Source organism: Hyla sarda, chromosome 2 (genome assembly GCF_029499605.1).
Source record: "Hyla sarda isolate aHylSar1 chromosome 2, aHylSar1.hap1, whole genome shotgun sequence".
In the NCBI taxonomy this organism is placed as follows: Eukaryota; Metazoa; Chordata; class Amphibia; order Anura; family Hylidae; genus Hyla; species Hyla sarda.
Window position 1 is genome coordinate 458352663 of NC_079190.1, and position 131290 is coordinate 458483952.

A 131290-nucleotide genomic window follows, 5' to 3' on the forward strand; every position below is an offset into this window, starting at 1 on the left:
GAAAAGAGGGGTGATTCAAACTTTTATTAGGGAAGGGGTTAAATGACCTTTATTAACACTTTTTTTTTACATTTTTTTTGCAGTTTTATAGGTCCCATAGGGACCTATAACACTGCACACACTGATCTCTAATGCTGATCACTGGCGTGCATTAACACGCCTGTGATCAGCATTATCGGCGCTTGACTGCTCCTGCCTGGATCTCAGGCACGGAGCAGTAATTCGTCGATCGGACACCGAGGAGGCAGGTAAGAGCCCTCCCGGTGTCCGATCAGCTGTTCGGGACGCCGCGATTTCACCGCGGCGGTCCCGAACAGCCCGACTGAGCAGCCGGGATACTTTCAGTTTCACTTTAGAAGCGGCGGTCAGCTTTGACCGCCGCTTCTAAAGGGTTAATACCGCACATCGCCGCGATCGGCGATGTGTGGTATTAGCCGCTTCATATCGCGGGAGCCGGCGCAGGACGTAAATATACGTCCTGCGTCGTTAAGGGGTTAAAGGGGTACTCCCGTGGAAAACTTTTTTTTTTTTTTTTTTAAATCAACTGGTGCCAGAAAGTTAAACAGATTTGTAAATTATTTCTATTAAAAAATCTTAATCCTTCCAGTACTTTTTTTGGGGCTGTATGCTAAAGAGAAATCCAAAAAAGAAATGCTTTTCCTCTGATGACCACAGTGCTCTCTGCTGACCTCTGCTGTCCATTTTAGGAACTGTTGAGAGCAGCATATGTTTGGTATGGGGATTTTCTCCTACTCTGGACAATTCCTTAAATGGACAGCGGAGGTCAGCAGAGAGCACTGTGGTCATGACATCAGAGGAAATGCATTTCTTTTTTGGATTTCTCTTTAGCCCCTAAAAAGTACTGGAAGGATTAAGATTTTGTAATAGAAGTGATTTACAAATCTGTTTAACTTTCTGGCACCAGTTGATTAAAAAAAAGTTTTCCACAGGAGTACCCCTTTAAATATTGTACATAGAGAATAGTGCCATAAAGAGATGCCTACAGCAATATGGTATGTAGCCGTAGGGTTACTGTGGGCCACCATACAGCCTCTGATCACAGGGCTCTGTTGAGGTGCCCTGGTGCCTAAGGGGACCCCAAAGGACTTCTGCCCCATAAGAGCCCAGTATTATAAACGGCACATGGGGACCTGTTGCAGATTTTGCAACAGGGACCAGAAGCTACAAGTTACACCTCTGCCTCTGGCTGTTGCAAAACTACAACTCCCAGCATGCCCGGACAGCCTTAAGCTGGAGGCACCCTGCTTGGGAAACACCTACACACAGAACACCGCATATACACAGTGACTATGTCCAGGGGGACTATAAAGTGAACCCGATAAGTACCGGCTGCAATCAGCAGCTGGGACTTACCAATAATGACAGACATCAGTGGTCAAGATGGTTGCACCTTAAAGTGAGGAATGACAGGTGGCGGGGGATTTGGGAGGTGGGGGTCTCATCTGGACCTCGGCAGCGCAGAGCGGCAGTCCCTTAACAGTTAACATGGCGGCTGGAGGGCTTCTCCTTACCTTCGTGCCACCTGATCGCCAATCTTTTTTATAGATCACCGATAGTACTGATCATTGCTATGCCATTGAAGATTACTAACAATCGAAAGATCGCTATTAATAGTCCCCTATGGGGACTTAAAAAAATTTGAAATAAATAAAAACAAAAACATTTTTTTATATAAATAAGTCCCTCCCCTAATAAAAAAAATTGTACTCACCTCCACATTCTATAATTAAATTAACAAATTTGATATCCCCGCGTGTGGAACTGTCCGAACTATTTAACTCTATAATATTATGATCCCGCACGGTGATCAGCGTAAATGTTAAAAAAAAAATTATAATAATAAATAAAAAGAAATACCAGAAAAATCCTTTATTTCCAAATCCTTTCTACATGATTTATACAAAATACACTTTATATATGAAAACACATGTAGGAATAATGTATGAAATTGTAAAAAGAGACAAAGTAAAAAAACAAACAAACAAAAAACATAGTTCATAGAACTAATCACACTTTATATCTAAGAGAATACATAGAAGATTTCTAGTACAGCACAAAACCGCTTGACTGGGGGTGTTCAATCCATGGAATCATAGGGTGATCGTATACATACATAAGGTCTGTGTAATGTCCCAGCATATTAAAGGGGTACTCCGGTGGCAAACATTTTTTTTTAAACAACTAGTGCCAGAAAATTAAACAGATTTAAAAATTACTTAAAAAATCTAAATCATTCCAGTACTTATTATCTTCTGAATACTACAGAGGAAATTATTTTCTTTTTGGAACACAGAGCTCTCTGCTAACATCACGAGCACAGTGCTCTCTGCTGGCATCTCTGTCCATTTTAGGAACTGTCCAGAGCAGCATATGTTTTCTATGGGGATTTCTCCTACTCTGGACAGTTCTCAAAATGGACAGAGATGTCAGCAGAGAGCACTGTGTTCCAAAAAGAAACTAATCTAGGTCTAGATAGGAGGTTGAGATATGAGGATGGGATAGGAGGTTGAGATATGAGGACGGGAAAGGAGGACGGGATATGAGGACGGGATATGGGGTTGGGATATGATAACAATATATGAGGACGGGATATGAAGTCAAAAGCTTCCTCCTCTGTTCATTTTCCTCCACAACAAGGATAAGGAAGGAAAAACCGGGCAATGCTGGGTACTCAGCTAGTAGATAGATAAGAGATAGATATGAGATAGATAGATAGATATGAGATAGAGAGATATATAGATAGATATGAGATAGATATGAGATAGATAGATATGAGATAGATAGATATGAGATAGATAGATATGAGATAGATAGATATGAGATAGAGAGATATATAGATAGATATGAGATAGATAGACAAATCTGTGGTAGAATGTATACGTGTAGTGTAGCGGTGTATGTATCTGTCTGGGTTGCAGAGTATTTGGACTATCTGTGGGTTGAGAGTTGTAGCAAATAAAGGGCATCTGTGGGTACAAAGTTTTTGTGTATAAAGGGCACCTGTGGGTACAGAGTAGAAGGGTATATAGAGTATCCAGGGTACAGAGTTGTAGGATATGTAGGGAATTTGTGGGAGAGGGAAAGCAACAATAATGCTCTCATCCTCATATCTCATCCTTATATCTCATCCTCATATCTCATCCTCATATCTCATATATCATCCTCATATCTCCTCTATCATCCTCATATCTCATCCTCACATCTCATCCTTATATCTCATATATCATCCTCATATCTCATCCTCATATCTCATCTATCATCCTCATATCTCATATCTCATCCTCATATCTCATCCTCAGTCATATCTCATCCTCATATCTCATCTATCATCCTCATATCTCATATCTCATCCTCATATCTCACCCTCAGTCATATCTCATCCTCATATCTCATATATCATCCTCATATCTCATCCATCATCCTCATATCTCATATCTCATCCTCATATCTCATCCTCAGTCATATCTCATATATCGTCCTCATATCTCATCCTCATGTCTCATATATCATCCTCATATCTCATCCTTATATCTCATATCTCATCCTCATATCTCAATCTCATATCTCGTCCTCATATCTCATCCTCAGTCATATCTCATCCTCATATCTCATATATCGTCCTCATATCTCATCCTCAATCATATCTCATCCTCATATCTCATCCTCAGTCATATCTCATATATCATCCTCACATATCATCCCCAGTCATATCTCATCCTCATATCTTATATCTCATCCTCATATCTCATATATCATCCTCATATCTCATCCTCATATCTCATCCTCATATCTCATCCTCATATCTCATATATCATCATCATATCTCATCCTCAGTCATATCTCATATCTCATCCTCATATTTCATCCTCATATCTCATCCTCATATCTCATATCTCATCCTCATATCTCATAACCCGACCTCACATCTCGTTCTTATAATGTATAAATATGATGTAAAGTATACATTGGTATAAAGTTGCAGGATATAGATAACGCCTGTCGGTACAGAGTTTGATTGATTTTTATATAGAGAGTAAGATACATTTATTTAATTGTTGGCATGAAGGTGAACTAATAAATAAGATTTAGAGTTGCTTTTGTAGAGTTACAGAGAAAGTAGGGTATTTATGGGCAGGAGCTGACTGACTATTTGGGCATTTATTGGTTCTCAGGGGCCCATGGCTAGTAGGGGCCCACCCCTTTTGAGTAAGATGCATTTAAGTTTAGGTCAAGCATCAACAATAAAATAAAGATAAATGTATAATAATGATGGGGATTAGTAATGGGACCGGAACTATTATCAGCCGAGTGCCCACACCACCCTTGTTTATGGGTGCTGAGTTGTTTAATACAATGTGGGGCAAGGTTTCCCAACCAGTGTGCCTCCAGCTGTTGCAGAAGTACAACTCCCAGCCTACTGCTGTCCGGGAATGCTGGGAGTTGTAGTTTTGCAACAGCTGGAGGCACCCTAGTTGTAGTTGGGAAACACTGACATAATGTATTTGTAGTACAGGGATCAAGTGATAACTAGAATTGGGGAACGAAGATCACTCTTTGCTTTATTGAGTCCCATGAATGCCTCTGCCCCCTGTAGTTATGTTTATTTTTGTTACATAGGAACATGTACAGGACACACACTGCCCATTATTCCATGCAAACCTATAGTATGGGACTATGCTGATACTGTGCTGATCCTATACATATAAAGGATACAAAAGAAACGAACCCAATAGTAAAGGCACAGATATTTACAGCATAGCTTCCACTTATTCCTAATGTCTAGAGGTAGGGGTTAGGATAGACAACTTCCTAGGGCACTAAAGAAAGGGGCGGGTGGGGGGAGGAGGTTAGGATTTTTTTTCAATTCATTAGAATTTAATTTGAATAAAACATTTTTAAATAAAAACACACAACAAAAAACGTGTTCTGTATTTACAATTTTTAAATTAGGAATATGTATTGTCATGGCGAGTGCTATGTATTGTAAAGGGGTGACATAGGGCAAGTCAATGAATGATTGCCTATCCAAGGGGGCAAATTTCCAAAGCTCCTGCCATGGGCACTACATGGGCACCCACCAAAAGGTTTGGAAAGTCTCTATTTCCATAGCAAATAAACAAAGAAAACCTGCGTTCTCCCGTAACCATATATGTCATTATTTACAAAGCAAAATAAAGGAATTTATACAATGTATAATGAACCGAGTTTGGCAGATGTAGCAGCGCTGGAGTTGTTGTGTTTGGCACAACCCATGGGGATCACTACGAGATGTCTAGGATTTTATACAGAGCCCCACATAACAATGGTCATAAAAACTCTGCTACATCTATATTGTTATGTACAGAACTATTTTGTGATAGGATATTAAAGGGGTACTCCGCCCCTGGCATCTTATCCCCTATCCAAAGGATAGGGGATAAGATGTTAGATCGCCGCAGTCCCGCTGCTGGGGACCCCTGGGATTGCTGCTGCGGCACCCCGCCATCATTACTGCACAGAGTGAGTTCGCTCTGTGCGTAATGACGGGCAATACAGGGGCCGGAGCATCGTTACGTCATGGCTCCGCCCCTCATGACATCACGGCCCGTCCCCTTAATGCAAGTGTATGGCAGGGGGCGTGACGACCGCCACACCCCCTTCTCATAGACTTGTATTGACGGGGCGGGCCGTGACGTCACAAGGGGCGGAGCCGTGACGTAACGATGCTCCGGCCCCTGTATCGCCCGTCATTACCTGCAGAGCGATCTCGCTCTGCGCAGTAATGATAGCGGGGTGCTGCAGCAGCGATCCCCGGGGTCCCCAGCAGCGGGACCCCGGCGATCTGACATCTTATCCCCTATCCTTTGGATAGGGGATAAGATGTCTAGGGGCGGAGTACCCCTTTAAGTCCTCCTTGGATCTCCAAGACAATTGTGATAGATTCAAAGGGGTACTCCGGTGGAAAACATTGTTATTTTTTTTTGTATTATTTTTTTTATCAACTGGTGCCGGAAAGTTAAACAGATTTGTAAATTACTTCTATTAAAAAATCTTAATCCTTCCAGTACTCAGCTGCTGTATCCTCCACAGGAAGTTCTTTTCTTTTTGAATTTCTTTTCTGTCTGATGACAGTGCTCTCTGTCCAGAGTCGGAGCAAATCCCCATAGAAAACCTATCCTGCTCTGGACAGTTTCTGACCTGGACAGAGGTGTCAGCAGAGAGCACTGTGGTCAGACAGAAAAGAAATTCAAAAAGAAAAAAACTTCCTGTGGAGCAAACAGCAGCTGATAAGTACTGGAAGGATTAACATGTTTTTTTTTTTTTTTTAATAGAAGTTGTTTACAAACCTGTTTAACTTTTTGGCATCAGTTAATTAAAAAAAATATATATATTTTCCAGCAGAATACCCCTTTAAGATGAATTCTCTTGTGAATTGTTGGTGCTGTAGCCATTCTACCATTAAAGTAAAGGACCTATACACATGGCCGAACCCACCGATTTAATGGGTACTGGTCAATCTAGTCAACCAGAGTGCTTCTAGCTGTTACAAAACTACAACTCCCAGCATGCCCGGACAGCCAAAGGCTGTCCGGGCATGCTGGGAATTGTAGTTTAGCAACAACTGGAGGCACCCTGGTTGGGAAACACTGGTCTAATGTGTATAGGGTGGAATATGGAGGTGGATAGAATATGATGAATTTTAACACCTGTTCCTTTTGTTCCCCATAGAGATAACATGGCAGTGGAGGTGTCTGCCAGCGAATTTCTCTTCTATTCCCATTTACTACACATGGAGGCCTGACAGGGGGAATTGGGGGAGAAGTAGCTGTTATTGAAGTACGAGCGTCTGTAGAAATGAGTTCCTTGAATTATTAAACTTGACTAGTGATGGTGAAAATCATACAGGACATGGTCCCAGTCATAGCTGCTTCTCATAGTCAAGTCCCCTAATATTGTGCACCCCCATAATGACTACACTTAGTCTTCAGCTATGCGCCATGCCTCTTAGTCCGCTGCTTTATACATTGTTAATAAATACGTAAAGACTGGATATCTGCCACAGGACCCTCGCATCTACACAGTCTGTGAAGAGTCCACCATGTGTGACAGCGGGCCTGTGGGGCAGATACTGGCAGATGTCCGGCCTGTTAGGGGCACTCGCTGATGGTGATTTTCTGTACAGATTCACACAATTTTTCTGACTGGACATCATCTTTGCTGTTCTCTGAATTCTCCAATGTAATGTAACATCCGGAATCCCTGGGACAGTCACTGAGTTCACATTTGTTTGCAGCAGTGTCAGGGCCGAGCGTCAGAGGCACCAAGTCATTGCCGGCTTCTGGTTCACCTGTCAGAAGAGCAGAAACATTAGTCTCCTCATGACATGCGCTAAAGACACCTGGAATAACACTGTACCCTATCTGTATATCTATTTAATATCTATCTATATATTTAATATTTATCTCATATCTATCTCATATCTATCTATCTATCTACAGACAAAGAATTAGTCAGCCAGCACTTTAGCTGATACCAAACTATTATATGGACCTGGCCTACAGGTGCACGCTACTAGGCTAGATATACAGCAACAGAAGAATGCAGCAGCACACTGCCAGCACAAGGATATAGGTGAAACATGAACATGCAGATAAAACATGGAGAGCTATACAGCTATGGTATAATAGATGCAAATGTGAAACTATGAAATAGTGAGGCACTTAGCTCGCAAATTTGTCTCCGCCGGCAGTCAAATAGCTTGGACCGTCCCACCGCGATAAGGTGGCCTCATTGGGACGGATCCTACACTGTGAATATGCCTCTGTGTGAACAGTTCAGTAAGCATGGCAGGGTCTGGAACATCCAAGACACCTTATATACACACCTGATAGAGGTGGGTGGGGTGCAAGGCCAACATGGAGGTAGCCCCTCCCCCGTATGTGCAATACAGACAAAGAATAAGTCAGCCAGCACTTTAGTTGATACCAAACTATTATATGGACCTGGCCTACAGGTGCACGCTACTAGGCTAGATATTCAGCAACAGAAGAATGCAGCAGCACACTGCCAGCACAAGGATATAGGTGAAACATGAACATGTAGATAAAACATGGAGAGCTATACAGGTATAGGTGTGTATATAAGGTGTCTTGGATGTTCCAGTTCCTGCCATGCTTACTGAACTGTTCACACAGAGGCATATTCACAGAGTAGGGTCCGTCCCAATGAGGCCACCTTATCGCGGTGGGACGGTCCAAGCTATTTGACCGCCGGCAGAGACAAATTTGCGAGCTAAGTGCCTCACTATCTCATAGTTTCACATTTGCATCTATTACACCATAGCTGTATAGCTCTCCATGTTTTATCTGCATGTTTATGTTTCACCTATATCCTTGTGCTGGCAGTGTGCTGCTGCATTCTTCTGTTGCTGTATATTTAGCCAAATAGCGTGCACCTGCAGGCCAGGTCCATATAATAGTTTGGTATCAACTAAAGTGCTGGCTGACATATTCTTTGTCTGTATTACACATACGGGGGAGTGGCTACCTCCATATTGGCCTTGCACCCCACCCACCTCTATCAGGTGTGTATATAAGGTGTCTTGGATGCTCCAGACCCTGCCATGCTTACTGAACTGTTCACACAGAGGCATATTCACAGTGTAGGGTCCGTCCCAATGAGGCCACCTTATCGCGGTGGGACGGTCCAAGCTATTTGACCGCCGGCGGAGACAAATTTGCGAGCTAAGTGCCTCACTATTTCATAGTTTCACATTTGCATCTATTACACCATAGCTGTATAGCTCTCCATGTTTTATCTGCATGTTCATGTTTTACCTATATCCTTGTGCTGGCAGTGTGCTGCTGCATTCTTTTGTTGCTGTATCTATCTATCTCATATCTATCTATCTATCTATCTATCTATCTCATATCTATCTATCTCATATCTATCTATCTATCTCATATCTATCTATCTATCTAAGTCCAAATATGAACAGCACATCAAGATAAATAGGTAGTTTTGGACGGGGTGCAAGCATACTTGGAGCCTCGGTCGCCGGTTCCTTAATTCATAAAGTACAAATAGATGAAGCACACCACAGCTTGAAAATCACGGTGCAAAGTTTATTCCGTAGTGTATTCCAATAGACAACGTTTCACCAGCCTCACGCTTGAGAGGCCAGCGTGAGGCCAGCCCCACTTGAAAAAGCCAGTGTGAGGCTGGTGAAACGTTGTCTATTGGAATACACTATGGAATAAACTTTGCACCATGATTTTCAAGCTGTGGTGTGCTGCATCTATTTGTACTTTATCTATCTATCTATCCAGCTATCTAGCACATATTGATCTATTTCATATGTATCTATTTATCCTATATCTATCATTCTGTCTCATAACTATCTATTCTACATCTATCTATCTATCGCCACACTCCAATGTAGAAAGTGAAAAAGGTTTATTGACCTGACATCAAGGAACGTTTCAACTGCCCAATTGAAGTTTTTCTCAAGCTCCCTATCTATCTATCTATCTATCTATCTCTCTCTCTCATATCTATCTATCTATAAATATAAACCAATAGTAAGCAGCATATCCAGTAAAAAGAGTCCAAGGGGTGCACGCCAATTGGATCTTGGTGCTCCGATCCCTCTTTAGATAAGGTTGATAATAGGCAGCACACCAAAGTTAGTGCAAATAAAGGTGTTCTTTATTCCACATATGAGACAACGTTTCAGCGATCTCACATCGCGATTTGAAACACTTGAAAATGGCGATGTGAGATCGCTGAAACGTTGTCTCGTATATGGAATAAAGAACACCTTTATTTGCACTAACTTTGGTGTGCTGCCTATTATCAACCTTATCTATCTATCTATTTATCTATCTCATATCTATCTCATATCTACCTATCTATCTATCTCATATCTATCTATCTATCTCTCTCATATCTATCTATTTATCTATCTATCCATCTATCTCATATCTATCTATCTATCCATCTAAAGTCTACCCTGGATCAAATGGCACCCTCTAAAACACGAACCTCCCGACACAGACGGCAGCAACCCTGGCACACGCTAACAAACCGCTTTCTCAGGCGATGCTCTAGGTGTGCTGAACGTCTGTGGAGGAAAACTAAGACTTCTTCAGACTATCTGCACTATAAATTCATGCTTAAATCCTACTACTCTCGCCAAACAAACATATTTTACCTCCCTCATCTCCTCTCTGTCTAACAACCCAAAACGCCTTTTTGACACGTTCAACTCTCTCCTTCGGCCTAAAGTACAGACCCCAATCACTGATCTCTGTGCTGAAGACCTGGCCAAATACTTCAAAACTAAAATCGATGACATTCGTGAGGAAATCCTCTCCCAGTCCCCTAAAAGTTCTGATCCAGTTCCCAGCCACGTCTCCTCTTCATCACTCTCAGTTTTTGAACCTGTAACGGAGGATGAGGTTTCCAGGCTCCTCTCCTCCGCCCGCCCCACTACTTGCTCTAGTGACCCTATGCCTTCACACCTCATCCAGTCTCTCTCTCCTGCTATCAGCTGTCACCTAACTAAAATCTTTAACCTCTCCCTCTCTTCTGGGGTCTTTCCCTCCTCCTTCAAACACTCTATCATAACTCCACTATTGAAAAAAACCATCTCTGGACCCGTCTCAAATCTCCCCTTTATCTCCAAACTCCTTGAACGCTTGGTCTACTCCTGCCTTATCCGCTATCTCTCCGAGAACTCTCTCCTTGACCCCTTACAGTCTGGTTTCCGATCCCTTCACTCTACAGAAACGGCCCTAACCAAAGTCACTAACGATCTTCTGACGGCCAAATCAAATGGCAATTTCTCTTTACTGATTCTCTTGGACCTCTCTGCGGCTTTTCACACTGTGGATCACCAACTCCTCCTCAGTAGTCTCCGCTCCATCGGTCTCACGAACTCTGCTACCGCCTGGTTTTCTTCCTATCTCTCTGGCCGCTCCTTTAGCATCTCGTTTTCTGGCTCTTCTTCTTCTCCTCTTCCCCTTGCTGTCGGGGTTCCCCAGGGATCGGTCCTGGGTCCTCTACGCTTTTCACTCTACACATCCCCCATTGGAAAAACAATCAGTAGATTTGGTTTCCAGTACCACCTCTATGCTGATGACACCCAACTCTATACCTCTTCCTCCAACATCACCCCTGCACTCCTACAGAATACCAGTGACCGTCTCTCTGCTGTTTCAGACATCATGTCCTCTTTATATCTGAAACTAAATCTTTCTAAAACAGAACTTCTTGTTTTTTCTCCATCAACTGATACTGTACCTAACCCTGACATTTCCATCTTGGTATGTGGTACTACCATAACTCCCGGGCAGCAGGCTCGCTGTCTTGGAGTTATACTTGACTCTGATCTGTCTTTCACTCCCCATATTCAGTCTCTTTCACATTCTTGTCACCTGCTTCTCAAAAACATTTCCAGAATCCGCCCGTTTCTCATTACTGAAACTGCTAAAACTCTCATTATTGCTTTGATTCACTCCTGCCTCGACTACTGTAACTCTTTACTAATAGGCCTTCCTTTCTCCAAACTCTCTCCTCTCCAGTCCATCCTTAATGCCGCAGCCAGATTCATCTTCCTCTCCAGCCGCTACACCGACGCCTCCTCCCTGTGCCAGTCACTACACTGGTTACCAATTCAGTCCAGAATACAGTACAAAATCCTCAGTCTCACACACAAAGCTCTCCACAATGCTGCACCTCCCTACATCTCCTCTCTCATCTTCGTCTACCATCCTACACGTTCTCTCCGATCTGCTAATGATCTCACACTAACATCTTCTATAATCCGAACTTCTCACTCCCGTCACCAAGTCTTCACTCGTGCTGCATCGGTTCTCTGAAATGCTATCCCTCAATCCCTCAGACTCAATAACAACATCCATAGTTTCAAACGTGGCCTAAAAACACATCTCTTCAGACAGGCCTACAACAGTCTCTAATTGGCCTCAACATATCCTCAACATATCCCCAACATATCCTCAACATATCCCCAACATATCCCCAACATATCCCCACACCTCTTGTTTGAATAGTTATTGTGTAATATTATGTCTGATACTTGTCTTTGTTTGTACACCATAATTGTAAGTGCTGCGGAATCTGTAGGCGCTATATAAATAAATAAAATAATAATAAAAAATAATAATCTATCTATCTCATATCTATCTATCTATCCATCTATCTCATATCTATCTATCTATTTCATTTCTATCTATCAAGCAAAATCATCGGTAGTTGCAGTATCTTGTAATACCTTTTTTATTTGTGGAGACAAGCTTTCGGGATTCCTCCCTTTATCAAGTCATAAGCATTTCTGAGCTCACAAGGAGAAAACACAGGTTCTATCTCTCAAAATATGCAGGGGTTAAAACAACATTAGTGGAGAATGGACATTAAGTTGGGACAACTGGACTAATACGACTACTCCTAACTACTCTACATATCTATCTATCTACACATTGCTATAATAAGAAGGACAACTGTATAACTCACAGCCTATGTCTAGTGAACTAGTTGCAGCTTCCATGCATCTAATGTTCATAACAAAAAGCTCAGTTCACCCCAAGTATTTGTTTGTGTCCATAGAAGCCGCCTCTAACAATTACCAATGTATAGGCAAACCCCATCCATCCACTCCCAGAGGGAATAATAACCTATACTACATGGTATACATTGTTTTTGCTGTGTTTTTGCAGCAGTCTACACTTTCCTATATCGTTTAAAAAAAAAAAAAAGTGTGTATACACATATTGGTGTATAATATGTATTGGCCCATCCATGCATTACCCAGATGCCTAATTCATGGTAATGCAGGTTTTGGATATAAAATACTTATTCAGGATACAGGTGTGTGGATAGCATCAGAAATATCAATGGGGGAGATTCATCAAATCTGTGCATAGACAAAAATTGACCAGTTGCCCATAGCAACCAGATTGCTTCTTTCATTTAAAAAAAAAGGCTTTTGAAAAATGAAAGAAGCGATCTGATTGGTTGTTATGGGCAACTGCACCACTCTTTACACAGGTTTTGATAAATCTCCCTCAATGGGAGGGAGGAGAAGTTACTGAGTTGCCCATAGCAACCAATCAGATCGCATCTTTCATTTTTTCAAAAGGCCTCTGAAAAATGAAAGAAGCCATCTGATTGGTTGCTATGGGCAACTTAGCAACATTTCATCTGAACAGGTTTTGATGAATCTCCCCCAATATATCTAGGATAGACCTGGCGAAAGCATTTACGCCAAATGTTTACGTTACCCTCCATGATGTTTCTATATACAGTGATCCCTCAACTTACAATGGCCTCAACATACAATAGTTTCAACATACAATGGTCTATTCTGGACCATTGTAAGTTGAAAGCAGACTCAACATACAATGTACAGACAGTCCAGATCTGTGAAACATGTCAATGGCCGGAAGAACTGACCAATCAGAATGGGCATTTTACTGGTAAAACCTCTATATTACTGAAGTGTATGCAGTGACTGGTGTCTGGTAGCGCCCCCTACAGTACAGGGAGGTATTACATGTTCTTTACACTTTACCTGTACCAGGGTTAGCTGCTCCTTTGGACACCAGGTGAGCGCGACTCCATGTTACTTTTTGGGACACTGTGTACTGTACAAGACCCCTGAAGAAGCTCCTGTCCTCTATATAGACCAGTGTTTTCCCAAGCAGGGTACCCTCAGCTGTTGCAAAACTACAACTCCCAGCATGCCCGGACAGCCTTTGGCTGTCCGGGCCATGCTGGGAGTTGTAGTTTTGCAACAGCTGGAGGCTCCCTGCTTGGGAAACACTGACATAGACCGTGATTTACAGCTCCCAGCAGATCTTTCTTACTTTTATATGTAAGGATTTGCTTTATTTGTATTGGTTATCTACTTATTTTTCTTTAAATTCTCATTTTTTTCTATTTTTGGATAACATTTTGGAGCTTCAGAACCAATTACCAGTTTTCCATAGAGTTATGGTCTCAACATACAATGGTTTCAACATACAATGGTCGTCCCAGAACCAATTAGTATTGTAACTTGAGGGACCACTGTACAATCATCAATAGGCACCTTGATGCCTACGTACTTACCCCTTACCTACAGTTTCCAATACAGTTATTCTATTTTATAATACTGAATAAATCTATCTTTAGAATTGACACCTACAAGTATGACACCGTAGTGAAAGACTCTTAAAAATGACATTTTTTTCGCACCTATAATCCCGGGAATCTTCCTAACGCTTCTCGCCTGCCCTTATATTCACTTTCGTGGGATTACCCGAAATTTCCTATGAAGCTCTGACCTATAAAGTCTAATCCTATGAGTAGTCTCAAAGTCGATAGCGGCTTTGGATCCTGCTGAGGAGGAGCACCTGAATGCAATGACAGGGGGGGGTTTGACTTTATAAGATGTATTTTTTCGTTGTTATTTTTCGTCATTACCATAGACTAAAACATCTGCAGTGTAAACTAATGGAGCAAATCTATTCTCTATATACAGTGCGTATGAGATATAAACTTTTGGCCACTCTTTTACTGGAATAGTACAAGACCATAGACCAGTTTTCTTTAAACTGTGGACCTCCAGATGCTGCAAAACTACAACTCGCAGCATGCCCGGACAGCCAACGGCTGTCCGGGCATGCTGGGAGTAGTAGTTATAGTTTTGCAACATCTGGGGGTCCACAGTTTGGAGACCACTGCCATAGACCACAGGTGTCTGTGACTTAGGCCACAACATCACGCAATTCATGGAGTCGGATCTGCCAACTATATCTTGTCTAACAGGATAAGAAAAGGAAGGAAACCATCACCCAACTACTGTACATACAACAAAAGTTCAACTCAAATGCAAAAACTAAGACAATTGGTCCGTGTAAAACTTTTTACTTTATTTCCACATCTTAAAAGGCAGGTACAACGATAGAAATAACAGAGTAAAAAGTCTGCCGGGTTTCGGTTTGAAAGACTTATTCATAGACATCAATGTTGTCTATAATTAAAGCTTTCCAGGTGAAACGCGTTAGACTTAGTGTTATTTCTATTGTTGTTCCTGGATTTTAAAGGAGTACTTTGGCGCATCAAAACTTATCTCCTATGGACAGGGTATGTGATCACTTGCATGGCACCCCAGCTTCTCCACAGGAAGTGAGTGTGTCAACCCCCTCACAAATCAGCGGCCGACCCTCACCCTCCATGGATCTCAATGGGAGAGCCAGAGATACCCGAACGCTGTATCTTTGAATCTCCCATAGAGATACATAGAGAGGGCGTGTCGGACATAGAGAGGGCGTGTCGGACGGCACTTCGTGTGGGGGTCGACACGCTCCCTTCCTGGGAGAGCCAGGGTGCCGTGCAGGATATCGCGGGGAGGTCCCAGCAGTCAACTTTGGATAGAGGATAAGTTTTGCTGCAACACAGTACTCCTTTAATAGGTGGAAATAAAGTACGGACCATCTTTTGCCGGAAGTATCGTCTTTGTTTTTGAATCACCCAACTACTATCTTATGTCTGTGGCCAGTTTTATGTCATGTTTGTTGTTGACTAGGTTGAAGTCTCCTCAGTGTCCAATACTCAGCTCACCTTTGTAGAATCAAAGAATTTCTGGTGCCAGAAAGTTAAACAGATTTGTAAATTACGTCTATGTAAAAATCTTAATCCTTCCAGTACTTATCAGCTGCTGTATGCTCCAGAGGAAGTTGTGTAGTTTTTTCCAGTCTGATCACAGTGCTCTCTGCTGACACCTCTGTCCATGTCAGGAACTGTCCAGAGCAGGACAGGTTCACTATGAGGATTTGTTCCTGCTCTGGACAGTTCCTGACATGGACAGAGGTAGCAGCAGAGAGCACTGTAGTCAGATTGGAAAGAACTACAAAACAGGACATATACCAGATGATAAGTACGGGAAGGATTAAGATGTTTAAATAGAAGTAATTTACAAATCTGTTTAACTTTCTAGCACCAGATGAATTTAATTTTTTTCCCTCCATGGTAATGAAATAATAACAGATCTAAATTGTTAGGGTAAAGATGACAATATTTAACCAGTTTAATACATAGTCAACACTGATAAAATAGATTGTGCTTAAAGAGGACCTGTAATCACTTTTAGGGTACATTCACACGAGCGGATTTTCGCAGCGTATTTCGCTGCGGATTCACTGGTGAAGGCCCGCTCTATGCTGTTTTTACATGTGCCTGCTCGTAGCGGCAATACCCGCTACGAGCAGACACACTGCGATGTGCGAGTCGCAGTATACTCGCACATCGTGGGAGCTCTCCGCCTAGTGGCCGCGATGTGCGAGTACGCCACGCACAATGCTGCAGTGTGTCTGCTCGTCGCGGCGTATTGCCGCTACGAGCAGGCACATGTAAAGACAGCATAGAGTGGGCCTTCACCAGCGGATTCGCAGCGTAAAATACACTGTAAGTCCGCTCGTGTGAACGTACCCTTATGCTTCCTAGACCAAAAGTCATCAGGATGTTCCTTGGCAGCTTCTGCCGGCTCCACCAGCCTTGATTGATAGTTCACTCCGTTTAGGTATAGGGAATGTTCTAATAATCAAGGCCGGTATAGGGAACCAACCCAATGACTCGTAGTTCAGGCAGCATGAAAGTGATGACAGGTTCCCTTTAAGATCATGCATGATAAAATAACTCACACTCACAATCCTGCAGATTGGCAATGGCGATCAGAAGCCTCATCCGCTCTTCCGGGTTTGTGATATTGAGCTCGCAGAGATGACTCTCCTTTATGTCCTTTAGATCTTCAAGATTCTCATATCCATTCAATAAAAGGCTCGACATATACTCCTGTGAGATATAGCAGCAGGGTCAAAAAATTATCTATATACTCTTAGTATACTAACTATATGAGTCGTCACACTCAAGTTTTATGACATTAGAAGATAAAGTCTAGATCCAACTTGTTTTGTTTTCTGTTTTGTTTTTAATCAGTCTCATGATAAAAAAAAGGTACTGGCTAAGAAGCAGCACCTGACAAGAAGAAGTTAAAGGGGTACTCCGCTGGAAAACATTATTATTATTATTATTATTATTATTATTTTTTTTTTAAATCAGCTGGTGCCAGAAAGTTGAACAGATTTGTAAATGTCTTCTATTTCAAAATCTTAATCCTTCCAGTACTAATTAGCTGCTGTATGCTCCACAGAAAGCTTTTTTCTTATTGAATTTCCTTTATGTCTGACCACAGTGCTCTCTGCTGACACTTCTGTCCATTTTAGGAACTGTCCGGAGCAGGAGGGGTTTGCTATGGGGATGTGCGCCTGCTCTTGACAGTTCCTGACATGAACAGCTATACTGTGATAAATGTATGACCCCACAGTGGGTACTAGTCAGGTATAATCCTCCCAGCAATAGAACAAATAATAAAGGGGGTAATAATGCCCAAGGGAAGTGCTCTAAAATATAACCTTTAATTCTACTTGTTAAAATACACCAAAAACAATTAAGTGACCCATAAAAGTCAGATTAAATTATGAAACACTGGTTATTTATTATGTATATAACCACAATGGTATTGTGCCCAATAGGTAAATACAAAGTTATGTTTCAGTTAGCTGCCTCAGTACAGTATTAACGGCAGATAAAGACATAAAGGTGTATACATAATGATAAATATTTAGAATACAATACAAAGTACAATACCGGACCAATTTGTTTCCTGGTGAGCCCTTTCATTCACCAGGGAACTGTTTAGATGTCCGGTTTCAGCGTAGGCAAGGAGTGCAACCCACAGTGGTAGGGAGCCACGTTCTGGCTACTGGCACACAGTTCCTGACATGGACAGAGGTGTCAGCAGAGAGCACTGTGGTCAGACAGAAAAGAAATTCAAAAAGAAATTAAATTCCTGTGGAGCATACAGCAGCTGATATGTACTGGAAGGATTTAGATTTTTAAATAGAAGTAATTTTTTAAAAACAATTACGTTCTGGCACCAGTTGATTTAAAAAAAAAAATAAAAAATTTCACAGGAGTACCCCTTTAAAGAAGAACTCCATTAATAATCCTACAGCACATTTTCAAATTTTCAAAATTTTTTTTGCATCTATCTGTTTTATTACTCTAAGTTGGTCATGTGATCATCAGTCTGACTCTCCAAATCTTCTAGTGCCTAACGGTTACAACAACAGCTGAGAAAGGCGAACTAAGCTGAAACCCGTCCTGTATGTGTATCTATGCTATCAAGAACATGAATAAACCTTGATGTGATTAAGCATACATTGGCAAATGCCAGGAATTTTTACTTGTTCACATCTGCAGAAAGAATTGGCAAGTTTAAAGGGGTATTCTACTGGAAAACTTCTATTAAACAATCTTAATCTTTTCAGTACTCATCTGCTGCTGTTATGATCCACAGGAAGTTCTTTTCTTTTTGAATTTCATTTCTGCCTGACCTCTGCGCTCTGCTGACACCTCTGTCCAGTTTAGGAACTGTCCAGAGCAGGATAGGTTTTCTATGGGGATGTGCTCCTTCTCTGGACAGTTCCTAAAATGGACAGAGGTGTCAGCGGAGAGCACTGTGGTCAGACAGAAAGGAAATAAAAAAAGAAAAGAACTTCCTGTGGATCATAACAGCAGCTGATAAGTAATGGAAGGATTAAGATTTTTTAATAGAAGTCATTTACAAATGTGTTTAACTTTCTGGCACCAGTTGATTAAAAAAAATGTTTTTCAGTGGAGTACCCCTTTAATTTTGTTTTCAGTCCAGAAATTGATATAACTACACCCATTTTAGGCAATGCTCTGTGAGCTAAGCGTTTAAATAGCAGTTAAGCCGCTAATTACTGACGCAACTTTATTACTATTTTCCAAAATTGCGCAAAATACTGTGATTTGTATACTCATGGTAAGGTTGCAGTAACATTGAACACTTTACCATGATTTTGGAAAATAATAGTAAAAATTATTTCATATGGGGACCAGTGATATAAGCCACTTGTATGTATATGGTACCATGTGTATATGGTTATTGGTGGCGGTCCCACTAATTAAACGCTCCGTGTAAACCCAGCCTTGAAAGTTGTAGAACTACTGATTGTTGGAATGATTCTAGAAGAATGGATAGCAGGTAGGTGAGCTTCTATGGAATGTTCCGCTTCTTACCTGTAAATTGAACCTTTCTAGAAGTTCTTGTAACGTTTTCGGTCTTGGTCGCTTACTTTTCCTTCTTATTATCTTCCTGGGAACTTCCTCCTCCGATATGATGTCCACATATATAAATTTAAAATTCCCAACTTTGTTGTTCAGCATCCCGGTCCAGATACCCATGGGGGTTTTGTAGATAATATCGATGATGTCACCTTTCTGGAAAGCATAGGGAATAGCAATGAGAAAGAGTGTAAGTTACTATAAACTAGAGAGTAGACCAGTGTTTCCCAACCAGGGTGCCTCCAGATGTTGCAAAACTTCAACTCCCAGCATGCCCGGACAGCCAAAGGCTGTCCGGGCATGCTGGGAGTTGTAGTTCTGCAACACCTGGAGGCACCCTGGTTGGGAAACACTAGAGTAGACTGTGTTATTTTTAATTACTATGACAAGAGTGTACAGGGTGGGCCATTTATATGGATACACCTTAATAAAATGGGAATGGTTGGTGATATTAACTTCCTGTTTGTGGTACATTAGTATATGTGAGGGGGGAAACATTTCAAGATGGGTGGTGACCATGGCGGCCATTTTGAAGTCGGCTATTTTGAAGCCAACTTTAGTTTTTTCAATAGGAAGAGGGTCATGTGACACATTAAACTTATTGGGAATTTCACAAGAAAAACAATGATGTGCTTGGTTTTAACGTAACTTTCTTCTTTCATGAGTTATTTACAAGCTTCTGACCACTTATAAAATGTGTTCAATGTGCTGCCCATTGTGTTGGATTGTCAATGCAACCCTCTTCTCTATATACTGCTATATACTACTATATACACTGCAGGAGAAATGCTAGCACAGACTTCCAGTATCCGTATAAACTGCTATATACTACTATATACACCGCAGGAGAAATGCTAGCACAGGCTTCCAGTATCCATATACACTGCTATATACTACTATATACACCGCCGGAGAAATGCTAGCACAGGCTTCCAGTATCCATATACACTGCTATATACTACTATATACACCGCAGGAGAAATGCTAGCACAGGCTTCCAGTATCCATAGTTTCAGGTGCTGCACATCTTGTATCTTCACAGCATAGACAATTGCCATCATAGTTACATAGTTACATAGTTAGTACGGTCGAAAAAAGACATATGTCCATCAAGTTCAACCAGGGAATTAAAGATAAAAGTCTACGGGGGTCAGATCAGGAGACCTTGGGGGCCATTCAACTGGCCCACGACGACCAATCCACTTTCCAGGAAACTGTTCATCTAGGAATGCTCGGACCTGACACCCATAATGTGGTGGTGCACCATCCGAGGTCCGAGCATTCCTAGATGAACAGTTTCCTGTCAAACACAACACTATACAAAAAGTCTTCTATTATATTTTATACATATATTAGGGTGCATCCACACCACGTTTTTGCAATACAGTTCCTGTATCAGGTTTTTGATGAAAAAAAACGGATTTCTCAAAACCTGACTAAACTTTATTAAAACATGTGTACAAATTTCAACCCGTATACGGTCTGAAAAATGATGTCCGGTTGCATCTGTTGTTTAAGAAAGAAAATGTATAGGTTTTTAACTTTTCACTCCATTTTGAATAAAGTTTCACTTGTTTGATTGAAATTCCAAGAAAAAAAACTGTGCAGAGTCAAAAACTGTATGGCGAAAACCGTATGGAGCCGTACGCACATACGGTTCTGTACAGTTCCCATTCACTCCCATGTAAAAAAAAAAAAAGAAAAAATGTATAAGGTTTAATACGGTTTTTCACCGGACCAAAAAACATGTTTTTTTAAATCAACTGGTGCCAGAAAGTTAAACAGATTTGTAAATTACTGTATTTCAAATAAATAAAAAAAATCTTAATCCTTCCAGTACTTATTAGCTGCTGAATACTACAGAGGAAATGGTTTTCTTTTTGGAACATAGTGCTCTGTGCTGGCATCATGACCACAGTGCTCTCTGCTGACATCTCTGTCCATTTGAAGAACTGTCCAGAGTAGAAGAATATCCCCATAGCAAACATATGCTGCTCTGGACAGTTCCTAAAATGCACAGAGATGTCAGCAGAGAGCACTGTGGTCATGATGTCAGCAGAGAGCTCTGTGTTCCAAAAAGAAAATAATTTCCTCTGTAGTATTCAGCAGCTTATAAGTACTGGAAGGATTAAGCTTTTTAATAGAAGTAATTTACTAATCTTTCATAACTTTCTGGCACCAGTTGATTAAAAAAAAAAAAAGTTTTCCACCGGAGTACCCCTTTAAGTCAATGCATACGGTTTTCTTTACGGTTCCGCACGGTTTTTAACTTGAAACCGTATACGGGAACTGTATAGCAAAAACATGGTGTCCATGCACCCTTATGGATCAGTGTCCTGCTACATGGGCCCCAAAAAGAATATATTTCCTCATTGCAGTCAAGGTAAGTTAGGAGTTGTTTTTCCACAACAAATAGAGAGCCACAGGTTGGGGACCACTGCAGTAAACCTGTGGTCTCTGAACTGTGGCCCTCCGGCTGTTGCAGAACTACTATTACCAGCATTTCCGGACAGCCAGCTAGTGCTTTACCTTGATTTTCAGTGAATCAGTGTCATATGGACTAGGTGTAAAATCAGTGTGGACTCTTGCTCGACCGCAGAAGGGGCCGGTATACGGAATGTCGTCATCAAGTCTAAAGCTATCCCTGTTACTGGTTCCATCAGAGCAGCTGGTGACACCACCTATAAGGAAAATTTGCCAAAGTAAAATATTTCAATGTGACAAACTAATTTAAAATTTTCCTTACTATAAGGGTGTGTTCATTGCATTAAAGGGGTATTCCAGGAAAAAACTGGCTCAAGAAAGTTAAACAGATTTGTAAATTACTTCTATAAAATCTATATTCTATAAAAAAAATCTTAATCCTTCCAGTAGTTATCAGCTGCTGAAGTTGAGTTGTTATTTTCTGTCTGACCACAGTGCTCTCTGCTGACACTTTTAGGAACTGTCCAGAGTAGGAGCAAATCCCCATAGTAAACCTCTAATGCTCTGGACAGTTCCTGAGACAAGCAGAGGTGTCAACAGAGAGCACTGTTGTCAGAAAGAAAAGAACAACTCAACTTCAGCAGCTGGTAACTACTGGAAGGATTACGATTTTTTAATAGAAGTAATTTACAAATCTGTTTAACTTTCCGGAGCCAGTTGATATGAAAAAAAAAAAAATAGTTTTCCACGGAAGTACCCCTTTAATTGTGTATTCAACCAATATATTTTAGACCATGTTAGTCACTTATGCGTATAATGTTGTTTTTGCTGTCTCAGCTTGTAAAAAAAAAAAAAAGTTTTTCCCTGGAATACCCCTTTAACTTCACTCATATAGAATATACAGCCGGGTTCACACTAGCGTTGGAGACAGCTAATTCTGAATTGATATTGAAGGATATTTGTAAGATAACCCCATTTGATACCATACAAATATAACACTATATGGTACCATATACATACAGTACAAGTGGCTTATATCACTGGTCCCCATTAGAGATGAGCGAACTTTTAAAAAATTCGATTTGGCTGATTCAACGAATGTTTTGAAAAAATTCCATTTGATTCGAATAAATTCACAGTGAATCCATATAATAAAGTGTGTGTGTTTTTAACTTTTTGTTTTTATTTTTTAAAATTTTTAGGTAGTACTACTACTCCCAGACCGGAACAGCTGTTCCATGATGGGAGTAGTAGTACCTGTACTAATAGACAGATCGCCCCCGGGTCTGACACCCGTTGCGATCCTCCTGTATAATGTATAGATGCGGTGGCTGCTCTTCTATGGTCCCCTGCACTGATGTATATTTACACTTATTCATATTTCCCGCAGAGAGCTGTCATTGGCCAGATGGTTCCAGCCAATCACTACTCTCTGTGGGAAATATGAATAGGTGTATATATACGTCAGTGCAGGGGACCATAGAAGAGCGGCCGTCCGCATCTATACATTATACAGGAGGATCACAGGGGGTGTCAGGAGTGACACCCGGGCGATCTGTCCTTAAAGCGCAACTGTCACTGATTTTAACCCCCATAAACTAGCCCTAGGATGACAAAGTTGGTAAAATTATAGTTCAAGCATTCCTTTTGTTGCTTTCTAGCAGCTTTAATCAAGTTAACAAAATGTCAGTAACAGTCGGATATCCCCTGTATGTCAGCTTTGGAACCGCTGTGTGATTGACATACAGGTCGCAGTGCATAGGCCCCTTATTCTTCTTATATGCGGGTGGCACATAAACAGTGCCCGTTCTCCTGTGCCCAGCAGTGATGGGATGTGGGAGGTCACCGCAAGCGCTCGGTCCCTAAGGCCCTATGTGTGGCGTAATGCAGTAGCGGAATGAGCCGGCCGCCCATTCTCCTCTTCCTGTGCACAGCGGTGATGCAATGCGTGTGGCCAGCTCATTCCGTTATTGCATTATGCCGCCCATGGCGAGGGAGCGCTTGCTGTGAGAGCTGGCCGCCCGCATCGCATCACCGCTGTGCACAGGAGAACGGACACTGTTTATTCTTTTACAGTAGAAAACTCGCCACCCACATATAAGAATAAGGGGCCTATGTCTTGGGACCTGTTTGTCAATCACACAGTGGTCCCAGCACTGACATACAGGGGATATCCAACTGTTCCTGACTCTCATATTTTTTAGCCTGACTAAAGCTGCTAGAAAGCAGCAAAAGGTATGCTTGAACTGTAATTTCTAACAATTTTGTCATCTTGGGGCTAGTTTGTAGGGGTTAAAATCCGTGACAGTTGCGCTGTAACTGCAGGTACTACTGCTCAAAACATGGAGCACACTCTGCACACTCTGCTCCATGATGGGAGCTGTAGTACCTGCATTAATAGACAGATCACAACAGGTGTCAGAAGTGACACTCATTGCGATCTGTCTACTAATGCAGGTACAACAGCTCCCAGCATGGAGCAGAGTGTGCAGAGTGTACAGAGTGTGCCTCATGTTGGGAGCAGTAGTACCTGCAGTTAAGCACAGATCACAGCGGGTGTCACTCCTGATACCCACTGTGATCGTCCTGTATAATATATAGATGCGAGGCAAGGCTACTCTTCTCTGGTCCCCCGCACTGCCGTATATATACCTATTATTCATATTTCCCGCAGAGAGCTGTGATTGGCTGGAACCATTTGGCCAATCACTGCTCTCTGCGGGAAATATGAATCTGTGATGGGAAAAACTTCACATTGCAGAACATAGTGCAGGATCGCACAGAAGAGCGGCCGGCCGCCTGCATCTATACATTATATAAGAGGATCGCAATGGGTGTCAGACCCCGGGGGCGATCTGTCTATTAGTACAGGTACTACTACTCCCATCATGGAACAGTATGTCCCATGCTGGGAGTAATAGTACTACCTAAAAAATGTAAAAAAAAATTAGTAAAAAAGTGAAAAAAGTTAAAACACACACTTTATTAAACACATTATTAAAATACATTACTAATAAAAAGTTTAACAAAATGAATTAAAAAAAATATATAATTTTTACATTTAAATGGCCCCTTTCTACAATTTTATTATTGTCGGCTACATTTTTAGGTCCCTGCCCGCCCACATTAACTGGTCCCTGTTTAAAAATTAATAAAAAATTTGTTATAGAAAATAAAAATTTTGTTAAATACATTTTTTTTACTGCAAAAATTCAGTGGAATCTTATCCTTAGAGTAATAACAAAATGGAGTGAATGAAGAAATTCGTTATTTCAAATTGAGTGGAAATTCGGATTCGATCAGAATCACATTTTTCATGAAATTCGGAACAAATTCGGATTCGTCCCATTTGATTCGCTCATCTCTAGTCCCCCAATGAAAGCATTTTTTTGGATACTTACTGGATGAGCTTTGACCACTGTTGAGACTATAAAGACTTTCGACAGATTCACTGGCTTTGAGGGTGCATTTTTCTGTGGCAAGTCCTCCCGTGGTGTCACTATCTCGATAAGTAAAAGTCCCTTCAACATCTTCACTCTAAATTAAAACAAAAACAAAGTGATAAGTAATATAACGAGAGTTCAGATAATACTTTTGGAATTGTTCCCAACCTAGTCAACTTTTTTTTTTAAAATCTTGCAGAAGATTAGCTCCTTAGAACCAGTCAAATAGGGGAAACATAGCAGTCAGAGACAGGAATACAGTAATAATGTTTGAAAAGGGCGTCTTCTGGATCTATTCACAATCAAAACGAATACAGCTCATCTCTATTTAGAGCAGTGGTCTTCAACCTGCAGACCTCCAGATGTTGCAAAACTACAACTCCCAGCATGCCCGGACAGCCGTTGGCTGTCCGGGCATGCTGAGAGTTGTAGTTTTTCAACATCTGGAGGTCCGCAGGTTGAAGACCACTGCTCCTCTCGGCATAAAGTGGTGAATAGAAATCATTTTCATACCTCAGAAAGAGCCTTAATATACTTTTTCCCCATTTTTCTCCTCATGGTCAGCGATATGGCTTTCATTTTCTTAGTCAGACTTCCACCCTTGTCGCCATCTGAGACTCCTCCTCCTCCGGCTTCAAAAATACTTCCTGTATCACCGATCTGTTTATAGGAAACATACACATCATCTGAAGCGGTTTCACCAATATATCTAAACTTATGTAAACTCTATCATTTTACCATATCTCACTGCCTTTGATTACAAAGTTAAAGGGGTACCATGTCCCTAGACATCTTATCTCCAAAGGATAAGGGATAAGATGTTAACATGTCTGATCGCGGGGGACCTGGCCGCTGGGACTCCTCGTGATCCCTGTGCCGATGCTGCAATGTTACGGTCACGGAAGTCTGGGTCTTCCATGATCATGACATCTTGCTGGGCCCCCTTCTTTCATGTCTAAGGGAGGGGGTGTGACAGCTAGTAAACACCAGAAGGGGCATAGCGGCTGTGATCGCCAGTCATCCGGCATGGAGTGGAGTTCGCTCCGTGCATCGGATGACAGGGGTGCAGCTGCGGAGATCGCGGAGGTCCCCAGTGGCCGGACCCCTGCGATCAGACATGTTATCCCCTATCCTTTGGATAGGGGATAACATGTCTAGCAACGGAGTACCGCTTTAAAGTAGTTTCACCTTTACTTAAAGGGGTACTCTAGTAGAAAACAATGTTTTTCTGGTGCCAAAAAGTTAAGCAGATTTGTAAATTACTCATAAAAATCTTAACCCTTCCAGTACTTATCAGCTGCCGAGTAAGTTTAGTTATTCTTTTTTATCTGACCACAGTGCTCACTGCTGACACCTCTGTCCATGTCAGGAACTGTCTGGAGCAGGAGAGATTTGTTATGGGGATTTGCTCCTGCTCTGGACAGTTCCTGACTTGAACAGAGATGTCAGCAGAGAGCACTGGGGCCACGCAGAAAAGAAATGCTCAACTCCCTCTGGAGCATACAGCAGCTGATAAGTACTGGAAGGATTAAGATTTTTTTAATAGAAGTAATTAACAAATCTGTTTAATTATCTGAAGCCAGTTTATATGAAAAAAATTATCAACGGAAGTACCCCTTTAATTGTGTATTCAACCAATATATTTTAGACCATGTTAGTCACTTATCCGTGTAAGGCTGGGTTCACATCACGTTTTCTCCCATACGGGAGCGCATACGGCAGGGGGGAGCTGAAACATCGTGCTCCCGTATGCCTTTCTATGCGCTCCCATATGTAATTCATTTCAATGAGCCGGCCGGAGTGAAACGTTCGGTCCGGTCGGCTCATTTTTGCGCTGTATGCGCTTTTTCCCCGGACCTAAAACTGTGGTCAACCACTGTTTTAGGCCCGGTTGTAAAAGCGCATACGGCGCAAAAATGAGCCGACCAGACCGAACGTTTCACTCCGGCCGGCTCATTGAAATGAATTACATGCGGGAGCGCATAGAAAGGCATACGGGAGCAAGAGGTTTAAGCTCCCCCCTGCCGTATGCGCTCCCGTATGGGCGAAAACGTGATGTGAACCAGCCTTATGTTGCTTTTGCCGTTTCAGCTTGTAGGAAAAGTCATCTATTTCTACCTGGACATTGTCAAAAAGATCTCATTGACGGAAGAAGGGACACATACCATGTAGACAGCTGTTTTGGGTTCATGCCCCTCTTCAGTACAGAGGATGGTGCTGGTTGAATGGGTGAGAAATCTTTGACATGGGTCTGAGGGGGTAATGTGTCTGGCATGAGGAGTCTTACAGGTCATCTTGGCAGTCTCCATATTACCCCTTAGATCCATGTGAAAAAGGCATATTACCCAGTCAACCAACACCCACCACTGTGCTGAAGAGGGGCAAGAACCCCAAAACAACTGTCTACATGATAGGTGTCCCTTCATTTTGGTGGAGATTCTGTTTGGCTTCTAATCCCCAGTCATGACTCTAAACTGATTGACACTAAAGTCCCAAAAGGTGGTACTAGAGAGCAAACATTTTCCAAAATTTTCCCCAGGCAGCAATGCCTAGCCTATAAGACACCCTATGTTGCTTTGGTGGTTTTCACAAGAAGACACATTACCCTCTACTGATCTATAGTCAGTTGGAGATGGGCCAAATAGATAAGTAATAAGTTGGTAAATAAGTGCATAATTAACTCATTGAGCACCTCCAAGACAAGAGAGACAGTTTTTTTTTCCTGTGGGAGTGATACCTTATTGCTGTGTTCACATTGCACATTTTGTTGCATTTTTGAAAGAGTTGTTTGACAAAAAAACTGCCTGCTAAAAAAAAGTTACTTACCTTCCTCACTCCCCCGTAGCCTCTATTATTGCAGAATCTGGTAGTTCCTGGATCTGAGGGTCAATACGCCACATTGCCATTCATCCAATCACTGGCTGAGGCAGGACACCCCAGTGACCAGTGATTAGCTGAAAAAAAATGGCTTACACAGAGCCTAGCACCCGGTCTCCGCTGAACCACACTTCCTGGTGCTAAACGTTAGTGATGAGCGGCATTGGTCATATTCGAATTTGTGATATTTCGCGAATATATAGACGAATATTCCTGACAAGTGTATTTGCATCATTCTAATTGGCCCACAAGTGAAAAGAAGGAATATGCGAATATTCACATAGGCGAATATGTGCATATGCGGAAAAAGTGAATATTCGTAATTTCAATTTTATAGCAAATATATTCGCAATATTTGCGAATTTGCGATATTCGCAATAAAAATTTGCGCCCAACACTACTAGCCATTGCCTCTTAGCCTATTATTAATCGCAGCGGCGTCCCACCTCAGCCAGTGATCAATGTATAGACCCCCAGCACCAGAAAGTGCTCCATGACGGTCACCAAACGCCTCCATAACGAAGGCTACGGGGAAGTGAGGAAGGTATATACCCTTTTTATGTTTTTTTGTTTAAGTAGACAGCCTAGGCATATTTTTTTGCTGGAGTTCCCCTTTAAAATGTGTGTGTTTTTTTTTTGCATGGGAAACTGATTGGGAAGGTATGGTTTTTTATGTACAACCATTCATGCTATTATAAGCCCTTAGGGCTCAGTACACTAGGACAGTGTTTTCCCACCAGTGTTCGGGTGGGTTCACACCACAATTTTGCGATACGGTTTCATAAAAAAAAAAAAAATGTATGCAACCGTACAGAAAACGGTGCCCATAGACTTCCCATTCAAAACCATATGCACCATAATGTATACGGTTTTCTCAGTTTTTCAAACCACACGTTTTTTATACTTTTTTTTTTCTGGACAGAAAACCGTGGCCTACCATGGGTTTTTGGTCCAGGTGAAAAACCGTATTAAACCGTATACGTTTATTTTAAACATGGGAGTCAATGGGAACCGTACAGAACTGTATGTGCGTACGGTTCCATCCAGTTTTCACCATACGGTTTTTGACTTTGCACAGTTTTTTTCATGGAATTTCAATCAAACGAGTGAAACTTTATTCATAATGGAGTGAAAAGTTAAAAATGTATAAGTTTTTTTCTTAAAAATGGATTCAACCGGACATCATTTTTCAAACTGTATACGGTTTTCAACAGTATACAGATAAAATTTTGCACACACGTTTTGATACAGTTTAGTCAGGTTTTGAGGAATCCGTTTTTTTAATCAAAAACCTGATACGGGGACTGTATTGCAAAAATGTGGTGTGAACCCAGCCTTCCTCCAACAGTTGCAAAACTACAACTTCCAGCGGCTGTCCGGGCATGCTGGGAATTGTAGTTTTACAACAGTTGGAGATATGTTGGAGATATGCTGGTTGGAAAACATGCAACAAATACACAAAGTGTGAACACAGCCAACAGGTTATCAAGAATAGAAGGGACATGGAGCAAGTGGAACATCACTGCAGAATCGGACTGCACACTAGTTTCATAGTCTGCAACCATGGAGACAGATAGGCCTGCATAAGAGCTGTAAACACAAAAGGGTAGATTAATATTATTGTGTTTTTTTTTTATTTATTTGAGACTATTCGGATTGTTGCTTTATTTCTATATAGATGCAACAAAACAACGGTTGCAAAAGCGTTCGTAGCCTTTACTATTTGTTGCCAATGAAAATCAAAGGTGGCGATTGGCTTTAATGTCTTCTCTTTTAATGTCCTCCCTACCTGTTTACCTCATTATTCGTCACTTAGCTCGGAGTATTTTGTGTTTAATTGTTTCCCTCCGTCCAGGTTTTTTTATTTTGTAGTCATTACCGCGTTCGGCAGACACAAAAATTCTCAGGAGGAGCCTCAAGGTCAAAGGAGTGAAACGAAATAGAGCAGAGAAGCTCCCCACTGATCTTCTCTGCAGAGCGGCGGCCCTTTCATCTTCCTTCCCTTTCATACACTGCATAAACCCTGATCACTACACAGCGCCATTAAATAGATGAGATAACGCCGCCACACACAGTCATTTCCCAAATCATCCCCAGATCAGATGTATCATTATTAATACAGCACAGGCAAAATGCAGTGAGCTGCGGACATAAACAAACCTCCGCCAAATCTTCTGGCTTGGAAATGGACGGTTTCTTAAAGCGTTCGAAGGTCCCGAAGCTGCTGGTGCGCTGCAAAAAAATAAAAAATAAACAGAATAGGACGGGATATTAAAGAGGAGATTTCAGGAGTAAAGATAAAAGCATGGATGACTGGCTGCAGACCCCCATGTCATCTAATGCCCTGTGTCTGATTGGTTGAGGTCTGACCACTGGGACCACTACAGATCGTAAAAACAGGGGTCCCCCAGTTTACATGGAGCAGTGGTAAGATATGTATGCTGCCCCTCCATTTAACTTTATGGGTCAGACAAAGATAGCCAAGTGCACTACTCAGCTACCTAACTCTGGCCCATAGAGGTGGACTTAGAGGCAAAACCGACTTTGAGTCCATTCATACAGGGGACACAAGATGACGTTTTTGTGATTACTGTGGGTCCCAGTGATAAGACCGCCACCAATCAGACACTCATCCCCCTATTCAACAGAAAGGAAACAAGTGTACTTCTTGGGAAAACACCTTTAGAGACCTATCAGCTCCAGACCACCTCTTTAAGGACGTACTAGTTCAAGATTACCCCTTTAGGGACCTACCAGTTCAGGATCATTGCTTTAGCGATCTACCAGTTCAGGATCACCCCATTAGGGACCTATTAACTCCGGCCCACTCCTTTAGAAACCTACCAGTTCAGGATCACTCCTTTAGAGACCTACCAGCTCGGTATCACCCCTTTATAGACCTACCCCCCACTCATTTAGGGATCTACCAGTTCAGGATCACCCCTTTAGAGACCTACTAGCTCCAGATCACTCCTTTAGAGACCTACCAGTTAAGGATCTCTCCTTTAGGGTCCTACCAGTTAAGGATCACTCCTTTAGAGACCTACCTGCTCCGGATTACTCCTATAGAGATCTACCAGGTCAGGTTCACCCCTTTAGAGATCTACTAGTTCAGGATCACCCCATTAGGGACATAAAAGTTCAAGATCACCCCTTTAGGGACCTATCAGTTCAGAACCACACCTATAGGGACTTACCACTTCAGAATTACACCTTTAGAGACCTACCAGTTCAGTATGACCCCTTTAGGGGCCGACCAGTTCAGGGTCACCCCTTTAGGGGTGACCCTTTAGGGGACCATCGATCAAACACAGGCACAGACACTATATTTTGAACTACACTAACTTTACAGCCCCTGTTGAACAGTCAAACAAAAAAAGAAATCCTGAAATACCCATTTAATTTGTCAGATAGTAACTCGGCTCATTTTTGCCCCATATCCGGTTTTGTGGACAGACTGCAAACCGTGGTATGCTACGGTTTTGATGTGATTAAAAAAACGGCCACAAGGTGATTCTGTTCTGTTCCCTGCACAGGTCAAAAAGTTTGGTCTCCTCCCGGCCTGGCAGAAGACCATACTCAGGAAGTGCATGCGGGGCATGGCGAGGCACAGCTCTCACAGGCTTCAGTGATGTTGCGCCTGCTGGGGAACGCCCACTTTCTCCTGCTGGGAGCTCACATAATGTGAGCAAGGGGAAAGGTATTATACAGAGCTTTTTAAAGCTCGGAATTTTTTTTTTGAGGACGGAAGGAGTAGTTGGGGAATATAATCTGAGACAGTTTAGAAAATATGGTTTGATGACAGGTACTCTTTAAAAGCAGAAGCTTATGATATAAGTGTGGTTTTTCAGGTATATAAGAATCTGCTGTGCCAGGAAACACTATATAAACGCATGCACCCAGAGATTTATAAGGTCATCGTGCATACTGATTATGGATGTATGGGCTCCATTATAAAGACAAGACTCTAGAGTAGTGTTTTTTCAACTAGGGTGCCTCCAGCTGCTGCCAAACTACAACTCCCAGCATGCCCAGACAGCCTTCGGCTGTTCGGGCATGTTGGGAGTTGTAGTTTTGCAGCAGTTGGAGGAACACTGGTAGGGAAACACTGTCCTAGAATAGTCATTTATCCACACCTCATACAATCACTGGACCATGAACATTGCCCTGATCAGTTTGCTATATCATTGATATATCGACAGGTACTACGTATTGATGGGATGATAAATAAAAACTCTAGATAAGTATCTGCTAGAACACTTAAAAAGAAATTACATTACATTACAGTAGGATCTGGAATTGAATGAATCAACCCGCGTGGGTTTGGAGCACAGTAAAATATGAATGCTTTTTATATCCATTCTGAAATTGTGATGACATTTACAGCTTAGATATGTTCCACATAAATGAACTTCTAAAAACCGCTGGTGGGTGGGTTGCCCAATAAGATTTGTATCAGATGGGTACAGGGCCAGGGGGTGATTCATTGAGGTGTATAGTTCCTTTTAAGGTCTTTTTGATTTACAGAATGTTGTCAAATTAATTGTTTATGTAGCGATAAACCATCAAACAAAGAAGCTTTATTGAAATGCATATAAAATACATACAGAATAGAAAGGATATATAAAACAGCTGGTCCATAGACCAAACAAGAACCATAACATCAAGGTACAATCTTCCGTTCAATAGTACATTCCATCAAATATCGGTAATGTAGACATTATTATGTATACCGGTGCCAACAATGAGCGACAATGAAAAGCATCAGGATTATATAAAGACTCTATCCAGGATAAAAGTCAACTCTCAATAAGACACGACTCCCTCTCGACTCCTCCCTGCCTAACATAGAGAATACAGGGAGAAGCTATGGCGTATATAAGGACAGTAAGATGAGGAGAACCAAGGTTCCCAAACTAAATTAAAACGGTCCACCTGATCCTCCCTAATAGCAGTGAATTTTTTGTTCAACATTATAGAGTTAACCCTCTCCACTAGTCTAGTTTCCTCCATTGAGCAGCAATGTGTATACGAACTGTAAACAGGACATATTGAGACAGTTTAAATATTCGAAACTGCATTCCAGCTGGTTTGTGGCTTAAGAGACAGTAAGATGGAGTACGCAGTACCCAGTAAGAGAGAATAGATGATAGCATGTCTAAGACCTGTCTCCAGAATCCTGCCCCCACTGGGAAGCTCCATCACGTGTGATACAGTGTGCCCCATGCCCCACACTCACGATAGCATAGTGGTGAAACGAGGGGGTAGATGGTATGAAGGAGTGTAGGCACCCAGTAGGAACTGTGCAATATCCTCAGTGAGGTTACTGCAAGGGAAACCTGTCAGCTACCTTTACCGATAGTAGTGCAACACTCCTTCCACTGTGCGAGCGTGAGCATTGTATGAATGTCCGTCTCCCAGTCTATCATAAATTTAAGTTTAACGTCCTGTGAGCATATAGATCAGAAAGTAATCGAGGCATGTTTGAGGAGTATATCATGTGTCGCTCAAATGGGGTAGGGATAATTTGTGTACAGTGGTGTAGCTGGGTTGTATAAAACGACAAAATTTGTCTCGCCCTAAATTGTTCTCTAGCAGGTATGGTGAGACGTTGGCATAACGCAGCCAGGGTGGACAGGGAATGGCCAGCCAATAAGTCATTTAGACAAAAAATATTATTCTCTCGCCACCAGAGAAAAGGGGAGGGAATTAGTCCAGGAGAAAAAAATGGATTGTGCAAGTATGGTAGAAGTGGAGAAGGGACAGATTGCAGAGAGAATTTGAAACGAACCTGACGCCAAAGAGAAAGTGCATATAAGGTAACTTGTTCAGAAGAAGGAAGAAGAGTAGAAATAGGTGGAGTAGACCACATAAGTGCGGCTAGTGAGTATGGTGAGACCAAGGACTCCTCCAAACCCACCCACCTGGGAGCTCCCCTCTTCATATTAATCAGTGCAAGTTGTGCTATACGGGCTGCATAATAGTATTTAAGTAGATTCGGTACTGAGAGACCCCCCGCCCTCCTATGAAGATGCATAATAGCCCTCCCAATTCTAGGTTGTTTATAGGACCAAATATACACAAAAATTTCCTTCTGTAAAGAAAGAAGATCCCCTTTTAAGATTGGCATGGGAAGAGTCCGAAATAAGTATAGCAGGCGAGGTAATAACCCCATTCTAATAACATTAATTCTCCCCACCCAAGAAATATAGGGATAATTCCATTTCGATAGATCGTCTCTCAGAGAGCGATACAAGGGGGTATAATTTGCACTATAGAGGGAGGATAGGGTAGGCGTAAGCCAAATTCCCAAATAAGGTAGTCCCATGGAGGAGAACTTATAGCCAAAGTTGAGAGTAATAAGGTGTTTGGTCGTAGTGGGGACATTACAGTATAGAGCTTCAGATTTAGTAGCATTAATACGAAGACCTGATGCTCCGGCAAAGCTTTCTAACACTTATGCCAGGTTGAGAAGAGAAGTAAGTGGGCTAGAGATAGTCAATAACAGGTCATCCGCAAATAAATTACAATTATATTCTCTTTCGCTCACCCTTGCTCCCATTACATCCAGATTATTACGTATACGTACCGCAAGAGGTTCCATCAGTAGGGCGAAAAGTGCAGGAGAAAGTGGGCATCCCTGACAGGTACCCCGCAAGATATAGAGGGGCAAAGGAGTTGTAGAGGGTAATTTGAGGTAAAATTTTGGGTTCAGATATAGATGTCGCAAGATAGTGACGAAAGGCCCCCTAAAGTCAAATTTATTTAGAACAGCAAACATATAAGGCCAGGTGACGTTGTCGAAGGCCTTTTCTATATCTAGTGCAAGGGCCATCATCAGTGTTCTAGAAGTGTCAGACCAGTTAATTAAGTTGATAATCTTGCGGACATTGTCAGGGGCCTGCTTCCCTGGGATAAAACCCACCTAGTCAGCATGTACTAGTGAGGGAAGGAAGCGGTTTAGACGGTGAGCAAGAATAGAAGTAAGCAATTTGGTATCTATGTTCAGCATAGATATTGGCCTATAGTTTGCTGGTTGCAAGTAGTCTCTACTAGGGTACGGAATAACAGAAATATAAGCATTAAAAATTCTGAGGGGAGGGTGGTGGATGTACGCAAAGAATTGAACAGTAAGGTAAGGTGGGGAACTAATAAGGAGGTACATTTTTTGTAGTAAGCTGTCGAAAAGCCGTCCGGGCCAGGTGACTTTTCGGACTTAAGCTGTGCAATGGCCTCTGTGATTTCCTCAGCTGTAAAAGGGGCGTTAAAGCAAGGCTATGGCATCAGGTTCCAAGGTGGATAGAGGGACAGAAGAAAGGTAAGAGGAGATGGTAGGATCAGAAGGAGAAGACTGTGAGGGTGCGGAATATAGGGAAGACTAAAAAGAATGAAAAGCAGAGTATATGCGATCAGGACTAGAAGCGCACACCCCAGGGCGTATCTGTAGTGAATGTACCGTATAAAAAGATGCTGTATTGCGTAGCATGGACGCTAATAGGCGGTCAGGCTTATTTGCATAATGGTAGTATGTGGCATTCGTCCAGCAGACTGCTTTTTCCACCTCACAAGAGAGCAAGGCATCTAGCTGTGCCCTAGTATCACTGACAGCTTTGTAGAGGTATAATGATGGGGATCGCTGGTGAGTAAATGTCAGCCTAATCAGTTTAGCTTCCAAAGCCAATCTAGTGGCAGACCTATCCCTTTTAATTCCTGAGGCCAGAGAAATAATTGGGCCTCTCATATAGGATTTATGGGCCAGCAATGTCCAACATGGTTCTGCCGTAGATTGAGCATTGGTTAGAAAATATGAAGATAGATCTGCCTCTAGCTGGGACTTGATATGTGGCATTGTGAGCAGAGACTCATTAAGTTTCTGTGGTGAGCCACCGGTGTTATGGCGGGACCACGGGGTATAGCAGTGTAGGTAGCGGGGCCAGATGGTATTAACCCCTGGGGCAAGATGTTGTTAACCCCTAGTGTTCGTAACGCCAGGATGTGGTTGTATGGTGTAGGGTATCGCCGACAACCAACCCAAAACGGCATGTAGTAAATCAGAGTCCAAAGCAGGTTTTGATGCAACTGGAACTTTACTGAGGAAGGCAGTATAACAGTCTTTACAGATAGCCAACTTCCACAGAGGTGACCGGGACACAGGGAACCTTTCAGTCTTGCTTGGACTTGTAGTTGCAATAATGATGATGCAGCCAATGTGCTACTGTTATGACTTTGGTAGGGAAAGTAGAGACTTGACTTGCACTCACAGATTTGATGTGGCTGCAAACTTTTAGGCTTTGGCCTAGCTATCCTGGACTTGACTTGTACAGGACTTGGTTCTTGCAAGCAAAGCAAGCACAAGAGCAGGAACCAAGAGCTAAGAGAGTGCAGGAAAAGAGAGAGAATTTGGAGACTACAGCCCTTTATATAATCAGGGGGCTGTACTAAAGCCCATTGGTAGCTGGTTGCCTGTGGTTATCTGTGTCTCTGGAACTCTGGGTATATCACGTGATCACATATCACATGCCAGATCACATGGCCATAGGAAGGTCCTATACAGTGTAAATATCCTAATAACCTTTGTATATCACTCAAATTCACTGTACGATACATAAAATAGATGTACATACTCAATATGCAATACAATACCATATAATGACTTAGGGGGACCCTGCAGGAGAGCCCTGTGGACGTGAGGGACTCTACCTGAGGGGACTTTAGGACTGTACAGAACCATGTTCTGTACCGGACACCCCATTTCCATCTAAAAGGAACCATGGCGCTTCCCACTAAATGAAGAGCTGGGGAAACTAAATCATGGTCTGACCAAATGGAGGGGACATGTCTGGCATATAGGAGTTTTGGAAGTAATGGGGTATTAGCAAGAATCCAGTCAATTCGCGTGTACGAGTGTTGTGAAGGTGAATAATAAGTGTAGCCCCATGTTTGGCCATTGTGCTCCCTCCAAGCATCTACCAAATTACCGTCTGCAAAGATTTAAAGTACCTGACGTTGTTGGGTCCCCGATCTACGAAGTAGGGCAGTGTGAAAACGATCCAGGGAACTGTGGACCACAAAGTTAAAGTCGCCAGCCCAAATCAACCATTCGTAGCTCAGGGATCCAAGCAACGCGCATAGTGTGCTGAAAAATAAAATAGGAGAGTCAACAGCAGCATAGGAATTCACTATACATAACTTTTTTTCATCTAACGTCCCCAATAAAATCACATAACGGCTGTCAGGATCAATTATAATGTTCTCCACACAGAAAGGAAAGGCATCATGTAATAGAGTAATGATCCCTCTGCTTTTGGTATGGTAAGTAGACATATATACCCGTTGAAATGATCTGTGAAAAAACTTAGGAAAGGAAGTAGGTGTATAGTGCGTTTCCTGTAGACAGATTACATCAGGACTTAACCTCACGTAATCCTTAAAAGCTTTCCCTCTCTTATTAGGGGAATTAAAGCCCCAAACATTATGAGTTATTAATTTACACATGCTTGCATAGGGATACGGTAAAAAAAGCTATGTGTATAGTGGGCGGGAGTCACAAAGCCCCCATGAATTCGTATAGCACCGATTAAACCTGGAACATACAATGCATGAAATTTGCCTATACCGGTGTACCTTGTCAAAACAAAAAAAGGACAAACAAATAACAAGCAAAACAAACAAACAAAAAAACAGTCAACAAAGTACAGGTGTGGAAAGACGGGCCAGGGTATGCCATGACCTATCATTCTTCCTTGCCCCGAATTTGGGGTATGAAGGCACAACTTTCCGGCTGCACCACCACTGCAACAACAAGACGTAGTCCATCCGGTAGGAACAGCAACTATATTGGATCCAGTCAACTCCTGAGTTAGAAAACTGAAGGAATAACCAAATTGTCCAGGAGCAGTTCAGCCATTTATCATTTTGAGACTTCCTCAAATCTATGTCTCAGTCCTCCAATAAAGTGGTACAAAGAATTAAAGGGGTACTCCGCCCCTAGACATCTTATCCCCTATCCAAAGAATAGGGGATAAGATGTCAGATCGCTGGGGTCCCGCTGCTGGGGACCCCGGGATTGCTGCTGCAGCACCCCGCTATCATTACTGCGCAGAGCGAGATCGCTCTGCACGTAATGACGGGCAATACAGGGGCCGGAGCATCGTTACGTCACGGCTCCACCCCTCGTGACGTCGCGGCCCGCCCCCGTCAATACAAGTCTATGGGAGGGGGCGTGGCGGTGGTCACACCCCCTGCCATAGACTTGCATTAAGGTGACGGGCCATGATGTCATGAGGGGCGGAGCCATGACGTCACACTGCTCCGGCCCCTGTATCGCCCGTCATTACGCACAGAGCGAACTCGCTCTGTGCAGTAATGATGGCGCAGTGCCGCAGCGGCGATCCCCGGGGTCCCCAGCAGCGGGACCGTGGCGATCAAACATCTTATCCCCTATCCTTTGGATGGGGATAAGATGCCAAGGGCGGAGTACCCCTTTAAGCTGGCTTGTTAGAGGTACGGTGCCGGCGCAAGTGATCATAAGCGCGAAGGGCGAGTTGCCCATTGAGGTTGGGCTGGCAGGTCGACCGGGCGCATTTGTTCTGTAGCAAGGACATCCAGGGCCTCCTTCAATGTACAGATAAGATAAGAGCGGCCATTGAGCTGAAAAGATAGGGAAAAAGGGAATCCCCATTGGTACTTTATCTGCTTCTGTACCAGTGCAAGAGTGACAGGTCTGAATTCTCTTCTACGAGCCAGAGTAGAGCGAGCTTGATCAGAGAACAATTTAGCAGCAAGCCTGGCAGGGTTGGCAAGTCTCTAGCAGCAGGACATCATGGAACTCTGCATAATGCAATTTAAGGATAACATCCCTGGGGAGATCTGTGTTTTTAGGCCTGGCCAGGGGTCTATGTATCCTATCAAAGCCTAACAATTCTGGCTCTAGGTGAGGGGCCAGTTCATAAAAAATATCAGTAAGTACCTTAGTCAGGTCTGTCATAGTATCTGGCAGTTCCCTCAAGCATAGATTTGCCCTCCTGGACAAAGATCTTCCATCTTCAAGGGCCTCCAGCCTATGGGCCTGTCCCTCAATATCATGGTGGTCCATTTCAACGACATTCACCAGGTCATCAATTTTAGATTCCGCGTCTGCCACCCGCTGCGTTAGCTCCTGGATCTGCGCAGTAAATGTTGTCAACGCTTGCGCTAATTCCTGCTTGAAAAGTGCTTGAATATTGCCTAACATGGCTGCTGGAGTCAGTTCAGCAGGCTGGGACTGGTGCTCGTCCTCAGAGTTTTCCTCAGTCACAAGGGAGCTCGCCTCGGCCATCTTGGATCTAGTTCCGGCCCTGAAGATGTCCGGAATAGATTGGGTTAAACCCTTTGAAAACGGCTGGAGTTTCTTTTTTGTACCGGGTAGGTGTTCTGGTGCTAAGGAGCCGTGGAGCAGCACTGACAGTGGCTTATCGCTGCAGCCAGTACGGAGCTCAAATCAGTTGCGACTGCCTCAGTGAGCTGCATGCATGCACCCCCGTTTATGTAGTGTTTAACCCCTTAAGGACCAGGCCAATTTTCACTGTAGGACCAGAGCGTTTTTTGCACATCTGACCACTTTCACTTTAAGCATTAATAACTCTGGGATGCTTTTACCTATCATTCTGATTCCAAGTTTGTTTTTTCATGACATATTCTACTTTATGTTATTGGTAAAATTTTGTCGATACTTGCACCATTTCTTAGTGAAAAATTCCCAAATTTTATGAAAAAATTGAAAATTCAGCATTTTTCTAACTTTGAAGCTCTCTGCTTGTAAGGAAAATAAACATTCTAAATAAATTATATTTTGATTCACATATACAATATGTCTACTTTATGTTTGCATCATAAAATTGACGAGTTTTTACTTTTGGAGGACATCAGAGGGCTTCAAAGTTCAGCAGCAATTTTCCAATTTTTCACCAAATTTTCAAAATCGGAATTTTTCATGGACCATTTCAGGTTTGAAGTGGATTTGAAGGGCCTTCATATTAGAAATACCCCATACATGACCCCAGTATAAAAACAGCACCCCTCAAAGTATTCAAAATGACATTCAGTAAGTGTGTTAACCCTTTAGGTGTTTCACAGGAATAGCAGCAAAGTGAAGGAGAAAATTCTAAATCTTCATTTTTTCACTCGCATGTTCTTGTAGACCCAGTTTTTGAATTTTTACAAGAGGTAAAAGGAAAAAAATCCTCTCAAAATTTGTAACCCAACTTCTCTCGAGTAAGAAAATACCTCATATGTGTATGTCAAGTGTTCGGCGGGAACTGCAGAGGGCTCAGAAGGGAGGGAACGACAATGGGATTTTGGAGAGTGAGTTTTTCTGAAATGGTTTTTGGGGGGCATGTCACATTTAGGAAGCCCCTATGGTGCCAGAACAGCAAAAAACAAACAAAAAAAAAAACACATGGCATACTATTTTGGAAACTAGACCCCTCAAGGAATGTAACGAGGGGTACAGGGAGCCTTAACACCTCACAGGTATTTCACGACTTTTTGTTAAAGTCGGATGTGTAAATGAAAAAAAATGTTTTTTTTCACTAAAATGCTGCTTTTTCCCCAAAATGTTAAATTTTTACAAGGGGTAATAGGAGAAAATTAGCCCCAAAATTTGTACCCCATTTCTTCTGAGTATGAAAATACCCCATGTGTGGACGTCAAGTGCTCTGCTGGCGCACTACAATGCTCAGAAGAGAAGGAGCGCCATTAAGCTTTTGAAAAGGGAATTTGTTTGGAATGGTAGTCAGGGGCCATGTGTGTTTACAAAGTCCCCCGTGGTGCTAGAACAGTGGACCCCCCCCCCCCACATGTGACCCCATTTTGGAAACTACACCCCTCACAGAGTTTAAAAAGGGGTGCAAGTGAGCATTTACACCCCACTGGCGTTTGACAGATCTTTGGAACAGTGGGCTGTGCAAATGAAAAATTACAATTTTCATGGATCACTGTTCCAAAAATATGTAGTTTCCAAAATGGGGTCACATGTGGGTATTTATTTTTTTGCATTTATGTCAGAACCGCTGTAAAATCAGCCACCCCTGTGCAAATCACCAATTTAGGCCTCAAATGTACATAGTGCGCTCTCACTCCTGAGCCTTGTTGTGCGTCCGCAGAGCATTTTACGCCCACATATGGGGTATTTCCGTACTCAGGAGAAATTGTGTTACAAATTTTGGGGGTCTTTTTTTCCTTTTACGTCTTGTGAAAATAAAAAGTAAAAGACAACACCAGCATGTTAGTGTAAATTTTTAATTTTTTTTTACACTAACAGGCTGGTGTAGACCCCAACTTTTCTTTTTCATAAGGAGAAAAAGCCCCCCAAAAATTTGTAGTGCAATTTTTCCAGAGGACGGAAATACCCCATTTGTGGCCCTAAACTGTTTCCTTGAAATACGACAGGGCTCCGAAGTGAGAGAGCGCCATGTGCATTTGAGGACTAAATTAGGGATTGCATAGGGGTGGACATAGGGGTATTCCACGCGAGTGATTCCCAAACAGGGTGCCTCCAGCTGTTGCTAAACTCCCAGCATGCCTGGACAGTCAGTGGCTGTCCGGAAATGCTGGGAGTTGTTGTTTTGCAACAGCTGGAGGCTCTGTTTTGGAAACACTGCCGTTTTTTCATTTTTATTGAGGGGGACAGTGTAAGGGGGTGTATATGTTGTGTTTTACCCTTTATTATGTGTTAGTGTAGTCTTATTAGGCTACATTCACACTGGCGGAGGTTTACAGTGAGCTTACCGCTAGGAGTAAGCAAGGAGTAAGTTGTAGTTTTGCAACATCTGGAGGGTTACAGTTTAGAGACCACTGTATAGTGGTCTCAAACTGTACCCTCCAGATGTTGCTAGGCAACTTACCGGCTTCGGTCGGATCCAGGGAGCCAGCTGCACGACATCGCCGGACTCCGATCTCCTCCACCGATGGTCGCCCGCAGTCTCGCCCGCAGGGTAAGTGATCGTCGGCACCGGTCCTCTGTCTGTTCCCTGTTCTGCCCCGCCTATTGTGGGTGGGCAGAATGGGGAAACCGAAAGTAAAGCCCCCCGCTCCCAATCTGCTATTGGTGGTGGCATCTAGACCACCAATAGCAGGGATAGGAGGGGTGGCACCCCTGCCACCTCACTCCTATGCCTTCAGGGGGATCGTGGGTGTCATGGACAACCGCGATCCCCATTATATTCCGGGTCACCGGGTCACCATAGACCCGTATGACCCGGAATAGCCCCAAATCGCAAGTGTGAATTCACTTGTGATTTGCGGTGATCGCCGACATGGGGGGGTCTGATGACCCCCCTGGGCATTTGCGCGGGGTGCCTGCTGATAGATATGGTATATGGACAGGTATGCCCTTGGTCCTTAAGGGATTAAAGGGGATTAAAGGGATTAATCAACTGGTGCCAGAAAGTTAAAGAGTTGCAGAAATCAACTGGTGCCAGAAAGTTGCAACAGCTGGAGGTCCCCTGGTTCATTGTCAAACATGCGCTAACCTATATTTCTGTTCTTTCATTTTTAAATTTCCCTTTCTCTTTTCTGAACAGGTTCAGTTTGTGAATGAAATGCATAGTAATTGCCGTGGGAATTTTTTTTTATTGATAAAACCACAGACTTAATTGGATAATTGCCGTTTAGAACGTTTGGACCCCAAAGGCTGTCCGGGCATGCTGAGAGTTGTAGTTTGCAACAGCTGGAGGCACCCTGGTTGGGAAACACTGGCTTACGTGCATGGTCAGCTTAATGCACACCCTTGTCAATATACTAGAAAATGATGCTGCGCAGGCATGTGAACAAGTGACAGCTTCTTGTTAAAGAGGTACTCTGGTACAGAACATCTTATCCCCTATCAAAAAGGATAGGGGATAAAATGTTAGATCCCCCTCTGCAGGGGGCCCCCGCAATCTCCGGGCCGGCAGCAGCGGCATCCGAAACAAGAGAGAGTGGAGCTCCTGTGTTCGTGACGCCACGCCCCCTCCATTCATGTCTATGGGAGATGGGGTGACGGCTAGTATGTAACTGTCACACCTTCCCTTATAGACCTGAATAGAGGAGGGCAGCGGCTTTAGTCGCCAGTCATCCGGCACGGAGCGAAGTTCGCTCCGTTTACGGATGACTGGCTGCTTTCCCGGCGATTCCGGGGGTCCCCAGCGGCGGGATCCCCGCAATTTAACATCTTATCCCCTATCCTTTTGATATGGGATAAGATGTTTTGCGCCGGAGTACCCCTTTAAAGGAGTGAACTGCATACTAATACCGCAAAAAGTTTTTTCTTTAGCCAACCCTAGCAAGATATGTGTCTGTGTGTTTAATACCTCAACCACAGTCCTCTGTCCACTAGCACATTTTTGCACTCACCATGACACTTTTCTATGTAGATTGTACTTTAGATTGTGAAAGATCTTAGATAGTAGGTTACTTAGAAACAACTTTAAAAAGTCAGTGTGAAAGATCTAAGATAGCATGATACTTAAAACAACTTCATAGTTAACACATAATATAAATATGGAATAAGGGACAATATTAAGAAACCATTGCTACTAAATGGCTTTTTTTTTTCAAATGTCAGTGTTTAGGAGAGGGGGCATTATTTAACCAAAACATTAGGCCCCCTTTACATGTGCATGCACAATTGATGAACACCAGATCCTAAACAACTTATGCACTTTTGTCATCAGTTGTGATGAGTTTAGGCCTGGTTCACTGAGCTGGATGAAGGACATATGTGAACTCAGCCTTACATTCATGTGCATACCTATAGAAGCCACAAAGGCTAAGGAGAAAAGAACATCGGGAAAATAATCAGAAGCTGTCTAATTCTTAGAATCATCAGATTTTACCCTATACAGCATAACGCTTGGCAAAGCATTATAATAGGTAAAATCTTTATTCTTACCATCCCTGGGGGACACTCCTGCCCCCAGGGATGGTGAGGATATGAATTTATAAACTCCTCCCTGCCGGCCCCGTAAGTAGTCCCTGGGCGGGGAGCTCCTCTCACCTAGTCCCGTTCTTGACCGTCAGCGATGCCCCCACTGTTTGATTGAAGGGCCAAGTCATCGCCTGCCAATGGGAACCCCTAAATTCTTCCTTATATAGTGTAGTGGGGGAGGAGTTGCCCCAGTTCTCAGAAGTGTGTGAGCTGAGAAACAGTGTGGTTAAAGGGGTACTCCGGTGGAAAACTTTAACTTTTTGGCACCAGCTGATTAAAAAAAAAAAAAACAGATTTGTAAATTAGTAAAAAAAAGTATGTGTGTCGGCGCACAAATAAGGGTAAAGATTAATTCCACTTACAGGAGGAAGGAGTGGACTGAATGAGAAGTAGAAATCACTCTTGTAGTTGCAGTAACTTTCTTCAATATTATTTAGCTTCTACTACAAAAGGGAGAAATGGCAATAATGAATTACAATGTAAACTGGTAACAACAATGCAACATTATTTAAGCTGAAAAGGTAGTTACAATTATATAGACTGTGCTATGTTGCTCCCAGGTTCAGCAGCGTTATTAGTAGCTGAAATAGTGACTGGTTCGTACCATTAAGATCCTGTGCAGTCGGTGGTTCAGAGGGGGGGGGGGGGGGGGTCACTGTGTAGAACGGGATATAAAACTAATGGGTCGGTGGGGTAAGGATGATAAAAGTCACAGTTGATACACACCCGAGGGTACTGACTACTTGTTGATACTTAAAGAGCGCTGCTAACCACTCACTGTTCCCAATACCAGCGCTGTAGTTTACATTAGATAGCGCGGCCTTAGATACATATGAAATAGCACCTGTCAGATCAGCAGTATGTTCGTTCCGATGATGGCGGGAAATAATGGTGATGTTAAAAATGTTCCCTAAATCCTGGAGATGCAGGAGATATTTCAGGAATACAGCAGGTATTCTGAAAGTGTTCCTTAAATCCTGGGGATGCTGGCGATGCTTTGGGAATACAGCGGGTATAAGCACCGGGAGGTAAGCTCCGGCCGGAAGCGTCTCACCGGTGCTACCACGCTGTTGGCTTTCGGATGGTTGACTGCAGCCTATTTGCTGTGCGTGACGTCACTGTATACAGCAGAGCACAAGGGCCAAAACACATCTAACGCGTTTCGATTGGGATGCCGATCTTCGTCAGAAATGAAGTGTGGATGCAGGTTGCAGCTATTTATGCCATTTCCCATTCAATAGTATGGAACTGAATCAGGTTCCTATAAGTCTCCAAACTTCCATGTTCCAGTTCCATTGTACTTGCTGTATCTCTCCCCAAAGACATATCCTGCTGAATATAAATGTTTATTACCCAGCCTTAAATTAAAGTTTGTATTTCATGTCTGTGATTTGCATCTGTAATTATGCAACGTCCTGGGATGATTCCTGTTTTTTTTCAAGAACCAGGTTTCTTTTCTTGTCGTTCGTGTAAAGGCTGTAAAAAAAAACAGCAAGTAAGAGATCCCCACAATTTGGGCTGGTGAGTTGTGATGGCTCCTTCAATTGTTCCATAAAATCACATATTAACTGCAAATCTAAAGATGTGATTTACGTTATAATATGTCCGTGTGACAAAATGTATGTTGGGAGAACTAAGCGCCTCCTATGTACAAGAATTGGGGAACACATATATAATATTGAACGGAAATTTTGGGGGCACCCACTATCCAAACATTTTGTGGAGAAACACAATGCATCGTTTGCACAAGCGGACTTCTTAGGCATTGAAAAAATAAAAAAAACACTGGAGAGGAGGAGATCACATAGCAGCTATGTCCAGAGCGGAAAGCCGCTGGATATTCAATCTGAACACCTTATCTCCGTTTGGTTTAAACGCAGATTTGGAACTATTTGCATTTCTTTGACCCCTTTTTTTGAATATTACATTGTATTAGTACACCTACTCACTTAGGTTCAATACTCTATGCATTGTTTCACTGTTTTTGGTTTTGACCCAGTTCACATTGTGCGTTTTTTGAGGTAGCGGTTCTGGTGCGTTTTTTTGCAGGAATCATCCCAGGACGTTGCATAATTACAGATGCAAATCACAGACATGAAATACAAACTTTAATTTAAGGCTGGGTAATAAACATTTATATTCAGCAGGATATGTCTTTGGGGAGAGATACAGCAAGTACAATGGAACTGGAACATGGAAGTTTGGAGACCTATAGGAACCTGATTCAGTTCCATACTACTGAATGGGAAATGGCATAAATAGCTGCAGCCTGCATCCATACTTTATCTCTGATGAAGATCGGCGTCCCAATCGAAACGCGTTAGATTTGTTTTGGCCCTTGTGCTCTGCTGTATACAGTGACGTCACGCACAGCAAATAGGCTGCAGTGAACCATCCGAAAGCCAACAGCGTGGTAGCACCGGTGAGACGCTTCCGGCCGGAGCTTACCTCCCGGTGCTTATACCGGCTGTATTCCCAAAGCATCGCCAGCATCCCCAGGATTTAAGGAACACTTTCAGAATACCTGCTGTATTCCTGAAATATCTCCTGCATCTCCAGGATTTAGGGAACATTTTTAACATCACCATTATTTCCCGCCATCATTGGAACGAACATACTGCTGATCTGACAGGTGCTATTTCATATGTATCTAAGGCCGCGCTATCTAATGTAAACTACAGCGCTGGTATTGGGAACAGTGAGTGGTTAGCAGCGCTCTTTAAGTATCAACAAGTAGTCAGTACCCTCAGGTGTGTATCAACTGTGACTTTTATCATCCTTACCCCACCGACCCATTAGTTTTATATCCCGTTCTACACAGTGATCCCCCCCTCTGAACCACCGACTGCACAGGATCTTAATGGTACGAACCAGTCACTATTTCAGCTACTAATAACGCTGCTGAACCTGGGAGCAACATAGCACAGTCTATATAATTGTAACTACCTTTTCAGCTTAAATAATGTTACATTGTTGTTACCAGTTTACATTGTAATTCATTATTGCCATTTCTCCCTTTTGTAGTAGAAGCTAAATAATATTGAAGAAAGTTACTGCACCTCCTGTAAGTGGAATTAATCTTTACCCTTATTTGTGCTCCGACACATATACTTTTTTTACTCATTTCATTTAGTTTTTTGTGGGTACGGCCAGGACCCACAAGTGTGTATTTGGGCAGCCATATTAGGGATACCATTCTTGCGCTAAGTATATATATATCTTTATATAAGATTTGTAAATTACTTCTATTAAAAAATCTTAATCCTTCCAGTACTTATTAGCTGCTGAATACTACAGAGGAAATTCTTTTCTTTTTGGAACACATAGCTCTCTGCTGACATGACCACAATGCTCTCTGCTGACACCTCAGTCCATTTTAAGAACTGTCCAGAGTAGGAAAATCCCTATAGAAAACATATGCTGCTCTGGACAGAGATGTCAGCAGAGAGCACTGTACTCATGATGTCAGCAGAGAGCACTGTGTTCCAAAAAGAAAATAATTTCCTCTGTAGTATTCAGCAGCTAATAAGTACTGTAAGGATTAAGATTTTTTTTTAATAGAAGCGATTTACAAATCTGTTTAATTTTCTGGCACCAGTTGATTTAAAAAAAAGTTTTCCACTGGAGTACCCATTTAAACAATTTGAAGCTAAGGAAGACATCCTTCTTTTTTATTTTTTAAAGATGTCAGATTCCTGGTTGGACCTGGAGGGGCAACATGTCTGAGTGGCAGCAATGCTTCTAGATGACACAGACTGATGGAGAAGGGGCTAATCCTCACTCATTGGGGGGTATGTATGAAGCTTTTTACCCTGTTGTTTTTTTGTCTGTGATTTGTCGCAATTTTTCCTTATGTCATTTTTTGAAACAAACAATTGCGCCAAATGGTTTAGAACAAAATCACTGATTTCACTTTATTAGTCGTGATTTCAGTTACAATCCTTCTTTGGTCTGGAATTCATTAATTGCGACTTTTCGATTTGGCCAAAGTTTAGGCGCAAATACCTTCATTTAGGCGCAAATCTACACCATGAATAAAGTGACAAAGAAAATATCTACAACAATAGAACATCCCAAAGTCAGATTTACTGCCTGGAATTCTGGGGTCTGCGCCTTTTGGAGGGCTACATTTGTGCCAAAATTACAAACTTGTGTACGACAATTGATAATTTTGGCGCAAATATGCTCCATTTGACGCAAAAAAACATACATAAAATCACACATTGCTACACCATTACTGATACATGTCCCCCATTATCTCTACCACTGTCAGATTGGCTTCCATCTCTATTCCTGCTCGCCTCGATAAAGACAGAAGTGGCTTTTGATGTGTCAGCAAGCTATCATACTTGGCAAACATCTCAAGACACGGTGAAAAAAAAAGAAGAGAAAGCAAGCTGCATGTTCTGGGCTTAGACTCTCAGCACACCCTTATTTTGCAGCACGCTCTGTTCTGAGACACAGAAAACAGCAGAGTTCTCCATATCAGAGGTCTTGAGCAAAGTAAAAAGGCCACCACCAGATTAGTGTATTTGATGTATCACTTTGATTCATCTAGTTAATGATCAGAGCAGAACACAGCCCTTGGCGCTGTTTTGTTTCTGTGAGCCTCCCTCCAGCTACGTCCTGCCATTAATTCACTGGCATGTGCCAACTCAGCATATCAAGGTCACTCCTGTCTTTCAAGGGGAACCTTTGGAGACATAATAAAACTGACAGAAAGTTCTTTTTTTTGCATGCTTTATGTTTTCTGAGTTCAACAGTAGCCGTTAATATCTGGAAGCTTATAGACTTTGTAATCCTGATGCTTTAAGTTTTTTTTATTTCTCTCTATTTTTTATTTATTTTTTTTTGCACTTTTGGAAGATACATTATTTGAAGATAAAATACTGACAGATTTATGCAATGTTACTTGGAAATATTTAATCTGCAGTAAATTGCAGATGCATGATGTCTCTTTCCAAAACAGCACTTTGCTGCCCTTGTAGATTGATCTTATTAAGTAGTTTACTTTTATGGTTTTCTTTTTGTTATTCGTAGGTGGGAGACCTGATATTGGTCACTTTGCATACTGTGGCAAGATTTAGCTTGCTAAAGACTTTTGGTAAGTTCTATTTTGGGGCCTTAAACACCACACACTTGCCCTCCGATACATGCGATGGTGATACAACCTTACAAACCGCTAAGGCCTTGTTCACATTGCTGTTGGACTCCGCTATTCGGAGTTCACTTGGCAATCCGATCAGAATAAATGGGTCTTTAGCGGAGAAAAAAATTGTGCAAGCACAATTTTTTTTTCTCTGCTAAATTCCTGCAAAATTACCGGATCACTGACGGACCCCATGCATGTAAATAGGGTTCAATGGGAAATGGTAGTAGCCTTTTGCTTACTACCTGTTTCAGGGTTTGATTGGCTCAAAAAAACAAAGAGCAAATTGGACCCTTAAAGGGGTACTCCGCCCCTAGACATCTTATCCCCTATCCAAAGGATATGGGATAAGATGTCAGATCGCCGGGGTCCCGCTGCTGGGGACCCCGGGGATCGCTGCTGCAGCACCCCGCTATCATTACTGCGCAGAGTGAGATCGCTCTGCACGTAATGACGGGCAATACAGGGGCCGGAGCATTGTTACATCACGGCTTCGCCCCTCGTGACGTCACGGCCCGCCCCCGTCAATACAAGTCTATGGGAGGGGGCGTGGCGGTCGTCACGCCCCCTGCCATAGACTTGCATTAAGGGGACGGGCCGTGATGTCATGAGGGGCGGAGCATTGACGTGACGCTGCTCCGGCCCCTGTATCGCCCGTCATTACGCACAGAGCGAACTCACTCTGTGCAGTAATGATAGCGGGGTGCCGCAGCGGCAATCCCCGGGGTCCCCAGCAGCGGGACCGCGGCGATCTAACATCTTATCCCCTATCCTTTGGATAGGGGATAAGATGCCAGGGGCGGAGTACCCCTTTAACAGGTTGGATGTAAATGGCAATGTGAACCTAGCCTAATCCCTAAGGGATTACAAAAACCTTCCTATAACATTGATAGTGAGGCTTTTCAGTATGCTTCCTTGGCCATCCCAGGTTTTCACAGTAGCCCAGAACAGCACAGGTGCTGAAGTCAGCTTTTTACTGGTCAATAAGAATAGCTGAGAGTAAGGCTGGGTTCACACTATGTTTTTGCCATACTGTTTTCAATCAGTTTTTCTAAAGAAAACCGTATGGCAAAAAAAACGGATGGAACAGTATGGGAAATAAAGTAAGCCGTATGCGTTTTTAAACAGTATACTGTTTTTAAAAGTGCATACAGTTCCGTCAGTTTTTATAGAAAAAAAACCCATACGTTTTTGAAAATTTTGTCCATTTCTAATGGGAGGGGTCTTGGGTGGGGACTTTAGGATTCAAATGCGCATGTGCAAAGTAAAAACGTATACGTTCTTCCCGTATGGAACCGTATACATGTGCGTTTCCCATTGACGTCCATGTTAAAAAAACGTATGCGGTTGCAGTACGGTTTTTAAACCGGAGACAAAATCGTGGTCAACCACGGTTTTGACTCCGGTTTAAAAACCGTACTGCAACCGCATACGTTTTTTTTTTTAACATGGACGTCAATGGGAAACGCACATGTAAGAATATGAGCTTATCACAGTCCGAAAATGGAGATAATGATGTATGTGAACTTAGGTCCATATATTGGACAACAGTATAATATATTTACCAGCTAGATGGATTGGCCAGATGAATCTGGCCAATCCATCTAGCTGGTAAATATATTATACTGTTGTCCAACATATGGTGTTTAGCCATATAGTACCTCAGCTAATTAATCGTGAGCTGCACATACCACTATTTTTATTTAATTTTTATTTTTGTTAAAACAAAATTATTTTTCAGTTAGAAGCAAGGGACATTTATCGGGAGCGGGTGCATGGAAAAGAAGAGACCTGCGGAGATCAGAACATTGGAAGACAGGTATAATGTACGGTATAATTTTATGTGATTTATTAATACATTATGTAATATTGAATGAATGAAGGCTGCATGAATGACTGATGTGTTTGATCGATGTGTTTGATTGACGGGTGATTTATGTATAACATGTCATATTGGTTATTTTTATTGTATTTTTAATGTAGATATTTATAGTAAAATATGTGATTTTAATATATACTTATTGTTAATAAATAAATTTTTATGTAATGCGTATTTTTTGAAAATGTAAAATATGTTAGATACGTGTTTTACGCTTGAGCTTACCCAGTGTTTCTGTTACTCCACAAACCAGGGTGCCTCAAGCTGTTGCAAAAATACAACACCCAGCATGCCCTGACAGCCAAAGGTTGTCCTGATATGCTGGGAGTTGTAGTTTTGCAACAGCTGGGGGCACCCTGGTTCGTTGGCAAACAATTTTCTGGTCCTGTTCTCCGGTCCTTCTTCCGCTTCCTGTGAGTCGAAGAGTCACGTGACGCTCAGCGTATCACCGGCCGCTGGGGACACAGCTGTGGCAGGTGATACGCTGAGCGTCACGTGACTCTTCAACTTACAGGAAGCAGAAGAAGTCTGGGACCGGAGAACGGGACAACAATATCAGAGCAACGGAGGAACGTAGGAAGGTGAGATAAAGTTTGTTTTGTTTTGCTTAGCAGCCCGGGTACAGAGGGTTAAAAAAAATGCACCGGAGTACTCCTTTAACTCAATTCCCTTGTTGATGCCTACCTCTAAATAAATCTAGGTGAACAAAAAACTATGCCTATCCTGTATTCCATATTTATTTTTAAAGAGTACCTGTTACGAAACTTAAAGGGGTACTCCGGTGGAAAACTTTTTTTTTTCTGTTAAATCAACTGGTGTTAGAAAGTTAAACAGATTTGTAAATTAATTCTGTTAAAAAATCTTAATCCTTCCAGTACTTATTAGCTGCTGAATACTACAGAGGAAATTCTATCCTTTTTGGAACACAGTGCTCTCTGCTGACATCTCTGTCCATTTTAGGAACTGTCCAGAGCAGCATATGTTTGCCATGGGGATGTTCTCCTACGCTGGACAGTTCTTAAAATGGACAGAGATGTCAGCAGAGAGCTCTGTGTTCCAAAAGAAAATAATTTCTTCTGTAGTATTCAGCAGCTAATAAGTACTGGAAGGATTTACAAATCGGTTTAACTTTCTGGCACCAGTTGATTTAAAAAAAAAAGTTTTCCACCAGAGTACCCCTTTAACTTTTAATATATTGTTGCTTTTGAAATTATAAGACACTTTGTTATTTACTTGCTGTTAAAATTCTCAACCTTTATATGTTTTTAGTGTGATTGAAAAAACGACCACTAGGTGGCTCTGTTCTGTTCCCTGTGCAAGTCAAACAGTTAGTTTGGTCTCCTCCCGGCCTGGCAGGAAAGTAAACTCAGGACATGCGTGTCGGGCATGGCGAGGCACAGCTATTTAATTTCCGTGAAACTAATCAGTTTCCCTTCGTTATACAAAGCTGCACCAAGTTAACACCATGTGACCTCCAAAATAACACCCGACCTGTAAAAATTCCCTCACATTTAAGTTATACTAAATTGTTGTAAAAGGTAAATTAGTTTTAATACAAAAAAAAATATCTTTTTCATCCCCTTCCATGCCTTGCTAACCATTTCTGCAAATGTTAAAAAGATTTTTGAAAGCTGCTTCACCTCTAAAATCTCTATAATAATCATAAGCTTGTATTCAGTTCAACTTAAATAGTGTTGAATTATCCTAGATTTCTCCCCACTTTCTCCCCACCCCCCATCCCTTTCAGCCATAGAAAAGTAGTGATACTATAACCTTAATCGGTTATGACCCCATATAAATTTATTCAACAAGTTTTCCAAAACCAACCTTCTGTGATCCAAACTGGTGAGGCTTATAAAATAAACCGAACCTGAGGAAGTGCTACCATTTTAATGATTGCCATTCTATCCATCATAGAAAGGGGGAATTTTTCTCAAACCTCAATTTTATTTTTAATTTTAAAGGGGTACTCTGGATCTAAGACATCTTATCCCCTATCCAAAGGATAGGGGATAAGATGCCTGATTGCGGGGGTCCCGCCGCCGGGGACCCCCATGATCTTGCATGCAGCACCCCGTTATAATCAGTCCCCGGAGCACGTTCGCTCCGGGTCTGATTACTGGCGATCACGGGGGCTGGAGCATTGTGACGTCATGGCCCGCCCTCGTGTGACGTCACGTTCCGCCCCCTCAATGCAAGCCTATGGGAGGGGCGTGACAGCTGTCATGCCCCCTCCCATAGGCTTGCATTAAGGGGCGGGGCGTGACGTCACAATGCTCCGGCCCCTGTGATCGCCAGTAATCAGACCCCGAGCGAACATTCTCCGGGGACTGATTGTAATGGGGTGCTGCATGCAAGATCATTGGGGTCGCCAGCGGCGGGACCCCCGCGATCAGTCATCTTATCCCCTATCCTTTGGATAGGGGATAAGATTTCTTAGAGCCGGAGTACCCCTTTAAATACCAATGGGTGGAGATGAATCTTAGGGAAGTACCTCAGGTTTTTGGAAAATTCTAACCCCCAGGTATTGAAAGGAATCATCTATACAAGTTTTGATGAATTCCCTCTCTGTACTTGTCACTCAACTGTCAGATGGGAGGGGTGAGTGCCTGCCAATTATACTACATTGTACACCACAGAGGTGGCTTATGGGCCATAAAAATATGACATATGTTGGGAGTGCTTCTTTAAAGGGGTACTCCACCCCTAGACATCTTATCCCCTATCCAAAGGATATTGCGGTGGTCCCCAGCGGCGGGACTCCCACGATTAGACATCTTATCCCCTATCCTGTGGATAGGGGATAAGATGTCTAGGGGTGGAGTACCCCTTTAAGGAGCCGTTTACATTCTGCCATAGTGGTGCGCCCAGTGGAATGAGGTTCTTTTGTCCCCCTAAAGGAAATGATTGCACCTTCTATTTACACAGAACATGTGCCTATCTACTTTTAAACGCATCTTAGGTCCTGGTCAAATATGTGTCAGGGATTTCTGTTGCCTTTTGGGATCATAGAAACAAAACAATGAAAACAATACTGGGGCCCGGGCTCTTGGGTGTTGGACACCAACAGCACCTCATGACTTTAAGGTTTAAGGAATCTGCAATTGAGGCTTCTAATGGAACCTGGAGGTGCAAACGTAAACATAGCCTTAAAAGTGTTGTCTATGATAAAAAAAAGAGCTGATTTCTTCCAAAAACAGCACCACACTTGTCCTCAGGTTGTGTATGGCATTGCATCTCATTTCCATGCAGACGTTGCCTTGACAGTGCCCGATAGGAAGCAATGTGTGAACTCCGCATAAAGAATAGACATGTCTATTTTTTATGCGGAGTTCACACATTGCTTCCTGTCTATTCTTTCTTCGGAATCCGGAATGAGGATTCTGCTGTGGAAATTTTGCTGTGTGCACAGTGCAGCATAATCCTATTGAAATCAATGAGACTCTGCTGCTGCAGAATTTCCATGCGGAAATCCACGTGGAAATTTGGCCGTGTGAACATAGCCACACTGTGTCACAGCCCTGTCCCAGTTGAGGATCCTCTGGTACGCTGGTTGTCTAATCCAACACACATCACTACCAGAATACACAGAGTTTGTTTGTAGTCTGATATTATGGAGACACTTAAAGGGGTATTCCAGGAAAAACTTTTTTTTTTTTTTTTTAGATCAATTGGCTCCAGAAAGTTAAAAAGATTTGTATATTACTTCTATTAAAAAATCTTAATCCTTCCAATAATTATCAGCTGCTGAAGTTGAGTTGTTCTTTTCTACTCTCTGATAGAGTACTTAGACAGAAAAGAACAATTCAACTTCAGCAGCTCATAAGCACTGAAAGGATTAAGATTTTTTTTATAGAAGTAATTTACAAATCTGTTTAACTTTCTGGAGCCAGTGGATATATAAAAAAAGTTTTTTCCTGGATAACCCCTTTAACCCCTTAAGGACCGTGGGTTTTTCCATTTTTGCACTTTCGTTTTTTGCTCCTTGCCTTTAAAAAATCATAACTCTTTCAATTTTGCACCTAAAAATCCATATGATTGGTTATTTTTTGCGCCACCAATTCTACTTTGTAATGACGTCAGTCATTGTGCCCAAAAATCTACGGTGAAACAGAAAAAAAAATCATTGTGCGACAAAAATGAAAAAAAAAACGCCGTTTTGTAACTTTTGGGGGCTTCCATTCTTACGTAGTAAATTTTTCGGTAAAAATGACACCTTATCTTTATTCTATAGGTCCATACGATTAAAATGATACCCTACTTATATAGGTTTGATTTTGTTGTACTTCTGGAAAAAATCATAACTACATGCAGGAAAATGTATACGTTTAAAATTCTCATCTTCTGACCCCTATTTTGGACTTTGGAATTTTTCTGCGCTTACGCCATTGACCGTGCGGTTTTATTAACAATATATTTTTATAATTTTCGACATTTCCGCACGCGGTGATACCATATATGTTTATTTTTATTTACACTGGGTTTTTTTTATGGGAAAAGGGGGGTGATTCAAACTTTTAATAGGGGAGGGGTTAAATGATCTTTATTCACTTTTTTTTTTCCACTTTTTTTTTTGCAGTGTTATAGCTCCCATAGGGACCTATAACATTGCACACACTGATCTTTTACATTGATCAGTGGTTTCTCATAGGAAACCAGTGATCGATGATTCTGCCGCTTGACTGCTCATGCCTGGATCTCAGGCACTGAGCAGTCATTCGGCGATCGGACAGCGAGGAGGCAGGTAGAGACCCTCCGGCTGTCCTGTAAGCTGTTCGTGATGCCGCGATTTCGCAGCGGCTATCCCGAACAGCCCACTGAGCTAACCGGCAGTTTTTACTTTCACTTTTAGCCGCGTGGCTCAGCTTTGAGCACGCGGCTAAAGGGTCAATAGCAGTACCGCGCGCTATTAGCGGCCGGGTCCCAGCTTCACTATGACGCCGGGCCCGCCGTGATATGATGCGGGGTCACCGTGGGACCCCGCGTTATATCACGGGAGCGGGACCAAGGACGTACTCATACTTCCTTGGTCCTTAAGGGGTTAAAGGGGTACTCCACTGGAAAACTTTTTTTTTAATCAACTGGTACCAGATAGTTAAACAGATTTGTAAATTACTTCTACATAAAAATCTTAAGTACTGAAAGGATTATCAGCTGCTGTATGCTCCACAGGAAGTTCTTTTCTTTTTGAATTTCCTCTCTGTCTGACCACAGTGCTCCCTGCTGACGCCTCTGTCCATTTTAGGAACTGTCCAGAGCCGTATAGGCTTGCTATGGGGATTTGCTCCTATTCTGGACAGTCCCTAAAATGGACAGAGGTGTCAGCAGAGAGCACTGTGGTCAGACAGAAAGGAAATTCAGAAAGAAAAGAACTTCCTGTGGAGCATATAGCAACCGATAAGTATTGGAAGGATTAAGATTTTTAAATAGGGATCATTTACAAATCTGTTTAACTTTCTGGCACCAGTTGATAAAAAAAAAAAAAAATGTTTTCCAGTGGAGTACCCCTTTAAGCTGTTTAAGAGTTTTATACATAAAACAATAGGACAATTTGAATACCGACTGGAACGGCACAAGATTTCATAACTGAATAATTTGTTTTGTTACTTTATTTTCAAGTAAATATATCCTTGTTTTATCTGTAGTATAAAATTGTAATATCAACAAGTCATCACATTATTGTATCCATTGGGTTGAGCCATATAAGGTCTATGCACCAGATTGGCACATTAACCACTATAGTGAGAAATACACACTACACACTGATGACACAACATTGCCAAATAGCACATATACTTACATCAATACTCATGTGATCCCTATATTGTAATGCTTTTAGATATGCTAAAAACAGCTGTGCTCCGTAAAAAGCTACTATATACTGTAATACCTAAAAAGTACTGACCCATGAGATACATCCAATACATAATCACATCAGTATCATATTCGCAGTGATTGGTCATGGTCTAACCCTGTGTTTCCCAACCAGGGTGCCTCCAGCTGTTGCAAAACTACAACTCCCAGCATGCCCGGACAGCCGATGGCTGTCCGGGCATGCTGGGAGTTGTAGTTTTGCAACAGCTGGAGGCACCCTGGTTGGGAAACACTAGTCTAACCACTAAGACCCCGAATTATCAATACTTTTGACATGTCTCAAAGACATGGTACACTTTGCAAGTGTTTTTTCTTAAAACATTACTTACTGTTGATCAGTGGGGGTCTCATCGCCCGATCAGACTCATTATAGGAGACGGGCTCCATAGACTTACAATGGAGCCCATCTCTTGCAATTACGGTTGCCACTTGGCCGATATTTTGGTATCCAACCAACCCTCCAACTCTCAGAATGTTGCACCATAACCTGTACCAGTGTTTCCCAACCAGAGCACCTCCAGCTGTTGCAAATCTACAACTCTCAGCATGCCCGGACAGCCATTGGCTGTCCGGGCATGCTGGGAATTGTAGTTTTGCAATAGTTGGAGGTACCCCTGGTTGGGAAACACTGACCTATACTATATACTACTATATGGTCCAACATGCTGGGAGTTGTAGTTTTGCAACAGCTGGAGGCACCCCTGCTTGGGAAACACTGACCTATACTATATACTACTATATGGTCCAACATGCTGGGAGTTGTAGTTTTTGTTTGAGGCAGCTGCTGGGCCATAGGATGTATCAGGGAATGCTGGGAGTTGTAGTTAGTAACTAACTGCAACTCCCGAATTTAATAAAAAAAAGCGATAAAAAAATCACATTGAAACAAAACTGATACCGTTAAAAACTACAGATCGGGGCACAATACTGTAAATGAGCCATACAGGCCCATATAAGGAGAAATCAAAAAGTTTTAGGGGTCAGAATAGAACAAAATTTCCCCCGCATATCTGTATCCCGTAACGTCACGCATATATAATTAATTATGCAAATGTAGCATGGCCAGTAGTTTTTTTTTGCAAGAAAGGTGGCAACCCTACTTGCAATGAGTCATATTGGAAGGCCAGCCAGGGAGTGAAGAGCAGAGCTGCACATTTCTACTGGCTATATCTAGAGATCTGTGGGGATCTCAACAATGAGACCCTTTTCGCTTCTCGGCCTTTTTGCTAAGATCAAGTGTAGTATCTGTTCTTATCAGTTTTCATGCTGGTGGGGATGGGTGCTGCATGGAGGATGCAGGTGTACCAGGGCTTTCCGGGGCTGGTTCTGAGGAATCAGTTTGACGGCTGCCCCGATGTGACCTGTTCCCTCCGGGTCTCGCCATGAGGATGAGATGGTCTAGAGCCGAGGTACTTTTGTGCCTCGGGGAGCGGTGACCCGAGGTGCCGAAACTCACTGGGAAAACTGGCTCACTGAGTTGAAGCACGGGCACCATAATCTCTTCACCTTGTGGCACTTACCTCTTGATTCCCGCCCTTCTGGCTAGGATCAGAGAAATTTTTATAGATCCGGCTGGATGTCCGGGCAGTATATCTGCACACATTCACTTATTTATTTCTTTTTGTCTCACTGTGTCACTTTTTGCGTGTTGTGTGTTCACAGGATTTGTCAGGATGCGGTAGCCCTTCTGGGTGTCCCTCCTGGTGGTCTAGGGGAGGTGTGTGTGGCCATTAGGTTCCGCACCTCCCTGCAAACACCCCGGGTACTTCTGCTTTGGCAGGGTACCTACCGTTATCGGCTCTGCTGGCAGATACCTTGGCTAACGCCAAGGGGGATGCCGGGAGCATTTGTGGTCCCCTAGTATCTTCGGCGAAAAGGGACATCGAACCTGGAACCTTGCAGGTACCTTTTGGTCCGGAGGCGAAGGGTAAGGTTTGTTGTGGGGCCTCTCTCCTATCGGAGAAGGGCTTGCGATAGACCGCATCCTTTGTGCACATTTTTTTAGTGTAACACGTTTGCACTTTTTCTTGCACTTTGGGGGAATCGAGAGCACGTTCCTCGGCTTTAGATAAAAAAAATAAAATAAAAATGAGACCCTTTTGGCTAAGATCAAGTGTAGTACCTTTCCTGTTGGCGGTGTGGAAGACCACCAAGGCAGGATGGGGAACCACACAGTAGGACGGGTGTATCAGGGATGGCTGTATAGTCAGCAGTCATCCCTGATGAGACCTGTTCCCTGCTGGATCTGGCCTTAAGGTTCGGGTAGAGTGAAGGCCGAGGTGCACAAGTGCCCTGGGAGTGGTGACCCCAGGGTGCCGGAATTCACTTGGGATTTGCAACCCCACTTGAAGGAAAGCATGTAGCACACACTTTTTCTCTCACTCTTCTGGGCACTCACGCTTAGTATCCCGGCCTTCCGGCTAGGATCGGGGAATTTTTATAGATCCGGACGGATGTCCGGGCAGTATTACACACTTCGCACATCCATTTGTTTATTTATTTTTGGTCAGTGTGTCCACTTTTTGTGTTTGTTTTGTCCACTAGGATTTGGCAGGGTGCGGTAGCCCTTCTGGGTGTCCCACCTGCTGGTCTAGGGGAGGTGTGTGTGGCCATGAGGTTCCTCACCTCCGTGCTAAACCCCATGGCATCCTTGCTTCGGCAGGATGCCAATCCGGTTTTACTGGTTCCTTGGTGACAGCTTGGTTAATGCCTAGTTGTCCGCCGGAAACACTTTCGGTCCCTGAGTAGCTTCGGCGAAAGGGGACATTGTACCTGGAACCTTGCAGGTGCCTTTTGGCCCGGAGGCGAAGGGTTTGGTTTGTTGGGGGGCCTCTCTCCTTTCGGAGAAGGGCTTGCGATAGACCGCATCCTCGTGCACGTTTTTTTGTGTGAACACTTGGACTTTTTACTTGCACTTGGGTGATTTGAGAGCACGTACCTCGGCTTTCAATAAAAAGAGACCCCGACTTGTATTGCTTCTCGGCCTTTTAGCTAAGATCAAGTGTAGTATCTGTTCTTAGATACTACACTTGTGTAGTATCAGTGTTTATTTCAGTGTTGGATCGGGCATCACTGATGTGGGACTGGTGAGGATGGGTGCTGCATGGAGGAGGCAGGTGTACCAGGGCGTTCGGGGCTGGTTTTCAGGAATCAGCTCAACGGCTGCCCCGATGTGACTTGTTCCCTCCGGGTTTCATCCTGAAGCTGGGAGGGTCTAGAGGCGAGGTACTTTAGTCCCTCGGGGAGTGGTGACCCCGAGGTGCCGAAACTTACTGGGAGTATTGGCTCACTGAGTGGAAGCACTGGCACCATGAACTCTTCACCTTGTGGCACTCATCTCTTGATTCCCGCCCTTCTGGCTAGGATCAGAGACATTTTTATAGATCCGTCCGGATGTCCGGGCAGTATACCTGCGCACATTCACTTATTTATTAATTTTTTGTCACTGTGTCACTTTTTGCATGTTGTGTGTCCACAGGATTGTTAGGATGCGGTAGCCCTTCTGGGTGTCCCTCCTAGCAGTCTAGGGGAGGTGTGTGTGGCCATTAGGTTCCGCACCTCCCTGCAAAAACCCTGGGTACTCTTGAATGGGCAGGGTACCAACCGTTAATGGCTCTGCGGGCAGATACCTTGGCTAACACCAAGGGGGATGCCGGCAGCATTTGTGGTCCCTTAGTTGCTTCGGCAAAAAGGGACATCAAATCGGGAACCTTGCAGGCACCTTTTGGTCTGGAGACGAAGGGTAACGTTTGTGTCACGATTCGGCTGGCAGGAGGTGGATCCTCTGTGCCAGAGAGGGATTGGCGTGGACCGTGCTAGTGGACCGGTTCTAAGTTACTACTGGTATTCACCAGAGCCCGCCGCAAAGCGGGATGGTCTTGCAGCGGCGGTAGTAACCAGGTCGTATCCACTAGCAACGGCTCAACCTCTCTGACTGCTGAAGATAGGCGCGGTACAAGGGAGTAGACAAGAGCAAGGTCGGACGTAGCAGAAGGTCGGGGCAGGCAGCAAGGATCGTAGTCAGGGGCAACGGCAGGAGGTCTGGAACACAGGCTAGGAACATACAAGGAAACGCTTTCACTGGCACAATGGCAACAAGATCCGGCGAGGGAGTGCAGGGGAAGTGAGGTATACATAGGGAGTGCACAGGTGAACACACTAATTAGACCAACTGCGCCAATCAGTGGCGCAGTGGCCCTTTAAATCGCAGAGACCCGGCGCGCGCGCGCCCTAGGGAGCGGGGCCGCGCGCGCCGGGACAGGACCGACGGAGAGCGAGTCAGGTACGGGAGTCGGGGTGCGCATCGCGAGCGGGCGCCACCCGCATCGCGAATCGCATCCCGGCTGGGGGCGGTATCGCAGCGCACCGGTCAGTAGATCTGACCGGGGCGCTGCAGTAGCGAGGATGTTGCGAGCGCTCCGGGGAGGAGCGGGGACCCGGAGCGCTCGGCGTAACAGTTTGTTGGGGGGCCTCTCTCCTATCGGAGAAGGGCTTGCGATAGACCGCATCCTTTGTGCACGTTTTTTAGTGTAACATGTTTGCACTTTTTCTTGCACTTTGGGTGATTCTAGAGCATGTTCCTCGGCTCTTAAAAAAAAAAAGAAAAAACAAAGAGACCAGACTTATCAAAACTTTTGACATGTCTGTGTGACGTCACTGGATCATCAGGCCGTTGACAATATTATGCTACATTGTTACACAAAGCAATGACAACAATGACATTTTGCAATTTGTATACCAGAATATTTATGTTCTATTTATGTCTGCTGGTTTTTGTGGTAGCTTGTTCAGCAATTTGCTAAAAATAACAGCAAAAAAAATTCTGTGGTTTGCAAAATCAATGCAAAAGTGCATAATTTTGTTGCCATCTTGCATATTTGCAGGATCTGTAGATAAGATTTTCTGCAAACTGCAGCAAAAAAAGTCACAAAACCGACGCGTCGTTACGCAGTACACCCAAACACATTTTGTTGGGCTGGGTTCACATATGTCCTGCGTCTGACATGGGTATACTCAGCCTAAATCTCGATGCAACTGATGCTGCAGCTGATGACACCGTGTATCAGTTGTCATCAGTTGTATGGCATCCGGTGTCCATTGATTTTGGCGTCCATTGATTCTGTTGCCGTCCGGCGTGTCCAACCATCCAGCGTCAAAATTGGGACTCTGAATGATTATGGACTGTCCCATTCAAATCAATGGGATCAGTTCTAGCATCAGTTTCTCTCTGGTGCATGCCAGAGGGAAACTAAGTCGGACAACTGATATATGTGAAGCCAGTCTTATATGCTTCTATTGGAGTTCTAACCAATAACAGTGCTGGCACTTTTATCCCTTTTCCATTATATTCTTCATGCTATATAACCTAAAACTTGGGCATTTACCTAACACCTCACATTCATGACGATAAGTACACTAACATTGATCTGTTCATGAATGTCCACATACAGTATGTACAGATGCCGCAGAGCCAAGTTTGACTAAAAATTTTTTTTGCAGGTAAACACAAATTAATTTGTCGTTGGACACAGCTTGTGATATCATGTGTTATTTGTGTTTTTAAATTGAACTGCATGTGTAAAAATACTGAATGCTGTCCATTTATTTGTTTGTGTGGTGGCCCGGTATAGGAGTTTTACCCCTGTACACTGGCTGCCCTGTCAGGCAACCTCCCTGCAGTGTCCCCTGGGCCCCCTGCACCTGTTCCCCTTGTATAGTTATCTTTATACTGTGTATTGTATATAAAAGTGTTATGTCTTTAAGAACTGTTGACATGTGATAAACCAGTGTCTTGTGATTTGTAACCCAGTGAGGTATCAGTGACCATGTGACCTTAGGGTGACCTATGGGACCCCTCCTAGTCTCCCCCATATAAGCCCTGGGAGGAACTAGCTCACTCTCTTGATTTCCAGTTAAGTCTTTGCTGAGGTCCAGTGAAGTCAAGGCCCAAGAGTGTGTCTGGAGTCCAGAGGAGGCCTCAAGTCAACCACGCAGTCCACAACCCCCAGGTCCCAGTCAGAGCCTGGTAAGCAACAAACAGGGTATAGTCAGTCTCAGTCAAGTCAGTCAAAGTCAACCTGTCTTCAGTCAGCATGGCCTGCATCAAAATTGTCCCAGTCCACAGCAAGTCCCAGTAAGCCCTAAGGTCTCTGAAGTCACTGGTCACCTCCGTATGCCTGGCTAAGCTGTATAGACTATTCCACCTGTCTAACTCAGTAAAGCTACCGTTGTTCCGTAACTTGGCGTCGGAGTCATAATTGCCCTCGTGCCTAGCCCAGGATCCAGCGGTATACCTTCGGGTGGTATTGAGGATAAACTAGGCCCTGGCATCATGAACACAAGGGGTTAATGCCATCTGCTCCTAGGACCATTCTATCTGCCCTCATCACACCCTCTACCACATTTGGTTAGGCCCCTTTCCCACTGAGGTTATGCCCCATCAGCAAACAACCGTCAGGCATTTTTTTTTTTTGTGCCTTAACGGACGTTAATTTTGATGGGGCACAACGGGAAACAACGGGTCTCGACAGATCCCATTTACTATTATGGGGTCCATCGGGCCCCATTGTTTTTTGATGGGAGTAGAGTGAGAAAAAAAAGTTGCATGATATATTTCTGCTCCCTCTATTCTCCCTGGGCTTCCCGATGGACATCACACTGCCATGTCACAATGGCAGTGTGAACGAAGCCTTACATTGCTATTTGTGTATGTACATTTAGAGCAACTGTTAGAGCCCATTCACACTACAGAATATCCGCCCGGAGAATCAATCGGCACTAGGACCATTTGAACATGCGCCATCTTTTCCGCATAGATTTTGCCAAAAGAGTGAACACGTTCATTCTTTCGGCAGAGTCCGGATTTTGAATTGTGGAATCCAGCAGAATCCCATAAAAAAAAATGAGAGACTACTGCACCAGAAATTTTTTCTGACTGCGTCTGTGATGTAAGGATAGGGTTAACATATGTCCAGGGATCCGGCATAGATTTCAGTTGTTAAATTAGGAGACGATGCTGCTGGGGACCCCCGCGATCTCTGGCACTAGTCATCTCTGCATGGAGCAAACTCCACTCTGTGCCGGATGACTGGTGACCACAACCGCTCCACCTCCTCCATTCATGTCTATACGAGGAGGTGTGACGGCTACGCCCTCTCCCATAGACAAGAATGGAGGGGGCATGGTGTGACGTCACAAACACAGAAGCTCCAAGCTTCCATGTTCCAGATGCCGTTGCTGCCGGCCCGGAGATCAACAGGACCCCCGTGATCAAACATCTTATCCCCTATCCTTTCCATAGGGGATAAGATATTTTTAGGTGGGGTACCCCTTTAAACCATGCCCATCAAACAACAATATAAATGTAGAGTATTATTAAAACATAGCTTTCAAATCTTAATTTAAAGATAAATTATCAACCATCTAGGTGAAGCTACAAATGGTGACCAAGGCTCAGAAATGTAGAAATTGTTTCCAAACCACCCAGTACATGACTTTAAAAGAACACTAATGAACGTGTCTTACTAAAGCATATCCCTACGTGTTTCCCACTGGTGATGCCAGGATCATCAGGGGATCAATTCGGAATTACAGTGACCCCCCGACCTACGATGGCCCCGACATACGATAATTTCAGAGGCCATCGCATGTGGAAGGCAGCATCAACATACGATGCTTTTGTACATCGGGGCCATGGCATAAACGGCTATCCGGCAGCACTGACTGCTTCATCTGCCACCGGATAGCCGTTTACGGTGCCCCGTGAGCTCTGGTGATGTCCCTTACCTGTCCTCGGGGCTCCAGCGCGTCCTCTTCAGGATCCCCTGCATCGTCGGCGCTCTCCATCGTCGTCATCGCGTCGCTGCGCATGCCGTCCCGTCATCCAATAGGAGCGGCGCGCGTAGCGACGTGATGGCAGAATCGGAGAGCGCGGATGCCAGGGAAGCAGAGGCCTTACCGGAGCGTCGTGGACACCTCAGGGACTCGGCGACAGCGATGGAAAGTGACATCCCGGGCAGCGGTGACGGTCCGGAGCGGCGGGGACAGGTGAGTACAACTTCCTCTAACAGTGGTCTACAACCTGCGGACCTCCAGATGTTGCAAAACTACAACACCCAGCATGCCCGGACAGCTTTTGGCTGTCCGGGCATGCTGGGTGTTGTAGTTTTGCAACATCTGGAGGTCCGCAGGTTGTAGACCACTGTCCTATACTTTACATTACACGGATCCCTCAACATATGATGGTTTCAACAAACGATGGTCCGTTTGGAACGGATTACCATTGTATGTTGAGGGACCACTGTATAAAGTAACATTAAACAGATAAGCATGGTACAAGATAAATTAAATAAATACAGTGGTCCCTCAACATACGATGGTCATCCGTTCCAAACGGACCATCGTTTGTTGTAACCATCATATGTTGAGGGATCCGTGCAATGTAAAGTATAGGAAGCTGTACTCACCTGTCCCTGTCGCTCCGGACCAGGTCCTCACCGCACCCGATGCTGTCTAAGGGGCTCCTGATGCTGTCCCGCTGCTCCGGTGTCTTCTTCGCGATCCTCCGGCTTCTTCCGCATCTTCTGCAGGGTCCGGGCCTCGCTTTCTGGTGACGTTATTACGCTGCTGCGCCGGCGCGGTGTGCGTAGTGACGTAATAACGACGCCGGAAAGCGAGGCCCGGACCCTGGAGAAGATGCGCAAGACACCGGAGGATCGCGAAGTGGACCCGGAGCAGCGGGAATAGGTAAGCGAACCTGCCAGGGATGCTTAAACTGCTATCCGACAGCAGCTTAAGCATTTTGCGCTGTCGGATAGCAGTTAATGCGATGGCCCCGACATATAAAAGCACCTCTGAAAGGCCATCGTATGTCGATTTTATCATATGTCGGGGCCATCGTAGGTCGGGGGGTTACTGTATAAAAAAAAACAGGGCCATGAAAAACAAAGAGAACAATGAGTAGGCTCCAGATGTAGCCACTTTACTGCACCTGCCTGGATGGAGTCACACATTGGCCCTCATTTACTATTCTAAACCCGACCTCTTTTGTCGGGTTTTTTTGGCGCATCTTTGTCTGCGCCATGTCGCAGATATCATGCGCCAGTCTGCGACACTATGCGACATTTTTTCCCGACGGACCCAATGTGGATTCTCCCAAACCCGAAAAAGGGGCGTAACCCGACATTTCTGAGCTTTCCTACGTATTTATTAAGGTTTCCAACCCGAATTTGTTGAATTGTTGTGGATTTTTTCCCGACAGCTCAGAGGAGTTGGAAACCAAAACCTACAAAACCCACATGCGACAAACAAGATGCGACATAATAATAAATACCAGGGGAAAAAAGCAGTCGGGTAAGAAAGCAACATAGACTTACAACCCGATTTTCTTAGTAAATGAGGGCCATTGTGCATACGGCATATATTTTAGCTACAGAGGCCCAAACACGTAAGCATCCCCTACAAATTCAGCAGGGCTTGGCACTTGCTTTTGTTTTTTCAGAACTGCCTCTAAATCTTTATTGACTTCCATAATTCTAGTTAAACACCATCAACTGCATCAAATAGTTTTGTAATGACGAATTCAGCTCTGCTACATCTTTGTTCTATAAATTTTGACAGAATTTGTACATAAGTTCTTACCTTTGGCTTTTGGGTTTTCTCTTTGTCTGAGACATTTGAGGGCTTTCTTTTTAGCATTGCGCATGAAATAGGTACAAGGCACCAGCTTCACGGAGAGCAGCGAGCGCACAAATGTGTAATTTCAAGCTTCCTCAAGTCATCGGATGTGACACCACACGACCGCGCTGTACGAGCAGCTGTTATGCAATGCACACACTTCCTGTCAGCCTTAGATTTCGCTGATTTTAGTGTCATTCTTCTTAATCTTTCACACAACGTACAATTCTGGGCAATGATTATGTTTGTGTATTATACCGGGGAGCGCCACTTTTGTTCTCAGTTTGTGTATGGTATTGCAGCTCACCTTTAAAGGGCATATTTTGGATAAAAAATACACAACAGCTTTCTTCCAGAAACAGCGCCTCAATTGTCTTCAGTTTGCGTGTGGTATTGCAGCTCCGTTCCATTGAAGTGGATGGAGTCAAGTTGTAATACTGCACACAACCTGAGGACAAGAGTGGTGCTGTTTTTTGATGAAAGTAATAATGTATTTTTAATCCTGGATAACGCTTTTAAATGCTAACCTAGGGGGAGATTTATCAAAACCTGTGCAGAGGAAAACTTGCCCAGTTGCCCATAGCAACCAATCAGCTTGCTGCTTTCAGTTTTATGAAGGCCTGTGAAAAATGAAAGAAGCAATCTGATTGGTTGCTATGGGCAACTGGGCAAGTTTTCCTCTGCACAGGTTTTGATAAATCTCCCCCTAGAGCGTACTTATAGAATTGCAGCATGCTGTCTATTTACTGTAACATACTGTTTCCCCCAGTCTCTATTTTACATATAACATGAATCTACATAAAAAGTTGAGTGACTTTGTAAACACGTTACATTACTTTCTGAACATTTTGTCGGAGGCAGTGGTCGCGATGTCACGGTCACGCCCCTCATGATGTCACACCACGCCCCCTCCATTCATGTCTATGGGAGGGGGCGTGTCGGCTGACATGCCCCCTCCCATAGATATGAATTTGTTTAGTACGCTGGGTGCTGCGGGAGAGTGCGGGGGGCCCAAGATGTCTAGTGGCAAAGTACCCCTTTAAGTTATACCAATTGGGAGTTACAATCTGTATTATAGTCCACAGCTGCACTCATCTCCCAACATTTCATAGTGACGTAATGTCTACATTCAGGTTCCAGTAACCATTGGAGGAATTATGAATACAGCTCTGGAATATAATACAGCTGGAACTTAGTTGCTGCTTCTTTTCTCTTTGCTAAACTTTAACTTTTGTTTTGTCTTTTGCTTTCATTTTATATTATTACATTGTATATAATTCTTCTCTTTCCACTTATTGCATCAGTTTTTCTAACTATAGAAGACTGAATATAAAGTTTTACCTTGTCCACACATAAGTTTCTGAACTCCTTAAAACTTCACGTCCACAGTATCGTTCTCTGTTATGTATGTGAGATACTTGAGGTTTTCTTTCTCTCGCTCAGTACATTATATTAAGTACTATGTATTTGAAGAATGTGCAGAATTTTATGTCAAGCACAAAAGACTATTATTATTAACCATCAATTGCAGCACAACGTACAGAGTGGAAGCTAACTGAGCTTCAATAATGACATATAATACCTGTTATTAGGCTCAGTCTCTATAAGTCAGGGCATACTTTACATGCCACCTAAGTTACACTTACTATAACAGTCACTTAGTGTTTCAACTTTACTCCACAGTGACTTGTTCACATGTCGGTCACAATAAAATCAAAAACGAAATATTTTCCTAAAAAAATACATGACAATCACAAGAAATCCTGTAAGGTCAGACATCTTGCGAGCGCTGAAAGTGGTCTGCAACAAGTTCTACTTTCACTGTACTGTATTTACTTTCCTGCTCTCTACCTGTGGTATCCCAGCACCAAAGGCTGTCCTGTGGGCTGCGGACCTCCTCAAGCAGACCTGCGGCATGGGTGTTGGGACCCCCTATGTGATTGACCGCTGCGTTTCAATTGTTCTAGCACTTTATCCAATGTTTATAATATGTTTAATATGCACTGTGTTATATGTTATTTATGTGTTGTACGTTTAAGAGTGAGGAGCAGTATAAACCCATGTGACCCTGCCTGACCAATGGGAACCCCTAAATTGTTAGCTATATAGAGTAGGGGGGGAGAGAAGTTGCCCAAGTATAAGTCTAGTTTCAACTGAGCACAAGTGTGGTAAAGGTGTGAGCAGTATGTGGAGACGCTCTGAAGGAAGTCCGGAACAAATCTCTTCTCAAGTCTTATCCAGCCATTCTGCAAGGACGCCCCACACAGAGGAAACTTAAGCCCTGGCGGAGAAAGTCACAGGACCTTGCCAAAACCCTAGCGACCTGGAAAAATCTTCAGTCTCATATCAAGTCAGTATTAATTCAGTGGGTGAAAAGCACCATAAGTCCCAGCATTGCAACAGGGCTTCCAAGGGGTTACACTGCATCCTCTCCACTCTGTACCATACTCTTGGCTTGTAATAACATCTGCATGAGCTCAGTAAAGACAGTTATCCGTAACCCGACATAGGTGTGTTTCTTTACTCCCCGTGTCTGGCCCAGGGAAAGCTGTCTCCAACCTTGGACCGTGTATGGGCTAATGGTGCCCTGGCGTCACAAAGTGATCAGCTGTTCCTAGCACCCCCAGTGGCACCACATACCGCTTCTGTGTGTACTGGACTGATCTCTGCCTGTACTGTATGTGGTGTGCTGATCTCTACTTGTGCTGCATGTGGTACATTGCTTTCTACCTGTACTGCATGTACTGTGATACTGTCCGTACTTCTCCATACCTGTATTGTGCTACCTAACTATATTACATGTACTGTATTGATCTAATTCTGAGTTACATTTTCTGTACTTACCTGTTCTACATGTCCTGTACCATTGTCTTTCTGTCCTACATGTACTATCTGTACTGTACAATATGTACTATACTGCTGTCTATCTGTAGTACGTGTACTTTACTGCTGTATACCTGTACTATGTGTACTATACTGATATCTACCGTCTTTCCCTGAAAGTAGCACATCCCCTGAAAAGAAGGCCTACTTTACATTTTGTCTACTGGCGAACTATAAGGCCTCTGTCACGATTCGGCTGGCTGGAGGTGGATCCTCTGTGCCAGAGAGGGATTGGCGTGGACCGTGTTGGTGGACCGGTTCTAAGTTGCTACTGGTATTCACCAGAGCCCGCCGCAAAGCGGGATGGTCTTGCAGCGGCGGTAGCAACCAGGTCGTATCCACCAGCAACGGCTTAACCTCTCTGACTGCTGAAGATAGGCGCGGTACAAGGGAGTAGACAAGAGCAAGGTCGGACGTAGCAGAAGGTCAGGGCAGGCAGCAAGGATCGTAGTCAGGGGCAACGGCAGGAGGTCTGGAACACAGGCTAGGAACACACAAGGGAACGCTTTCACTGGCACAATGGCAACAAGATCCGGCAAGGGAGTGCAGGGGAAGTGATGTATAAATAGGGAGTGCACAGGTGAACACACTAATCAAGCCTGCTGCGCCAATCAGTGGCGCAGTGGCCCTTTAAATTGCAGAGACCCGGCGCGCGCGCGCCCTAAGGAGCGGGGCCGCGCGCGCCAGGACAAGACCGACGGGGAGCGAGTCAGGTAGGGGAGCCGGGGTGCGCATCGCGAGCAGGCGCCTCCCGCATCGCGAATCGCATCCCGGCTGAGAGAGACATTGCAGCGCACCCGGTCAGCAGGTCTGACCGGGGCGCTGCAAATGCGAGGAAGTTGCGAGCGCTCCGGGGAGGAGCGGGGACCCGGAGCGCTCGGCGTAACAGCCTCCCCCTGAAAATAAGGCTTCCCCCCCAGAAAATAAGGCGTCTGACCTCATGGTAGCAGCAAGCTCTCTGGATGACGAGTGACTGATGTCAGGGCCGGTTTGAGACCTAATGTGGCCCTGGGCAAAATTAAAAGTGGGGCCCCAAAAGCCGAACAAGTCAGTTACATTTAGTTAATTCAGATTTTGTGGAGAAATGATCGATGTCATTGCAAAGAAAAATTGGTAGTGCATAAAGCAAGCCCTCATATGGGTCTGTAGGAAATCTGAAAGCGTTATGGTTTTAGAAGGTGAGGAGGAAAAACCTTAAGTGCAAAAATAGAAAAACGCTGAGTACTGAAAGGGTAAAAAGATTAGGAGCACAAAGTGTATGTCCCTGTAGACACACAATATTTGCTAGACACACACAATACCGCTATATTGTTCCAAAATAAAAACCACGAAACATAGACCAATATTCTTACATGCATAACAAACAGTATATGAGCCTCTCACTGCCAGCACTATGTAAATTAACCCTGCAGCGAGGCTCAATCCTCGATGTTGCAGGGCTACACTGCTTCCCCCAGCTGCAAATGCTGTAGCAGCCGCAGGGGACCCTCTGGAGGACAGTGGCCCTTGTCAATTGCCCAGTTTGCCATGCCCTAAGACTGGCCCTGCCTGGCGTTGCGCTGGGGGACATCACTCGTCATCACAGAGCCCACGCCACCACCAGGACCAGCTGCCATCTGCTGCTCTCTCTGCCTGGACGGAGTCTGACTGTGACTCAAAGACTGACAGAGTGAGTGAGGCAGGAGTCGGGCAATGTGTGTGGAAGTGGCACAGACACACAGGGCTGCCTGTGGGGGGGGGGGGGGAATGTCTGGTGAGGGAGGGCTGGTAAAGGGGGGGGGATGTCTGGTGAGGTGGTGGAGGGGGCAGTTATGCTGGTTTGTGATAACAACTACTATACAGGTAATACTTTTCCCTTTTTTTAAAAAATAATATAAGACACTGTCTTGTTTTTGGCAAAATAGGGCATCTGTACTGCATGCACTGTACCTGCTCTCTACCTGTACTACTTGTACTGTACTGCTTTCTACATGTATTGTACTGCTCTCTACATGTACTGTACTGAAGAAGATCCAGTGTTTAACATAGAAAGTGATGCACCCGCTCCCAGTGCCTCTAAATTATCTTCTTATGTTCTGGATTACTTATATACTGTATGTGCTATTTTAATGAAGTTACAGGGGGAAGTTATCTGTGTGAGTTCCTCTCCACAACTTCTTTTTTTGTCCAGAAATAGTCTATTTTCTGTCAATGGGCCGTGCCCGGTAGCGCAGTATTCACAGGAATAGCGAGGAGCATTTTGAGCCACAAATGCCTGAAAAAAAGGCCAAAGGGAAAAAAATGAGAGAAAAAAACTGTATGAACACAAAAATGTCTGAAAATAAGGTTGAAAATAACTTAGCCTGAGAATCATACAGTAGGTTACTATGGAACACCTACATCTGTGATATTTCACGTCCTGATAAAATTCCCTTCAGGTTGTACCATACAGTATGTCTGGTGGCTCCTCAAAGAGAAAACTGCAGTTTTGTTTGAAGAATTATCATCAAGTATAAAACAATGTTCCTCCACCAGTGTGCCTCCAGCTGTTGCAAAAACTTCAACTCCCAGTATTCTGGGAGTTTTAGTTTTGCAACAGATGGAGACAAACTGGTTGGGAAACATGGAAAATGGTAGGTGATTTTCTGTGGGTCAGGCTGGTGATCACATGACCCTAAATCAGTGTTCCCAATCCTGTGGCTCATGAATGAAGAAGGCTGTCAGGCCATGCTGGGAGTTGTAGTTTAGTAACAGCTGGAGAGCCACGGGTTGGGGAACACTGCTGTAAATGTGGTGACCCACGGTGTATGGCGGGACCACGGGGTGTAGCGGTGTAGGTGGTGGGATCAGATGGCATTAACCCCTGAAGCAAGATGTTGTTAACCCCTAGTGTTCGTGACGCCAGGATGTAGTTGTATGGCATAGAGCACTGCTGACAACCAACCCAGAAACGGCATATATTAAATGAAAGTTCAAGGCAGGTTTTGATGCAACTGGAACTTTACTGAGGAAGGCAGTATAACGTTTCCTACAGATAGCCAACTTCCACAGAGTTGACCGGGACACAGGGAACCTCTCAGGCTTGCTTGGACTTGTAGTAGTAATAATGATGATGCGGCCACTGTGCTACTGTTATCACTTTGGTAGGAACAGTAGAGACTTGACTTGTAGACATAGAAGACTTACAGATTAGATGTGGCTGCAGACTTGTAGGCTTTGGCCTAGCTGGACTGGATGTAACTTGTACAGGACTTGTGCTTGCTTCTAAGAGAGCAGGAACTAAGAGACCTAGGTGTAGAGACTACAGCCCCTTATATATCAGGGGGCTGGACTAAAGCCCATTGGTAGCTGGTTGCCTGTGGTTACCTGTGCCTTGGAACTCTGGGTATCAGGTGATCACATATCACATGACAGATCACATGACCTTAGGAAGGTCCAATACTGTTCAACCCCTTAAGGACGCAGGACGTAAATGTACGTCCTGGTGCGGTGGTACTTAACGCACCAGGACGTACATTTACGTCCTGTACATATCCGCGGGCATCGGAGCGATGCCCGTGTCATGCGCGGCTGATTCCGGCTGCTAATCGCAGCCAGGGACCCGCCGGCAATGGCCGACAGATCAATACAGATTCCGGCATCTGCGGCAGTACGCGATTTCAATGAATGATCGGATCGCGCGGGGATCCGATCATTCAGAACGCCGCGCGGAGGTCCCCTCACCTTCCTCCTTCCGGCTCCCGGCGTCTCCTGCTCTGGTCTGAGATTGAGCAGACCAGAACAGAAGATAGCCGATAACACTGATCTGTTCTATGTCCTATATGGGAACTATTCAAGTGTAAAAAAAAAGTAAATCAGTGCGTAAATGTACGAACTATTAAAATAAAATGTTAATGATCCCGTACGGTGAACGGCGTGAACGTAAAAAAAAAAAGTCCAAAATTGCTTCTTTTTTAATACATTTTATTAAAAAAAATTATAAAAAATGTATTCAAAACTTTTTATATGCAAATTTGGTATAAAAAAAAAGTACAGATCATGGCGCAAAAAATGAGCCCTCATATCACCGCTTATACGGAAAAATAAAAAAGTTAGAGGTCATCAAAATAAAGGGATTATAAACGTACTAATTTGGTTAAAAAGTTTGTGATTTTTTTTAAGCGCAACAATAATAGAAAAGTATGTAATAATGGGTATCATTTTAATCGTATTGACCCTCAGAATAAAGAACACACGTCATTTTTACCGTAAATTTTACAGCGTGAAAACGAAACCTTCCAAAATTAGCAAAATTGCGTTTTTCGTTTTAATTTTCCCACAAAAATAGTGTTTTTTGGTTGTCATTACAAAGGACAACTGGTCGCACAAAAAACAAGCCCTCATACTAGTCTGTGGATGAAAATATAAAAGAGTTAAGATTTTTAGAAGGCGAGGGAGAAAAAATTAAAACGTAAAAAATGTAATTAAGGCCAAAATGGGCTGAGTCTTTAAGGGATTAAACATCTTAATAACCTTTACACATAGTTTGTATTCACTGTACAATACCTATAATAAATGTACATAATGTACAATAGAAACCATAATAATGACCTAGGGCAGTGGTCTTCAAACTGTGGCCCTCCAGATGTTGCAAAACTACAATTCCCAGCAGGCCCGGACAGCCAACGGCTGTCTGGGAATGCTGGGAGTTGTAGTTTTGCAACATCTGGAGGGCCACAGTTTGAAGACCGCTGACCTAGGGGATTCTGCAGGAGAGCCCTGTGGACTTGAGGGACTCTACCTGAGGGGACTTTAGGATTGTACAGAACCATGTTCTGTACCGGGACACAACATATATAGAAGAAAACTGCTCATATATCACTGGTACAGGATGATTTGGGGCAGTTCTCATAAGCAACCTATTACCTTCCAAGGAGAGATCTAAACATACAATAAAGGCAGTCTAAAATATTGCAATTCATTGCCGAAAATAATAAATAGATTCTTTTTCAGGGTTTATGTAGATGTTCTCTTTTGAAAAAAAAAAGTTGTTTTTGTTTTTTCACACATGAAATATGAAGAAGCAAAAAACAAATTAGTACAAAAGCTAAAATAAAACATGGGAAGTATATGACATCTGAGTAATATTTTCATCAAAGCCAAAAGCAGGAGATTATTTTCTTTCATCTTTGAAAATGTTCTCATTTCATGCATGAGATGTGAGCACTCCGCAGACGCTGCCGGTTTAATGCGCCTCTTCCCAAACCTGTGGGTATCTACTTATCTCCTGCATTCTGACTAAATCTTTCATTTACAGACACCTTAATGCCTTCTGACTGGGGATCGGATCTTATGCAAAAAAAAAAAAAAAAAGTTGTCATTATTGGTAATCTCTCCAGTGGATTTATATGGATTTACAACTCTACTAACATTCTTTTTTGTTTCACTACTGTTTAATAAATAAAAAACGGAAACTTTCTTCTTTACACTAAATATGTTGTCAGGCCAAGTTTGATCAATTTTGGTTTTTGCTGTGAAAAAAAAACAAACAAACAAAAAAAAACCTGTTTACAAGATCTCTGTTTGCATTCTTTGAATAGGAAGCTTCATAGATGCCGATCACAGTGGAGATCAGAGCCCCCCATTGGCCCTTTACATATTTTTGATGACCAGAATACCTGCTTTTTATTTTCACTTATGGTTCTATTCACATTTAAGTGTTAACTGCCATTCTTGCGATTGAAAAATAGTAAAATGGGCAGTTGTCTAAGGTCCTATTTCCTGGAAAAAGGGGTAGCTAGGCCAAACTTAAAGGGGTACTCCACCCCTAGACATCTTATCCCCTATCCAAAGGAAAGGGGATAAGATGTCTGATGGCGGGGGTCCCGCCGCTGGGGATCCCCCGCTGTCTCGGCTGCGGCACCCTAGACATCTGGTGCACGGAGTGAACTTCGCTCTGCACTGGATGACTGGCAATGTGGGGCGGAGGCTCATGACATCAATGTCACGCCCCGCCCGTGATGTCACAGCCATGCCCTCTCAATGCAAGTCTATGGGAGGGGGCGTGATGGCCATCATGCCCTCTCCCATAGACTTGCATTGCGGGGGCGTGGCCGTGAAGTCATGAGTGGGTTGCGGCCATGATGTCACGAGCCTCAGGCGCTGAACCCAATGCTCTAAACGAACGTCGGGTGCAGCAAGGAGATCACGCGGGTCCCTAGCGGCGGGACCCCCACATCAGACATCCTCTCCCCTATCCTTTTGATAGGGGAAAAGATATATAGGGGTGGAGTACTCCTTTAAGTCCCCTGGCTGTAGTATTGTAAACTTTGCTAGATGGTAATTTGTCTGTTGAAAGTGCTGAAGGCCTATATAGCTGTGTTTTCTTACATTGCACATATATTCTTGTATTTATGGTAAAACATGAATACACTGAGATTCTAGCAGCATGTAGAGGGTTAAAGTTAAAGCAAAAAAAATTTTGAATGGCAGAATATGATCAAATGTCCAAGCTCCTGTCCAATAAATGCAGAAATTGTTCCAACTCTACCTCCCTAGCCAGGGATTGGAGGTGGAAACCGTTTCTCTGGTTAGTCAAGTTGCGACTTTACTCAGAGGTGCACAGATTGCTCTGTATCCCCTGTCACACCCCAAAGGAGACTGCAATCGGAAGCTTTAGGTGTAGTTAAAGTCAGGCACACCTTAAACAAATAGATCTTAATTCCTTAGTCCTATCTACAAGTGAAAATCCAAGACAATTGGCCTAGCAAGTCCCGCCGCAAGGGTAAAATAGCTCTAAAGAAAGAAGTACAAGAATAGGGGTAGCATTGGAGAGAAGGTATTCAACGACTCCATAGCAAAAGAATACTGGGTGCCAACTGCATCCAGTCCCAGTCCAATTACATACCGCTAAGTCAGTGGACTACTCCTGGATGCACCTAAGATGATGTGTGTCAGCATTGGCTATAATATGTAAGTGGTGGGAGGTTCTACACATTTACCACAGTTCACCACCTTCCCTAATGAAGATCCTTAAAGGGGTACTCCACGCCTAGACATCTTATTCCCTATCCAAAGGATATTGTGGGGGTCCCGCCACTGGGGACCACCACGAACTCCCTGCTGCACCTAGCTTTCATTAAGAGCGTTGGATGCAGCGTCGGACTCTCATAAAGTCACATCCACGCCCCGCTTGTGACGTCACAGCCACGCCCCTCAATGCAAGTCTATGGGAGGGGGCATGACGGCCGTCAATTCCCCTCCAATAGACTTGCATTGAGGGGGCATGGCTGTGATGTCACGAGCCTCCATCCCACATCGCCAGTCATCTGGCATGGAGCGAAGTTCGCTCCATGCACCCGATGTCTGGGGTGCCACAGTCGAGATCACGGGGGTCCCTACCGGTGGGACCCCCGCGATCAGACATCTTATCCTCTATCCTTTGGATAGGGGATAAGATGTCTAGGGGCTGAGTACCCCTATAACAGTAAGCACAGTAACTTAGGACACTGAGCTAGTGCAACAAAGTTAGTTTATATCTACAGAAGTCTTATTCAAGTACAAGATTAAGAAAGTACGAAAGTAGACATATAAGCCTGCACTAAAGAAATCTCTAATAAGAAGTAAAGCCCAATAAAATGTCTTATTTCTGATAACAAACTCTGGCTATCAAAAAACTTTTTCCGGGGCTTTGTGTAAGGGGAACAGCTTGGTGTTGGTTGGATCCATGGAGGACCAAAGGGTTAGAACACTCAAGCCATGTGACGCATTAGGGACTACTACCCTTATCCTTGACCTACATTACAAATCTCCTAGATCACCACATTGTAATTCTATAGAGAAGAAGAATGGTAACACCATGGTGTCAATGTATTCATATATTTCTAAGAATTTTTGTTTGTTACTTCATAGGACATTCAAGTATTTGCAACACAAGATGGGACAGGGGAGGTCACATGTTGTCTTTAAAAGTGCACAGCTAAATAAAACTTTCTCCTTTAATTCACATGGATGAATTAAAGGGGTTTTCCGGGCAAAAATATTTTATCCCCTATCCAAAGGATAGGGGATAAGATGTCTGATCGCGGGGGGCCGCTGCTGAGACCCCCTGCGTTCTCCCTGCAGCACCTCCAGTTTCGGAAACCTGAATCTCCAGTTTTGGAAACCTCCAGGTTTCCAGGACTGGGGATGTGACATCACGCCATGCCCCCCCCATTCATGTCCATTGGAGGGGGCGTGACGGCAGTCACGCCACCTCCCATAGACATGAATGGAGGGGGTGTGGCGTGACATCAAGTTCCCAGTCCCGGAAACCCGGAGGTTTCCAAAACTAGAGACGCAGTCCCGCATAGAATGCAGGTGCTACAGGGAGATCGCAGGGGGTCTCAGCAGCAGGCCCCCCGCGATCAGACATCTTATCCCCTATCCTTTGGATAGGGGATAAAATGTTTTTGCCAAGAATACCCCTTTAATATATAAAAATCCTATAAAAAAAACATTAAAATAAATGAAAAATATTGACGCTTGCTATTAAAAAATGAATGGAAACATCAAAACTACTTTAACCAAACAGAAGAAAACAGAAGTATTCGAGCGAGTGGCCATATTTCCTCCTGCTTCAGCAATTCATATAAGAATTCCCCCGCACACACGTGTCTGGGATGATTCATCTCACACAAGAGCGTTAGATCTCGCGAGCTGAGCCTCAAGCAGGTAGCAGGAAATTTCCATAAACAACAAGTGCTAATATTATAAATGAAGAAATTCTGTTGTGTTCCTTCTGTGGGGCACAATTTAGTAAGTTTTCAGAAAATATTTATGAGCAGTTTTTTTTTAGAAACCAGAAGTTTGTTTACTGTAAAAGATAAATATTGGTAAATGTTTTGGGATATTTGCATAAATATATAATTACAGAGTGAATATTGCCGTTACATTCCAATGGTGGGGATGGGAACATCTTTGTACACTATTCAGCCTAACAAGATAGCGGGCATTCATTTTAGGAGCCATCCAAATTCATTATAAGAGCCATTCATATGCCCCAAAAGAATTGAATGAAAGAGATGGTACATGCGCAAAAATTTAGAACACCAAATTGATTAACTTCCGTTTGACCGGGTCATTAAAAAAAATTATTCACAGTTGCGCCTAGAGGTCTAAATGAAATTCTTAAGACCATAATATAAAAGAAAGTGCTAAAATGTATCTAATATACTGGTCCTATAGTCCGCACATTTCCTGTTAGAAGGGGTATTCTACCCATAGATAATTTATCCCCTATCTGTCCCCCCCCCCGTGATCTCCGTGCAACACCCGGCATTCTGTGCCAGGCTGCTGCTCTAGAAACCTCTGAGTTTCCGGGACTAGAGGCGTGATGTCCCGACACATCCCCTCTATTCATGTGTACGGGTGGAATAACCCTTTAAAGGGGTTATCCAGGAAAAAACTTTATTTGATATATCAACTGGCTCCAGAAAGTTTAACAGATTTGTAAATTACTTCAATTAAAAAATCTTAATCCTTTTAGTACTAATGAGCTGCTGAAGTTGAGTTGTTCTTTTCTGTCTAAGATGACACGTGTCTCGGGAACCGCCAGTTTAGAAGCAAATCCCCATAGCAAACCTCTTCAACTCAGTGCAGTTCCCGAGACAAGCAGAGATGTCAGCAGAGAGCACTGTTGCCAGACAGAAAATAACAACTCAACTTCAGCAGTTGATAATTATTCAAAGGATTAAAGGGTGGCTCCCACCATCCCTTTTTTTTCCCCTCTCTGTCCCTGCCTATTTCCCATCTATCCCTAACCTCCTCCCTGCCTAATTTTTTTTTTTTACTATATAAAAAATGCAGTTTTGTCTGCCTGGTAGTGTGCTCACTACCAGGCAGACTTCCCCAGCAGGCGTGACGGCACTGATGCCTGCTGGGGCTGACTTCCGCCCTTAGTTCATCTACACAGGGTGCCTCCAGCTGTTTCCCCACTACAACTCTCAGCTTGCCCTGACATCTATTGGCTGTCAGGGCATGCTGGGAGTTGTAGTGGGGAAAAACTGGAGGCACCCTGTGTTAAAAACAATACATGGCCGCGGCGCAACCGCTCCCCCCTCCCCTGAACCCCGCTTCCCCTCCCCTGAACCCCACTACCCGAACACCCCCCCCCCAACCCCCCAGGCATATCAGAACAGTGCAGCGATGGCAGCGTCGGGCAGCGACAGGCTGGACAGCAGCGACGGGATGCCGGGAGGCGGGGCCGGCGTGCAAGGCCAGGGAGCAGGGGAGCCAATGTGCGCTTCTTCTGTACTCAGCGCTCGCTCCAGCCTGTTTCATTGACAGGCGGAATCAAGCACCGCAGTGAGAAAATTCCGACTCATTGCCAGGCTTCAATGAGTCGAAATTCACTAGTGACGTCACTGCCGAATGCATTCGGCCACTAAAAGGGCGACCCCTAATGGCCGAATTTAAAAGTGATTTTAAACAGTTTTAAAATCACGTTTTTTAATTAAAGTATATTAGAGATATGTTGTAGTAATTAAGTACTACAACATATAAAATTTCATGACAGTGCCCATTTAAGATTTTTTTTATAGAAGTAATTTACAAATCTGTTTAACTTTCTGGAGCCAGTTGATATAAAACTTTTTTTTTCCTGGAATACCCCTTTAAGTCTAGTTTTATTATATTATTCAAGTATTTTTGTTGTCAAGTCCTTTACCTACCAGTGTTGTTAATGCTCTCTTTCGGGCACTTACTCCGGACTTACTCCGGTCATATATATAGAAGGGTTAATATTACCAAGTAACTCTCCACACAGTAGTGGCCGATAATTGAAGCCTTCGCTCTGGCAAACAGCTACTGCCAATTGAAGTCAGCCATGAGGCAATATAATTATTATACTGGTAAAACCTGGATTGCCCATATGGGCATTGCTTATTGTCCATTGTAGCCAGTTCTATATTCATCCACCTAGTGGAGCCGGTTCTATATATCTGTTTATCCATCAGGCTAATAGGTCCATAGCAACCAAACCTTTATCTGATTCTTTTTATATGCTGTTTTTGCTTCATTTATGTTTTTATTTATATGCTGTTGTTTTGATTTACCGATATCTAAGTGTTATACTTATTATTTTGTTGGACGGACATTGACCCGGTCAACCAGAAGTAAATAAATTAGGATTTTTTCCCGCACATGTACTCTCTCTTTCCTTCATTTGCCTGATGAAGAACCCAGCCGGGTTCAAAATTTGTGTTGCACAATTTGAATAATAAAATTAAGAGTACTTTTAACTATAAGTGCTTGGTTTTCTTTTGGGAGTTCCGTCCATTTTGGAGATTTTTTCCATACCCCCTCCATTACTAATAGGATTCTTTACTCCATGTCCTCCCGAAACTTGCCCTTGGAAGTATCGGGAGGACATGGAGGCTGCTGCCCATCTTGCATACAGATCCCTCACAACCCAGCGAGTCTACGGGCAAGCAAAGGAGTTGTACCCTCACCATCACATCATCCCATAAGCAGGGTTGCATTAAAAAATGAAGTATTCGCACCTGATCATATTGCACTAGGAGCGCACCTTTTTTCTATTTTATTTTCACATGGTAGCATTACTTGGCCCTGTGTCATGAGAAGAGAGGGGTCTCCACTCATTGTTTTAAGACCGTGACTTTTTTACTTATACCTATACCTCCATATGCACCACCACCCACGGAGTGCTGACAATCTATCTATACTATTGATCTCTGTATATGGCTCTATTGTTTAGGTGCTGTATGAACCTGGTAGCATTACTTAAAGGGGTACTCCGCCCCTAGACATCTTATAAGATGTCTGATCGCGGGGGTCCCGCGATCTTTCGTCCCCATGGTCGGGATGGTATTAGCCTGAGGGCCTCCAGCGGTTCCGGAAGCCGTTACAGGTGGGTGCTGCATGGTAGAATACGGGGGTCCCCAGCGAGGGGACCCCCGCAATCAGACATCTTATCCACCATCCTTTGGATAGGGGATAAGATGTCTAGGGGCGGAGTACCCCTTTAACCCTGTATCATGAGAAGAGAGGGGTCCTCCACACAACATTTTAAGACCGTGATTTTTCTACATATACCTACCTCCACGTACACCACCATCCATGGAGTGCTGACAACCTATTTATACTATGTATATGGCACTACTCTTTAGGTGCTGTATGAACCTAGTCGCATTACTTGACCTTGTATCATGAGAAGAGGGGGGGGGGGTCTCCACACAACATTTTAAGACTGCGTAATGTATACAGTATATAGCAAGCTTATGCTCTTCTTATATTTCCTTAGATGATATTACCACATCATTATGTAAAAAAAAAAGTAGAGTCACCTTTTCCCGGACGTCTCTTTTATTCCATATGTAATCTGTGAACATTATCTATTTAAAGGTTATTTTATTTGAAACTACAATTCTAGGGTTTCTGAGAAATAATCTGATCCTCAGTCTGACAGAACTGAAACTGAACAAGTCAACCTCACCTCACTGCACATACTGTGTATCATATAAAAGGTCACCAGCTTCTCTTTAAATTTTAACACCATAAAGGATCTGGACACCTTTGACATGAAAAACGTTTTAGTGGTTGACCTTAGAATAAAAATGGTGCACTAAGGCTATGTTCACATCACATTTTTGCAACCTGTCAAAAAGGTTTGCCCATTTATACAGTGTTGCTCTGGCAGCATGCCTATTTGGCTTAAAGGGGTACTCCACCGAAAAACATCTTATCCCCTATCCAAAGGACCCCACTTTCTCTGGCACGGAAACCTACTCACCCATGCATGAAGTGATCTCTGCTCTGTGCCGGATGACTGGCGACTACAGCCGCCATGCCCCCTCCATTCATGTCTATGGGAGGAGGCGTGACGGCTACGCAGTAGCCGTCACGCCCCCTCCCATAGACATGAATGGAGGGGACATGGTGTGGTGTGAATGGAGGGACATGGAAGTGAATGGAGGGGACGTGGTGTGATGTCACAAACACGTAAGCTCCAAGCTTCCGTGGTCCGGACATTGCTGCTGCTGGATAACAGATTTGTAAATTACTTCTATTAAATGGCTATTACTATTACTTATTAATGGCTGTATACTACAGAGGAAATTTTTTTATTTTTGGATTTCTTTTCTGTCTGACCACAGTGCTCTCTGCTGACACCTCTGTCCATTTTAGGAACTGTCCAGAGTAGGAGCAAATCCCCATAGCAAACCTCTTCTACTGTGGAGAGTTCCTAAAATGTACAGAGGTGTCAGCAGAGAGCACTGTGGTCAGACAAAGGTAATTCAAAAAGAAAAGAACTTCCTGTGGAGCATACAGCAGCTGATAATTACTGGAAGGATTAAGATTTTTAAATAGAAGTAATTTACAAATCTGTTTAACCCCTTCAAAGGGAACCTGTCACATTGACAATTCAGTCGAGTCTGCCCAATAATCTGAATCTTATCAATAGTCCCTGGCCCTATCTTATATGAAGGACAGCCTTATGCCTAGCCCATGCATGCTTAAAGGAAAACTGTCAGCAAATCCCCCCCCCCCCCCTCTGGCACTAACCAGAGGTAATGGCTGGCAGTGCAGGGGACACTGATCAATATGATGCCTACCATGCCTGAATCCGCCCTGCCGTTCACCCGTTATCTTCATTATTCCAGATATGCAAATATAGAAACATGGAATGTGTCGGCAGATAAGAACCATTTGGCCCATCTAGTCTGCCCAATAATCTGAATACTATGAATAGTCCCTGGCCCTATCTTATATGAAGGATAGCCTTATGCTTATCCCATGCATGTTTAAACTCCTTCACTGTATTTGCAGCGACCACTTCTGCAGGAAGGCGATTTCATACATCCACTACTCTCTCAGTAAAGTAATAATTCCTTATATGGGCTTGTACTTTTTGATCAAAAATGTATACTAACAACCTGTTAGTTTTTGATATTATGCTGAGAAGCAATCAGATCATTATACAAGATTGTAGATGTGCACCATGTCTGCTTTTCTACCCGAATTCACACTGTGATTCTATCCCCTCCTTTTTCTTTGTTTTAACATGTGCTGCACTCTTCCCCACCCCCTCAGCCCAACCCTATATAAGCAGTAGTTAGCTGCACATGGGCCATTTCTTTCCTAGCTGCCTCCCAGTCTGACTGGGAGAGCTTGGTAAGTGAGCTATTACATCCCTGTTCACACTGGTGTGGTGCTGTGCGGTGTCCGTTGCTGCCGTGGCGCCGTGTCTGCGGGAGGGTGCGGCTCATAGACTGGTTTGAGTGGCATTGGGGCTGCTCTGCCGGTGGGTCGCTCCCCCCTGTGGGCATTGGCGTCGCGGCGGTGGTGGTCGCCGCCCGGTGCTGCGCCATTTTATGCTAGGGACGTTAGGGACCCACTCTGGATAGGTGGCCTTGACGTGGCGAGTGGGCTTGTACTTTTTGATCAAAAATGTATACTAACAACCTGTTAGTTTTTGATATTATGCTGAGAAGCAATCAGATCATTATACAAGATTGTAGATGTGCACCATGTCTGCTTTTCTACCCGAATTCATAATTCCTTATATTACTGCAGAAACCTTTCCCCCTTTAATTTAAAACTATGTCCTCTTGAGGTAATTTTTCTTCTTTTAAATATGCTCTCCTCCTTTACCGTGTTGATTCCCTTTATGTATTTAAAAGTCTCTATCATATCCCCTCTGTCTCTTCTTTCTTCCAAGCTATACATGTTAAGGTCCTTTAACCTTTCCTGGTAAGTTTTATCCTGCAATCCATGTACTAGTTTAGTATCTTCTCTGAACTCTCTCTAGAGTATCTATATCCTTCTGGAGATACGGCCTCCAGTACTGCGCACAATACTCCAAGTGAGGTCTCACCAGTGTTCTGTACAGAGGCATGAGCACTTCTCTCTTTCTACTGCTTATACCTCTCCCTATACATCCAAGCATTCTGCTAGCGTTTCCTGCTGCTCTCTTACATTGTCTTCCTACCATTAAGTCATTTGAAATAATTACACCTAAATCCCTTTCCTCAGATACTGAGGTCAGGGCTGTGTCAAATATTCTATATTCTGCCTGAGGGTTTTTACGCCCCAGGTGCATTATCTTGCACTTATCCACATTAAATTTCAGTTGCCAGAGTTCTGACCATTTTTCTAGTTTGCCTAAATCCTTTTCCATTTGGCGTATCCATCCAGGAACATCAACCCAGTTACATATCTTTGTGTCATCAGCAAAAATACATACCTTACCATCGAGACCTTCTGTAATATCACTAATGAAGATATTAAACAATATTGGTCCCAGTACAGATCCCTGAGGTCCCCACTGGTGACAAGACCTTGCTCTGAATATTCTCCATTGACTACAACCCTCTGTTGTCTGTTACTCAGCCACTGTCTAATCCACTCAACAATAGTTTTTCATATTGCAAACCATGGGATTTTAGATGTTCCACAATGCTATCCTTTAGTAGGGTTTCCATTAATTTCCCCACTATTTTACATAATGATACAGAAGCTTATAGTTGAAACACTTGGAGAATGACACTAACTTACCTAGGGACAGACACCATAAAGAGAGTGACCCTGGGCATTAACATTACAGGGGCCTAAGTCAGCAGCACCAGTTCTTGTGTCTGTCCAAGTCCTGACTGCTTGACCAACTCTGCCCCAGTTTATGATACAACATTCCTATAATGCTCTGTTTGTACATGACACTTTCTGGGCCAGTTCTGTTTTTAAAGAGTACCTGTCACCAAACTAAACTTTTAATATATTGTTCCTTATGTAATTATAAGACACTTTGCTATTAACTTGCTCAACCTTGATATCTTGTTAATGTGATTGAAAAACGGCCACTAGGTGGCTCTGTTCTGTTTCCTGCACAAGTCAAACAGTTAGTTTGGTCTCCTCCCAGCCTGGCAGGAGATCAAACTCATGAAGTGCGTGCTGGGCATGGTGAGGCCACAGAGCTTTTTAACCCCTTAAGGACTCAGCCCATTTTGGCCTTAAGGACTCAGACAATTTAATTTTTACATTTTAATTTTTTCCTCCTCGCCTTTTAAAAATCATAACTCTTATATTTTCATCCACAGACTAGTATGAGGGCTTGTTTTTTGCGCGACCAGTTGTCCTTTGTAATGACATCACTCATTATATCATAAAATCTATGGCGCAACCAAAAAACACTATTTTTGTGGGGAAATTAAAACAAAAAACGCAATTTTGCTAATTTTGGAAGGTTTCGTTTTCACGCCGTACAATTTACGGTAAAAATTATGTGTGTTCTTTATTAGGAGGGTCAATACGATTAAAATGATACCCATTATTACGTACTTTTGTATTATTGTTGTGCTTAAAAAAAATCACAAACTTTTTAACCAAATTAGTACGTTTATAATCCCTTTATTTTGATGACCTCTAACTTTTTTATTTTTCCGTATAAGCAGCGGTATGGGGGCTCATTTTTTGCGCCATGATCTGTACTTTTTTTTGATACCACATTTGCTTATAAAAACTTTTAATACATTTTTTATATATTTTTTTTAATAAAATGTATTAAAAAAGTAGGAATTTTGGCCTTTTTTTTAATTTTTTTTCGTTCATGCCGTTCACCGTATGGGACCATTAACATTTTATTTTAATAGTTCGGACATTTACGCACGCGGCGATACCAAACATGTCTATAAAAAATTTTTTTTACGCTTTTTGGGGGTAAAATAGGAAAAAACGGACGTTTTACTTTTTTATTGGGGGAGGGGATTTTTCACTTTTTTTTTACTTTTACTTTTACATTTTTTTACATTTTTTTTTACACTTGAATAGTCCCCATAGGGGACTATTCATAGCAATACCATGATTGCTAATACTGATCTGTTCTATGTATAGGACATAGGACAGATCAGTGTTTTCGATGATCTTCTGCTCTGGTCTGCTCGATCACAGACCAGAGCAGGAGACGCTGGGAGCCGGAAGGAGGAAGGTGAGGGGACCTCCGTGCGGCGTTATGAATGATCGGATCCCCGTAGCAGCGGGAATGCGGGCGATCCGATCATTCATTCAAATCGCGCACTGCTGCAGATGCTGGGATCTGTATTGATCCCGGCACCTGAGGGGTTAATGGCGGACGCCCGCGAGATCGCGGGCGTCGGCCATTGCCGGCTGGTCCCTGGCTGCGATCAGCAGCCGGGATCAGCCACACATGACACGGGCATCGCTCCGATGCCCGCGGTTATGCACAGGACGTAAATGTACGTCCTGGTGCGTTAAGTACCATCTCACCAGGACATACATTTACGTCCTGCGTCCTTAAGGGGTTAAGCAGGAGGGGTGTTAGGAGTAGTTAGGGTATATAATCTGAGTTAGTTGAGAAAATATGGTTTGATGACAGGTACTCTTTCAGACTAGTTCAAATCAGCACAGGTGCTGAAGACATCTTTTCACTGAGCCTTAAAACTAGTAAGGCTAAGAGAAACCTGACGCTCTGATGGGAGATTTATTCCTGAGGGATGACACTTTAAAAGCGGACATTTACCTGTATGGATAACAAATTTGTTGAGTGTTTTGTTGGGTGACTTGTAGTAAGCCACCTGTACAAAGAGTTAAGAATGTTTGTATTAGTTAGCACTGGACAAGCAGGATTTATTGCAGTGTGAAGGCTGTATTTGTACTGTTGCCAGAAAATAGTAGACAGCAGAAGCCCTCCTAAAATATTACTACTGGGTTCTATAGAGATGGTATAATCTGGGGCTTGGATTACAGTATATTGTAGGAACTATATAGCAGTATAATGTGGGCTCTTCAAGGAAATATTGTTTGATACTCTATGTGATTTGCACACTCTCTTGTAGTATTGTGTGAGCTATGTACTATATGTCAGTATGGTGTTAACACATTATAGCAGTATTATGTGGGCAGAAATTACTAGAAACACTTAGGCCCCAAGTTACTACCCCAGACACCACCAGTTATGTCTGCTGTTTACAAATGGAATATTGACACGTATTTCCTATGACAACGTAAAAATAATAGTGTCATGATGAAACGAATGATAATGCAGGAGAGAAGCTCATTGTTTCAATGAAAGAAACATGTAAACTGGTGTGTATATATATATATATATATATATATATATATATATATATATATATATATATATATATATATATATATGAAATATCTGAGGTTTTCTCAGCAGCCCAACCTTCACTGGCCACATTTCCTGTCACAGAGCGCTTCTTGCTAACACAAAGGAAACCAATCTATCATGTCCTCCTAGCAGAGTCATTTCTGTCATAAAGTTTTAGTGGCCCTCTGTATTCATTATTCCATGACACAGTCATGACCTGCTCATATAAAACCTAATATATGTTTAAGTAAACTTTCCAAATATAATATAAGGAGGGAATTAACCTCTGTAAAGAACATCTTTTGATTTATAGGGTTTGTTCACACTGAGGAATTGACAAGGAATAAATTTGGATTGAAAATTTGGCAAATCTGCCATCTTCTGCTTGACACGAATCGGCACTGAAATGGTGCGGAAATGGTGCATAATTTCATGTAGCAAAGGAAATCAGGAGGAGGATCAGGAAATGCTGACGGAGTTCAGCCACATTGGGGTTTGATCCACAAAAACTCCACAACAATTCTGCTCCAAATTCATTTTGTCAGGAAAAATAAAGTCCCATAGATTTTTCCACCAGAAGAATAAACGTTTTCTATTTTCTGGCTTAACCCCTTAAGGACGCAGGGTTTTTAAATTTTTGCATTTTCATTTTTTCCTCATCACCTTCTAAAAATCATAACGCTTTCAATTTTGCACATAAAATTCCATAGGATGGCTTATTTTTTGCCCCACTAATTCTAGTTTGCAGTGACATTAGTCATTTTTCCAAAAAAATCTAAGACGAAACGGCAAAAAAATTTATTGTGCGACAAAAATTGAAGACAAAATGCCATTTTGTAATTTTGAGGGCTTCCGTTTCTACGCAGTGCATTTTTCCGTAAAAATGACACCTTATCTTTATTCTGTAGGTCCCTATGGTTAAAATGATACCCAACTTATATAGGTTTGATTTTGTCATACTTCTGAAAAAAAGCATAACTCCCTGCAGGAAAATGTATACGTTTAAAATTGTCATCTTCTGACATCTATAATTTTTTTTATATTTCATCATACGGGCTGGTATGAGGGCTCGTTTTTTGCATGATATAAAAAGTGACCAAAAATACGCTATTTTGGACTTTGCAATTTTTTGCTCGGACGCCATTGACCGCGTGGTTTAATTAACAACATATTTTTATAATTCGGACATTTCCGCACGTTCATACCACATATGTTCATTTTTATTTACACTATTTTTTTTATGTGTAAAGGGGGGTGATTCAAACTTTTATTAGGGAAGGGGTTAAATGACTTTTATTAACTTTTTTTTTTTTCACTTTTTTTCCGCAGTGTTATAGCTCCCATAGGGGGCTATAACACTGTACACACTGATCTTTTACACTGTTCACTGCAAAGCCATAGCTTTTCATTGATCAGTGTTATAGGCAGTCGATTGCTCAAGCCTGTATCTCAGGCTTGGAGCAATCAATCAAAGATCGGACGCGACGGAGCAAGGTAAGGGGACCTCCGCTATCGTGCTAGCTGATCGGGACATCGCGATTTTATCGCGATGGTCCCGATCAGCCCGACTGAGCTGCCGGGAAGCTTCCACTTTGATTTTAGACACGGCGATCAACTTTGATCGCCGCATCTAAAGGGTTAATAGTGCGCGGCACAACGATCGCCGCGCAGGGTCACGGCGTTACCCCGTTTTATTTACCGGGACCGGGCGTAGGGTGTACAGGTACGCCCTACTTCCTTAAGAGGTTAAAGAGGTACTTCGATTGAAAACTTCTTTTTTTAAATCAACTGGTGCCAGAAAGTTAAACAGATTTGTAAATTACTTCTATTAAAAAATCTTAATCCTTCCAGTACTTATTAGCTGCTGAATACTACAGAGGAAATACTTTTCTTTTTGGAACACAAAGCTCTCTGCTGAATCACGACCACAGTGCTCTCTGGTGACATCTCTGTCCATTTAAGGAACTGTCCAGGGCAGCATATGTTTGCTATGGGAATTTTTTCCTACTCTGGACAGTTCTTAAAATGGACAGAGATGTCAGCAGAGAGCACTGTGCTTGTTATGTCAGCAGAGAGAACTGTGTTCCAAAAAGAAAATAATTTCTTCTGTAGTATTCAGCAGCTAATACAGAAAGGTGCTAAGCCATGTATTCTACAAGGATGGATACTGTGATAAATATTCATGAGCAGCCATTTTGATTAAAACACAGATTTTCAGAAAGATCACATTGTGAGTTATATAATGACAACAAATTTGCCATTGCAAAGAATATACAGCGGGTGAAATAAGTACTGAACATTTTTCTCACTAAATATATTTCCATAGGCACTATTGACAACATTTTTACGAGATGTTGGCAACCAACCCAAGTAATCCATACATGCAAGAAACCAGAACAAATAAGAAATGACACAGGAAAAAAATATTAAACACCTGAAGAAAGAAGAAAGGGAAGTGCAAAAAGGCATGGAAAGCCAAGACAACAGCTGATATTTATCAGTAATTAAAAAGTAATCCAGCCCCTTGTGAGTGTAAATTAACATCAGCTGGTTCAGTCCCAACTCATGGCCTACAAATAGATCTTATTGCCAAGGTTTCACACAAGATACATCTCATGATGGGTAAAAGCAAAGAGCAGTCTCCAGACCTTCACAACCTAATTATTGCAAAACATAATGGGGGGCATTTACTAAGGGGTTTAGTCAGTTTTTTCTGACTATTTTTGGCGCAAAATTGTCGCAATTGCGCCTACCCTATAAATTGTGCGACTTTCCCTAGCAAGAGCTAGAAAGTAAAAAAAAAAATTCCCGCTTAATTTACGCAAGTTTTCAGTTTTTACTTGCAGTGGTCAGGAATTTATTAACTGAGACAGTCGCAGTTGCGCAATAAACTGTCGCAACGGCCATAAAAATTGACTAAATTTACTCCAGCTCCAACATGGAGCAGGAAAAGCTACTGCCGCCCGGGCTCCGACATACTTTCTCCTCGCTGCCCTCACTGCACTACCGGGACACTACAGTGATTTATATCCCCCCCTCTCACCTGCCAGCGCCACACAACTCCCATCTGTCTGCTGTTGCAAGACTACAAGTCCCAGCATGGCCTTACAGTGAGGACACGCTGGGAGTTGTAGTCTTGTAGCAGCGGGAGCTGAGCGGCGCGGGCGGGAGACAAGGGAGGGGGGGGGGGGGGGGTAGCGGGGAGGCCGTATGAGGAGCCCGGGCGGGAGACAAGGGGGGTAGCGGGGAGACCGTATGAGGAGCCCGGACGGCTGCACTGTAATGTCAGTCCGGGCTCCTGCCCTGAGAGCCATAGGCTTTGGCTGTCAGGGCATGCTGGGTGTTGTAGTTTTGCAACAGCTGGAGGGCCACAGTTTGCAGACCACTGGTGTGTGGTCTGTAAACTGTAGTCCTCCAGCTGTTGCAAAACTAAACAGCTGAAGGGGACCGGCGAAGAAGTTCACTTACCCTTCCGAGGCTCCAGCGACGATCGCTGACGGAGATCGTCGCGCGGCACTGTCGCGCAGCAGTGTCGTGCAGCGCTGGATCCTACGGAAGCCGGTAAGTTGCGCAAGCTTCCCAACCAGGGTGCCTCCAAATGTTGCAAGACTACAACTCCCAGCATGCCTGGACACCCTTTGGCTGTCCGGGCATGCTGGGAGTTGTAGTTTTGCAACAGCTGGAGGCACCCTTGCTGGGAAACACTGGCCTAAAACAGTGTTTCCCAACCAGGGTGCCTCCAGATGTTGCAAGAATACAACTCCCAGCATGCCTGGACAGCCATTGGCTGTCCGGGCATGCTAGGAGTTGTAGTTTTGCAACAGCTGGAGGCACCCTTGTTGGGAAACACTGGCCTAAAACAGTGTTTCCCAACCAGGGTGCCTCCAGATGTTGCAAGACTACAACTCCCAGCATGCCTGGACAGCCATTGGCTGTCCGGGCATGCTGGGAGTTGTAGTTTTGCAACAGCTGGAGGCACCCTTGTTGGGAAACACTGTCCTAAAACAGTGTTTCCCAACCAGGGTGCCTCCAGATGTTGCAAGACTACAACTCCCAGCATGCCTGGACAGCCATTGGCTGTCCAGGCATGCTGGGAGTTGTAGTTTTGCAACAGCTGGAGGGCCACAGTTTGCAGACCCCTGGTTTGTGGTCTGTAAACTGTAGTCCTCCAGCTGTTGCAAAACTAAACAGCTGAAGGGGACCGGCGAAGAGGTTCACTTACCCTTCCGAGGCTCCAGCGACGATCGCTGTCGGAGATCGTCGCGCGGCAGTGTCGTGCAGCGCTGGATCCTACGGAAGCCGGTAAGTTGCGCAGGCTTCCCAACCAGGGTGCCTCCAGTTGTTGCAAGACTACAACTCCCAGCATGCCTGGACAGCCTTTGACTGTCCAGGCATGCTGGGGCTTGTAGTTTTGCAACATCTGGAGGCACCCTGGTTGGGAAACACTGTTTTAGGCCAGTGTTTCCCAGCCAGGTTGCCTCCAGATGTTGCAAAACTACAACTCCCAGCATGCCTAGACAGCCTTTGACTGTCCAGGCATGCTGGGACTTGTAGTTTTGCAACATCTGGAGGCACCCTGGTTGGGAAACACTGTTTTAGGCCAGTGTTTCCCAGCCAGGTTGCCTCCAGATGTTGCAAAACTACAACTCCCAGCATGCCTAGACAGCCTTTGACTGTCCAGGCATGCTGGGACTTGTAGTTTTGCAACATCTGGAGGCACCCTGGTTGGGAAACACTGTTTTAGGCCAGTGTTTCCCAGCCAGGTTGCCTCCAGATGTTGCAAAACTACAACTCCCAGCATGCCTAGACAGCCTTTGACTGTCCAGGCATGCTGGGACTTGTAGTTTTGCAACATCTGGAGGCACCTTGGTTGGGAAACACTGTTTTATTCCAGTGTTTCCCAGCCAGGTTGCCTCCAGATGTTGCAAAACTACAACTCCCAGCATGCCTAGACAGCCTTTGACTGTCCAGGCATGCTGGGGCTTGTAGTTTTGCAACATCTGGAGGCACCCTGGTTGGGAAACACTGTTTTAGGCCAGTGTTTCCCAGCCAGGTTGCCTCCAGATGTTGCAAAACAACAACTCCCAGCATGCCTAGACAGCCTTTGACTGTCCAGGCATGCTGGGGCTTGTAGTTTTGCAACATCTGGAGGCACCCTGGTTGGGAAACACTGTTTTAGGCCAGTGTTTCCCAGCCAGGTTGCCTCCAGATGTTGCAAAACTACAACTCCCAGCATGCCTAGACAGCCTTTGACTGTCCAGGCATGCTGGGACTTGTAGTTTTGCAACATCTGGAGGCACCTTGGTTGGGAAACACTGTTTTATTCCAGTGTTTCCCAGCCAGGTTGCCTCCAGATGTTGCAAAACTACAACTCCCAGCATGCCTAGACAGCCTTTGACTGTCCAGGCATGCTGGGGCTTGTAGTTTTGCAACATCTGGAGGCACCCTGGTTGGGAAACACTGTTTTAGGCCAGTGTTTCCCAGCCAGGTTGCCTCCAGATGTTGCAAAACTACAACTCCCAGCATGCCTAGACAGCCTTTGACTGTCCAGGCATGCTGGGGCTTGTAGTTTTGCAACATCTGAAGGCACCCTGGTTGGGAAACACTGGCCTAAAACAGTGTTTCCCAACCAGGGTGCCTCCAGATGTTGCAAAACTACAAGTCCCAGGTTGGGAAACACTGTGCCCGGCCTCCGCCCCACCTTACTGTAAGGGCATGCTGGGAGTTGTAGTCCTGCAGCTGGGGGCAGGGGACAAGCTTGTCACATTTATTATCACCTGCTCACACATCTCCTGCACCACACAACTACAACTCCCAGCATGTCCTTACTGTAAGGGCATGCTGGCAGTTGTAGTCGTGCGGGGCGGGAGATGTGTGAGCAGGTGATAATAAATGTACTAACCCATTTTTTTGTTTTCTTCTCATTTCAGATCCGTGTATCCTGTGGACTCCTTCGGATTCGGTGGACTACTTCGATGACCAGCGTTTTTCTTTGTTTGATTTTAATAAAATGGTTAACGAGGGCTTGTGGGGGAGTGTTTTTTGTAATAAAAATTTTTTAAAACCTGTTGTGTTTTTTTCTTACTTTACTAGACAGGCTTAGTAGTGGAAGCTGTCTTATAGACAGAGTCCATTACTAACCTGGGCTTAGCGCTAGCCACAAAAACAGCTAGTGCTAACCCCCTATTATTACCCCGGTACCCAACGCCACAGGGGTGCCGGGAAGAGCCGGTACCAACAGGCCTGGAGCGTCAAAAATGGCGCTCCTGGGCCTAGGCGGTAACAGGCTGGCGTTATTTAGGCTGGGGAGGGCCAGTAACAATGGTCCTCGCCCACCCTGGGAACGTCAGACTGTTACTGTTTGGTTGGTATTTGGCTGAGAATGAAAATAGAGGGGACCCTATGCGTTTTTTTTTTTTAAATAAATAATTAAATATATTAAAAAAACGCATAGGGTCCCCCTATTTTTATTCTCAACCAAATACCAACCAAACAGTAACAGCCTGACGTTACCAGGGTGGGCGAGGACCATTGTTACTGGCCCTCCCCAACCGAAATAACGCCAGCCTGTTACCGCCTAGGCCCAGGAGCGCCATTTTTGACGCTCCGGGCCTGTTGGTACCGGCTCTTCCCGGCACCCCTGTGGTGTTGGGTACCGGGGTAATAATTGGGGGTTAGCGCTAGCTGTTTTTGTGGCTAACGCTAAGCCCAGCTTAGTAATGGACTCAGTCTATAAGACAGCTTCCACTACTAAGCCTGTCTAGTAAAGTAAAATAAAAATAAAACACAACAGGTTTTAAAAAAAATTTATTACAAAAAACACTCCCCCACAAGCCCTCGTTAACCATTTTATTAACATCAAGCAAAGAAAAACGCTGGTCATCGAAGTAGTCCACCGAATCCGAAGGAGTCCACAGGATACACAGATCTGTAGAAGAAGTAACCAAAAAAAAAAAAAGTGTAAGTACATTTAGGGAGAAAAAAACTGTGTTAAAAAAATGTAATAAACACACACACACACACACACACACACACTAAACGCCGTTTACCACTTCTGAGCCATGACTACAATTTACAGTGATCCCTCAACTTACAATGGCCTCAACATACAATAGTTTCAACAAACAATGGTCTTTTCTGGACCATCGTAAGTTGACTTTGGCTGTCCAGGCATGCTGGGAGTTATAGTTTTGCAACAGCTGGAGGCTCCCTGCTTGGGAAACACTGACATAGACAGTGATTTACAGCTCACAGCAGATCTTTATTACTTTTATATGTAAGGATTTGCTTTATCTATATCAGTTATCTACTTATTTTTCTTTGTCACTTTTTCCTATTTTTGGATGACATTTTGGTGCCTTTAGAACCAATTACCCTGTTTCCATAGAGTTATGGTCTCAACATACAATGGTTTCAACTTACAATGGTTTTCCTGGAACCAATTAATATTGTAACTTGAGGGACCACTGTAGTTATTGAATTATTTAGATGTGGTGAAAAAGCTAAAAAAAAACTCAAAAACAAAAGATCCAGAAGGAAACCAGCAGCCAAACCTATTCAGACAGCAGGAAAAAGGAACAGACTATTTTTTCTACTACATGAAGTAAATTTCCCACTTTTGCCTATGTGTGCCAAATTTATTAATGCCGTGCAACAATTTAGTAAATTTGTCGCACATAGTCAAAAATGAAGTAGAAAAAACCAGGGTAAAAACCAGACTACATAGTAAAAGATTAGTAAATGCCCCCCATTGTTGTTGGATACAGGCACATTTCTAAGCTTCTGAATGTTCCATTGAGCACTGTTGGGACCATAATACGGAAGTGGAAAGACATTTCACCATAAATTTGCCCTGACCAGGTAGGTGCTCCTCACAATATGTCTGACAGAGGAGAGAGAAGAATCATCAGAAGAGTTGTCCAAGAGTAGAGGACACTTGTGAGGAGATTCAAAAAGATCTGGAATTAGCAGGTGCTGTTGTCTAAAAAAAACAGTATTTAGTGAGAAAAATGGTGACGTCTTTAATACTAATTTCACCCGCTGCATATTACAATGTGATTTTAACATGATTTTTTACAGGATATATCATTAAAGGAGGATCTGTAGTGCTGTAAATTTTATCCCCTGCGCTCGGACCCCCCACAATCTATTACTTATCCCCTATCCTTCAATAGGGGATAAAGTTTACAGCACTACAGATCTCCTTTAATGTCTGGTAGGTGGGAGTCCCAGAGATGGTTCTTGCATCTATCTCGAGATCAAGGGCCTGCTAACCCCTTGGTCCTGAAAGGGGATCAGGAAGCTGAAAACAGCTAACTTGGCTGTTTTACACAGTTCATGTAACTTCTCTGACTTTAATGGGAGTTGTGTAAACAGTGTAGCACTTGAATCCTGCATCTGAATCCTGTGGATATGCCAAAAATGTCCCAGATCTGTAGACATGATAATATCGGGGTACCACTTTATGGAGCCCCCACAATTATCTCCTCCACCCAACACTGCCAAAAAAAATCTATGAAGCGAAGTATGCGGTATATAACAGGTATGACAGCCACATGGCAATAAAACAACATCGTTTTTTTTGGGGGGGTGGGGGGGGGGGGTGTTTTTAGAACTTTTTTCCTTGGTCCCTTCCACTTTTTGGAAATATTATAAACACATTTTTTCTTTCATATCTACAGTTTAATAGCATTAGTATCCTGGAAACATAAACAATGCATGAAGAAGTTTTGGAGGTGACTTACCCAAGCATATGGAAGATCTGTGTCAGTGAAGGAACAGGAGAGTTTGGCCTGGTGGTTACAACAGACGCATCGCTCCCATTCTTCTGTATGTGATGGCGAGAAAATGAAAGGATCAAAGTGATCAGGAAAGGATTTCCAGTCCATGAGGAAGTGAGAGTTCTCTGGACACGGGACCGTACTTTTTGGAGGTTTCCATTTGAGGTTGAAGGACCTGTCTAAGGATGCGCAGCTCTGCTCTGTATATTGCTCCGCTTCTTGTCTTTTCCTGACAGGCTCTTTTGTGACTTTCCTTTCTTGGGATTTTGTTAGCTTCATACATGTTATTAATGTCTCTTCTTCCTCCTCTTCAATGTCCTGGGTAGGAGCTGTGAATGGAACATGATCAGCATTATTATTTGTATTTCTGTTGTATTAGATTTTTTTCATGAAAGAGATGTCCTGCATAAGGGTACATTCACATGGGTTTATTCCTTTTCAAACTCACAGCGGATTTTCCACTGCGAGTTTGAAAAGGGGTAAAATCTCCCACAGCTTATCTTTGCCAGCAGAATCTCCACTGTTAAAAATCCACAGCAGACCCCATTGAAGTCAGTAGGGTTTGTGGCTGATTTCCAACAGTGAAGATTCCGCTGGTGAAAATCTGCTGTGGGTAGCGCTGAGACCCTGCCCCTTTCCAAACTCGCAGTGGGAAATCTGCTGCAAGTTTGAAAAGGAATTAACCCCTGTGAACGTACCCTTACATGGTAGCAGAGCTACAAATTCAAATTTAACTGCACATTTTTATTTTAACACATAAATGTTTTTCATTGTATTGGTTCCTCAAAATATCTGGGACTGGTCTACACGTGGCAGAATATTATCACCATAGATTTGGCCACAAATGGTTTTGCTGCGCATTGTGCTTCATATTTACTGAGGCCTTTCACAGTAAAATTAGCCAACATTTCAGGTACAGAATGAGCACACTGTGGATTTATAATAAATACATCTTCTCCATGTGTCCAAGTAATGTCCCCGCTTTGTCTCAGAATTCTGTGACTTGCTGTAAGACAACTACCTGCAGCAGGAGCCCCCCCTCCCTTCTCAATGCCCTGTCTGGAATATAACACAAAAGATTGTTAAAGGGTAACTCCGGTGGAAAACAATTCTTTTTCAAATTTTTACTGGTGCCAGAAAGTTAAACAGTTTTGTAAACTACTTCTATTTAAAAATGTTTAATCCTTCCAATACTTATCAGCTGCTGTATGCTCCAGAGAAAGCTGTGTAGTTCCTTTCTGTCTGACCACAGTGCTCTCTGCTGACACCTCTGTCTGTATCAGGAATTGTCCAGAGTAGGGGCAAATCCCCATAGCAAACCTCTCCTGCTCTGGACAGTTCCTGACATGGACAGAGGTGTCAGCAGAGAGCACTGTGGTCAGACAGAAAGGAACTACACAACTTTCTTTGTAGTATACATCATGTGATAAGTTTTGGAAGGATTACGATTTTTAAATAGAAGCAATTTACAAATCTGTTTACATTTTTGGCATCAGTAGATAAAAAAATAAAAACATTTTCCACCAGAGTACCCCATTAACCCTGTGTCTCCCTTTGCTAGAACTCTTCACTGTTGACCAAATGGAACTCATGAGCAAGAAATAAATCCCTGTACAGTGGTCCCTCAACATACAATGGTAATCCGTTCCAAATGAACCATCGTTTGTTGAAACCATCGTATGTTGAGGGATCCGTGCAATGTAAAGTATAGAAAGTTATGCTCACCTGTCCCCACCGCTCCGGACCAGTCACCGCTGCCCTGGATGTTGCGCTCCATCGCTGTCCCCCGCGTCCCCGTGGTGTCCCCGCCGCTCTGGGAACGTCTCTGCTGCCCGGGTATGTCTCTCTCACGTCACCATCATCATGTCACTATGCACGCCGCTCCTATTGGATGATGGGATGGCGTGCGCGGCGACATGATGACGACGATGGAGAGCGCCGGCAATGGAGGGGATCCAGAAAAGGAGAACACGGCGCACCGTAAACGGCTATCTTGCGGCAGCTAATGCAGTCAGCGCTGCCGGATAGCCGTTTATGCGATGACTCCTGGAAGACAGCGGAGGGGACCTCCGGCTGCCGTGAAGGATGATCGGATCGCCGCGGCAGCGCTGCGGGCGATCCGATCATCCAACTAAGTGACCGCGATCCTGCAGATGCCGTGATCGGTATTGATCACGGCATCTGAGGGGTTAATGGCGGACATCCGGTTATGCTTAGGACGTAAATGTATGTCCTGGTGCGTTAAGTACCCCCTCACCAGGATGTACATTTACGTCCCGCGTCGTTAAGGGGTTAAAGGGGTACTCCTGTGGAAAACATTTTTTTAAAATCAACTGGTGCCAGAAAGTTAAACAGATTTGTAAATTACTTCTATAAAAAAATCTTAATCCTTCCAGTACTTATTAGCTGCTGAATACTATAGACGAAATGGTTTTCTTTTTGGAACACAGAGCTCTCTGCTGACATCATGACCACAGTGCTCTCTGCTGACATCTGCTGTCCATTTTAAGAACTGTCCAGAGTAGGAGAAAATCCCCATATGCTGCTCTGGACAGTTCTCAAAAATGGACAGAGATGTCAGCAGAGAATACTGTGGTCATGATGTGAGCAGAGAGCTCTGTGTTCCAAAAGGAAAGCCATTTCCTCAGCTAATAAGTACTGGAAAGATTAAGATTTTTTAATAGAAGTAATTTACAAATCTGTTTAACTTTCTGGCACCAGTTGATTTAAAAAAAAAAAAAAAAAAAAAAAAAAAAAAAGTTTTCCACGGGAGTACCCCTTTATATCAGTGGTCTCCAAACTGTGGACATCTAGATGTTGCAAAAATAAAACTCCCATGAGAACTGGCACAACTATTAGCGCAGAGTTTCCCAACCAACGTGCCTCCAGCTGTTGCAAAACTACAACTCCCAGCATGCCCGGACAGCCGTTGGATGTCCGGGCATGCTGGGAGTTGTAGTTTTACAACAGCTGGAGGTCCACGGTTGGGAGACCACTGCTTTACGTGCATTAAATTCTATTATATATTCTAAGTGTCACCATTCTGTAATATCAAATCTGCAACCAAAAATAATGAAGAAGAAGAGGATGAACCAAGAGATGCGTGCAACGAAATCCTTACTTTGTAACAGAGCATGTCTCACATCATCACTGGCCTTTTTATTCCGGACTATTTTCTGTAGTCTTTTTAACGTCCCCATTGACTCGGATTTACTGTCATCCATTTCCTGTTAAGAAACGTGCAAGCCCTGTAGGTTCACTGGTCATACTGAATAACAATACAAAACAATAGTATTACAATCTACCTGTTAGTTGCATCACCTTACAAATTTCTGGGATCTTACACCTCGTAATCCTGCTGGGGTATAGAAACAGTATAAAAGGGGAATTACTGGATTTTTTTTTTATTTGACTATGCTACAGGGGCTGTAAAGTTAGTGTAGTTCATAATATAGGGTCTGTACCTGTGTTTGATGGCTGGTCTTGCAATTCATATGTGATTTTTGCCCCGATGTTTATTTTTAACAGCACACAAAAGGGGTTTTGTCTCAGGTTTTCCAAGGTTGCAGTGTGGCCCGAGACATTACATCACTAGTCAGTTGTTCAGAGGGAGCATGTCTGCTTTGATGGGTGGATTCACCGCCGGCGGGGGGCTTTGGGGGGGGGGGGGGAGGTTAATCATTCTGCAGGGAATTGCAGTATTGCAACAGCTGGAGGCACCATTGACCATTGTCAGAAAACACTGGTCTATTGCTTACAGCACAGCATGAGAGCTCAAGTGTGCTTCAAGGGGTGGGAGGGCTGATGTGTTGGAGTGAGAAAAATGACCTCACACTTACAACTAAGGAATCATGGGACACGTAGTTAGAGGGAGGGAACTCCAACAGGAAATAGCCATTTCACAAAAAGATAGTAGCAATGTTATGGTGGATTCAGAAAACAGTCACTTAGCTACAAAACAAGCACGGATCCTTCCTAAGCATGTCTATTACTGTCTGGCAGGTAAGTTTTGGATAACGCACTTAAATGGCTGTGTGGTTTAAAAAAGTGACATAATGCAGAAGATGACTATAAGATTGGTACTGCGGGAATGGCATAGCATTCATATGATAAGTGTAATACTGTTTATATGCCTTTGGAGTTGTTTGGGGGTTATTTTATAATAACAGAATAACCCTGGTCAAAACTGTGTGGATAGCTGCAAAAACATGGGATGTGTATATGTCCTTGTGTAACTTGTCACAACAGTTTCTTAAAAGAAGATAAAGGGCATTCAATATAGAGGTACAGCTGTTAAAGGGGTACTCCGGTGAATTTTATTTATTTTTTTAAATCAACTGGTGCCAGAACGTTAAAGAGATTTGTAAATTACTTCTATTAAAAAATCTTAATCCTTCCTGTACTTATTAGCTGCTGAATACTACAGTGGAAATTCTTTTCCTTTGAAACACAGAGCAGTCTGCTGACATCATGACCACAGTGCTCTCTGCTGACATCTCTGTCCATTTTATGAACTCTCCAGAACAGCATATGTTTGCTATGGGGATTTCCTTTTACCCTGGACAGTTCCTAAAATGGACAGAGATGTCAGCAGAGAGCACTGTGCTCATGATGTCAGCAGACAGCTCTGTGTTTCAAAGGAAAAGAATTTCCACTGTAGTATTCAGCAGCTAATAAGTACAGGAAGGATAAAGATTTTTTAATAGAAGTAATTTACAATTCTGTTTAACGTTCTGGCACCAGTTGATTTAATTAAAAAAAAAAAAAAGTTTTTCACCGGAGTACCCCTTTAACCCCTTAAGGACCCAGGACGTGACGTCCTGGCACCCTGGGCTTTAAGGACCCAGGACGTCCCCGGACGTCCTGACGTTTTTCGGTCCCTGTCGCGCGCCGGGCAAAGATCGGAAGCGGATGCCTGCTGAAATGCTTCATCAGGCATCCAGGGCAAACGCCGAGGGGGGCCATGTCGGCCCCCCATGTCGGCGATCGTCTCAAATCGCGAGGGAAATCGCCCCTGCGATCTGCAGCGTTACCGGGCTGATCGGGTCTCTGGGACCCGACCGCCCGGTAATTTTGCATGATCCCGGTTGTCACAGACAGCCAGGACCATGCTAACGTATAGGAGCGAGGTGGCAAGCCTGCCACCTCCTCCTATCCCCAGCGATTCCTAACCGACCAATCGCAGGGGGGGGGGGCAGTTACTTCCTCCCGCCCTGCCCGGCCCCTGGAAGTCCGGAGAGAACGGGAGAAAGACCGGAGGAAGCGGTGGGGGACGGGGGAGTGCTGGGGACCGGCCCCGGTACTTACCTCGTCCCTGAAGACCCGGATCCCGGCAGCGGAGACGGCGGCGGTGGCGACAGGTGAGTTGATCTTCCGTGGCGTTGCAGGACCTTTGCAGCAGTCCAGACTGCCGTAAAGCGATCCGGACTGCTCCATCTGGTCCCCTTACACTACAATTCCCAGCATGCCCAGACAGCCCTTGGCGTCTGGGCATGCTGGGATTTGCAGTTTTGAAACATCTGGAGGTCCACAGTTTGGAGACCACTGTGCCCTTCCAGATGTTGCAAAACTACACATCCTCAGCATGCCCTTACTGTCCAGGCATGCTGGGAGTTGTAGTTCTGTAACATCTGGCCCTTCAAATGTTGCAGAACTACAACTCCCAGCATGCCTGGACAGTTTTGGCATACTAGGAGTTGTAGTTTTGCAACATCTGGAAGGGCACAGATTGGGAACCACTGTATTAGTGGTCTGCAAACTGTAGTCCTCCAGATGTTGCAAAACTACAACTCCAAGCATGCTGGGAGTTGTAGTTCGGCAACATCTGGCTCTAAAGATGTTGCCAAACTACTACTTCCAGCATGCCTGAGAATGCTGGGAGTTGTGGTTTTGCAACAACTGGAGGCACACTGGTTGGGAAACATTGTCTGTTTCCTAACTCAGTGTTTCCCAACCCGCGTGCCTCCAGCTGTTGCAAAACTATAACTACCAGCATGCACTGATGGACCGTGCATGCTGGGAGTTGTAGTTTTGCAACAGCTGAAGGCCCCCCTGTGAATGTACAGGGTACATTCACATGGGCAGGGGGCTTACAGTGAGTATCAGGCTGCAAGTTTGCTATGCAGCAAATTTTGCGCTGCAGCTAAAACTCGCAGCGGGAAACACCCTGTAAAAATGAAAAACGTCTGGTACACCATTGTTTCCAAAATGGAGCCTCCAGCTGTTGCAAAACAACAACTCCCAGTATTGCCGGACAGCCGCTGACTGTCCAAGCATGCTGGGAGTTTTGCAACAGCTGGAGGCACCCTGTTTGGGAATCACTGGCGTAGAATACCCCTATGTCCACCCCTATGCAAATCCCTAATTCAGGCCTCAAATGCGCATGGCGCTCTCACTTTGGAGCCCTGTCGTATTTCAAGGCAACAGTTTAGGGTCACATATGGGGTATCGCCGTACTCGGGAGAAATTGCCTAACAAATTTTGGGGGGCTTTTTCTCCTTTCACCCCTTATGAAAAGGTGAAGTTGGGGTCTACACCAGCATGTTAGTGTAAAAAAAAAAATTTTTTACACTAACATGCTGGTGTTGCCCTATACTTTAAAGAGGTAAAAGGGAAAAAAGCCCCCCAAAATTTGTAACACAATTTCTCCCGACTACGGAGATACCCCATATGTGGGCGCAAAGTGCTCTGGGGGCGCACAACAAGGCCCAGAAGGGAGAGTGCACCATGTACATTTGAGATGATTTGCACAGGGCTGGCTGATTGTTACATCGGTTTTGACAAACGCAAAAAAAAAAAAAAAACATGTGACCCTATTTCGGAATCTACACCCCGAACAGAATGTAATGAGGGGTGCAGTGAGAATTTACACCCCACTGGTGTCTGACAGATCTTTGGAACAGTGGGCTGTGCAAATTAAACATTTTGTACAGCCCACTGTTCCAAAGATCTGACAGACACCAGTGGGGGGTAAATGCTCACTGTACCCCTTGTTACGTTCCTCAAGGGGTCTAGTTTCCAAAATGGTATGCCATGTCGGGGTTATTTTGCTGTCCTGGCACCATAGGGGCTTCCTAAATGCGACATGCCCCCCAACCAAAATTTGCTCTCAAAAAGCCAAATATGACGCCTTCTCTTCTGAGCATTGTAGTTCGCCCGTAGTGCACTTTAGGTCAACTTATCGGGTACCTCCATACTCAGAAGAGATGGGGTTACAAATTTTGGGGGGTATTTTCTGCTATTAACCCTTGCAAAAATGTGAAATTTGGGGGGAAACACATTTTAGTGAAAAAATTATTATTTTTTTTACGTATGCAAAAGTCGAGAAAACCCCTGTGGGGTATTAAGGCTCACTTTATTCCTTGTTACATTCCACAAGGGGTCTAGTTTCCAAAATGGTATGACATGTGTTTTTTTTGCTGTTATGGCACCATAGGGGCTTCCTAAATGCAACATGCCTCCCAAAAACCATTTCAGAAAAACATACTCTCCAAAATCCCCTTGCCGCTCCTTTGCTTATGAGCCCCCTACTGCGCCCGCCGAACACTTTACATAGACATATGAGGTATGTGCTTACTCGAGAGAAATTGGGCTACAAAAACAAGTATAAATTTTCTTCTTTTACCCCTTGTAAAAATTCAAAAATTGGGTCTACAAGAACATGCGAGTGTAAAAAATTAAGATTGTGAATTTTCTCCTTCACTTTGCTGCTATTCCTGTGAAACACTTAAAGGGTTAAAATGCTGACTGAATGTCATTTTGAATACTTTGGGGGGTGCAGTTTTTATAATGGCGTCATTTGTGGGCTATTTCTAATATGAAAACCCTTCAAATCCACTTCGAACCTGAACTGGTCCCTGAAAAATAGTGAGTTTGAAAAATTTTTTAAAAATTGGAAAATTGCTGCTGAACTTTGAAGCCCTCTGGTGTTTTCCAAAAGTAAAAACACGTCAATTTTATGATGCAAACATAAAGTGGACAGATTGTATATGTGAATAAAAAAATGTATTTGGAATATCCATTTTCCCTACAAGCAGAGAGCTTCAAAGTTAGAAAAATGCCAAATTTTCAAATTTTTCATCAAATTTGGGGATTTTTTACCAAGAAAGAATGCTTACCACAAAAATTTACCAATATGTTAAAGTAGAATAATATGTCACGAAAAAAACAATCTCGGAATCAGAATGATAACTAAAAGCATTCCAGAGTTATTAATGTTTAAAGTGACAGTGGTCAGGTGTGCAAAAATGGCCGGGTCCTAAGGTGTAAAATGGCTGGGTCCTTAAAGGGGTACTCCACCCCTGGCATCTTATCCCCTATCCAAAGGATAGGGGATAAGATGTTAGATCGCCGCAGTCCCGCTGCTGGGGACCCCGGGGATCGCCGTTGCGGCACCCCGCCATCATTACTGCACAGAGTGAGTTCACTCTGTGGATAATGACGAGCGATACAGGGGCCGGAGCTTCGGCCTTGGGGTTTAGTTATCCAGTTGATATATGGCCTCTTACTACCCCAGGGTAGTTTGTTTAGTTTAGTTGCCCATTAAATTAGTGGTAAACAGATTACACATTGGAATCCATGTGGAAAAGGAAACTATGTGTGATCAAACCCTTACTGCTTAAAGGGGTACTCCGCCCCTAAACATCTTATCCCCTATCCAAAGGATAGGGGATAAGATGTCAGATCACTGCGGCCCTGCTGCTGGGGACCCCCGGGATTGGCGCTGCGGCACTGCGCTATCATTACTGCACAGAGCGAGTTCGCTCTGTGCGTAATGACGGGCGATACAGGGGACGGAGCAGCGTGACGTCATGGCTCCGCCCCTGGTGACATCACGGCCCTTCCCCTTAATGCAAGTCTATGGCAGAGGGCGTGGCGACCACGCCCCCTCCCATAGACTTGTATTGAGGGGGCGGGAGCTGTGTCGTAACGATGCTCCGGCCCCTGTATTGCCTGTCATTACGTGCAGAGTGAACTCGCTCTGTGCAGTAATGATGGCGGGGTGCCCCAGCGGCGATCCCCGGGGTCTCCAGCAGCAGGACCGCGGCGATCTGACATCTTATCCCCTATCCTTTGGATAGGGGATAAGATGTCTAGGGGCGGAGTACCCCTTTAAATAATGATTTAGCCACTGCTAATATATAATAACAGTATAGCAATAGAAAGTAAATAACTTAGGTCACAGTCACACTGCCGGTTGTCTCCGGCAGTGTGAAGCCCGTTATTTTAGGATCGCGAAAAGCCGGAGAAAAAATTGTGCTTGCACCGTCTTTTTCTCCGTCTTTTTTCTCCAAAAACGTACTAAAAAAGAGGTACATTTCATTATAAATAAGTGTTCAAAGGCAATTTGTGTATATGCATTTATTTAACTACTTGAACTATAGGTGGGGGCTGCATTGTTTGCAGGTGATTACGTTTGCTATCCTTCAGTAAAGTCATTCAGCTGCCCTGGGCATGGATTTTAGCTGACATAGAGATGGGTCTGTATTAAAGGATCTTGTTTATTACCTAAATAACTTGTATGTGAACAATTCCATTGAATGCATACAACTCCTTATTATATACATGTATTTTTTCTTACTATTTCATTAGTGTTCCCAGGCGGACCTTGGTTCCGTGGTGTATTCCATTGTTCGTATGGCGGAATCTGTCAAAAATGACACATTAGGTAGTTACAGCTAGTGTTGAGCGGCATAGGCCATATTCGAATTCGCGAATATTCGCGAATATATGGACGAATATTCGTCATATATTCGCGAATATTCGCACATTCGTTATATTCCCGTTTTATTTTCGCATATGCGAACATTCGCGTATGCGAAAACTATCATATGTGCATATTAGCATATACAAAATTAACATACGCGAAAATTCGCATATGTGAAAATTCGCATGTGCTAATTTTCGCATATGCTAATTTTCGCATATGCGAATTTTCGCGCGCCAGTCTCACACAGTAGTATTAGAGCCTTCTTTACACCACACAAGCTGGAAGCAGAGAGGGATGATCACTGTGATGTGTACTGTGAAAAAAAAAAAAAAAAAAAAACAATATTCGTAATTACGAATATATAGCGCTATATTCGCGAAATTCGCGAATTCGCGAATATGCGATATTCGCGAATAATATTCGAATTGCGAATATTCGTGAGCAACACTAGTTACAGCCATATTATAGATATTAGAGTTTAGTTCTTTTAAGACAGAGTTCCAACTCTCCTGCGTATCTAGCAATTATGGGCGTTAAACCAATACAACTTAACATGTATAGTGTGAACTGTCAATAGTCCAACAAGATGACTACTGTTTTAATGCTGTAACCACCTATTTCGGATGATTGAGATTTGAGAGCCACAACCTCCTGCTATTCAAAACCATCAATTCCTTTAGTGTTAGGAATGATCAACGATTTGCCTGTCATATATTACTGCCTGAATTGAATTAACATGGGTAAGGCTAGGATTCCACTGAGGTTTTTGCATTGCGTTTTTTAGGCTTAAAAATGCCAGAAAAACTGCTACTGTTTATCCCTGCATTTTGGCGTTTTTACCTTTGTGTGGAATTTGCCCCCTTTGGCACAGGGATGTAAAAAAAAATTATTTAATATATATATTTTTTTATAACGAAATTTTAATTCATTTTAAAAGTGTGTGTGTGTGTGTTCAATTTTTTCCTTTATCTTTTAATTTTTTTAAGGTAGTACTACTACTCCCAGCATGTAACAGACTGTTCCATGATAGGAGTAGTAGTACCTGTACTAATAGACATATCGACCCTGGGTGTCACTCCTGACACCAGATGCGATCATCCATAATATAGCAGAGATGCGGAGCGGCTCTATACAGCGCTCACATCTCTGCAGTATACTCCGGCAAGTGATGTGAATAGAACTCAGAATTCATATTTTCTGCCCAGAGTGGGGATTGGCCGGATGGTTGCAGCCAATTACCTCTCTCAGGGGAAATATGAATGAGTGATGTTCTATTCATGTTACCGGCCGGCCGGAGTATAGTGCAGAGATGCGGAGTGCAGGAGAAAGCTGCTCTGCATCTCTGCAATAGATAGGATGATCGCATCGGGTATCAGGAGTGACACTCGCTGTGATCTGTCCTTAACTGCAGGTACTACTGCTCCCAACATGGAGCACACTTTGCTCCATGCTGGGAGCTGTAGTACCTGCATTAATAGACAGATCGCAGTGGGTGTTACTTCTCACACCTGTTGCGATCTGTCTATTAATGCAGGTACTACAGCTCCCAGCATGGAGCAGAGTGTGCTCCAAGTTGGGAGCAGTAGTACCTGCAGTTAAGTAAAGATCACAGCGGATGTCACTACTGACACCCGCTGTGATCCACCTGTATAATGTATAGATGCGGCCGCTCTTCTATGGTCCCCTGCACTGACGTATAGATACACCTATTCATATTTCCCACAGAGAGTTGTGATTGGCTGAAACCATCTGGCCAATCACAGCTCTCTGTGGGAAATATGAATAGGTTTATATATACGGCAGTGCAAGGGACCATAGAAGAGCGGCCGCCCGTATCTATACATTATACAGCAGGATCGCAACGGACCCGGGGCAAACTGTTAATTAGTACAGGTACTACTACTCCCATCATGGAACAGTGTGTTCCATGCAGGGAGTAGTAATACTACCTAAAAAATGTTTTAAAAAAAAGAATGTGAAACACACACACACACACACACACACATACTACATTTTTATTGTCGGCTAAATTTTTTGTGCCCTGCCCGTCCACATAAATTGTTCCCTGTTTAAAAATTAATAAAAATGTTGTAAAAAAAAAAGATACATTTTGTTAAATACTTTTTTTTCCATCACTACTGTATCATTTTCATTATATATTTTTTTAATGGTACCCTACAAAATTTGATAAAAAAAAGGTATCTCCATCACTTTTTTGGATCACTAAAGTCTAAAAATGAATAAAAACTGCCGGCAAAAAAGCCAAAGTTAAAACCCACATGGCGTTTTTCTTGGTGTTTTTTCACTGCCATAGACTTCCATGGGAGGAAGATGCCAAGATTTTCCCGATAAAAACGCCAAACTAGGGTTTTTTGAAAACCAGCCTCTGAGCCCAAAATAGCTGAAAAACGCCAAACTGAAAAACACCAAGTGGATCAGCATTTTGAAGTTTACTATTGACTTGCAGCTAACATCTAGAAGTGACGTTCTTTCGCAAAAAAAACGGCATGCGGCAAAATGGGCGTTTCTTACGTCATTTATGCATGAAAATCCTCAGTGGAATTCTAGCCTAATATTGAATATCACTGAGAGATAAAACGTTATTGTAACTGGTTGTAAATAATTCCAGATCTGCTAAGATTTTCCACTTAGAGAGGGGAGAAAGAACAGAAACAAAGCATTTCCACTGTCAGCAGAAGAGGCCACCAATTGTAAAGTGTCATTGGTGAAATAACATGGATGAACGTAGATCACTTTGTCGCGTTTTACCATCATTTTCTCTTTCTATCGAAATTTATGTGAAATATAAAATTAGCTGTAATTCAAATCTGAAGCAAAAAAATAAATAAAAGCACCCAAAGGGTTGGTGATTTTAATTTTTTTTATAAGCGTTGTATGTATGCATTATAGATGACATCTATAGCTTACATGGTTATTATGGTTGTATGTGAAATTCATTCCTGTTAATTCTGTTAATCTGAAATACTAACATAAGACAAACAGTAAAGAGATAAATATCTATAGATAACTGGGTCTTCCGTTTAAATGTTCTAACATTATCTATACAAATGGTCAAAATAGAAACCACAATATCATTATATTTTTTATTGTCTCTTAAAGGGTAGCTATCGTTTTATGAAACTTTTGACACGTTAGATGTTTTGGTTGATGGGGGAATCTGGTGTAGTGTTTTCCACCGAATATTAAGAGCAAAGGAAAGCTAGAATGCCCCAATGGACGCACACTCAATACACTATGATGCAAAAGTACAAGTTTATTGACACAATATTCAAATATCCAGAAAGACACTATAAAAACATTTAAAAAGGGCTACAAAAAGCCACACTACAACAGTGGGACCTGTAAAGATCACCACTGGACATGGGTATGACAAGTGAGGGCCCCCTTAATAATCAATCAAATAAACAATACAGTGCTGCAATAAGGACAAGATGGAAGAATGATAAATATGACAAAAAATATAATGATGTGCTGTACACAGAATCACCACAATATGCAGGCCACAGATGGAGGAAGAAGGGCAGGTAACCCGATTAACCCATGTCCACAGGAGCGAACCGGGTTCGCTCCTGTGGACATGGGTTAATCGGGTTACCTGCCCTTCTTCCTCCATCTGTGGCCTGCATATTGTGGTGATTCTGTGTACAGCACATCATTATATTTTTTGTCATATTTATCATTCTTCCATCTTGTCCTTATTGCAGCACTGCATTTATTATTTGATTTATTATTATTCATCTTGTCATTTTATTTTGGTGCGTGCATCATTTTGGTGTATCTGTTCATTGTTCAGGCCACAGTACTGGTCTAGGTTTAAGGGGCCCTCACTTGTCATACCCATGTCCAGTGGTGATCTTTACAGGTCCCACTGTTGTAGTGTGGCTTTTTGTAGCCCTTCTTAAATGTTTTTATAGTGTCTTTTTGGATATTTGAATATTGTGTCAATAAACTTGTACTTTTGCATCATATTGTGTATTGGGCGTGCGTCCATTGTGGCATTCTAGCTTTCCTTTGTTCTTCATTGTATGTTTTTTTATGCCGCATAGCACCCTGTTATAATTTGAAGTGCATTTTGCTTGAGCCCCCCTCTCCTAACTCTTTCCACCGAATATTAGGCTAGGTTCACATGCCGGAACTTTGGTGCAGAATTCCGCTGCAGCAGAGTCCTGTTGAATTTGATTGATTCTACTGCCCAGTGCCCACGGTGGAATTTCCATGCCAGATGTTTCTGGCATGGAAATTTCATTTTCCATGTCTGCACAAAGAATTAACATGCAGAGACCACACAGAATGTATAGCCATCTACGAGACAATGCATTCTTGTGCGGTCCTAGCGTGGGCATATGATGCCGGCACCCCGCAGTTTGTGGATTGTCCGCACAGAGATTTCATGTTCGGACATTCCGTTGTGAGAACATAGCCTATGGAGAGCTAAATCAAGCCAAACAAAAACACAATGTAATGCTTCCTTCTCTTTTTACATCCTAAGTTGCACCCTACATCCTTTGGCCATATATAATCCTTCAGTATTGGAGCACGTAGACTTCATTAAGTAAAAGTGGCAACCATCCTGCGGGATCCAAAGTTTAATTAATAGGTACATAGTTTACTTTTTTTTTTTAAGTTGAATTTTATACTACAGCTCCCCTGCTATGGCCCCACAGTAATCTTTATTGGTGATAACAGCTGAGCACTGGGGTTTCAGCAGCTGGTACTATCATTGGCATTAAGGAATTGTCCAAAATAAATAAGAAAAGCTGCTAGGGTTCCAAAATAATAAAATACGCCATACTCACCTGTCCAGCAATGCCGCTCCAGTCCTGCCTGGTCTTAATGTTTATCTACCTGATTGACGCACTCTCCTTGGTCTATTGACGATGTCCTGAACATACTCCAAACTACAGTACATGCTAATAATTGGCTGCAGTGGGTTTGGAATGTCATCAGAAGAACAGGGGGAACACTTCATCCAGGGAAGTAAACCCAAGCAGCAGACTCAAGTATTGTACATACTACATAGGTTATTTTTTGGGCACTGAGCTATTAGACGGCCATGTGTATAGATACTTCCACCTGCTGCAAGAGGACACAGCCATGACATGTTGTGCAATCTACGTACTATACAACATATACCTTTTTATTTGTCCACCATTCCATGTTATTTTGTATATAACAGTATTTTTTTTTTACCTGACAGAGATTTTCTTCAGTTGTTTTCCTAGTAAGTAAGGTTGTCCTGTCTCCCATCATATAATCGTCTTCTCTGAGATCTACAATGCATACATGGAATAGTGAAACTGTTTTAAGATGATCACCCAAAATTGGACAAAAAAAATAAACATTTTCACTTCTCAAAGAATGCACAATAAATGGTGGAATATAGCGTCAGTATTCCTGCGGAATATAGCGTCAGTGTAAATGGTTCTTCCGCAAGACTCGTTCACACTGAGCAGTTTCTGCGGCCGACAATTCCGCCGCTGAAATTGTTCCGCTCAAAGAAAGAACATATTCATTCTTAGAGCTGATTTCCATGAGCACTGGTGTCAGCGCAGTGCCGCGTGGTCCTACCGCCAAAGAATTTTGGCATAGGCTGCTAAACTGAATCTCCGCTAGCTGAATTTCGCGAGTGGAGATTCAGCGAGATTTATCCAATGTGAACGCATGCTTAGGGTTACTATGAGCTCATATGCTTTCATCTCTTCTAAGCAAGACCCAACTTTAATATATACTCTGATGCATAGATATAGGCTCTGAGGCACAGCTTTCCAAACCCCTCATCTTGATTACACCCGTTTTAGACATTCCGAATTGTGACAAACCCCTCGCTATACCAGTAATTACACATATCACGATGCACAACGTGATACCAGTATCAGCAGTACAAATGTGGCTGCTATCCACCTGTGCCATTTCATCACCCCCTTTATCACCCCCGGTGCCACAAAATCAACCGCTTCATAACCTCCTGTGCCACTTCAAAACCCCCATTTGCCATTTCATCACCCCCTGTGCCATTTCATCACCCCTGTGCCACTTCATCAGTCTCTTCATCATCCTCTGTGCCATTTTATCACCCCTGCATCACTTCATCACTCCCTGTGCCACTTCATTAGCCCCTTCATCGCCCCCTGTGCCATTTCCTCCCCTCTCTGCCTCTTCATCAGCTTTTTCATGACCCCCTGTGTCATTTAATCACCCCCTGTGCCATTTCCTCTCCACCTGTTTGACCTTATCACCCCTTGTGCCACTTCCTCACCCCCTACATACCTTCCTTGTGCCTTTTCATTTCCCCTATCACCACCCCTTGTGCCATTTCGTCACGCCTATCATCACCCCTTGTGCCATTTCATCATCCTCTGTCACTTTACACCCCCCCCCCCTCTTGAGCTGCCCTTATGTCTCTCAGTGCTCTCTGGTGCAGGCTTTGTGGCTTGGCGTGTCAGAAAAGGGACGTCCTTCTGGGTGACACTGATGTAAGATGTCCTCTCGCTCTGCTCCTTGGCATGACAACATGGGTGTCACTCGTCAGAAGTCCCCGCTGCCAGCACTGCTCAATGATTTAAAGTGGCTGCGGTTCAGTTCAAGATCAGGCAGCATAGGGCGGGACCAGTTAAGAACAGTGCGGACAGGATGGAGCGTTCTCGAGACACACCAGGGTACTGCTGCCAAACAATAATGTGTTGCAACACCCAGTTTGGAAAGCACCTGTCTGAGCGGATCATATCAAAATACATTTACACTTATGAATATGTTACCTTCAATGGGACAGTGTCTTCTGAGGTAGGAATCATTGTCAGGTCTCCTAGAGGTAAGGTAATGTGTAGTTCCCCCGACTCTCCTGTCTGAGATCAAACACAGGGACACATGTTATGGACAGCACTAGAGGCATTAGATGAATCACAAGTGTTTTCTACCAAAGGAATCATTGAAGGCCTTAGACAATTCAATGTCGGAAACACCTTTATGGTGAGCAATAAAGTTTTGGAAAATTGAATTACCAGAGGTTCCAGCTCTTCTATTACCTCTTGACATTGGGGGAGATTTATCAAAACCTGTCCAGAGGAAAATTTGCTGAGTTGCCCATAGCAACCAATCAGATCACATTTTTCATTTTTGAAAGGCCTTTTAAAAAAAAATGAAAGTAGCGATCCGATTGGTTGCTATGGGCAACTCGGCAACTTTTCCTTTGTGCATGTTTTGATAAATCTCCATTATTCTTATATTAGGCTAATATATTATATTGGTCATTAATAAATTGATCTATTGATCGTACAGTCTATGAAATACAATTGATCCGAAGACTTATTGACTGAAGGTTGTATAATGTGTTAATAGATTAAACCTGCCCTGTTACTTGTATCTATCTTGCATATCATTAAATGTAATGATGAAGCATATACTGCGGCACACATACACTTCATATTAACACATACCGAATGCATCATTTTCTGAGATGGATTTCTGTATGAGCGACCTGAATAAAGAGAATATAAGTTAGCAATTACATTGATTTATGATCAATATTTACAAATCTCCAACATGGTGCACCAGGGAGAAGCATAGGGCGGCATGCTAATTCCCCTTTTCTCTAATACAGTGTGTACCAACCAGTGTGACTCCAGCTGTTGCAAAACTATAACTCCCAGCATGCCCGGACAGCCAACGGCTGTCCGGGCATGCTGGGAGTTGTAGCTTTGCAACAGCTGGAGGCATGCTGGTTGGGAAACTCTGCGCTAATAGTTGTGCCAATTCTCAATGGTTCATTGGAGGATGGACATCTAGTATACGGTTTAAAGGAAAACTGTCAGCTTTTTCCCCCCACATTAACCAGAGGTTCTGGCTGGTAGTGCGGGGGACGCTGATCAGTTTGATGCTTATCGTGCCCGGATCCGACGCGCCGTTCGGCCCTAATCTTCTATTTTCGGGATATGCTAATGAGGTGCTAACAATCACCGGCCGGGCTAACTGGCACTCTGACGTCAGTGCCGCCGGCCGCAGCACCGCCCAGCTCATCAATATTCCTTCCCTCTCTCTTCATTACAGAGCAGGGAGAAGAGGGAGAGGCGAAGAGAGGGAAGGAATATTGATGAGCTGGGCGGCGCTGCAGCCAGCGGCACTGACGTCAGCGTCACTGACGTCACTGACGTGAGTGCCAGTTAGCCCGGCTGGTGCCAGTTAGCACCTCATTAGCATAGTCCGAAAATAGAAGATTAGGGCCCAACGGCGCTGCGGATCTGGGCACGATAAGCATCAAACTGATCAGCGTCCCCCGCACTACCAGCCAGTACCTCGGGTTAGTACGGGGAGAGAAAGCTGACAGTTTTCCTTTAACATTAACAAGAATAGTTGTGTTTATTTATTTGTTTATTTATTTATTTAGTTAATTTATTTTATTTTTGTAGTTGAAGATATTAATGCCAGGAAAAAGTTAACTAATGTTTTGCTTTGAGTTATTCACTATTGCAAATGCGTCAAAAAACATCTTATATTTATCATGTTGTAGTATATACCTACATGAAATAGAAACCTCCTAAATGCAACAATATTAAATTAAGCAGGAACCGAACCATCCTTATAGACACCTACAATTCCTTGCAATAAAAGAGAAACCAAATAATATAAAAATATTTTTTATTGATAATTTAAAATAAGAAAACATTCCATACAAATATTCCATAAAACCTATACACATATAGGACCAATGAAAAACAATGGGGGTTAAATCCTTATTACTAGAGAGAGATAAACCTTTCTAATGTTTGGTTCTGCCGGTTTGCCGAACTGTGACAGAACTAGTTCTGCCCAAAAATGTGTGTATACCCCTCTCTAAGAGCCCAATAAGCCCTGCAGGTCACCTGAAGGGTATCTATGTACTTCTGAGCTGTTTTAAAGGCAAAGTTAGTTTTAAAGTTATAGCAAGATGAATGGCTATGGGTAAATGGATGGTACCTGGTAGTAACTAACAGGTTAAACAGAAACACTGTGTGCTACTGGATGCTTTCTGAAATTAATGTCCCAAAAATATCCCTTTTTGGAGGGAGATGCCTGCTGGTGTTCATATGCACACAGAGGTATCAGAAGAAGCAATGGCTTTTTTCTCAAGTGGTACAAAAATGATCCCTTTTTGGGAGAAGCAACATGTTTTGTCCTGGAAAAATTAAGAAGCAATGGCTTTTTACAAACTATGAAAAATAATTCCCATTTTGGGGCATAGCAACAGGATCATCAGCCTAGAAACTGTACAAAAGTGTCACAAAACCCTCTTTATACAACTTTGTCACAAATAGTGTAAAACAAAACAATTAAAAACCTGTTACACTTAACTTCTAATTAAACCAGATTTTGCACTGACAGAACAGATGCAGAATGCTCTCTGCAGCTATATTACAATTTTTGTATATGTGTAGTCTTACGCCTATCTGTGTTGTTCACTGCTTAGTGTCCCTCACAGAGATCTTCACCTAACACCTGCTATCTCTAAAATGGCTGCTGAAGCTATGTGCATGGGCTTTTTATAGTGGCTCTGCCATCACCCCGAAACTACTTTCTGATTGGCTGTGAGAGCTGTTTAAAGGCATTATGCAATTCACTGAAGCCCTGTGATGCTTCCTCTTTCTGTGGCTGTAGCTGATGTTATTTTAGCTACGTTCTGACTGAATTCAGTTTCTGCAGGCTCAGTTTGCTCATTTCTACATATTACACTCTGTCCATAACAACAATTCATGTACATACACACACCAGTTGGTAACTATGGAAATGTGACTAACATAATAAAAGTGCACTGCTATATAACACTGTTATTGCACAAATGTCTTGACAACCAACGCTTATTTAATCAACTGCAGCATATGCTATAGCAAATTGATAAATATTCATAAATTCATATATACCATGTATATCCACATAAACCCCTTGGTATGTATGGTAATGTGATTAGCAAAAGAAGATGCAGTGCTGTATAACAAAGTTATTGCACAAATCCCTTATCAAGTAACGCTTCTATAAATAACATGTGCTATACAAATTTGACCCCCTTTAATGAACTCCCTATGTAAAGGTAGGCACACTTAAATGTGTCAGAATAGATAAGCCAAAAACACTTCCAGTAATATATATATATATATCAGCCAATTGGCCAAAGGTAGCAGCTATACCGGTTTGCATACAGTATAGATCAAAGTTACTTGTGTCCTCCCACCTCACCCTCCAAGGTATTTCTCTTCCTTAATTTCTCTAGGAGTCATAAGGCGGGCATGCAGAGGCAACTATTTATGTACCTGTGTGTAGATATAAGATATTTTTGAGCCTTGCTTATCAAGGAGGAGTGGCTTAATAGCAAGTGGGCATGGCTTTATGGGAAGGGTTTTGGCTTGTGTGCGACTCCATGAGCCAAAAATTTTACCAAAATTGTGGTCTAACATACTGGTGTGGTGTAATTGGTCTAAACTTAAAGCGTTGCTGTCATGTAAAAAAAAACAAAAAACTTTTGGCATATCAAGATAAAGACACAGGATAAAGTTTTCCTTTATTTTCCACTTACTTTTTATGAATCTTGTTTGTATCAGTAGCATTCACATCTGACAGTTCCTTCAAACAAAAAGTACATTTTTTAGTAGTAATAATCACATGGTATGTCTATAAGGTTCTGTTCACATTACATTTGTGATCTATGTTCAGTCTATATGTCAGAAAACGGTTGACATCAGTGCAGTGTAAATTTTACCACTTCATGACTCGCTACACAAATACCTCTGATGAATGTATTTCTGTACAGGAAACACGTCGGGCATGGTAAGAGGTTGTTTCAAACCATCAAATATGAACTCTTGAGCTTTGTGTGTGTCATTACTGTTGCTACTATGTTACAAGCATATCTGGCTGGTACTGCTTGACTTCTTGATATGGAATCTGCTTGGAACTACATCAATAAACATTAACAAAAAACTGTCTAAGCATTTACGTGTGAGGGTATTTGTACAAAAGTGAACCTAATGCTGCTTTATTATATAATGAGGGGCATGAACAGGATATATGGATACAAGTTGCTCTAAATGATGTATCATTGGATGGACTAAGCAAGATTTAGGATTCTGGTATTAAATGGATGTATCACACCTAAGAGGTGGACCTGATAATTGGTATTGTGGTAAGCCACTGGGGTAGGGGTAATGCAGTCAGGGTATTGCTTCAGTATATCAGGCGTTAAGGTTAACCCTATAGTTTGTGACGCCAGGCTGAGGGCTAGTATGCTGAGATAATTCTCCGGCCTATCACCGCCCTTCCCAGTAACGACAGGTGCATATGAATAATGACTGAAGATCCACAAGATAGTTGAACTTGAACTTGGATACACTTTACTTAAAGGCTTGCGATACATCCAATGAACAGTAACAGTCTCATCAATACATTCTCTATACACTTCAGTGACTGGCAGTTGTTGCGGACCTTGACTTGTTTTATAAGTCTCTAGATTTAGGGTTAATTGCGAAGATCCGTCCGGATTTAGGGGATTGATACGGTCCGGTGATCTTGCAGAGTGCTTAGGGATTGATACACTCACGGTTTGGTAACGATCAGGCGTTGTCGCAAGGCTCGGGCCTAAACTCACTGATGACAGCAGCGCAGATCCTTCTCTCATGAAAGCCCGAGAGCGAGCAATGGCCGCCACTCCCTTATATGGGCAGGGGCAGGGCTGTTTTAATTGGTCCGAATATCTGTCGCTCACTGTTACAAGGAATTGTGGGCACAATACGTCACAGGGACCTCCAAAAGTCCTTAAGCAAAAAAACCATAGAGTTTACCTGATCACGTGACCCGCAGGTCCTGTTAGGCTCCGTACAGGTAATTAACCACTTATATACATTTGTACATTTATATTTATATAAATCCTGAGTAAACTGTAAGATAACTAATATCTAGATGAGAGGTGACAAGGGGTGGACTAAATAAGAAGGACCCCAACGTCCTAGGGACTCTGGATATGGGGACCTATATACAGGTACCGTATAGGATGCAGTACCGGAACACCACAGTATATACAGTTGAAAATTCTGCACAGTGTATCATTATATAGTATATATATATACATATACATATATATATATATATATACACATATGATAAAGGGCTCAAGTGTAGTACAAATTCATGCATAAAAAGTCTTAGGTAGTGTTCAAGCTACCATCCTCAATGCAGCCATTGCTTTATATGTGCTAGAATGGATATAGATTTTCTTTAACATAAAATCTTTTAATTATTGCAAATCCTCACTTCTCTATTACATAGAAACGCCTAGGCCAGTGTTATTGATGCATGGCTTCCTTCTTGGTTCTTAGTGCTGTGGACATAGATCTCTGAGAGGGTTCTGTATCACAACCTGATACATCGGTATAATTTATGACTTCACGTGAAGCATAATTTATACATTGTGACCAAGAAGAGCCCAACTGGCACCTACCATTTCTGCTATAAATGGAACAAATCATTTTTTACTACAGTTTTCTACATAAATGTTCATTAGACACTTGTAAATATACAATAGGTCATGTAATGCTTCTCCATGATTGTCATAAAGATGTGTGAAGATTTATAGGCCGTTTACACTTCAGTGAAGTCAGTGTTTCACTCTAACTAGGAGTCTTGGGGGGAAATATATCATTGGCTTTACACCACTTCAATGTTCTAATTGTCCCTGCAAATTTTGTGCAATTGCATTTTTTTGGGTGAAAGTTTCGGTAGAACATCTTTCAAAGGTGTCTACTAAATAGCACCATACCCCACTTTTTTGCAGTGGATCTGTATTTATTATTTGCATAAATTAAATTTAGAAGTGTTTTTTCTTGCGCATAGCCTACTTTTTTGCCTAAACTTACAGCACCTAAGAGGACACGTACAAAAGTGTCAGATGCCAGAGCTTAAACCAATCTCTGCAGCTCACCGGTTTGTGCACCTTTTTGGTAAATTTTGAGCAACTGTGCAAACAATACACCAAGCAAGGGGTGAAATCTTTACTACCTTACACCAACATTGATAAATGTCCCCCATGCAAACTGACTGGGAATGTATGCCAAGCCAATGATGTCTCTGCATTCCATAGCAAAGTGCTGCTGGGGAGGAAAAATCCCTAACACAGCTGTCTGCAAATGGGAATTATTTACTTCTGGAGAGATTTCTGCCTCAACATACATTCCCAGTCAATTACCAAGATTTCTAATTGAAGTGAAGTACTGACTTTAACCCCTGAAGGACAAGGGGTTTTTCAGTTTTTGCACTTTTTTTCATTTTTTCCCTCCTTACCTTTAAAAAAATCATAACTCATAACTTTCAATTTCCACCTAAAAATCCATATGATGGCTTATTTTTTGTGCCACCAATTCTACTTTGTAATGATATCAGTAATTTTACCAAAAAATCTACGACGAAACAGAAAAAAAAAATAATTGTGCGACAAAATTGAAGAAATAACACAATTTTGTAACTTTTGGGGGCTTCCGTTTCTATGCAGTACATTTTTCGGTAAATATGACACCTTATCTTTATTCTGTAGGTCCACATGGTTAAAATGATACCCTACTTATATAGATTTGATTTTGTCGTACTTCTGGAAAAATCATAACTACATGCAGGAAAATGTAAACGTTTTAAATTGTCATCTTCTGACCCCTGTAACTTTTGTATTTTTTTGCGTACAGGGCGGTATGAGGACTCATTTTTTGCACCGTGGTCTGAAGTTTTTAGTGGTACCATTTTTGTTTTGATTTTCTTTTTGATCGCTTTTTATTAATTTTTTCATAATATAAAAAGTGACCAAAAATACGCTATTTTGGACTTGGAATTTTTTGCGTGTACGCCATTGACCGTGCGGCTTAATTAATTATATATTTTTATAATTCGGACATTTCTGCACATGGCGATACCACATGTTTATTTTTATTTACACAGTTTTTTTTTAATGGGAAAAGGGGGAGGGGTGATTCAAACTTTTATTGGGGAAGGGGTTAAATGATCTTTATTAACTTTTTTTTCACTTTTTTGGATCTCAGGCACTGAGCAGTCATTCGGCGATCGGACAGCATGGAGGCAGGTAAGGGGACCCTCCTTGTGTCCTACAGCTGTTCGGAATGATGCGATTTCACCGCGGTGGTCCAGAACAGCCCCCTGAGCTATCGTGGGGTAGTTTGGCAAACACGCGTCTAAAGGGTTAATAGTACGCAGCACCACAATCAGCGCCACGTGCTATTAGCCATGGGTCCCAGCTGTTAGAGGTGTGGCCCTGCAATATTGAAAGGGAAAGGACCCAGGATGTAGAGGTACGCCTTCGGTCCTTAACAGGTTAAGGGAAGGCCCGTTGGAGAAAGTGGTGTGAAAGCTGCTTTCCATATAATTTCTATCTAGTATTTGCAAAATTAAGTGAAATTAGATGAAAACCCCTATTGTGTAATAATGTATGTGTATATAACAACTCGACAAATACCTTGGCTCCTTGTCACCATCTACTGGATGCAAGAGAATGTACAAAAAATGTCCTCATGTAGCCCTGGTTTGGCTGTGGGATCCCCAGGACTATAACACAGACGGCCTTTTGTTAGGATAAGCCAGTGTTTCTTACCAGGGTGCCTCCGGCTGTTGCAAAACTACAACTCTCAGCATGCTGGGACAGCCTTAAAGGGGTATTCCAGGCCAAAATTTTTTTTTATATATCAACTGGCTCCGTAAAGTTAAACAGATTTGTAAATTACTTCTATTAAAAAATCTTCCAATAGTTATTAGCATCTGAAGTTGAGTTGCTCTTTTCTGTCTAACTGCTCTCTGATGACTCACGTCCCGGGAGCCGAGCAGTTCCTATGGGAATATTTTCCCATCATGCACAGCTCCCGGGACGTGACATCATCATTGAGCAGTTAAACAGAAAACTTCAGAAGCTAATAACTATTGAAAGGATTAAGATTTTTTAATAGAAGTAATTTACAAATCTGTTTAACTTTCCGGAGTCAGTTGATATATATATATATATAAAAAAGGTTTTGCCTGGAATACCCCTTTAACCCCTTAAGGACTCAGCCCATTTTGGCCTTAAGGACTCAGACAATTTAATTTTTACGTTTTCATTTTTTCCTCCTCGCCTTCTAAAAATCATAACTCTTTTATATTTTCATCCACAGACTAGTATGAGGGCTTGTTTTTTGCGCGACCAGTTGTCCTTTGTAATGACATCACTCATTATATCATAAAATGTATGGCGCAACCAAAAAACACTATTTTTGTGGGGAAATTAAAACGAAAAACGCAATTTTGCTAATTTTGGAAGGTTTTGTTTTCACGCCGTACAATTTCTGGTAAAAATGATATGTGTTCTTTATTCTGAGGGTCAATACGATTAAAATGATACCCATTATTATATACTTTTATATTATTGTTGCGCTTAAAAAAAATCACAAACTTTTTAACCAAATTAGTACGTTTATAATCCCTTTATTTTGATGACCTATAACTTTTTTATTTTTCCGTATAAGCGGCAGTATGGGGGCTCATTTTTTGCGCCATGATCTGTACTTTTTTTTGATACCACATTTGTATATAAAAAACTTTTAATACATTTTTTATAATTTTTTTTTTAATAAAATGTATTAAAAAAGTAGGAATTTTGGACTTTTTAAATTTTTTTTCGTTCACGCCGTTCACCGTACGGGATCATTAACATTTTATTTTAATAGTTCGGACATTTACGCACGCGGCGATACCAAATATGTCTATAAAAAATGTTTTTTACGCTTTTTGGGGGTAAAATAGGAAAAAACGGACGTTTTACTTTTTTATTGGGGGAGGGGATTTTTCACTTTTTTTTTACTTTTACATTTTTTTACATTTTTTTTTACACTTGAATAGTCCCCATAGGGGACTATTCATAGCAATACCATGATTGCTAATACTGATCTGTTCTATGTATAGGACATAGAACAGATCAGTATTATCGGTCATCTCCTGCTCTGGTCTGCTCGATCACAGACCAGAGCAGGAGACGCCGGGAGCCACACGGAGGAAGGTGAGGGGACCTCCGTGCGGCGTTATGAATGATCGGATCCCCGCAGCAGCGCTGCGGGCGATCCGATCGTTCATTTTAATCGCGAACTCCCGCAGATGCCGGGATCTGTATTGATCCCGGCACCTGAGGGGTTAATGGCGGACGCCCGCGAGATCGCGGGCGTCGGCCATTGCCGGCGGGTCCCTGGCTGCGATCAGCAGCCGGGATCAGCTGTGCATGACACGGGCATCGCTCCGATGCCCGCGGTTATGCTTAGGACGTAAATGTACGTCCTGGTGCGTTAAGTACCACCTCACCAGGACGTACATTTACGTCCTGCGTCCTTAAGGGGTTAAGCAAAGGAGAGAAAATAAAAAAGTCCAGGACAAACAAAGTAGATGAAGAAGCTAAAGAAGCGTGTTCATTTTGTCTCCTGGTATTCTTTTTATTTTAGAACAAATAAATGTTCTCTCCAAAGGCCTCAATTTTGTATCATCTTTTAATTTTGATGTATTCAGGACTTTGTTGGATCTCTATAAGCTTGTATGTATCCTGACTGTTAAAAGACATTTCCTTGATGTTTGTAAGGAAAAAAAATTCAAATGAAGTAAAAAATGATTGATAACTGATTTTAGAGAACGGATAAGCTATGTGTACGTTAAAAGGGTTGGCACATTTTGTTCCGAACGCTTGGAACGGGCTGTAGGGGTCGTGGTGTCACAGCCACACCCAACTCGTGATCTCTGTGCAGCACTCGGCATTCGTTTGGAATGCTGGGTGCGGGCGGTGGGGGTTGTGATTAGAGATGAGCGAATAGAAGCTGACGAACCCGAATTTGTTATGAATTTCATGAAAAATTTGATTCGCAACGAATGCGAATATCGGCATGATTCTATTGTGCGAATCGCTTCATTAAATTCCATTTTACACCGTTCCTGGCTAAAGGAGACCTAAGATGGCGGATCCACATATGAGTACATGGGGCAGGGGATTATGGGAGGGCGGGAAACAGCGGCGGGAATGAAGATAAGCGGGCTGACCCTGAATCACATGTGAGATGCAGCCTATCAGCATTCATTGACCCCTGTGATGTCACAGCCCCTATATAATCGGCGGCCATCTTGCCTCACTTCATTTCATCTATGCACTCAGATGGAGAGGACGGGACTGCGTGTGTGTGAATAGCTCATACCACAGCGTTATACTGCAACTGCTAGTCACATCAGCATTAGGGAAAGGCAGGAGCGCAGAGTGCTGTGCTGTTACACTGAGAAGGATCATTGATTGCTAAACCTCCTATTCACGTTATTGAGCATTGCAGCAGAGAGGGGCAGATAGCTGTCAGCTGCCTCATACAGATCTCCAAGCTGCCTGAACTTTCTGAAGCATCTTATCTCCTAATTTTTCAGCACAATTCAGTGGTTTTTTTTTTTGCTCCACAAATCTTCTGCTGCTCAGAATTGTGTAGACTGTATGAAAACCAGTGCACACCATTCTTAACACTCTGTGACAGAGTGCAAATTTAGGGTTTAATCTCTGTTTTCTTTTTTTTTTCTTTGTGGTGCTGCACTGTTGGGTCCTGCTGCTGTTCACAAATAAGTTATTTTTCAGCGGACTGTAGTGCATTTGTCTGCCCTCATACGTGCATACCACATGCCTACATCAAAGCAGTCTACTATTCTGTATCTGTAACAAGTCTAGATACAGGGAAAGTCATGGCAAAAGTAATCACCTGCTGGTGTTTTAAAAAAATATAGATTTTTTCTGTGTATTGTTGCGCATATTTCTGCCCTCATCAGTGCATACCGCATACGTACAGCCAAGTAGTGTACCATTTTGTACCTGTTAATCTGTTAACGGCCTACATACTGTGAAAGTCCAAACAATAGTATTCGGCTGGTGTTTTACAAAAATTACAGAGTTTTTAGGCTCATTGTAGCGCATTTTTCTGCCCTCATCAGTGCAAACCGCATACGTACATCCAAGTAGTGTACCATTTTGTACCTGATAATCTATCAAGAGCCTACATACTGTGAAAGGACAGCCATAGGTAATCACCTGCTTCTGTTCTGGACAAATACTGTTTAAAGAGTAGTGTAGCGTATTGTAATACTCTCATCTACGCGCTAAGTATGTCAGTCAAAGAAGTGCCAGAACCTGCACAGAGGAGTGGCAGAGGCCTAAATACTTCAGGCAGAGTTGGCAGTAGACTTGGGGCGAGTGGCAGCAGGAGTCGCAGCGAGAGGCCTGAGCTCCCGTTATCAGCCAGCGGTTGTGTCTCGACCAGCAACCCATCTGTCGTCGTCGATTGGTTAACGCGCTCATCCACATCATCACAAGTGACATCTGACACCCGCAGTCAACAGTCGGTGGGTTCCTTAGACACAACCCTCAGTTGGCATGGCCCGGGAGCAGTCCCTATCCTCCCATTGCCTTTGTACTATGCTGTTCCATCTCCTAGAGAAGTATCTTATGCTGTGGGTTCAGCTCCACTATTCACTGAGGACGATCTAATAGAGGACAGTCAGCAGCTACTGCCCAGCCAAGAAGGGGAGGAGGGATGCGCCGCTTGCCCTGCTAGGCGGCCAAGTAGTGATGCGGAGAGTGATGTGGGAGGCGGTGTTGCAAGGGTTCAGGGTCCTGAAGCAGACACTGTTGGGGAACCCGAGGAGGACATCAGTGATATGCACACACCTGTTGATGATGATGAAGCCGATCGCAATTGGGAACCGGGTGCAGAAGGGGCTTCATCTTGATCAGGAGAAGAGAGTTGCAGGTTGCCCTTGAGGCAGCAAGGCGGTAGCACGGTTGGCAGTCAGCATGGTGGCAGGAGTGGAAATTCTGGAGCCAAACGTGCCCGGGGGAGACCACCTGCTTCGTGGCAGCCTACCTTTCCGGGAGGTAGTGGAACAGGGGTTCCTGGAGACGGCACCAGTAGCAGTCAATTAGTGCGGACTGTAGGTGGGAAAATCTGCTACTCGGCGGTGTGGCAGTTTTTTTTATCAGACATCTGGAGGAGTTTCACGTAGCCACATGCAAGATATGTCGGCAGAAGGTGAAGCGTGGCCAGGGTCCCAATGTTGGCACCATGGCCCTGTGTCAACACATGCTTCACCACCATAAAGCGGTCTGGGAGAACCATGGTTCCGATGTAGTGGTCCAGCCTGCTGCATCACCCAATGGCCATCCGCTCCCTCCTTCATCCAGCCAAGGCTCCACCACCTCAGCAGAAGGTAGCTGTGTGTAAAACCCTCCTTCTGTGGCTCCAGATGCTCCTGCTTCTCCCACTTTTAGTCAGCCATTCCGCCAACAATCCATCGGCAAAGCCATGTCCAAGAGACAACAGTATGCGTCCACTCATCCAAAGGCACAGAAGTTGAACGTGCTCCTGTCCAAGTTGCTGGTGCTGCAGTCCCTCCCTTTTCAAGTGGTGGACTCTGCACCTTTCAGAGAATTGCTGGCTTGTGCCGAGCTGAGGTGGAAAGTCCCAAGCCATCATTTATTTGCGAATAAGGCAGTACCAGCCCTGCATAAGTTTGTGCAAGAGAAGGTGGGCCAATCCTTGAGCCTGTTGGTGTGTTTAAAAGTGCACGGCAGCGCCGACGTGTGGAGCTGTAACTACGGGCAGGGACAATACTTGTCTTTTACGGCCCACTGGGTAAATGTGGTTCATTTGGACAGGTCACACTGTTTCCTGCTGTACGCTCTCGCTCTCAGGCAGTTGGTCCTGTGTCAGTGTGCGACTCCGCCTCCTCATCCTCCATCGTGTCCACGGCCTACACTGCACGTAGAAATCTCGGTGGCCCTTCACCGTACCATGTTTGTAGGGCACAGCGGTGTCAAGCTGTTCTTCACATGGTTTGCCTTGGCGAACGGAGTCACACAGGGGAGGAACTGCTAAAATAAATTTGTAAAGAAATCCGAGTATGGCTTGCTCCAAGAAATCTGGAAATGGGAACCATGGTGACCGACAACGGGAAGAACATCATGTCCGCGCTGCAACAAGGAAGTGTGAAACATGCGCCCTGCATGGCACACGTGTTGAATCTGGTTGTCAAGCACTTCCTCAAGTCTTCACCCCATTTGCAAAACATCCTGAAAATGGCAAGGAAACTGTGCATGCACTTCAGCCACTCATACACCACCAAGCACACCTTCCTTGAGCTGCAGCATCAGAATGGTATCCCACAACATAGTCTTATTTGTGACGTTGCCACACGTTGGAATTCCACCCTCCATATGTTGGACAGACTATACGAACAAAGAAAAGCCATCACCGATTTCTTGATCATCCAAGCAGATCGGAGTACTCCCCTGTGTAACTTCAATGTGAACCAGTGGCAGCTCATACATGACACCTGCCATTTGCCGAGGCCATTTGAGGAAGCCACATTATTTGTAAGTTGCCTGGATTACGGCATGAACAACATAATTCCACTCCTACATTTCCTACAACAAATGATTGAAACGATGGCTGGTCACGGCAATGGAGACGTTGCGCCCAAATCTCATGGCTAAATGAACCCTGTGGGGGCTGAACTGGAGGAGGAGAATGAGGGGCAGAATGGAGCACAGTTTAGGTTGGATAAGATGGCCGGTGTTTCTAGTCATCGGACAGGAGAGGAGGAGCAGGTGCAGCCAGAGGAGCTGGAGGGTTATGAAGAAGGCGAGACAGAGGACCCAGACACACCGTGGCAGTATGCAGGAGATGGAGGGAGGTAGTCCCTCCGAGTCACTGGCGCAAATGGCAAGATTCATGCTCAGTTGCTTGCGTAGTGACCCCCGAATTGTCAAAATTCGTCAGCGGGATAACTTCTGGATCTCCACCTTATTGGACCCTCGCTACCGTCCCAGAATGGGGGCCTTTTTTACACCCACTGAGAGGGAGGACAAACTGACCTACTGCAGAGATCCTACGTAGTCAGTTGGCCGATGCCTATTGGTGACATGGTCCATCCACTCACATGTCTGACTCGGGGGGCCCTCTGCGCTCACCTTTCACTGCCATGGCTGCTGGGGAGGGGAGGGGTGGCAGGAGCAAGTACCAGCTCAATCAGCAGCAGCCTGAGTCTACAGTCGTTGATGAGTAGCTTTCTTCACCCGCATAGTGAAGCAACTCATCAGCAGCAGATAGACATGGAGCAGGACCTGAACAAGCAGGTGTTGGCATACCTTGACATGGCCATGCCAACAAACATTGAAGATCCGCTGGACTTCTGGGCAGCCAAACATGATTTAGGGCCGCAACTAGCAGAGTTTGCCCTGGAAAAGCTGTCCTGCCCGGCCAATAGTGTGCCATCAGAGCTTGTGTTTAGTGCGGCCGGGGCCATATTCACGGAGAGACTGACGTTTGTCAAGATGAATCAGGGATGGATCAGCCAGGATTTCCAGCCACCAATGTCAGATGCCTCAGAGTAGATTAACCATGCTGCTACACCAACACATCCCAATTATGGTTATGAAACCCTCTTGGGTTATCAATTAGGGTTATGAAACCCTCTTTGGTACTGCAAATGCCTGCTCCTGACTCATCCTGTGTCTTTTAGGAACTACTTGCCTCATTGACCTTTCTGGCCTTGGGCCTTTCATTTTTGGATGTTTAGCAATAGCAATAGCTAAATGCATGCTTAACGCAAATTTCAACATTGATCTTTAGTGAAGGGGTTATGAAACCCTCATGGGTACTGCGAATGCTTGCTCCTGACTCATCCTGTGTCTTTCAGTAACTTCTTGCCTCACTGATGCTTCCGGCCTTGGGCCTTTAATTTTTGGAAGTTTAGCAGTAGGTAATACGTGCTTAATGATAATTTCAACAATGATCTTAAAATTTTCGGCACTCTGCCAGGGCCATCGCCTACCCCGCCGGGGCCGATCTGAGGACCTCAATAAACACCTATCAGGAACGGGGTTGAGCGGGTTACCTGCACTTGTCGGTGAAGGATAGACACACGCTGGTCCGTTCAGTGTAGCATGCGTGCAGCCCCAGACATCTGAGGGCATCACACCTGTTATTGCTCGATCTCGCGATTGATCGTGCAATGTAAGTGCAATGTTATGAAAGCCTCTTGGGTACTGCTGATGCCTACTGACTGCTCCTGTGTCTTTCAGGAACTACTTGCCTTTATTATGCTTCTGGGCTTGGGCCTTTCATTTTAAGATTTTTGAAATAGATACATACATGCTTAATTTAAATTTCAACATTTATGGTGCAATGTATGGGGTTATTAAACCCTCTTGGGTAGTGTTTTTTTCAAATTTTCTGATAATTTTCTCAGTAATAAACTTAAATTTTCCAGAATAATAACCATTACACCATTGAACACTTGTGGTGTGTGATTTTTTAATTAAAATTTTCTAAAATAATACGGAGATGGATGAACTCTGCTTCTTTATTTCAGAATCATTACTTTAGAGAAGAATGTCTTTTTGTGGTCCACTGTCCTGCATTATAGAGTCTTCTGGATTCTTGGATATGCACTTGTTCTTAAACAAAGGTACAAAAAAAAAAAAAAAAAAAAAAGGGCCGGTCAGGGCAATGGAGACATTGCACCTACATCATCTCACAGCCACATGAGCCCTGTGTAGGCTTGTTGGATTTGGTCCTTCGTACCCACACGCTGAGGTCCGGGACACTCAAAGTTTGATTTAAATTTCTAAAATCTTTCTTAGGGATTGTGAAGCCCTGGTGTGTACTCATGCATCAGCCAACTCCAGGCTGTGTCATTCAGGCAATAAATGGTTTACTGATGCCGCTGTGGGGGCTTGTTATATTTGGTCCTTCGTACCCACACGCTGGGGTCCGGGACACTCAAAGTTTGATTTAAATTTCAAATAAAAAAATCAGACATTTCAATGGTCTTCTCATGCATCAGCCAACTCCAGGCTGTGTTATTCAGGCAATATATGGTTTACTGATGGTGCTGCTGGGCCTGGGTCTGGGAATTTCAAATTTTCTCATAGGTAGCACCCGCTATCCAAAATCTTTTTCAAAAATTTCTAAAATTGTTGTGTTTTTTTGGGGGGGGATTGTGAAGCCCCTGTGTGTACTCATGCATCAGCCAACTCCAGGCTGTGTCATTCAGGCAATATATGGTTTACTGATGCCGCTGCTGGGCCTGGGAAATTCAAATTTTATCATAGGTAACACCCGCTATGCAAAATCTTCGGTTTAAATTTCTAAATTCATCTTTTAATCTTAGGGATTGTGAAGGCCTAGTGTCTCCTCATGCTGCCAACAGCTCCACGCTGTGTGATTTAGCCACTATATGATCTCCTCATGCTGTGCCAACACCTCCACACTGTGTCATTCAGCCACTATATGGTGTTCTCATGCTGCCAACACCTCCACGCTGTGTCATTCAGCCACTATATGGTGTCCTCATGCTTCAGCCTCATCCAAGCTGTGTCATTCAGCCACTATATGGTGTCCTCATGCTGCCCACACCTCCACATTGTGCCATTCAGCCACTATATGGTCTCCTCATGCTGCCAACACCTCCACACTGTGTCATTCAGGCACTATATGGTCTCCTCATGCTGACAACATGTCCATGCTGTGTCATTCAGCCACTATATGGTGTCCTCGTGCTTCAGCTTCATCCAAGCTGTGTCATTCAGCCACTATGTGGTCTCCTCATGCTGTCAACACCTCCACGCTGTGTCATTCAGGCACTATATGGTCTCCTCATGCTGACAACAAGTCCATGCTGTGTCATTCAGCCACTATATGGTGTCCTCATGCTGCCAACACCTCCACGCTGTGTCATTCGGCCACTATATGGTCTCCTCATGCTGCCAACACCTCCACACTGTGTCATTCAGGCACTATATGGTCTCCTCATGCTGCCAACACCTCCACGCTGTGTCATTCAGGCACTATATGGTCTCCTCATGCTGCCAACACCTCCACGCTGTGTCATTCAGGCACTATATGGTCTCCTCACACTGATGCCACCACCAGGCTCTGTCATTGTGCTGCTGTGCGGCAGTGATTCTAAAAGCGATGCCGATAATCTGCATGTTATTCTGAATAACAGTATTATTTCACTACCCCAGCACACTCCATATGAGTTTTAGAACACAGCAAAGTGTTCTATACCCCTATAGAGGCTGTATGTAGGCTAGAAATAGCTTTTTTTTTATATAGATTAATATAGATTCGAAACAAACTTTTTCGGAAAATTCTGTGAATCGTCCGAATCAAATTTTTCAAAAGTTCGCTCATCTCTAGTCGTGATGTCACGGCCACAACCCCTCCCGTAGACTTGCATTGAGGTGACGAGGCCATGACGTCACAACCCCCACCACCCGCACCCAGCATTCAAAACGAATGCCAAAGGATAGGGGATAAGATGCCTGATTGCGGGGGTCTGTCTGGACACCAGCAATCAGACATCTTATCCCCTATCCTTTGAATAGAGGATAAGATGTCTAGGTGCGGAGTACCCCTTTAAACTACAGCATTACTTGGCCAATAATTTGACTGAGCAATGGCAATGAAAATGTATGATGCTACTGGAAGAGGGTCTCAGAAAGGGAATACTCACAGAACAAATATTACAATTTTTTATGACTCTTGTAATACCTTTTTTTATTGGACTAACAGTATTTTGTAAAGACAAGCTTCCGAGGGTCCACCCTTCATCAAGTCAAAAGCATTGATAGACTAATACGCCACTCCAAACTACTTCATAAATATTAGGTTATTGTTTGGACTTCTGTGTAAGTTTTATGCTTTGATAAAGCATTGTTACTTAAAACGCGTCACGTGATGCAGTAGTTTACCTTGAGATTAAAGGGGTACTCCAGTGGAATTTTTTTTTCTTTACATTATCCCATTGGGATTCACTTATTTGCCCAATGTCACATTCCGACGTCTTCCTAGCTTATTTTTCATTTCCGTAAAAATATTCAATTCCCTTCGTTATACAAGTGCTGCACCAAGTTAACACCATGTGACCTCCAAAATGACTCATGACCCATAAAAATTACCACAAATTTGAAGGGGTACTCCGGAATTTTTTTTTTTTTTAAATCAACTGGCTCCAGAAAGTTAAACAGATTTGTGAATGACTTCTATTTAAAAATCTTCATCCTTGAAGTACTTATCAGCTGCTGTTTGCTCCAGAGGAAGTTGTGCAGTTCTTTTCAGTCTGACCACAGTGCTCTTTGCTGACACCTCTGTCAATTTCGGGAACTGTCCAGAGTAGGAGCAAATCCCCATAGTAAACTTATCCTGCCCTGGACAAATCCTGACATGGACAGAGGTGTCAGCAGAGAGCACTGTAGTCAGACAGAAAATAACTACTCAAC

The 131290-nt window shown here is 43.3% G+C and overlaps 1 protein-coding gene and 2 pseudogenes across 4 annotated transcripts; 2 read left to right on the top strand and 1 right to left on the bottom strand.

The window, feature by feature from the left end:
- Positions 1-6601: 6601 nt before the first annotated feature.
- SAMSN1 (SAM domain, SH3 domain and nuclear localization signals 1) lies at positions 6602-112989 on the bottom strand. 4 transcript variants are annotated; one of them, XM_056560856.1, is made up of 13 exons: positions 112956-112989; positions 112713-112799; positions 111148-111227; positions 105808-105873; positions 99349-99454; positions 96192-96556; positions 30117-30188; positions 25593-25739; positions 25038-25173; positions 21742-21893; positions 19168-19368; positions 16710-16854; positions 6602-7348 (listed from the first exon to the last, which is right to left on the bottom strand). In XM_056560856.1, the coding sequence occupies exons 1-13, from the start codon at positions 112987-112989 to the stop codon at positions 7149-7151; spliced, it is 1791 nt and encodes a 596-aa protein (XP_056416831.1). In that variant the 3' UTR covers positions 6602-7148. The 4 variants fall into 4 exon arrangements, with proteins under 4 accessions (XP_056416831.1, XP_056416830.1, XP_056416832.1 ...); XM_056560855.1 differs by having other exon boundaries at positions 16704-16854; XM_056560857.1 differs by lacking the exons at positions 96192-96556; positions 99349-99454; positions 105808-105873; ... (1 more) ...; positions 112713-112799; positions 112956-112989 and adding an exon at positions 66444-66926 and having other exon boundaries at positions 6603-7348; positions 16704-16854.
- LOC130359893 (U2 spliceosomal RNA) lies at positions 58011-58170 on the top strand (annotated as a pseudogene).
- Positions 59776-59879, top strand: LOC130359021 (U2 spliceosomal RNA; annotated as a pseudogene).
- Positions 112990-131290: the final 18301 nt, after the last annotated feature.

Excerpts from the sequence above, each read along its gene's own strand:
- SAMSN1 (XM_056560855.1), bottom strand. The coding sequence starts at position 112,989 with ATGTCAAGAGGTAATAGAAGAGCTGGAACCTCTG. Across the intron at positions 105,874-111,147 it reads CTGAAGAAAATCTCTGTCAG|ATTCCGCCATACGAACAATG; the intron begins GTAAAAAAAAAA and ends CATTTTTGACAG. Across the intron at positions 7,349-16,703 it reads CAATCTGCAGGATTGTGAGT|GTGAACCAGAAGCCGGCAAT; the intron begins GTGAGTTATTTT and ends CTCTTCTGACAG.